Here is a 144179-nt window from a genome sequence, read left to right on the forward strand (position 1 = left end):
TATTTCCTAAGTCCTTCCTAAGCAGAACAGCCAGGCAAAATAACCTGTATGTTTTCCTACTTAAGATGGGAAATCATTAAGAAATTGGAGTCCTTTGATGCAATTAAATCTGTTTTCAGGATCTCTAATTACAATTCCTGCTTTCTCATTTACGGGAGAGTTCAAAACACAAGAGTATCTCCCTGCTCCAGCCTCTTTAAGCCAACACCCAGTACAAAGGCCAGTGGCTTTCCCCGGCATGGTTCAGAGCTGCTTTGGGCTTTGTTTTTATGCTGTTCCTGAACTCTTGCCTTTTTTTCTTTGAACAGTCTCATATATACTGCCAGGTTCCCTGAGCAGAATGCAGAATGTTCTCTGCCCACAGTGCTTAAACTGCTGAGCAACCTTGAACATACCTTTGGTTTGTGAAAAAAACCATTTACTTAGTAGCTTCTTGTAGACTGTTTATTGAAAATGGTGGTTAAGCCTTGCAATTTCAACCCAGCCTACAAATGCTGTAATGAAGGCCCACCTCTGTAGCATGCAGATCACTTCTACATGTTCTTAATAAGGCCTACATATTCAAAATATGAATATTTGTTGCTCTTCCAGTGAAACTATCTATATTACAATTTTATTCAAAATGGTGTTACCAAGTGTATGTAAGACTACTAAAGGTATATCTTGGTGAAATTCCACTGCCCTGCAGGGTTTGAAAACACTCAAGAAGGTCTGAACAATGTTGCCTCTGTTTTAGAAAGACTGATACACCAATAATAAGATTTTATTTTATTGTAAAATCGTAATTAAGGCTAACTTGAAACTGTATCATAGATTTTAGAACAAGCTGCGAAATATCGTAACATAGATGTTAGAACAAGTTTGTGACTCCAAGTTAAGCCACAGTCAATTCAGATGTCTGGGAGAAGGTATAATTTCATCACAGACTTGAGTAGTAAACCAGAGAAGCTATTTTTTTCAAGGAATTAAGTCTTTAGACTTCCAAATAACTGTTACACAATTTGATGCCAAGTACCAACAACACTTGGCAGGTACTTGGTAACCACCACTATTCTTCTGCGCTCTTCTAATAATTTTGTGTGAGCTTTATATATGGAAGGAACTGCAATCGAAATTAAACAGTCATCCAAGTCCTGTCTTTGACTGATAAATAGGTTGAAGTCAGTGCTTTTATTTGGACCAACAAACGAGACAACTGAATGTATGGAATACTGCTTGCAAAACTGCGGTTATTCCTGCCCGGGGCTATCGATGACGAGCACCATTTCCCAGTCCTGGGGAGGTGCGGTGACTCCCAGCCCGGGGAGCGAGCGAGGGAGCCCGGCGGGCTCAGCCCCGGCCATGCGCGGACATGTCAGGGTGCCCGGGAACGCGCACGGGGGCTGGCTGCCGCCTCGGCCGTGGATCCTCCTGTGCTCTGATACCTGCTCGGCAGAGGCTAAAAACAACTTGATTTTTGACGAGAAGAGGGGAGAAAAATAAATGTTTGGCACTGTTGTTACTTCCAACTGTCCGAGCCTAGGTCGTGGTACGTTCCCCTCCCGGGAACCGCGCAGCTCTGCAGCCGGGGCCGCCCGGGCTTTGAAAGTAGCGCGCAGCATGACAGCAGCTCGGCGTTCCTCCAGTGTCCCTCGCCCACCGTCTCCTCTCCCCCGGCGGAGGGACCGGTCAGCGCCCCGCGCCGCTCGCCTGGCCGACATGGTATCACCCGAAACCCGCATCCCGCCATGGCGTGGTATATCCCGGCGCGGGAGGCGCTTCCCCCGGGCCGGTCGCGCCCGCCGCCCCCAGCCCCTTCTCTCTTCCGTGGCGCTGACAGAGGAGCAGGGGCGCGCCCGCCGCTCCCTCTCTTTGTGTGCGAGGGAGCGCGCGCGGGCGGGCCCCAGACGCGGCGCGGAGGAGGGCGCGGAGCGGCGAGAGGCCGGGGAGCGGTTCTGAGCGCCGCGGGGGCGGGAGGAAGGTGGAGTGAGGAGAGCGGGGCGGCGGCGGCGGCGGCGGGGCGGGGGGGTAGGGAGGGAGGGAGGGAGGGAGGAAAGGCGGGCGGCTGTGGCGGCGGATAATGATGGCGTGGTGCGTGCGGCCGCTGGGCGGCCGGGGACGCTGAGGGGAAGGAGGCGGCAGGACCCCCGCCCCCAGGTAGGCTGGCTCGGAAAGTTTGGGGCGAGGGACCGGGGCGGCTCCGCTGCGCGCCCCGCAGGCCCCGCGGCGCAGAAGCGCCGCCGCGGAGAAGCCACAACTTGGGGCCGAAACTTGCGGCTTCCCCCGTTCCGGGCGGCGCGGGAAGCCAGGGCCCCGCTGTCCCGCCCCGCCGCGGTGCGTGCGCGGGGTCCGGCCCGGGCCCGGCCTCCCCCGGGCGGCAGGAAGGGCCGGCGCTGCCCCCCCGCCCGACCCGGCCTGGCCCAGCCTGGAACGGCCCTTGGCGGAGGGGCGGCAGCCGGCGGTGCCGGGGGGGCGCCCGCCGCCGCATCCCCCGCCGGAGCCGTCAGGTCGGTGCCCGGGGAGCAGCTGGGTCCGCGCGTCCCGGCCGACACAATGGGCTTTATCCTGCAGGGAGGTCTAGGGCTGCGATTCCCTCCCCGAGTTTCGGATTCGTGTCACACGCCGGCGAGGCCCCGAGTTAATGGAAACTCTCTGTCTCTCTGCAGATGGCTTTCCGGCTGCCGCGATCCGCGCTGGGGATAACACCCGATGTGGCCATTCACGCGCTTTGATTTCTTTCTCCGCGCGTACGCTCCCTGCGTTCCATTTCAGTGCGAACGGGGAGGCTGAGTGAGTGAAAGGCTGCTTTTGGGATCTTCTGTGGCATCTACACTGCCTGGTGTTGGAGGGTGGAAGCTTTGTGCTAGCGAGTTGTTCTTCCCATTCTTCTCAAGGAGCGGAGGGAGCTTTCTCTTCAACAATGATGAAAACCGAAGCCAAAGGGGAAAGGACTTTAAGAAGTGCTTCTCCACACCGAAATGCTTACAAATCTGATTTCCATGCTATCAAATGCTCTTTTGATGGTGTAAACAATCCTGATAACGCTTCCAACAAAACAGGCTTGCATCAGAAGCTGAGCACCTCTTCCAATGGAGGAGGAAGTGACCCGCACAGTCGAGGCAGAGCTGCCACTTATGGCAACAGAGTACACAAGATCAAAAGTATGTTTCTGCAAATGGGAAGTTCTTCCTCCACAACCTCTTGTGAAAGCAGTCCACCTGCTGAGACCAAATTAATCAGCCGAACCACAGCAGCAGAGTATGGATCTTCTCCAGGTAGTCCATCTTTTCTCATTGTCCAAAAAAATAATCTTCTTAATACAACTACCAGCCCCAGCGGTCCTGTGGATTCATTGTCTATGTCTTCTGCTGCTGACAAAGTCATCCGTAGCAGTGATGAGGCAGACTTGGACAAAGTTGCCCTGGCAGAAAAATTTTCAGAGACCAGGAAGCTCTTCGAGAGAAATATAAAACAGCGGAGCTCAGTGGACAGATATTCCCCCAGCAAATGTGAAAGAAGTGAAGATAAGAGGAGACATGGTTCAGCTTCTGATTGCAGCAATGTGGCGGACCACTTCAGTTTTAATACAGAAGCAAGCCCTCCAGTTGCACTGGAGAAAGCTGAAAATCAAAGTAACGAAGAATTGAAGCAGCAACATGCTAATAGTGGTTCCAAATCTTCCTTCCTGAATGCAGGGCCCATTTCTAGGAGGCTGGAAAGCTTTCTGGGTGACAGTGATACTGAAGAATCCAAAGAAACTTCCAAAAATGATAGTTCTCCAAATCAGGACCCTTTGAGAGGCCAGCAGACTTTGAATTCATCTGCTGTTGCTGAAGGATGTCTGGAGAAGGGTGCATTCCCCAGAGTGCCTGAGATCTGCAGAGATGAGCCCAGCAAGGCACTTGCAAAAGACAAAAGAGAGCAGCTGGTATTTGAGAGAAGCCCATGGAGTGTGGGCAGTATGCCTGCTCAGGAGGCTCAGCAGACGTCAGACAGTGTTTGCTCCTGGGTTTCTCCCACAGAGGGGACTTGCACAGAGCTTGTTGCACAAGATGAAACCTCAGGGCAAGTAAAAAAAGGTTTGGGGAAAGATCACGTTGATGAGGAGAATCACAAGCTTGTATGTAACGTACAGGAAGGGAAGAGAAGTGACTATGCTTTGGAAGTGGTAGAAGAGTTTACAGATGGCAGCAAGACCAATTGGGAAGAGGAGAGAGATGGGATTTCTGTAAGAGATGGTCCAGTTACACAAGTACAGGATGTTCTAGAGCAGGAAGAGGATCCTGGAGAAGAGGAGCAAGCGTTGGAAAAGCAAAGTGAGGACTTCAGTGATTTTGGAATAGAGAATGCAGCTTTTGACGATGACAGGGACACAGAGCCAGAAAACCAAGAGCCTGAAGGCAAAGAAATTTTGGAGGGAGAGGAGGACTATATGTATGACAGTGAATATGAGGAATTTCCTGGACTTTCTGAAGAGGAAGATCCAGCGCCAGACCGAAAAGTCAAGTTCTCAACAGCTCCTATCAAAGTAAGTATATTTGAGTGTTGTTTCGTTGTTGTTGTTGTTTTAATTGTTTTGCAGTCACAAGTACTCAGGAAATAAAATTTGGATTTGTTTTTTTAAGTTCTAAAAACCTTTTAAGAAGTGGAAGTTTACAGCTTTTATTCAAAGCTAAGTATGAGAGAAGTTACCACTTCAGAAAATTTATTAATTAGTCTCAAGTGATTTCTTAATTCTTCATAAGATAGGGTAGGGAAACGCTTTTACTTGCTGGACTTATTCAGAAGCACAAATCTTTTATGAGTAGATACAAACACCTGACCTTTAATACTTGTTTAATACTTGCATTAGTTTAAAGGTGAGGCGTTGCGTTAGGAAGGATTATTTTCAGCTTTCCTTTTGGCACAAAAGTTTTTAAAAAAAAACCAAAACAACAATCCCCTCCCAAAAAATATTCATATTCAACTTCAGACTTGCTTATGGAATTAACTATAAGAAAATATCAAATGACTGGTTCTTATATTTTAAGATTATAGAATTCTCTCCAATAGTAACCATATATATGTTGTTTGGTTCTAATACTGATTGGTGAATAAGCTGTAGGAGTGTTAACATGAGTATTCTGGAGTTACAAAGTTGCAGAAGTAAAAGTTAGAGGGCAGACTCTAACTGAAGATAATGAGGAGTAGTGTAAGTTATAGCTTTAATAAATTTAAAAGTTTGTGTCTGATCTTTCCCCACCAAAAATACCCACAAAATAAGTAGTTCCACAACTCAAACTAGGTTTACCCATACTCCCTTGCAGACTTGAATTATTCTAGTCTTTCTTAAACTTTGGGAGGAGAACTGGGGGACATGGATGAGGATGGAATGGGAGTCTGTACAGACTTTCCTCAGCATACTTCTCTTCTACTATCACATGAATGAAAGACACCATCTTTAATAAACAGCTTTTGCACTTTGTTCGTAGAGTCAGGACTCACTTTTACTGGTCAGAGGGTGTAAAAATTCTGTTGACTCTTGAACTTCCCACAGCAGAGAGCTGTAATTTCCCAGTCTGCTAACACAAACCAGGGCTGTACCCCAGAAGATGTTTTGATTGTTGCAGAAGAATTTGGCAAAATGTGAGTTTTGTTGTATGTCGTTTTTTTTATAGTCTCTTCATAGACAGGCTGACTTTATATGGCCTTCTTCTAGTTGATGTTGCTTTAGTGGTGACCCGGAGCAGTGAAGGGGAGAGTGCAGCTATTGAAAGCTGCATAATGAGTCTGGTGAGGGCTGGGAGAGAGCCGGAGGGGCATCAGTCCATTTCTACATGCATTTGTGCACTCACTAAGTGAGCAAAATGCCGTGGAGAGTCTCCTGTAAATGTGTTGAGTGACTTCCTGCTGTAGGCAGGGTTCTACTGATCATTGCTGATATCCTGCTGAAGCAGTGGCCATTACCAGGCTTCTGCCTTCCCTGCTGTGTCTGTGCCAGACCTGTTTGAAAGCACTGGTGGACATCAGTGCCAGCTGTGATGGAAGCGCTTGTGTAGACAAAACTCAGGTTTTGGTAACAAGCACTGCTCAATTATAGTTGCTTCTCTGAAAGCCACAGGAAACAACCTGAGATTATCCTTTACACAACCGAGAGACGAACGGTTAGAAGGAACTGTTAGCAGTTTCCTATGAAAAATAACATAGTTCTTGCCATAATGTCCCACTTGGATTGGCAGAATAAACTGTACTTAATAGCAATAAGGTTATTGGGATACTTTTTAAGGCCCTTAAGTTGAAGCTTGTGATACTTGCCTTCCTTTATCCACTTTCAGTGAAACTTGGCTGTATCTTTCCTACATTGAGTATAGGGATTTCTTTCTGCATGTCATTTTCAACAGGTTTTCCCTCTTTGTTCCTTTTGTCTAAGAAATGATTTCTGTTTCCATGCCTGCCTTTTTGCTTCATGTTTTCTATGATACTTATGGGAATAAGTCCTGGTTATATGGTTTTGGGGATTTGTACTCTGTAAAATAAAGATTTCCCACTTTTTATGCTTACCCAGAACTTTCTTTAGTTGTATATTTTTAAAATCTCAATAACCTTTAAGAAAATCCTTTAAGTTTTACCTCACAGAAGGAATTCTCTCTGTCTTTCTTCATAGATTTTGGTGCATCTTAAATTGAAAGAGAAAAAAATCTCAGCGGTAGCTGAAGGCTTGGTCCTGATTCCCACCACAGCTTAGAGCAGTGCCATAGTGAGAAATGTATCCTAAGCTTCTTTTTTCAGCTTTATTTAGACTAATAACTTTGACTAAAATGTGAGTGCCATTTTCAGACATTCACAGCCACTAGAGAAGGTCTGGGATTCTTCTCATAGATGCTCCTGAGAGAGGCCAGGCTGCCCTTGCATTCTTGCTGTTTTCATTCTGCACCTCTCTAGTGATCACAAAGGAACCCTGTCTCTTGCAGTTGCTGTTGAGCAGGTATGTGGTAGAGTTGAAGAATTCAACTCGGAATGTATTCAGTTCAGAATGTATTGGGCAAGAAAAAGCACATTCTGAGATCTTTGGCATTCTGCAGTGATGGAGCTTTGACTGTATTTAAAATATGCAAAAGGGCGGTTGGATATATCTGTAGGTAATGGATAGAATGTAAAGACACCTGAAAAGTGGCATTAGTACTGCTGCAACAAAGAGAGCTTGATTAATATTTCTGTTTCAAAGCTTCTAGTCAGTTGTAATGTTGGTAGGGTCTCTGAGTAAAAGGAGGAGGCGGTGGCGCTGCCAGGGGGTGCACAAGGCAGCTAACGCTGTTAGCACTGCACCTGACCTGTGGTGGAGCTCCGTAATTGTTGGCATCTGTAGCACGGCTTGAGAGCATAATTTGATCGGGTAATTTCAGGGAAGATGGAACATAATTACACAAATACTCTTATTTTTTGTTGCCCTGTGCCTGTGAAAGCAAGCACAGATGAGAATTACAAAAAGAAGTGTTTCAATTCTGCAGAAGCTGTTGGTAAATGACATATGGGGTTATTCACTTGACATGGGTGATCAGACTCTCTAAGCCCTGCTGCTGTTTGATCTTTCCAGACCCTGGGGAACATTTTATCTTGGTTCTTGTTTCTCCTGGAGTAGTTTAGAGAGTGATTCAGTACAGTTATTAGCAGAACTTCACAGCCTGGGTTTGTGTTATGTTACATGAGCAATTTTTAGTCTCTTGTTGCCGCATATGAAGCCAGTAAGGAATGTAAAGCACACTCAGTCCAAGGTATTTGCAAGGGAACTGAACTTGCCTTTGTCTTAAAGTTTTCTGAGTAAACTGAGTAAACAATCAGCATTACACACAATGCAAATAACATCAGGTAATTCTTCTGTCATCCCTTTATATTTCATTTTGCCTTTGTAATGTAGACATTAACTTGCTTTCTGTTATGAGATTACCTTGAAAGGCTTTAATTAACATAAATGTAATGACCGAATGCTGTTTGACATTTGTAATTTTAAAACGTTCTGTTGGGAAAACGAATGGCGTGTTTTCAAATTGATTCCTTGAGATGTTTTCATCTCTGACTGTGTCAAACTTTGACCTCAAAGCCTTTAATAGCACAGTGACTAACTTCTGCAATGATTTATGATCCTTAGAAATTCTATAGCTCAGGTAAGCTGGAAAGATAGTACAGCTGCTGCTGCTGTTTGCTTCTGTTTAATTAACAGTGTTATCTAGTTTATGCTGCATGGGAGTGTCTGTTCCCAGCTTTTTGTGAATAGTAATATATTTTGAGATGGTTTGGTCAAGAAAACAGTTTAAAAAAGTAAACAGAACAAATGCTAAACCTTCATAAAGAGATTACTTCTATATTTGTCACAGCTGAGCATAAATTTATTTCATAAGGAAACTGAAAGCAGTTTCATAGTTTGTGTGTTGTTCTAACAAGTCGAATTTCAGCTGCTTCTGAGAGAATATGGGAATCCTTCACAATATTGCCGATTGTCTTGCACATCACAGTAAAGCTGTTTATGTAGAGCTGGGCACAAATGGTGGTGTTGTTCCGCCTGTCCTGCTCTTCAGTGTTTTTAGTACAAAACTGATTACTGTGGAAGTTAATGAAGAACTAAATGAAGATAACCCTTGAATTAGATATCCTGTACGGCAGCATACCTGCAAATGCTTTTAGGAGATGCACCAATTTGCTAGATCAATGTGTAGACTCTCGAATACTGTTCTAACACAATGTTGTAACGTAGTGCTTCAGCTTCCTACAGCCTCTGCTTTTTGAACCGTTCACCTGTGTACTTATGATGTCGTACACAGAAAGGGGTTCAAAATCCACTATCTGGTTGAAGATACCCAAACCCTCAGTTTCTTCAATAATTAGAGCATTGAGGGCTGCTCAGTTGTTTGTCAGCCATTGCTCAAGCACTTCAGTAAAGTACGTCTGTGGCATTCAGAAACAAGTATGTGATGTGAGCGAGAGCTGATGAAGGAAAATAGAGATTTGATTTGAGAGTAGATTTAAACAGAACTGACTTATATGTAGGAATTTATCTTTTTTCTTGACAGAAATAATGTGTTTTTCCATTTTTACTTTTATTACTCCAGTTTCTAACTTCTAGCAGTTTCACCTGGATTTAATGGGAAGGAGAGAGGGGTTTTAAAAGGTGTTTTTAAAGTACTGATTGGCTTGTGGGAAATTAGCACTTGTATCAGACGTGCATATTCATGGCCTCACTGATGACAGGGCTGCAGTTTTAGTTGAAGTTACTTGTTCTTTCTGGCTTAATGTTAGCTGATCACTGGGTATGCCCAGCCTGTGCTTTTACTCTTTTACTAGTCGGAATAGCTGTGGGGAACAGGAGGGAGAAAAGGAGGTGAATATGAAGCACTTGAGGTTTTCATGGGAGATGGTTAGAAGAAACACTGAGGAGGTGATGGAGGTCAAAGATAAGCAAATTTATAGGAGACAAATTCAGTAGATCAACAGTTAAAGTGCTGCAAGATTCAGTTTCTTTTTGATGATTACTGTTGTTAGCATGTGAGAATACATAACCTAGCCAGGTAAAGAATGAACCAGCAGTAGATTTTTTGTAATTTACCTCTGGAGAGATGGAAAAATAAATTATCCCCTTTCCATATAAGCCTAACAAAAAGGAAGGTGAACACTAAGAAAGACATCAGTAAAAAGATGTTTGCCTGAATTATCTGAGTACATATTTTGTAATCTTGACATCATGAGGATTGTGCAGAGATTTTACAGGGTTCTTATATTTTTATTTAGTAGGAAAGTATTACACAATATGTCAAATTCTTTATTTTTCAGGCATTTTCTTTCATCACCCTCTGATGTGACTTGGCATAGTGAATTGACCCTTCTTTTTAGACGTGGGCAATTGATCATTGCTAATGACAATATTAATGCAGATTAGTTAATTGAGTTGATCCGGTACCTCCTGGTGACAGGGATATTTTGTTGTTTCTTCTTAAAGTCTTTAGAAAACAGGTGGACTATTTTTGTGTTCACTGTTACTCTTTAAAATCCCCATAGTGATTTGCCTGCTGTTTAGATTTGGTCAGGTCAAGATTTTTGTTCTGGTGAATACTAAAACAATACATGTGTATCTGTGTGGATCACCAGGCATAAACTCTTGGTACCAAGACACCTGTGAAGTTTACAGAGGTTTATAATTGAATCACTGTCATTATAGACATATATAGCTTTCAGAAGCTAGGATTTTGTTTTGTTTTCCCTTTTATGTGGTATTTTGAATAGTTTTTCCTCTTCTGGTCATATGCTACTTATTTGGGAGCTTTGCCACCTCAACTTGAGTTGCTGGAGGAGTACAGCGAGGTCACGGCAGAGTTCCTCTTCTGCAGATGGAGATCATGGATTGTCTCTGAGCTTCTTCTCTGAGTATCTGAAATAAAATCAGTGTTCTGAATCTGAATGGATGCTTTTCTTTGTCTTCAGTATTCCTTCCTTTGGGATTTAAAAATTAAATACCTGAAAGTGAATGTTTCTCCTTCTTGAGTACTTAGCATAACCTGACTGCAATAGATACTGTATTATCTGTCTTACTCTTTAGTAGGCCACAGTGTTTTAGCTCTTGCAGTGAAAAACAGAACTAAAGAATAAAATTTACTGTTTTTCTTGAGAATTAAGTAGAGAATGAGACTGGTAAAAAAATCTGGTTTATTTATGATGACATTGTCTGTATGAAATTATCTGTATTGTAGATCTGAAGCAAAATTGCACTTTGGTCTTTATGTAAACTGACTTGGTTGGGGTTTTTGATTAAGTCATACTGATCTTCAGCAAGATCAAGGACATCAGTGTGCACAGGTCCCATCCACCTGCTTAGTAACAGAAATTCCTGCCTTGAGTGTAATGGTTTATAATATTAACCTTTAAGAGTTGGCAGCCATTCTGAAAACTTTTTGAAGAAGAGTAAAGGTGTGAGTATTTAAAAAATCAAATTAAATAAGGTATTTCTTTTTGCTGCTTCTATGATTATATAGCATGAATTGAGTTAGATGGGATATAGGCAATTTTTACTTAAAATATACAAAGCAGTGCTAATGAAATACTAACCACATAGCTTTGGGGAGTACAGGGAAGAATAGGACAGCAGTAGCGAGATGTCTGCTTGAACAGAAGAGGGAGATAATAAGAGTAGACTGTAAGGTGTACAACACGCTTCAGTCCTGCCTCGGTGCTACTGCTTCAAATTATTATTCATGGACGCCTCACATTTTGCCAGGATCGCAAAAGACCTGAGTTTGGAAAGCTGGAACTGTTTGTTGTTGGGTAATTTCCGCTGAGCTGCAGCTTGTGTTCTGAGTGTTTGCGGAGTGTGGGTGCACAGGCCGGTCGGGGTGAGCGCGGTGTCTCGCAGCGGGCTGGGGCCTGCCTGGGTGCTGCGGGCACGCGTCACTCACACCGCGGGCCTCCCGCAGGTGTTCGTGCTGCTGGAACTGCCCGTGCAGGCGGCGTGAGCCTTTCCAGCAAATACTGCGCCATCACAGGAGAACTTAAAGTGGTGTTGATGTTGCTGCCATTCTAATTAGCTGGAAACCCTTCCAGGCAGTTCCTGATTTCCTAATCTTACTGTTTAATTACTTCGGTAATGTTCTGCTTTTCATTAGGCACAAACAAATCTATACACTAGAGATGAAGGTTGGAGTGGTGGCCTTTGGACTGTGTTTTGTTACTCTGCAGCACTTTCATGCAAGCAGATGATAAATTAGTATTTGCCCTCTAATTAATATTCTTCTAAAACTAACATCGTGCTTAAGTAGACATTCTTCTGTGCTGTGAAGAGTTTGAAGTATGTGAAGGTCATTGTTGTTTCTCTGTGATAATGCTGTTTTCTATGTTAGCACTAAGATGATATAAGAAATTTTAGTTCTGTAATAGTTACAGGAACTGAATGGTAGCATCTTTTAGACAGGCTGTGTTGGTGGTTTTTGCGTGCTGGTCTTGAGGATGTCTAGATTAGCATCTTCATAGAAGATGCAAAACCAAGTTTTGCATTCAAAAAGTGATTAATTTTTTCTGATGTGAATAGTGTAGCTAGTTTTCTCTCCAGATAAATATATATGCTGTTCAAGCAATAAGTATATTCAAAAATTTACCATTCTGTGTATTAACAATTTAATTCAAACAATTCTTAAAAATTCAGCCCTCTATCTGAACTTTTTTTTTTTTTTTTTTCAAATTAACTGTATCCATTCTGAAGGGGAAAGGTTTTAAATTAAAAAAACAACACCTTTTCAGATAGAGTTTTGCCATTTGTTAACTTGACAGGATCCAAAAATTATTAATGTTAGGGTAACCTGGATATATAACAAGCTATGGTAAAAAGCATGTGAAATTCACATGGTTTCCACAGTAAAATTCCTCTATTTCCCCTGTGTTGAGTCAATAACTAGTTTGCTAAAGTATGTCTTTTAAAATACCAGTTGCAGAACTAATAATTTTACAATCTCTAGCTAGCAGTGGTTTCTGAATAGTAAGATTAGAATTTCTTTTGTCTGTAATGCATTTGATTGAATGACTAAACCCTTCCAGACACAGTGCAGGGATGAACATGTTTAGCTTTCTCATCAGTCTTCTAAACTGTGAACTTATATTATTTATTATCCACGTTTTAACTGTATTTAAATGTTATTTTGCTACTTGGCAAGAACAACTTGCTGACCAGTTCTGTATTTTCTGTATTAACATCAACATTTTTTCTCTCTTGTAAAAGATGAACACAATGTTATGATTCCACATGTACACAATAAAAAATTCTGTCTTCTATCCTTGACTCTTTATAAAGTCATAGCTTTTGTAGTGTGCTTTTGCTTTTCTTTCTGTTATTGCAGTGTTTGGCTTCTGGTTATAAGTTTTGCTTTTCCTCTATTCTTTGTAAATGGATGTTTTTCCTCAAAATTGTTTTTCTGAAGTTTGGAGATGGGTGTGTTGTTCTTACTATTTTGAAATGGGGCTATCTTCTTTAAAATGTGAGGTTATTATTTTTAGAATATTACCCACATGTTCTCATACAGTTGTCAACTGTCACCTTAAGACAAAAGTATGAATTCTTTCTCTTAGTGAATTGCTCGGTATTGGTTTCAAACTGGCTTTTCTTAGTATGCATAAATAGTAGTAGTCTTCATTTGCATAGATATGTTTATGCTGTCATTTTATTAGTAGCAATTATAAACATCACTGGAATTTAAGGGACCACTGATTTTAAATTCTGTTACCTGCTCCTGGCAGATGAAGAATTCCTGTAAGTTTTGTATAAAAATGAGCAAATTCCATTAGAGTCTCAAGTACAATTCTCTTACTTTTAAGCTGGAAAAATTAATAAATCATTTTTAGAAGTTTCAGAGATATTTTAATTCTGGTGGCCCAAGACTTGCAGCATACATAATGCTCTTGTTTCAGTGCAACTTTGCTTCCCCAAATTTCTAGCATTTCATAAATGGTGTAAGGAGCTAGTCATGCCTGTGATAATGTCATCCTTTGGTAGATAGTTACTACTTGCATCATCATCTGCTCTGTTACACCACTGAGTTGTAAAGAAGTTGTAAAGTTGTAAGAGAAAATACGATTGTCACTGTCTCCAGAATGAGCTACGGCCATTCTCCATATTTTGCTCATTCACCCATCTGATAGTCATGATATGTTTTTAACATTTTAGTCATACTGTCAATACTAGACTATATGTATATGAATTGTTACATTTTTTCATGCCCTGGTATTTGATTTGTCCTCAAGAACTCAAGTATTCTCACTAACAAGTTATCGTTTATCTACTCATGAACTTCCTTTTTATTATTAGTTTAAAATTCATCTTATTATAATTTGACTGTTTTTGGAGATGCTGCTTTTCCTGTTGGGATGAAAAGTAAATGAACTAGGCTGGTCTTGTTCCAAAGGGTGAAAAATGCTTCATGAAATGCTTCTGCTGCATGTCCTATTTAGTGATTTGGGGGCTGAGGAGGGTGATTAATTTAAAGAACTTGGCCACCTTTTTTCTGATAGTGGTAGAATAAAACCATTTAGATGGTTTTCTTTGCTAGTTTTGCAGATGTTTTTCTCTAAAGCTCATGGAAGACATAAAGACCATTTAGATAGTTTTCTTTGTCTATTTTGCAGATTTTTTCTCTAAAGCTCATGGAAGACATACTGTAAGTGTGACCCTTGTCTTTCTGTGTCCAGTTGTTGCCTACTGGTATCTGTATGAGAGTCACAAGGAGTTTGTTTATTAACCTTTATACAAGACTTAGGAAGAACAGCTTCTAAGGAGAGTTCTTTTATTGTGGGAGACATAAGACTTCTGAGAATGGATTTCTTCCTTCCCTTCCAGCCAAGTGGATCTAATCTTGCTTGCTTACTGGACTGCCTGTATGGCCATGCCAGGTTTCTGGAGCAGATGTTTTGCAGGGTTTGGGGAGAGTTTGTGAAACTGGTCTCAAGTTGTAGTCTGAAGGTGATGCGGTAGGCTCCTCACAAGAAATACTGGATTATATTGGTTGCTTTTTGATAACCTGTTTCAATGACCATATTTCAGTGTGTGAAGCTACTGCTGTGCAGAGCTAAAGCTATATACTAGTGAATGCAAATTCACAGGGAAAACGTTAATTACAGTTAAGGCTGTGGCATTGACATGATTGCAGTTACCTTTCTAGGTAGTCTTAGTGGAAAATAGAACAGTTGCAAAAATTTAGTAAGCCAATGTAAATGAACTTTGTGTCAGTGCTGCATGTTCTTGATTAGGGAGATGGTTGCTGCAGCTACAATGCGTGTTTTTTGTGTTTTTTGTCTTACAGTGATGCTGAATAAAACACTCAGTGCCTGCAAAACATTTAGCAGATAAACCTTATTTTTTAAGGTTAATGGGGGTGCAATATTTTTCCTTTTTTCCCCTAATTTCTTAATTTAAATACAATTAATGAACATGCTGATATGTAAGATTAACCCTATTACATGTAATGTATTCTTGTTTTCTAGATTTCTGTCTTTGTGTTGTTTGTTTATCTTTTATTTTTAACAATTCAGAAACTCAGCTGGAGTGAATACTAAAAATAGTAATGTATGTAGCAAGGCACTTCCTTTTCCTGGGAAACTGCGTGATTCCCTTGCAAAATCAGAAAACTACATCTGTTTGAAACACTGCAATTGGCAGATGGTGTGGGGGGAGGGAAGAAGAGAGGAGGGATTTGGTGGAATGTAGTCCTAATAAAAAAAGTCACACGATATCAAAGAGCAGCTGACTGATTTCTTTTAACTATTTGGTGCATTTGCAAGATAAAATCTGTTGAAGTAACTGTTTTGAAACTTTTATGTTACTTCTATGCAAGCTGGAAACTCTCTGACAGAACCAGTATTTATTAAATTGATGGTTGTTTTGAAAATGAGATCTCTGAAAATACGACTTGAATTTCATTATGGATTGTCTTTCAACTATATGATGTTTGAAAGGAGGTGAGAAGACATTAAAAAAGTTTTCTGTTACATTTTTTAGGTTTTCAGTACTTACTCAAATGAAGACTATGATAGACGTAATGAAGATGTTGACCCTGTGGCAGCCTCAGCTGAGTATGAACTCGAGAAAAGGGTGGAAAAAATGGAAGTGTTTCCTGTGGAAATTGAAAAAGGTGCAAATCAAACCTTGAACATTTGCAAGAGATACTATGAGAACAAAAGATAAAACCATAACTGTATATTCACTGAATTTAGGTGTTGAATTTTTGAATGTGTGTCTAGGGTTAGATTTGTGGCTAGTTCTGGTAAATTTAGTGAGTGTTAACTGGCCAGGCCTCTACTAAGTGCAGAGTGTCATACTGGATTGAAGTTAGGAAGGCTACAGGGCAAAAAGGCTTTAAATAGTATCTACATACAAAATATGTTCTATTTTTTTCTCTTTTTAAAGTGAATTTCTATTATCTTTTGTGTGGAAGGACTTGGAATACTTTGAAACAGCTCAGTACTGCTAACTGTTACATCATATTTCATGCAGCTAATGTTATATTTTTGAATCCCTTAGGTGACAGGGGTCTGGGCATCAGTATCATTGGAATGGGAGTTGGTGCTGATCAGGGACTGGAAAAACTAGGGATTTTTGTGAAAACGATAACAGATGGTGGAGCTGCTCAGAGGGATGGACGGTGAGTTTTTCATTGGATCAATTATGCATCTTACAAATTTCCAACTGAGCCCAGTTGCTTTCATTAGATATCCTGAATACTGTGAGTGAAAGTACAAAAGCTGAATGCAGCTCAGTGAATATTACACTCCTGCTTTATGTTAAATTTAAAAAACCAAGTTCTTTATTATAGAACATTTTTGCTAAGTAACTCTAGATCTGCTTATAACACATATGAGAAACATTCAAAATGAGCCCATGTGTAGAAGTACCACAAAATCAAGTTGACACCCCAGAACACCAATCACTGTGTAAGTAGTATAAAAAAATCAAGTCAAATACTGTGTAAATTTTAATTGGCGATTTGTGTAGTAACAGAGGATGGGGAGACTATTTTTAAGCAATAAACTTCAATGGATTCGGAATTTGTCATTGTAAATTCTAGCGAGTTTTAAGTGATATTTGTCATGTCAAAAGTGTTTCAAACCAACATACTATTGTTTAACTGATAGCTAAGCATTTATTTGTTTTGCAGAATTCAAGTAAATGATCAGATTGTTGAGGTTGATGGCATAAGTCTAGTAGGAGTTACTCAGTTCTTTGCAGCCACTGTACTAAAGAACACCAAAGGCACGGTGAGGTACGTATGTTTTCTCTGAAATAATAGTTTCTTTTGGTCATTTTTCATTTATGGAGAATGAAACCATAGTATGTAATTTTTACAAAGATGTTGTGGGAGGCAACAGTGTAGCAAACTCATTTCTTAAGCATGTGGTAAGATTTTTTTGCTGCTAGATAATTTGTGTTTTTTTCCTGTAGGTTTCTGATTGGGAGAGAGAAGCCAGGGGCTGAGAGTGAAGTAGCCCGTCTCATTAGTGAGACCTTAGAGCAAGAGAGGTGTCTGTACGAGCAGCACTATGTCCATGATGATACAGAGCAGGTACAACACTGTTCATGCTCTGCTAAAGGGATAAATGGGGGGCTTTAATCAAACTGAAGCAAAAAAAGTGTAACACAGGCAACTTGTTAAAAACAGGAGAATAAGCCCTTCATGCACTGCTGTTATCAAGGCATATGATCATTGCTTTATCACTAATCCAAAATACACCTTTAACTGTCAGCTGTATGTGATAGTTTTGTGCATGACTTTCTTAGCTCTCCTTCGTGGAACTTTCATGAAGATGTTTGCTAGTCATCTTTAACACTTACTGTAGATACAAGAAATTAAAAAGGAATAGTAACTAGTCAAGAGAAGTTTTGCAGCTGGTTGGATTCCTTGATTGTATGCTTTGGTTATTGCTGCTACCATGCAAAAGAGTTTGTGTGTGTGTTGCAGAATGCCATGATTTTCTCATTTTGTCAGGATGACGACTATGATGATGAGGAAGAGGATACATATGAGTCACATTTACACGGAAAATCTGTAGAAGTTTTTGATCTTCCTGAAAATGAAGATATTGGTTTACTACTGGATATGGATTCAGCACAGTCTCTTCTTAAATTTAAAGAGGTGTTGTAGCAGTTTCTTCAATATTCTTTGTGATTTACTGGGGAACATCTGAACCTTGTAGGATTTGAGTATAATCTCCTTCATGTTCCCCCTCATTGCTTTGGGTTTGTTTTTTCCCAACATAACCAATGAACATCTCTGGTAAATATCTATTGAAATGTAGGTCTTCTGTAATTTTTTAGATCCAGTTTCCCTATGCATAATTTCATTAAACAATTGTTTGATTTAAATTAGATTTCCAAAGCCCTTGGAAACAGATGGTAGAACCCAGCCCCACCTCTGTCCTTGTTAGGTCTGAGCATTGCATTAGGTAGATAGTTCTTCTCTTAGTTCTCCTGTGGCCCATTGGCCTTTGGATGTGTTTGCTGTGCAGTGGAATCGCTTTAGCCATGCAGAGGGCACGGAGGGTGTGCAAATATGTCTGTTCTGAACAATCGCAAGTGTTGTTGTGAAATGTTTCTCAGGAAGACAAGAGGTATGTATCTAATTTCTTGGTTTAGTCCTTGCAGTCTTCTGAGAAATCTGTGTACATAAAAGCACTCGATTCTGTAAATAGGTGTATTTTTGGCTTGGAAGGTATTTTTATGGTGTGTTTTTTGGAAGGAATGGATTTGTAAACCCAGTAGGGCATTCCAGGCTCTGAATCACAACTTAACATAATTGGAAATAGTACGGTTCTCTTTCCCAGGGTTTTTATAAAGGAGCATATTTGCTTTATTCAGGGCTTTGGGATTTAGTCAGGGACTTAAATGGTACAGCCTTTGGCATTTAGGAGTCCAGGTTTCTCTGGTAGGTTTAAGTGCCTGTCATTCTCACTCTGGGAGGAGAAAAATATACTGCAGAGAAACTCTTTTGTCAGATGCTATTTGCTGCTACATCAGCTTACTTTTGTGAAGGATTGATATTTGCAGATCTCCCAAGTTTGTTCTCTTGATAACATTGCTGATGTCATTGAGGAAGTAGAAATTTCAGGCTGCTGATCTCTACAGAACATTTACATTTTTTCTAGGTTTGGAAGCATAGCAGCAAGGTGAAGCTTCTTAAGTGCTATATTTACTTGGGATACAATTATAATCTTATGTTTAGTCATTACTGTGCTGTTACTAACATAATCTAAATGAAGAACAGTCATGGATTCACCAGTTTCAATTTGGGTTTGGTGCAACATGCACAGAAAAGAAAATCTCTGCAGGGTGACAGGCAGAAAGCAAGATACAAGGAACAATTAATACTTGTTAAAAAACCCTTTACATTTGGCTTAAGTGTAGTCTTTTTGATTTCTAATACTCCTATGAAGATTTGTACTGTAAAAATACATGGCTTAATTTTAAAATAAAGCCAGCAGATTTATTTTCAAGTGCTGATTGTAAAACCTTAAATATTAAGTTTTTCTTCTATTCTGTGTACCAGTTGTGATCATAAGTGCGTTGCTGCCATTTCATTACCCTGGCACATTGAAACGTTACTGTAATCTTTTCAGCTATCCTAATGTATAGATAATGGTGGGAGATTTTTAGGGTGGTTACATACTGTGGAACTTGTTTGAGGTTTGAGTAATTTTTAATTTTTTTAAAATAAAAGCTCATGATTACTTCTCCTGTAATTGACAAATAATTACTTGATTTGAGTGACTTTGTGCCACTCAAACAGTGGTTTGGGGAAAAAGGGAGTCATGGAGAAATACTTAAAACTGGCATTTTCAAATGTAATTTTGTGTATGCTTATACAATTTTTTTCATCTCTTCCAGCTACAATTAAAACATGCAGTAACAATTGCTGAAGTGAATCAACTGAAGGAGAAAGTAAGTTTTCAAAGAATATTAATATTGGTAGGGTTTTTTGTTGGGTGGTTTGTTTTGGGGGGTTTTTTGTTTTGTTTTTATGGCTACCGATTTTACCAGGAGTAGGCTGAATGCAAAAGGCAGCAATGTGTTTATTCCTCAGATGCTCTCTACTTTATGTTGTGCTAGACAGACATAAGCTGAAGAGCTATGCTCAAAAACAAAATAAAAAAATCAAGCAAACAAATAAAGCCCCAAAGTCACGTATAACTAAAAAACCCATCCCCCAAGTCACTGCTTTAAAATTAACACTTCAGTGTTACTGCTTAGAGTAGCTGAATATGGGGAGCTGTATGAAACAGCTCATAAAAAAAGATGAGAACATTGTCAGTGACTAGAACTTGTCTTATTTGAGAATAGATTTGGCCAGACAATGGTTTGTGGCTGTCTTTCTGTTACCAGAAAGTTATCCTCTTTTCCTCCTCAGATTTCTGGCCTGGTCTGGGCAGAGAGGTTTTCTTCAGTAGTTTTGTTTTTAGCTGAAGATTGGTTCAATGCCTCTGCTTATTCTGAGAAAGGGTTTCCCGTTCTCTTTTGCTGTTTTTTTCCACTGATACAGATTTGTACATGGCCTTTTTCTGAAAATACTGTGTGTGAACGGGCAGCTTCTTTTATTCCATTGCCCTTCTGTGTTGCCTTGCTCAGAAATCCATATCCAAGGACGAGTTGCAGCAAATGGCTGGGAACAGGTTAGCAAGTGAAGAGGGCATAGTGCTTCAGTTTGCAGTAATTTTCAGTAGCAGTATTTATTGGGGTATTTCATGCACTCTGCAATTGGTGAGGCGAGGCAGACAGAGCTAGTTATGACAGTTCCCTTTTTGGTTTCTGACAGTGCTCTCCTCTTTCTAGTATTTTTGGTATGTGGACCAACTGGATTGCACAAAAGCTGTTAAAAATGTTGGTGTTAGTACAACTTACAATGCCATTTTTAAATTCAAGAAATTCTTGGTCCTTTTGACATCCTTGCTCCACTGGCAGGTGATCTTAACTGGCTTCAAAAGCAGTGATTTATTTTCTCAGTGTAAGGGGAGTCCCCAAAGAAGGAGGCAGGGACAAACTAATCTGTGTCTTGCCTATTCACTCCTCCAAGGCCTGGAGAGCTTCACATGTTAACATTCCCGTGTGTGGAATCTATCAAGCTGAAGGGGTGGCATCTCTTTACTGAGGGAATATTTAGGGGTTTTGTACATTAGCTCAGGAAAAGGAAACCCTGCCATCATTGATTTGGAAGACCAGTGTCATATGAAGTTACCAGGGAAGATCAGATGGTCATGTTATCTCTATTCAAAAAGTTACTGGTAACAAAAGAGTAGGACGGGGTCTTACACACATTAAGATTCTTTATCTGCATTGTCTTTGAAGTGTTCAAAATAGGCTTCTCCAGAGATATTAAGATCTGCTGAGATCTTAAACAATATAAGCTAATAATACAGGTCTCAGTCATTTAATCTGTCTAGAAAAATACAATACCAATGAAGAAGCAGTAAAAGACTCCTGGGTTTCAGTTCTAAACTTGCTTAGATTAGCAAGGATTGAAGAGTTGATGTGATTACTTTAAAAGTTGTGTCCTGTTTTAATATGACTGATAAATATGTAATTATTACCAGCTATTCTCTACTTAAACATGTATCAACAACTGTTTTTTATTTTATCTTTTAGTTTAGATTAATTTGTTAAGTATTAATCTTTTCAGTTAAAAGTTGTTGAAGCAGAAAAAAGTGAATGGAAATTTAATCGAGCCCAACTACAGCAAAACTTGGATGAAAGCAGAGAGAAAATTAAGAAGTTAGAGACTTACTGGTTAGAGGCACAAAATTTATGCAAAACAGTCAATGAGCGTCTTAAAGAGACTCAAGAACAATGTGATGCCCTGGAAAAGAAATACAACAAGGCCAAGAAATTGCTTAAAGACTACCAACAAAAGTAAGTACCCCAAAATACCAGGTCTCTACTTATTGCCTGTATGTTTTGTGCAACTTGGGGAAAGCTGTCAGCAATACCATGGGGAATAGGATTTGTTAACATACTTTCTTTTCATTTATGAAAGTGCAGGGAGGCTGTGGGCTATAAATGCTGAATTATTCCATATCTTGTATCGCCAACTTCTGGAAAGGTTCTCTGAAAATCTTGCTGCTGCTTTCGATTCATAGCTAAGGAAAAATTCTTTAATATTTCAATGACCACTTTTTAAAAAGAACTTAGTTTAATAGCTGTAATGCATCTATACGTTTTGGAAGGACTACTTGAAATTTGATAGGAGGTGTTTGGCCAAACCTCTTTATGAAAAACCTTCAGCTTTGACTGGCTTCAATGTTTCAGATAGAGTAGGCATTAAAGGATATTTAATAGTAGCCAGATACATATGATTTAGTCTGAGTTAGGAGTGATATCTTGTAGGAAGAGTAAATAGAATTTTGAGAAAAATAAAAGTTTGGGGATATGTATCTAGCTCACTAAAACAGCAGCATGAGAACACTGTCTTCAATCTGTTAAAGGGCTGGGGTAGTAGAAGTAATATTCTTTATTAGATACACTTGTGGGGGGACTCCAGCACTGTTGTTATGTAGTAGTGTCCAACTGTTCTGTGATCTTCCCTCTTGGCTAAACAAGAGGTAATTGCAAAATATTTGTAGATGTGTCCTGATAATACAGAACACAACTGTTGCTTTTGGTAGTTGCTGTAAGCATATAATACTCTTGTTCCCAGTGTCTCCACTGGCTACTTACTTTTAAAGGCAATTTATTATGATCTTTTGCTCTGTAGTCCACATCCAGAAGTGTTTCTTTTCACAGTACGTTTTTGTGCTGTTTGGTGAGCTTTTTAAAGGTCTCCTTTCCCCTCTCCTCCCAAGCTTTTCCGCATGGAAGTTCAAAAGTACGTGAAGATGACTGCTAACATGCTACTTTCCATTCCCTCACTCTTTAGCAAATTCCCATTACTCGTTTGATTGTCCCTGAAGCTTTTGCATCTGTTGTAGATGTTTTATGCTTATTTTCTAGTTTGGTATGTCATTCCATATGGCACAGGCAAAAGCAGCTTTTATTTTTATTTACTTCTTGTAGTCATTGTTTCTTTTTGTAAAACCCAGCCATTGCAATTGCTGTAGGATGAACCAAGTAGAAACTTGAACTGCAATTTGTTTTCCTACAGCTAATTTTACCATAGCTTTTGGAAGGAAAATACACTGTGTGTGCATGTATCTTTGTGGGAGAGAGTAAGATGTAATGATTGGAGTCGTGCATGTATGTCAGGCTTAAATGCATATGCAACTTGCCACTTCTAAAATGAGAGATGGTTGTAACTTTGCAGAAAAAGTGTTGCCAAACGTCCTTTTTCTGCCCAGAGTAAATTACAGTCATCTGTATTTTCTTTTGAAGACAGTAGAAGCATACAAATAAATACATCATTTTATGACATTATAAGATTAATGAACCAGTTATACCTTACAGACTGATTTTTGTTGCCATTCACTAATGCATTGCTTAGTAAATGCAATTTTGCGTATTTCTATTTAACATATTTTTCTGCATTTCTGTATATTACTATTTCATAGACATGTATTTATTTCTTTCACCAGGGAAATAGAATTTATGAAGAAAGAGGAAGATCATTCAAAGCTACTTGAAGAGCGAGACCAGAAATACACAGAACAACTGAAAATATATCAGGAAAAAGTAAAGTGGTATTATATTTTGAAATAAATGTCTGCATTCTTGGAGGCTTGGAGTATCTCACTTCTGAATTTTAATTCTTGCAGATTGCAGAGCTTGAAAATAAATTAAAAGCGTATGAGAAAATGCCTTATGTGTTTGATGGTGGCAGTTTATTGGAAGATGGCTGTCAAAGTCCAGGCCAGTCTAACGAACAGTCAAAGATAAAAGAAGACAATGAAAAAGAAACCAAATCAGTAGAAGAACGAATAAATTCTTTAGATATGCTGATTTCTGGTAAGTGGATTGTAGTATTTTTTTATTTGCAGTTAAGGAAAATTAGGAGTAGTTATATGTGTAGAGGTTTTTTTGTTGTTAAGAGGAGTGAAGTGTTTGCTGTTTCATACTGTCTGGGTAAATATTTTAGCTGAGTCAGTGTGGATACTTGAGTTTAGGTTCCCCCAGCATTTTCAGTATGGTTGTAATGTATTTCTTAAATGTTGTGAGAAAGAGGATATGGATGGAGAGACAACTATTTTAACTGTTCTTCAGATTTTCTATTAGTGAAACAAATAGTGGGACTAAAACACTGAGATATGTCAGTTAAAATCCCATTGATTTCAAGCTATAATTTACAGTAAACTTGCTATGATTTTTTTTTGTTTTGTAATTTTATTCACAGAATGTTACAAAATATCAGAGGGACATTCAAATGAGAATTAATTTTTTTAACTATTTGGTAAATTGTTACTTTGTAAAGAGTTTCTATCGTAAAGAATGAAGCTAGGAAAGCACATTCAGGGCACAAATATTCATCGATTTGAGAGTAGAATACGGTTTTTAATCCATAAGACAATTATATGCTGTTAGATTTTATTATTTTTTAATGGAAGAAGTCGGGTAAAAGTATATTTCAAATTAAATAGAAATTGTTATTGCAATGTGTAAAATAGTGTAGTATAATATAGAAAGTATTTTCATATAATGAACAGGTAGAATAATTCTGACTTAAATTCTGAATATTTTTCTGGACAGTGGGTTGGTGAACTTGCATGCAAGTTTTTGCTGGGGTTTTTGTTTACTTTTTTTATAAGTCTGTATTTCTTGCAGATTTTGATGCTTTTGTTGGGGATACTCCCAGATTAGACACCAGTGCTCACAAAGCAAAAGCTCAGCTTGCATTGAAAGTAAAACGCCAGCCACCTTCTCGGTCAAAGCTGAAAGAATCTCTTGGGGGTGGACAGCAGACTGCAGATCTGCAGGTACTGACACTGACAGTCATGTGCTCTGGATACTGAACATGTGTTGAGTTTTATCTGTATTTGCAGTTGTGTTCTCCATGCTTCATTCAGGCTGTGCCAAAGCTTCGTAGTTTTATCAAGTGAAAAAGCCTTTTAGGGTCCATAACACATCTGTGAACTCTGGGTGGTTTTGTGGCACAGTTAATTTGGAGTTAGCAAAGAACTGTGTGAGCTTGTTCTGTGCTACTTCTGCTTGCTGAAAGATTTTGATATAGTGATCTGTTGTGAAATATACTAATTAATCTTGTTATTCCTTCGTCTGGAACGAGTTAGTTACCAAATTTCTTCAAAAACTAAAGAGGTCTGAAATGCTTTATTATTCCGTAAGTCATCATTTGAGTTCACAAGAATTGTACCAGTAGAATGACCTCATGTTTCTGGAAAAGAGCTGAAGAATTGAGGTATAGACAATCAACATACGAGAGAGTCTGTCGTAGAAGAACACTGAACTAATTCAGTTAGGCTAAAAACTGGCTGCATTGAATTGGAATGGCTGAGGTATACCAGAACATTTCTGATTTGCCTAGAAAAAGATTATTTGGGATGTGCAAAAAGATGTGTATAGAGGTGGGTGACAGCCTATAAAATCAGATTCTTGTGATTCAGAGGGTATCCACAAGTATGTAAGTTCAGAAAATTTCCTGAACTGAGGAAATTTGCTTAGCACATCCTTCCACCCTGGTAAACAAACAGACAATAAATGAGTATATGTCATGTTTATCATAAAATAACTTTCAAATTTATTGAAGGATGAGGATTCAGAAGACAGTGTTCTCAACAGAGACTCTTCCACTATGTACCTAACTAAGACCTTAGAAGCAAGTGAAAAATCACCTCTCCCCTGCCTGGATGACACAAATCAAAAGAGTGAAAAGCCTGAGAAAAGAGAAAGCACAGAAAGTCCTTTAGAGTCAAGTCCTTCTGCTTCCACACACTCCTCTCCAGTACACAAACCAAACGAAAATAGCCCAACCACCACTCGCTCACCTCCTCCTGAAGGGATGGCTCCAAGTTCTCCTCAAGGCTATCTCAAGAATGTTAAGCAAAAAGAAGCAAAAGGGAAAGGGAAAGAAGCCAAGGGTAAGACTTAAGGGTTTATTATTATTTTAATTCTTTGGGATTGGAGTTTTACAAATTTTAGATGTAATCAGTAAATGTCCTAATACATTTTTGCAAAATATCAGCCTCATAAATGGCAATGTATTGGAGAGTGAGTCTGACGGATTTCCTGATTGCCAGAAAAATTCATTGCTGGCTTTGTGCTTCCAGACATTACCCAAGTGTTTAAACAAGATACAGATTCTGAGTATTGTGGGAATTACTGCATTATTCATCATGCCCTCTCAGGATATTTGTCACTAGAAGCAGGTTAAAGGTATAATAATCAGCCTGGTCACTACTAATCATTATTTGATAGGAGTTGGCCTTTTTCTTAAGAATAATTGAGAAAGGGATCTAATATAATCTTTTAAATGTTTGATATTTTCTGTAATCAGCTAGTACAAATGTATAAAGACAGATGACTTGCTGTCTTTGCCATACAGCTCAGACAAAACCATTCTTTTAATACCCTGAAACAGGATTTGTTTTATACTGTCCTTATTCTGTGTTTCTGTAAAGTCTTGAACAAAAATAGTCTAGAAAAACCCCCACTTATTAAGACACATACCTAATACATATGTGATTTTACTTGCTTTTCTACAGTTTTTTTGTGATGGCAGAAGCATTGTAAACCTTTTTTTTTTCTAAATTTGTTCTTGGAATTGCTAATTAATGCAGTACATGAGGATTAGTATTGAAAACTTGCTCTTTGTGAGCAAAATGACACTAAATACTGTTTCTGCTAGATTGTTTCTTTCTAACTGTATTTAAATGTCTGCTTATTATTTTATTGAATTAATCCTTTCTATTACCTTTTCATCCATTCGTGTATCAGCCTGTATTTTAACTTACTGTGCCATGTTGAAGAAATTACCTCTTTTCTTAAAATACTACCTCTGGAAATAGAGGTGGAAACAAATGTCAGTATTAAAAGTAATTCTTCTGGTTTTATATTCAAGTTGATAGGAAAAATAACCAGTTTAACTGTAGTTACAATTTATTGGATGTTACATATTTAGAAAGAGTGCTTAACTAAGTAGCTAAAGTTTTAGTGTTGATCAGATAACGGAAAAAAAAAAGGGGAAAACTCTTGACTATCCTGACTGTCAAATATGTGAGCTTTGAGATAATCCTTCCTGAAATATATAATGGTTATTTGCTGATGGAGTGATGGGTAGTTGACCTTAGTTTTGTGTACTAAACAGGATTTTTGGTTTTTATGGTCCTTGAAGGAGTCTGTGTATGTTATGTCAGGAGTTGTTTCGAAGGTAGAGCTTAAAATTTACTTAGTTTCCCAAAAAGTGAACTGCATCTCTTTCACAGGTAGCTAAGTTAAGAAACACCTGATTTGCAATACAAAATATATTGCAATTATTTTAAAAAAAATCTAGTAGCCTGAGAATTTAAAAGTAAGTACATTTAGGACTTGCAGTAATCTGTCACAGTCCACTGAGAAGAGGCCATGTGGTGCTTGTCACTTAATTTGGCATAATAATTGAAAAGCTGGTATTGAACATGTTTCCTTTGGCAAAAAATTGGGTCCTAAGAGGTTGTATTCTAGTTTTGAAAATAAGAGTCTTGGAGGAGTTTCAGAGTCCCAGTTGTTTCTTGAGAAGAGTCCCAGTTTGTGTGCCATTTCCAGCAAGCTCAGCTTGTCAGGAGCTGCTGCTCTGCAGGTACTGACCCTCATGTTGGTTAGACCGGAGCTGGCAGCTTGTGTACGTAGCCCATGTTTGCAGCACCTGGCCTGGACTAGCTGCTGAACCAAAAATAATACTAAAGGAGCATCTGTAAGACTTCAAGAGTCATAAGAAATACTAAATAATATACTTGCTCAACGTTGCCTTAAAAATTCATTTCTTGCATCTTACACTGGTTATGTGGTTGTGTGTTTTGAAGTTGACATTTTGCAAAAGAAAGAGGTACTTGTCAGAAATTAACTTTTGTTTGTAATTCATTACAGCAACATACTGTGGTAATTTTTACCTTTCTGTAAACAGTATAGAATTACTGTTTATCAAAAGGAATATTTTTGAATAGCTGTCAGCATCTGTTATGTTGCCATTTTTCAATGGTCTGGTACTGCCAGAATGATGGGAAGATGCCATAGAGAATAATCTGGGCTGGCTGTCGTATTTTCAGTTATTATCTGTGTGCAGAAATGGGAGTTTTAAAACTGTCACCCAGGTCTTAGTATCTGACTTACAAGCATCATCATTAGTAGCTGAAAATTGCAGATATTTTTACAACAACATTTTTATTTTTCACCTCTCTATTAAAAACAGAAGAAAGGAAAAATGAAGACAGGACAGCAGAAACAAATGAAGGAATACCACCAGGGAAGTCCAAAAGGAGATTTCCAGATTTTGGGTAAGATTTTACATGTGTTCCTTTGGAAATAAGTATTGTTCTGTGTTATGAGAATATTATGTTCTCTAAATAAAACAATATTGAGGAGTCCAGTAATGTTACTTCATAACACCTTTGAAGATGGGGTAAAGCTTGTTGAAGGCAGCTAACAATAAAGACTTAGACTGGTATTGCAATAAACACATCATAATGTATAACATAAAAATCAGCTGATTTTGCACACTGTGGTTAGTGACTCTGCTCAAGTTGCTGTGCATTGCTTAGGAGCATTAATGTAGCAATAAAACTGGGTTCCTCCTGGATGTATCCACTATATGCTAGGCTTCTTTAGGCATTTTCTATATTTATTTTGGTTATCTGTGGATTTTGAAAGGGTGTTGTCATGGTTCTTAAATAGAATATGGATGCTAGAACTTTTTTAATTGCATGCATAATCTTCAAAATTATACTTTGTGTAACAATTTAAATGTGGCTTTTTGTAACTGTTGAAGTCAATGTAAAAACTAACTTGCTGATTTAAAGATATGTTGCACCAGGTAAATGTAAGTGCTTTATGAAATTTGTGTTTTTTCACTTCAGTGGACTGCGGAAATCTGGGGGCAAGGGTAAGAAGCAAGAAAAAGAAAATCTCAGAGGTTCTCTGGATAGCAGGTAGTTATTTTGTTAGTTTATACATACATGCTGCATTTCTAAAATTTGTGACCTAAGGATTTCTTTAAAACTGTCATTAATATTTGATCTTAAAGTACATTTTTGTGTAACAGTGGCAAAATTCTGTGAAGCTTTGATGATACAGAGATGTGCTTCTAATCTCACACAAGAGAGTAGAGGAGACATTAAAACTGTATTTTGCTTAGGGAGATAGATGAATGTTGAGTAAATTAGGTTAGCAATTACTTGAAATTGTTAAATTGTGTGAAATACTGCAAAAGGTCTTAAATTTGTGTTAACTCATTTTGCATGGTATTTAAAGGCAAGTATCAGTTTTCATTTCAAGTATCTGAAACTAGTAAAAATAAGTGGTGTGTGGTTTGAGTTGTTCTTGTTTTTAAGGGGATGGTTGTATATTTGAGGGGTGGGATGGAGTTTTTTGCTGTTGTTATTTAAACAGAATTTAATCTGCTTATCTCAGAGGTTCCCGAGAACTTTTGGATGACTCTGGCAACAATCTATCTGCATCAGATTCAGATTCCCCTGTTCCTACTTGCATGCCTTTCTCTTGGTTTGGAGACAGCCACAAAGAGCCTCAAATTTCAAGTACCAGTCTGCAGGTTACTCAGAGTGGGCAGGATGGTTATGAGCACGGTCAAGAGAAGAACAGAAGCAAGGTAAAGATGACTAATTTGTGCTTTGAGTATTTAAGTGTTGCATCTTGATAAAGTGAAAATACCAGTGGTTAGTATGTGGAAGCCTAATGACTTAGTCCTTTGACCACATCACCTCTTACAAACATTGCTGGAGAAATTTGAGATACTAGAGCCCTTACAAGCAGGAATTGTGTGAGTGTTCCTGTCCTCTCCTCTTTGTTTGAAGCATCAGTAGAGGCTACTCAGGCTGAAGTAGCATCTAAGGAAGAATTACAGGCCTTGCTTTTTCACTGGCTGGTAATGCTAAAAGTAGAGCTAGTTTCAGCATAGTTTTAAAGGTCAAATGTGTTTTCCAGAGTAGTTTGTGAAGGAATCATGCATAAATAGAGGTCAGCTGTCCAAACAGTTGGCCAGCCAGTTCTTATCGTACTGGAATGTAGGGTTGGAGTACCAGAGGTGGGGGAAGATAGCATCCCAGTTTTCATTGACAAATATAGGATTAAAAGCCAAGAAGCATATCTGTGGAACACTTCTTTCCGGGCTTCTGAGTAACTAATGATCTAATAATTTAGAACCTTTTAACCAGATCTTGAGAGTGAGGCTACACATTCAGTCTATAGCCATAGTTACCATCTTAGAGTTTAAACTATTTTAAAAAACAGCTTTAGAAACTAAAAGGTGTAATATGTGTGCTGCCTGAATATTTGGTAAAACATTTTTCAACTTAAGACTGTCCCCAGCAATTCTGCTGATTTTATTCTTGTTTCCTTTGGATTTTGTCAAATTGAAAATTACAGTTATTGAGTAAGGTGGTTTTATTGTTGAGTCACACTTTTTCTTCACTTTGGGTGGCTAAAATACCCTTTCATGTTTTGCTTTTCTTTTATGTTGTTAGAAAGGAGTTGTATATCTGAAAGAGAAACTTGCCAGGTTGTGGTTCATGAAGTCACTGATATTTTGCAGAGATTGCAGATAACAAGTTTGCTTTCCATGTTTCCAGATGGTGATTGCACTAAAATGCTGTTTTAATACCTTTTCTTAACATACTGTGTCCCTAGTGTAAATCTGCAGTCTTTGGGATAGTAGCAAATTGTCTGCATAAGCAGTTTTTAAAAATTAAAGGAAGTGGTTCTAGAACCATACAATCTTTTCACACAGGAACTTAATAAGAGTAGGAATTTTTTAATCTCTGAAGTAGAGCAGTACTTCACAAAATACTGCCCAGTGTGCATCAGTCTTGTGTATTTATAGCTCCTGCACTGGTCGCTTCTGTTGAAGCATGCAGTGGCCAAAAGATGTTTCTGTAAATAACCCAAGGATTTGGAAGGTATATGCAGGCACTTGGATACAATTCTGGATTAAATAGGAATGCTTGGTTGGTCTCTTAATAGGTTGGTCTGTTGATAGGCTGTAGTTGGTCTCCTAATAGGCTCTAGCAAAGCTATCAAGAGGTGTTCCCTGTATAGATAAGCAGTCAGTGGGTTTGTCTTTCGAAGTCTTTGATTCAAAAGAACCCACTGGTCCCCTCTTCATTGCTCCTTTCTATCTGATTTGAATAATTTTTGTAAGCATAGTAGAAGTCCCACTGCTGCATTTCTACTATAAGCACTATGTGCTTAAGCAGCTCTTAAAGTTTTCATATACCTGCCATATGCACCTAATTTTGGCAATCAAAAAGTTACAGATCTTACCAGATTAAATACTGTCTTCCTTTTCACATTGTTCTGAAGTAATAGTCTTTTCTTCTGGACTATATTTACCCAGGATGATTACCACTTCACGCTTCCAGCTGGTTTCTTGCCTGCTGGTTTGGGTTTTTTGTTTCCTTTTCATGCTCCAATATGTGATTGTTGCAGCTCTTTTCCTTAGTGCCAGTTGCAAACCAGCAGCTGGAAGATTATGCAAGTCTCCAGCTATATTCCTGCTTTGTAAAATGGTAGAAAGCTGATCCCATTCCAGAACAGATTCTCATACATTCATTAATCATAAAATCATAGTTTTCCTCTCTGAAGGCAGGCTGTTTACTTTTTGCATAGCTTGGGACCTTTTGTAAACATGGTAATGTGGCAGTGGTTGCTGCTTCAGATGTGTGATTAATTGTTGTAGATCTAAACTTAGGGCTGATAATTACATTTGCACAGTAACAAGGCTTCAGCTTAAAACTGACAAAGAAATGTGCTTGACCACTTAGAAGTGAGGCTTGTTACTGAAACAATATAGAAGCAAGGGACAAAGTCATCTTCCCAGAATTCAAGAAAAGAATACTCCTTTTTATTGATACTAACTCAAAATTTATAATATATATAAAATTTTATATATTATATAATATATAACAATAGCATTTATTCCTTTTATGTTTGTAGTATCCAGTATGATCATGTGACAGCATTTCTTAAACAGGAGGTGAAAGTAGAAAGCCTAAAATAAGAACTTCATCATGTAAAAAAATCTCTGTGGAACCAAGTCCTTTGCGTTGTGTATAATTTTTGTAGTTGGGTTTTAGCACTGATGATGTAAGGAATATAATTACATTCCTTATTATCTGGTTTCTGGTTTTGCAAAATTTGTCTCTGAAAGTTACTGCGCTTAAAAAGTTTTCATTTTCTTAAAATAGTTCTGAAGTTAGTTTTGAACTTACAGTTTGACAAAGTAGTGAGTCAACTTCTGGATCCTTACGAAAACAAGAAACACAGGAACTAAAATCCTGTGTGCTTGCAGACAGTTCTTAAATTAGTCCCTTGACATAAATCTGTCCCATTCTCTGATACAATACACACACATCCGTAGTGTGTATGTATGTTATACTCATTGTTTTTCCAAAATACTGCTTGCCTTCTGTGTGCAGTCTTTCCTTTTCAATGCAAGGAAGAGCAGTGTGGTATAAACTGTATCCTAGTACCTTAAATGATAGGAAGCATACTTATAAAACCTCTTCTGTCCAAATTCTGTGCTATTCAAGAGTCAAAATTCTTTGCAACTGGCTCTAAATGCTTAAAAGGAAATACTCCTATAATTTAAAATTCCTTAAAAGGAAATACTCCCTCTGGGAGCAGAGGGAGGAGAAAACATTACAACTGGTACTCAGATGGTTTACTTTTGGCTGTTTTTATTATTGTATCTTTCTAGTTTCATTTGTCTGAATTGTTCTTGATTTTCTCTGTAAAGGTAGAGTGAACTGGGGGTGGCTAAAAGAGAAGCTCTTAAATAGATTTTCAGTTTGTGTTGAAGTTAATTTGAAAATAGGTTGATGGGCAAAGTAATTCTGTTGTTTCTGTTAATAATTTTTACATCTAAAAGGCTGAAGAAGACCCTAAAATTTAATGTAATCTACATGGCAAATAGAAATCATTTCTCCGTCAAGAAAAGTACTACACAGAAGTAGCAGGAGGATTCAAGATGTGGTTTGGGGGTTTTATATTTGTTGCATTGTGGTGGTGATAGCTTTTTTCTTGAGCTTTGGTGCGGTGTTTTTAAGGGTGAAAGTATTTATCAATAGTTCAGAGTAAAAGGGAGTGCACTTAGAAAACAGAATAATCCAGAAAACTGAGAGTTCAGGTGAAGTTGAAATCAGAACACAAATACAGAAGTGCTAAATGAAGATAACTGCAAAAATGTAGTTCTCTTATACGAGCATAACTAACTGAAGAAAAATATCTTAAAGATCATCTTAATTTAGGATCTCAGGTTATCTATGCACATAGAGATGTGGTAAGGCTCCTTACGAAGTGTAATTAGTTGATTAGAGACTTAGAGAACATTAGAGAAAATAAATACTGGTCAATAATTGCTTGCTTTTTGTAGGCAGCAAAGAGTAGTGCTGAGACAAATTTTAGAAAGGCAAAAGTAGGAAGTATGTTTTTGGCAGAATTATTTTTCACTTCCTAAAGAAAAATATTTTCGAGGTCACAAACCGAGTTGGAAATCAAGGCAATCAACAGAACACTACCTTCTGAAACACATTTATAGTGTTTGTGGAGGTTTCATTTTAATGAAAGTTCATCATGAATAAGTCCAGCAAATGCATTTTAAATTGCTTCTCCCACAGCGTGGTGTGCCTGCTGAAAAAGTAACTGATGCACTTGCTTGTGTGTTTTAACACAATTTCAGGTTATGACTGATTCTCTGCACAAGTAGCTCTTACTGGGGATATTGCTTTAAATTTGTTACTGTGTTTCTGAATTCAGAAGTTTAACAAAAACAAGTCAGATGCTCGATGTAGTTAGCACATTTCATATGTGTTCTAAATGTAACTGAGTCACACTATTTTCTTTAAACGAAAATCAGAATTACTAGAATGTCACCTAATGACCTGCTTTTCCAAGAAGTGAGTTAATAAAACATTATTTCCACTTGTTTGCAGAGTAGAATTGTCATAGATGATACATACCATAGCAAGCCAAGTTGTGAACTTTCAGGGTTAGTGACAGAACCAAATCTGTCAGGTCGTTCACACACTTTAACCTTCTCTTCAAATGAGGTGAGTTTCAAAGTGTGTATATGTGTGTTGTTGTGTTGTTGTTCACACTACAGCATGTTTAATAGAAACAAATGTGTGTAATGTGAAACTAGAGGGCTGTTCCATATTTGAATGTTGAAGAGCACTGTAAAGAAGCTGTTAATGAACTAAGGACATGCACTAGTGGATGACACATCAGCCTATTGTTCTGATCCTAGTTATATCACAAAAATGGGAATGAGCTCACTGATCAAATCAAAGTTTTTAATTCTAAATATATGCTGTTCTGTTCCACTAATTTAAAGCAACTTCCTGGGTGAATGAAACCGCAACAGTTTTGACCTTGCCTTCACATCTGTGCAGGTTTGTTTTACAATAAAATTTCATCTCAATAAAAACAAACAAAAGAAAAAAGGAAAAAAAGTCTGAACATGGTGATTCTGATCTATAGGTAGAAATTAGATACCTGAAGGTGTGTTTATTCCCCTGGAGAGCTAATTCCTTTGGCTCCAACTGAAACCTAAAGTCTACACTTTGTTAGCATTCTGAGATACTGTCTTATTTGGTGTTTGACTGATGGACATCTTAATAAATTAAATCCTTTCATTTAGGAAAACTCATTAAAAACTGAGCACGGTTATCTTATGTAAAATGAGTTAGAGGGCTTGCCAGACTGATGGTTCATGAATGTGACAGGATTTTTATTAGCTGTCTTAAGTCAGTGCTTGGTGAAAATCTTAAAATACCCCAGTAATATGTAGAAAGTCAGCGCAGTCTTACAAACAATGTTATAAATTCACTAACATAAAAATCTGAGGTGTCAAAAATCATATAACTAGTTTACAGGTTGTAGTAGTGGGTTAAGTTTGTGCAGATTTTTTTTGGAGATAATAGTCTTAGATCTAATGAAAGCCAGAGGAACTCCAATTAATCTATCTTTGCAAGTACTCCCTGCAGTTTTTCGAATGGAACAGTCCATGAATGGAATATGTTTCTAAAACTTTCAAGCAGTATAAATTGTAAGGCTTTATTAAAGATGTCTTCTTGAATATTGTTCTTTGTTCAGTATTATAAACTTCCAGTAAACTTTGGGTTCTAATACTCAAATGAAAGCAGTCTATTACTAATTGTCCATGTGTAAAGTAATTATATAAGCCTCTTTTTGTTATAGATGAGTTCCAGTGTTCTGTCTAGTTCATATGTTGCTTATTGTCATGGTTTTGCATGACCAGTGAAAGCTGTTTGTACCTTTTCAATAATTACATTGAGTATCAAGGGTCTACTCTGAGGAAAACAAGGAACAAACTGAACTGTTTTCTCTTTTGGAAGGCAGTATATGTGAAGAAAAATACACAGTTCTGTTCTTGGGGTTTTTTTAAAGTTTGTAGTCTAGATCTGGGACAAATTAAGTAATCAGTCTTACAGCAGTTTGGGGTATGTTGAATCACAGAATAAATTAGGCTGGAGAAGACCTCTGAGATCATCAGGTCCAACCTATGACTGAACACCACCTTGTCAACTAGACCATGGCACTGAGTGCCACATCCAGTCTTTCCTTAAACACCTCCAGGGACAGTGACTCCAGCACCTCCCTGGGCAGCCCATTCCAGTGCTTAATCAGCCTTTCTGTAAAGAAATTCTTCCAACATAAACCTTCACAGGGACAGCTTAAAATGATGACCTCTTGTTCTGTTGCTGCTTATCTAGGAGAAGAGGCTGACCCCCACCTGGCTACACTCTCCTTTCAGGGAGTTGTCGAGAGTGATGAGGTCCCCTTGAGCCTCCTCTTCTCCAGGCTAACACCCCCAGCTCCCTCAGCTGCTCCTCACTGGACTTGTGCTCCACACCCTTCCCAGCTTCACTGCCCTTCTCTGGACACACTGCAGCACCTCAATGTCCTTTCTGACCTGAGGGGCCCAGACCTGGACACAGCACTCGAGCTGTGACCTCTCCAGTGCCCAATAAAGGTGGAACAATCACTGCCCTGGCCCTGCTGCTCACACTGTTTCTGATACAGGCCAGGATGCCACTGGCCCTCTTGGCCACCTGGGCACAGCCTGGCTCGTGTTCAGCTGCTGCTGACCAGCACCCCCAGGTCCTTTCCCACTGGGCCACTTCCCACTTTTCTCTGTCCCCAGCCTGTAGCACTGCATGGGGCTGTTGAGGACCCAGCAGTTGGTCATGTTGAACCTCATGCTCTTGGTCTGTCTAGGTCCTTCTGCAGGGCTTTCCTACTCTCCAGCAGATTGACACTCTGATTAAACTTGGTGTTGTCCACAAATTTACTGAGGGTACATTCAGTCCCCTCATTCAGATCACCAGTAAAGATACTGAAAAGGATCCCTAACTTAAACTCTTAATTTCTGCATGATGGTTGTTGTCAGGATGGGTTCATAAGCATGAGTCGTGGTGCCAGTGCAACTCCGGCTTTCAGAGGAGTGGGCTATTGCACACTGCCTTACAAGTCCTCAAATTGTTGGGAAACTGGAGATGGAAGCACCTCTTAGAAACGTAGATAGGGGCAGCACTGAGGGATCTGCCTCTCTGCGGGACACGTGCTCACAGGCAGTTTGGGGATGTGACTGCCTGGTGGGAGTTCAGTTGTTAGCAGCCAGCTAGTTACAGCAGGGGCACTTCACTCACAGATGGTTAGCAAGCTAGCTGAGTAATCCTTCTAACGTTCTTAATATGTTAAATGGTGTGGATGGCAGTGGTGTTTTCTTGGGCTTTATATTTTTATCTCCAGAGCCTTTGCTTTCTGAATCACATGCATTTTTATGAAGAAGCACGTGGCTTTCTCAAGCTTCCATACCTTAGAAGTAGTTTTAGTTCTGCTTTTTGAATTTGCAGCTGATCTCTTGTGTGTGTAGTGGCTGTTTTGGAGACTCTAACTTCACTGTACAAACATAGCCTGGCATGTTCCTTCTGCCTCTGAATGGACATTTGAGAAAAATATTATGTAGAGGTATTATTTAAGGACAGACAACCCTTACTCCAGAGTTGGTGTTCTTCATCTTATCCTTCTATAATTTTCACTTTCCTGTATTCTGAAAAATAGTCATAGATGCTTTCCCTTGTGTAGTAGTGAAAAATTCAAATTTTACAGTATTGATTATCTGTGAGGAGATGATGTCTGTGTGTTTTAACACAGATTCAGGTGTTGCTACAACTTCTAGTTTTAGGGTTCTGTCTTTACCAATATGAAGCAGAAGGAGTTTGTTAGCAACTGATGATGCTGAAACCCTAAGCCCCAATTCATAGCTAAGCCTGGAGGACTCCTCCATAGTGCAGTCTGTTAGCTGCTCTAATCTGTGCTGTTTGGACAAATCAATTCAGAGAACCCCCAAGATTCTGTCAGGGGACAGCATTTCACTGATGAAATGCAAGAAACTGGGTCTGCTTCTTTTTTTGGCAAGAATACATCTTCAGGTACTTACACTGAAATTACAGAAGGGAAGTTTTTGCATGGCTTGCACAGATTCAGTAAATCTAGAGTGAGTTCCAAGTGGAATAAAACACTTTACATTTTTTTCATGTAAAGGAGATACATATATATACCCACCCCCCACCTCAAATAATAAAAGTACATAGATATATTAAAAAATGCATATGTGACAGTGTATATTTTAGTATTTCTTGTGGCTGATAGACCACACCTGAGATACAGGTCCCCTTTTTTATGTACTATTCATGAACATTTGCTATTATGAGACAAATTTGCCAGTATGTATTTTGTATTGCAATATCAGGTTGGGGAACACTGTTATGTAAAATTAGTTAAAATAAATGTGCATTTTGAAATTCCCTTGGTAATTTATCCAACAAATCTTCTCTGTGTGAGGCATCTCAAGCTCTATAGCTTGGATAGAAGACTCAGTGCCCCAGCTGTCTTGATACAGATGCTCTATAGAGCACTTCAGGCCTCACCTCTTCTAGAGCCCTTTGCTGTTATTTTATGCAAATTGCTGTTCTTCTTTTGCACATCAGTAAGGCAGATGTGTTTGCACTCGTTCTATCTACATAATCTTTTTGATTTGGATAAGGAGTTCATTTTTGACATAAATATTCTGATGGTTCCCGCTTGCTTTACTTTGATTTATCTCAGAAGTAAAATCACATGTGCTCCATCAGTGGTCCTGCTACAGTGCAGATGCTAGTGCCCATTGAGTCTTTGTGATCAGACTAGAGCTATTTGGAAGTGAAAATCTTTTGAAATGCTTGTAGTGTGGATTTTAGGACCTAAGCACAAACCATTCAGCTCTACAGACTTGTTTCTGTTTATCTGTGTTGCCTCTTAATGTAGCCACTGTCCCTTGTTTCACAGAACAGGAAAAGCAAAACCATTTCAAATTATGTGTAGTCCTTCACTACATTGGAAATTGGAAAATTTTGTGTTTCCCCTCATATGTGTCTTCCATACTGCGTGCTCAGATCCATTGTGTTTTATGATCAGATCATGTGACAGGCCTGCATCTCATTATCTTTGACTTGTAATCACCACAATCATTTTGTTACATCAATCGACTCTCCTAAATATTCCATCAAATAAGCTGGATTTTGTGAGATCCCTTTGGCTGGCAGCTGTAGTTGTTCACCTGCGACTTAACAGGGTTATCTCTCAAATCCATAACTAGAAAACTCCTTTTTCCCTTGTTTTCTGTTTCCAAATGCAAATAAGGCTTGCTGGAAAAGGGGAGCATGCTTTCTGCTCTTTGCAAACATCTTGGATGACTAGTGGAAGCTGCCCAGTGAACAGTCTGTGGGTCTAATGCAGCCTGTACTTAGTGATGAGCTAGTAGTGAGAGATGATTCTGGATAGGTAAAAAACCTTCAGTTAACTGATGTCACCACATCAGTACCGCACTGGAATTTCTTCTCTACAGACAATGAGCTCTGTTGTGTAGCTTTTCTTCTGTGATGAAGTAACAGTGCTTCAGGACAAACAGCACTACCTTTTCCCCTCAGAAGCAAACTGAAATTGAAGTAGGGTGCCTCAAAAGCTCTGTGAGCTGGCAATGTGTATTTGCAATGGAATCCTACAAGCTGATTTATTTCTGAAATGGTCATCTTCTATTTGGGCAGACCTTTTAAAATATTGATGTGATAGCATTAGTTCAAAGAATGAACAGTCTTTACAAATGTACAAAACGTAGTAAAACTGCACCTAGAACACTCACCAGTTTTACTGGCTACTAGAATTGCTTTTATTCTGGATTTCCATCACTTAACAATAATAAGAGAGTTGAAGTGCTTGATAATTCTTCATGTTGTGTAAGGTAGTGTCCAGCATTAAGATAGAGCTACCTTAACCAACTAACTGAGGAAGTGTGTTCATTGTTTGCAAAGGTCCAATTTACCATTTATGTTCTCAGTTTCTGACTTTGTGTTGAATGTTGAAGTGTCTTGTTTATAGTAAACTAGGCAAACTGATCTCGAGAACTTGACTTTGGAGTAGAGCATGTTTAAAAATGCACTTGGTTAACCAAACTCACCTGACAACTGGAGTTCAACATACACTCAAGTAAAATATTGCTTATGGTGACTTTTCTCAATTGGTTAGGCATTGGATGATGAATTTACAACAACGGGAAAGCAAAATCAATGGCACAGTAGACCTATTTCTGAATGGACCACCCAGCAAGTGTGCCACTGGTTAATGGGAATGAACATGGAGCAGTATATTACAGAGTTCACAGCCATGAACGTAGATGGACAGCAGTTGATGCAGCTCGACAGTGAGAAGTTGAAGGTATGTGAACATCCCAGGATAGATTTGTGACTGTATAGGTTTCACTGCTTATTTAGATGGTTTTTTAATCTACAAAGTCCAGTTTCCTGGTTTTGTGGGTTTTTAAAGGATGGTTGTTTGCTCTTGTTAGTTTATTTTGAGTTGCTTTTGAAATCCTTGGAGACTGTTTAGTTACATGGTAATTAATAATTGATTGTAGAATTAAAGACAGGCTGTTTATAGCCAGAAAAATAACAAATATTGCTTCCTTGTTTGTATCTTGAAGAAAAGAAAGGAAGCATAATTGTCCAAGGAGTCTTGATACATCTGTTATTAATCTCAACATAAGATCATACCAAAAAATGCTCTGGCCAATTCAAATAGAATTGCAGTATTCAGTTTTAGAAATCTGTTTCTTTGACATTTCTTCTTCAAATGGGAAGGCTAAAATCCTATCTGGTGACATTTTAAATGTTTCAAGTTTTTACTCCTGCTGAAAACACAGTCTGAATCTTTTGAGTCTTTTCCTGCCATTTTACACCTGGAAGCTGCAGTGTATATGTATCCCATATAGTGCTGGTAAATTCCTGCAGTTTTTCTTTCTTGTTAGATTGTGAGACTGCATTATGGACAGGCAAGATGTGCAGCTAGAAGAGGCTCATTGGTCTATTCTGGCATAAGGCAAATTATTATTCATGATCAACAGCAGAATTGAGGGGCTTGGGGGGAAAAGGTGCTCTAACTTCAGTCTCCAAACTATGCCTGCATTTTAAGTAGACATGCAGCACAAATGTCCTGTACTTTATAAAATCTCGTGGGCACAGAGAAGATAGCGGTGACTGGCCTGTCAGATGAGTGTTCCCAGTGGTGAACGCTGATGGCCGCAGCTCCACGGGCACCTGGCAGGCTCCGGTCGGGCTGAGAGCCCGGAGCGCTCAGGCGGCATCGCGGGCCGCCACCCGCCGTTCGCAGGTGGAACTGCACCGGCCGCGTCCTGAGCGCCTGCTTAGGAATTAAATACACTTGAAAATTACTAAGGAGAAGTTACTGAGGAAAAATTCCTCGTGTATAAAAGGAGCCAGAAAAACATCTGGAGGCTACTACCTATGATGTTATTTTCTGGAAATTCTCAGGGCTTTACATGTTTGTAAAATGCAACACGAAACTGTTATTTCACAACTGAACAGTTGGCCTTGGTTTCCTTACCTGCCTTAGTACAGTGGTTTTGAGGCCCTAAGTCTTTATTTTTCAAATAAACAGACTATCTTGTTGAAAAGTGAATAACACTTTCTTACCTTGTTAATGTACAAGTACTGCTAACAGTGCTGTTGAAAAAAAAATACTGATGAGGTTTTGTTTTGTTTTCTCCTCCAAAGGCTTTGGGAGTTTCCAGTCAAAATGACCGATCAACAATAAAGAAAAAAATTAAAGATATTAGAAAAACACAGGAAAAACTGGAAAAGCAGAAGGAAAAGGTTCAAAGGAAGGAGAAAGAAGTTCGCAAGACTGGCAGAGTGGTGGCCACTCTTGAATCAAGCTGCTAAAATGACCATTTTATTTTAGGGCAGACTTGCCTAATCCTGAGGAAGTTCAGCAGATTTGTATATAATTGTACACTTGAGGGAGGAGGGAAAGTGCAACAGTTTAACGTGGTAGGTGGGTTTTTTCTTTTTAATTGTGGTCCCTCCCCATTACAGCCCAATAAAATGAAATAATGTTTTCAATATTTTTATTTCTAGTTGATTCTGCCTGTACTAATAGACAATAATTTAACTTTCTGCCTTAAGTAACATTTCTGCTCCTAAAGTGTCATATGCCCTTTTCATTGAAATTGATGTTTGTGAGAAGTAGAATATGGTATTAAAAATCATTCCAGTATTAATCAACTACCATTTGATAGAGTTGAAGCTGATAGAGGGACAACAGGAAAATCCTGCCAACAAATTCAGTCTGACAGTCTGTTTATCTGTTGCCACTAAAGATGTACAGTAAAAATTAAGTTTAAGGAAACGGTAATGTCTAATTTAAAAAGAAAGCATGTATTTCAAATTTAGTATTATTTTAATTCTTGTACTTCTGGAACTTCATTCAAAGGTCACTTGAGTAATACATTTTTTTAATTCTATGTGCTGCAATTTACTGAGAAAATAACAAGAAATACTAAGTAGTTTTCACAAACTACATATCCTACATAATACTAAGTTTTCTGTACACTACCCATGTGGTGTTGGAACAAGGTTTAAGCCTATAAATAAGATCCTTTTTAACCTATTTTTCCTAAATAATACATAGTTTTATAGATTTATGCTATGAATAAGATCAATTTGCAATACATGTATTTCTCTTTTCTACATGCTACAAGATTTTTTGCGGACCAAATTTATATATTTGCTAATTTTAAACAATACTGTTTTTCAGACTTAAAATACTGAGGAAAGAATTGTAGGAAAAATTATCACTGACGCACTGGTTTCTGCCTTGTATTTAAATGTCCAGTTGTAGACTACAGATTATTTCTCTTTAAAGGAGGATTTGATTCTTGAAATAGCTTAGAACATAACTTGGTGTTTTGTATATTTACATACTATTTTCTAGAGATACTACACGAGCACTTCCTAATTTAGATTATTCCAGAAGCATAGACTAGATTAAATATCAGTTCCATCCCAGAATGGACTAGAACAAAACTTACATAGTTCGTTTATGTGGACCAAGTTCTCCTTTAAATCTATGGACTGTTTTTCATTTTAATTAAATGAATGAACTTCACTGTTGGTGTTTCACATTTATTACTTTTTTGTATAAATGTCTTAAGAATTTCAGCAAAGGACTGTGTGGAAATGCTTCTGCACACTCGGCATTTCCAAAATAAAGTTTGAAAATTTTGGTAATAATTCCTTTTTAAAAGAGATTGTATTTCAGTTTTTTATGCGTTCTTTGGTCAAGATTTAACTTATTTACTTTGTTCACAGTAGCTCTGAGTTGTATGCCAAACTTACAGACCTTGAACCAAAGAGGAATGCTGCCCTACTGATGAAAGAGAAAGGAATTAGAAGTATGGAATCATCAGATGCTCAGAATCTCCCACGTAAAACCACTCTTTAATTAATTCAGTCAAGAAAGTTGAGTGTTTTAGCAGCTAGAACACCGAATATTGCTAGAATCCATATTACCTTTTCTCTTCAAGCCTGCTGTAGCACCCTGGGAAGAGTTTTCTCATGAAGACTAGTGGGAATAATGGTTTCAGAGATTTGCCTGTGAGCAGAGCTGTCACAGGTGAGGAGGGGCCATAGCAGGGATGATGAATTCCCTGGCACCTGAGCATGAGAACTCTGATTATCACAGCCCACCACATTGAACATGTGGCCAGTGTTGAATGAGAAGGCGCTGGCTGCACAGAACGAGCTCAGTACCGAGCTACACAATCACCCAACAAAGTTTCCTTTTTACAGTAGTTTTAATGAATAAATCCAGCAATTCTTCAAAAATTAACACAAACCAAGATTAATTGTACAGTGCAAGAAAGCTAATTTGCATACAAAACTATTAATCTCAGCATTTTGACAGTGTACTACTTTATTGTAGTGATTCACTTCAACTTAACCAGTGTGCTCGCAATGACTTCAGTGTAGTATTGAAAATATTAAATAGAAAAGTTGTCTTCTCCACTTCTATTTAAACCAAAAGTCACCAAATTTTTAACTAGGATTACATACTGTAAATCAAAACACTACGCGTTTGTGTTTTCACCACAATAATTTGGGGTGACAGGTAAAGAGATAACTACAAATCTAATTATACAGCAAGTTGCTCTAGTAATCAGAATTCAATTTGGTAGTTAGCTGAGAATGTGAAAGAGATTTTATTATAGTAATATTTAAAATACTTAATGGACTTTGTAGATTTTCTTCAGAAATACCACTTGGAGTTGTCTGATGTTACTAAAATCAACTGAGTTAGTTAAAAGATTTAAAGGTTAGAATGCTCAACTTCAGACCTGAGTTTTTAAAAGCCCTTGCTGTAATTTTCAGCTTTGGCTTAGAAAAAACAATAGCTGCAAGTGTCCCTTCCAAAATTTGTACAGGCCCTGTTTTACACTGCATGGCATTTCTGACATCCTCTTGCAGGGCCAAAGAAGGGAACAGCTCTCAGTTCTCTTCACTTGTAGCCATGCAGATTGAAAGGTGTGCCAGTTACCACCTCACATCCTTGTAAGGAAGAAAAAGAGGGGCCCCAAGGTGTCCACAAGCTTGAGTGGAATAGGTAACCCTACTGCTCTGGTGGCATTAAGATACAATGATCCTCTCCCAGACTGTCAGTTTAACTGTGTATACAGCCCAGTCTGTAATGCACTCTGTTAAAGTTATCTACGTTAGCTTAACCAGGGCATAAAACCATTTCACTGTTCTGCAGAACTTGGCTAGGGAGGTAGCAGGTGATAAACCCTGAACCTGGCTCAGCTACAACTAGAGAAACATGACTTCAATTTCCAACATCCCACCTGTCCCCTTCACTTGTGGTATCTCACCTTCTGTTTTGTGCAGAGATAGGAAACTAGCAAAAGCTGGGCTTACTGTTTCTGAGAGGGATTATGCATGTCTGCTACAGAACAAAACCCACAGAATTACATGTGGTTTAGTTAACTGAGAAAAGGATTAGGACTCAATGGCTTTTAACTGCATCATTCCAAAAATGTTCAGGAATGACAGGGATTGAGGTGCAACACAGAGGTGTGCGAGTTGAACAAAGCTCATACAGTAGGCATTAAGTTGAATTCTTTATTAAAAGGACTCTGTATCTGAAATGTGAGATTCACTGTCCTCTCCATGTTCCCCTGTATGTTCTGATTTGTCTTGGATTAACATATTGTGGTTATCATGTTTATGTTGAAGTGTGACTTCCCGTTACTACAAAAACGAGGCCAGAAGTATATCACAAATGCAAAGGTATTTTCAAAAACTGTTAATTCCACTTATTCTTACTTACACTCCTGAGAAGGTAGCTTATACTGTCGAAGTAATAGAGATGCCCTATTACAGACAAATTTTAAAAATCTGTTTATTAAAATAGTTTCCATTTACAGCTGTACCTGGCATACCCAAGTCTTACGAAGGCTAGAATGTTGATACTGCATTTCGGTATGACCTACAGAAATACAGGCAAATGCAAGACAACATTTCTCTACTGTACACAAGCCATGCTAGTTTTTAATTCACAATGATCAGGGCAAGGTAAGTTTTTCACATCCATTATATATTCACATTACAACCAAAAAGATACAACCAATGCCACATACCTGAGATACAATATAGCAGTAGTAGCAGTTAAAAACGCTTTTTAAAAAATTTTATCCCTACAGAGATGTGTGATTTCTACAGCTGAAAAAAAACTCTTGATGTAGGCAGTGGATGTAGGCAACATATCTAACTTTGCAAAATTAAGCTTCAGCATGCTAAAGATAAAAGAAAGTGCCATACAGTTGAAGAGGTATAGCAATGAGCTTGATATTTCTCACACAAGTTTTTAATTAATCTGTAGAATTAATTGTATAATGGAAGAATGTTCCAGTGAGCTTTTTCAATAGTTCTTCTAATAAAATTTTGTAATCATACAAATTAATACCAGATGTGACAGCTGTTGCATTGATCCCTATATAAACCAAAATATTGCTCCTTTACTTAGCTCTGAAAGCAGTCATAAACAGAAAGTGAAACAAATGAAGTATGACCTTTCTTTGTAAGTGCAGGTTGGGGGTTTTGGCAGCTGTTGTTTTTTTAATTTCAGAAAAGCCTAAATACACTGAATTTTCTGTTACACCACTTAAAATGATTTTTATGTATCAAAGTTGCTCAACATCTTGGTATAAATTAGGTCTTCTAAATTCCCTTTAGACAAACCTACTTCTTAGGAGGTGCTGAGGAAAAAGCTACCTGCTGCGGAAAGTGGTCATGTCCTTTGGCTCGCTGCTTGGCACACACCAGTCATCGGCTTCATGGTTTGCCTTATAATGCTTCCAGGCTGCTTTGTTGTATACAGGGAGTCTTTCAATTGATTCTGTTGATAAGGCCTGTAAAGAGAAAAGGCTGTAGCTGAGGATTCTTAATTGAAGTTATCATAATGGAACAAGGAGTTCCATTAGCAGTTCAGATTAAAATGGCAGAGTGTTCCATCATACCTTGATGTAAATAACTGCATCTGTACCATAGCCTTCTAAGGAATAGAGTTTCAGGTCTCCTTGGAAGTACTGTGCATACAGACGTGATATGGGTAAGCCATAACCAAATCCAGCCTGATCAGGAGAAAAATGATACTTCCATTACTTACATTAACCAGAGGCATTTTCTGTTTTAATAGGTAAAATAAACTAAGCATGTTTCACCGTCAGAGGAGTTCAGGTGTTAACTATTATGCTCTCCTCCCCCAGCTGTTATGTATCCCCAAACCAGAAGGATGTGTGAATGATAGTGATTATGAGAAAACTGCTTGATATTCCTGTGTTAGGCAGGGCTGGTAGATAACACTTCTTGTATTATGGTAATTTTCTGAAGAGATGCCATTAGAGAAGACTGTGCTGTGTCTGCATCAGGCCTCATGGAGCTACTGATCTAAAGGACTCAGTGTTCTTAAGTCAGATACATTTCATCATCACTATATATGAAAAAGGTTCAAGACACAATGTCTGTGAATTTGCAGCTTATACAGAAATTCTACCAAGGCCTGGCTGCAGTGGCAGGGCAGTGCCCTAAAGTGTTAGGCATGATTTTTTGTTTAAATAGTAACTTTCAGAGGTAATCTCTCAATGAGTGTACTCTGAACACTCCTCTGTAAAGATTTGTGTTCAGTGAGTTGCAGAGTGATCTACATGCAGAACTACATATATTTTTAAATGATGCAATGTGGGAGAATAAATACAGGAAAGCTGTTCAGAGATTCTAATTTCTGAGAGTTTAGGCTTTATTTCTTTGGCATTTATTACATTCATGTGAGACCATAGTGGATTCTTCATATGTCCTGTAACATGTATGTACCCTCATCCTTGCTGGGGTTGGTACAACTGACTACACAGAACTACAGCCTTGATCTAAAGTCATTGCTATAATTATTCTTCCTTTCACTGAGTGGCTACAAAAATAATTCTGAATCCTGAATCCACTGCAGTATGTGCAGCATAGCCAAGTATTGTGCTTGAGGTGGGATGATCTTTAGATTTAGTAGAGAAAGAGAATCATTAACAAATTTAAATAATTTTCAGTATTTTATGCCATTTTCCAGGTATTTTTTGAAAAATACTTTAATTAAGCTTGAATTAAGTAAAATGAAAATATTACTCAATGTAATGTCTCTAAAATTAGACCTGTCCACGATGCCAGGGTGTCAAATACTTGCATACCAAAGGTGTAGCTCGTGATGTCTCAACTCGAGGCCGTGGTGCTGTTGAATACATATAGTTGAAGAGTCTGTCAATTTTCCTCATAGGAACACCACCACCACGGTCACTCATCTGGAACAAGAAGGAGCATTTAGCTTTATATCCCTGAATACATTTTGATAAAAGACAGCTTCTCTCAAACAATAAGCCAGAGAAAGTTCCTGTAAAGTATTATTTGAAGCTGTCCCTACTTTACAGATTTTCTTTAATTCTTATCTTCAACAATGACCAAAGAGAGATGAATCCTTCCCTTTCATCTTATTCAAACCATTAAATAAAATACTGCCATAAGAAGCATTCATAATCTCTTGGAGGAAAGGAAATTCTGCTTGAATTGTGCATTGCTTTTATCTTGTTCATAACACACTTTTGTCTGAAGTCACTATCTACACCTTTTAGCAAATGCTCTGTGTATTTTATCTTTATTCCTCAAGAATACTGCCATTTAAATAGGATTTGCTAAGACATATTACTTGAAGGATTAAGTCAAAGGAGTTGTTTTACTACAGTTTGGTTAGACCTGTGAAAACTCCAGTGCTTGCAGTTGGTCGTTGAAATCTAACATGGATGTTGTACAGAAAAAGAAGAAACTGCAAACTGTACCTCAGGAGGTTTGTTTTGTGTGGAATATACAATATATATTTCCCTTTCTTCAGTTATTTCACACCTGTATAGCTCTGCCATTGTCACTTGGAAAACGTTGATGTTACAATTGTATAAAGATGCTCCTTCATTTTTATCATGGTTGCTTCTAAGCTAGGCAAGACACAAGAAGCACAGGATGCTACTGCAGAGCTCTCGGTGTGACTGCAGCCTCTTCATGAGGCAGTGTGTGAAATTCCGTAAGAGCTTTTTTACTTACATATAATCTATTGATAGAACCAGATCACCAGCTCAAGTTACTAACATGCTGCTCGTGACAGGAAAAAAAACCACCGATCAAAATACAGAATAGTAAAAAAATTAGTACCTTCACAGTTAAATCCTCATTTCCCAACGTGATGTGTACATGAATTGCAGGATAAATGCATCGATCGACATGATGTTCCATGGTGGCTCTCATTGCATTCTGTAATTTTCAAGTACAACTTAAATCCTATTAACTTTGTATATTATCTTAAAATATCAATTCAGTAGTTACTTTTATCATGTATTTAAAAAACAGAAAAATGTATATTGGTTTAAAATGGGTTTTTTGATATTCCTGGTTTATTCAGTATCGGTATATATTTAGTTTATTAGAATACAGAGACTTCAAATATTTATTTTTTTAAAGGAAACATGAACAGTTTAATATATAGTGTTTGTTTTCCAGAATTCTTTATAATGCACATAGTATGTGCAATATGACACAAAGTCCAAGAAAAGTCCAGGACAAAACTGCTTGAGGAAAGCTCTGCAGGACCTGTTACACATTTTACCAGATTTGAAGATACACAATTTATGGGATATCTTATTCTCACTTGCTTTATTAACTAATGTCTTCATACATTTTAATATTTAGGCTGTCTATTCAGAAGGTATTCATTGACTGGGTAAAAGAGATACATCTTCCAAAGCTGTTCATTTTCTATTTAATTACTGTTTCTCTAATAGTACAGGGTAGCTGCAGTCAAAGGGCAAGAGTTTGCACTTGCAAACACACACTGGGATCTAGAATCGGTTCAAAAAGTCAAATCAATACAATCTCAGTAAACAAAGATGTATGAAAGAATTGTGTAATTAATGGTAAGTGCACAGACCTTGAAAAGTTCAAAAACCATGTGGTAGAGATGTGATGGCACATACACCACTTGCATGGGCTGTCCTGGTGACTTAGCTGGAGAGAAGAGAGTCTAAATAACTAAACAGCAAATGAGATATTTTTATCAACTCCCACAGTAAATTCAAGATGTAAATTTGTATTGTTAAATTTAAAAAAGGAAAATTTAAATATTTTGAAAAATCATATGTTAACCAGAAGTCACAATCAAGATTTTCAAATGTTGCTTGCTGCTTTAGGAATTAATCTCAAAACTGACTATGGGATCACTGACAAGGGCATATCATCATTGCTTTCAAATAACTCCTCACAAGTATCATGAAGATTGAATGGAATGTCTCGTATAAATCTTTAATGTGGTGCAAGAAATGCAGAGAGGGTGAGATGCAGTAATGTCAGGTGCAGACACATGAAATCTTAGCAAGGGAAGGAGCCTACTAAATTTGTTACATCAACTGCTGTAGAATCAAAAACTTCTAAGCATGTCAGTTTTCTCATTAAAGGCAGGAATGGGGAAAGCATTCTGCCAAACTTAAAAAAACCCAATTTATGACAGTAGATACAGGGAACACGTGAACTATGCGAAAAGCAGAACATTTCACCACCAGCTCCTTTAGAAGAAGCCATCATAATGTTCAAGAGCATGCCTTGTCCACATTCACTTACCATTCAACTCTTCAAGGATAAGTTCTGGAGAGCTCATGTAATATAAATCACAAAGCCTCTTGGCATTTTCATAGCCATCTATAATAAAAAACACAGGAAGTTACATTTCTCCCTCGCATTTCACTAGAGTCTTCTGAAAAACAGAATTTGAAAGTACTGTGCACTGCCAGGGAGGTTTGTATTTTTTTCAGAAAAACTGTTTACAGGAAAAAGAAGCAAAAGTGTATTTCACATCAAATAAAACTTCTGCTCCAGGTAGGAAAGAAAACAATACATGTATACCAGGATGTGTATTTGCTCTTAGTATAGACATTCATGTAAGTTTTCAGGATTTTTGTTCTTATCATCTGAATTTACCTCTAATAACTTCAACAACATTGCAGTTAGGATCGATGCTTCCAATGTGTTTTGGATGAGCTGGATTAATTTTCCCACCAAAAAGCAAAGCTGCCAAAAAAGAAAACATCATTTAATATCCAGCATAACTTTATAATTTTAGTTTGTGTCTTCAGTTTTGCTAAATAAAAAATTTATGGGCAATCTGTAATTTCAGTCCTCACCATACTGAAAAGTCTACTATTAATAAATATTTTAGGAATTGTATTAAGAATGAGTTATAAATGGTAGGGCAAATAGTATACTCCTGAGTGGCACCTTAGTATATATTAAGCACTTCAACATTAAAGGAAAATACAGTTGTCATGGTACAGGTATCATTCCCCGTCCTTTCAACAGTGGCACTTACAGTGTTGATTAAGGAGCATCCTGATTGAAATGCGACTCATGTAGAAGCGGTCTAGAAAATACTGCACGTTCTGCGAGGTCACTGGGTCAATGCCAAAGCTCTCCTTGTACTCTATTACTCCTTGAGCCATCGTTGGAATCACATCGTTGTGGCGATTCCGGATTTTTATCACAGTGTCTGTAAAACTAACATGAATACATTGTTAGTATTTCACTTTCAAGGGAATTCGGTACTCTGGCAAACAGAGTGTCTGTCTACAAAAATGAAGACTTGTGTACAAAAATATCACACGTCTGCCTACTGCAGTAGGAAGGCAGGTCAGTTTTCACTGTATTTCAGGTGACTGGTGTTGAAACAATCAGTAATCTACTATTTTGACCACTTATAAAATGATTATTATCCTGATCCTGCCAAGAATCAAGATAATAAATAAAGATATCAAGATACAATTATCTTTGTGTCTGCCAAGAGAAAGAGAAAACTCTGTCAGCATTTTCATGCAGAACAACCTATGCCTGTCAAATGGCACTTATGGTCAGCCAGCATTCCACAAGGCATTCCACAGAATGACATTACACTAAAGTGCTTAATTTCCTGTTTTAATGTACCCTCTTTTTAGGGACAGGGGGTGACATCGCTGCAATTCTTCTGTAAAGATTTGAGATAGGACATTTTTTTAAGCTATTGTTTTCTTGCCAGTTCTTCCATGCAGTATTAACATGTGACAGCAAAGCCTTACCTGTGAATAGCCCCTGAATCTTCTGAGCTTTTGTCCTTAAAGTCAAGAATCTCCTGAAGACTTTGGACGTACCTTTCAATGAAACAAACAGGATAAATATCAATTCTAATATGCCTCCCCAGATCTCTCTGGTTAGCAATTTGTGGTCTTCCAATGCTGCATGTTTCCAAATCATTCTACCTGTCTTCCTGTGAATTTTATTAGATTTCTTTGAATCTATTTACGATGTTTTCTTCCAGAATTTCCAGAGCAATAAATTCCACAATTTGATTAGAATGCATAACATATCATCTTTGTGTTTGAAACCCAGTAGGTGATCACTTATTTGCAGCCTCAGCACGTTCCTGTTAGTAAAAAAATCTTTCCATTTATTCATGATTTAAGAATTTCTGCCATCCCTTTCCTTAGATACGTATTTTCCAAGCTGAAGAATTCTATTTGGTTTCTTCTCACGTAAAAATTGTTCCAACTCTCTGATTATCCCTCTTGGTTTTTTCTGTTCAGGATGGAGCTGCATGCAATTCAGGGGAATAATGGGCTAACACAGTGGTACAATTATATTCCTCCCTATTTGTTATTTAGTTCCTAACACTATTTTCCTTCTTGCCATTCAACTGACATATCCAGAAAAATATTCCCAGTAGCATCAAAATTTCTTTTTCCATTGTAAGGAAGCAAGCACACAGAGAGAGGAGGTTCTTCCCTGTGTTCTACTTTCCATTTGCCCAAATGGAATTAATTTCCCATTTGATCAGTGCCATCTAGTATCATGAGAATGTAAGCACTTCTGTTTCATTAAGAGCCTTCATCTTCATTGATAGCTCTTTTCATATTCAGTCATCTAGTCAGTCCCACTTACTGGCAGATACCTTAACTTTAAAAGCCTTTACAGAAATCCTTGTGCATTTAGCAGTTGCCAAGCAATCTCTTTGTTTTGCTTTCATCTTGAAAAAGTTTATGCCTAAGTTGCTTACTTGGAAGCAAACTTTACTTTTCAAATAATATTTTTTACTTTAATACCTTCATGTTCTCTCTGTTGTTCTATGTTTTGCCTTTGGGAACTTCCTATTATTTTTTTTCATATTTTCTATAACTTCTCTCAATATGCAATAACATGTCTTTTAAATGATTTCTGCTATGTTTTGCAAACATTTTATGCCTTAGTCTGCTACTGCTGTTTTCTTTAACTAGCTTCTTCACTTTTAGGTAAGTTCCTTATTAAACACTGTTCTGGTGGATTTTTGATTAAAAAAATTATTCTTCATACATGAGTATGTACAATACCTAATGACTTCTTAATTCCCTTGTGGGTTCTCTACATGTTTTTTCCCCACATCTGTCATTTAGTTTCTGATCACACTGGTGTATTTAACATCTCAGTATAAATAAGTGGTGTTCATGTAGCACACCTATGAATGTTCTTTCAGTAGAAGAGAGCAAGTTCCTCCAGCCTGTGTATGTGCAGAAGGTGACCCCTCAAGGAATGGAATGCCACTGTTCTTACCAGCTCTGCACCAGCTGAACTGAAGGTGTTCTTAGGAGGTTGTCTGGAAGCAAGCTTATTTCCTTCATTATGTTTGCCAATCTCACAGGCAACTCTTGTCGCAGAAACATAAATGATGTCTTTTCACAAGCATTTTCAGATCCTAAAACCAATATGACATCAGAATGAAGTCAATACCTATGGTAGAGAACTACACAAACTTACTTTCTTGCACAAGAGGTCTATACCTTGATTTCAAAGCTTTCTCAGCCAGGCTGGTTAGATGGTGTTTCTTTCATGGCAGCAGCCCACTTGTATTTTGAAATTTATCACATACTGAAACCTTCCTGTTGTAGTAATGAGAATCTTCAATATATAAACAGAAACTAATGCAACAGTTACAGACCTGCGCTGTTCAACTTTAAATATGGCTTCTATCCGTGTATATTGTTCATTTTATTTGCAGCAAACATTGACTCTAACCAGCACTGATCAAATAATATGTCATTCTGAGCATGTCAGAGAAGCAAATGAAAGCAGCACAGGAAACTATTCATGAGAAGGATATCACAGTCCCATATACCCTGCTTTTCATCACTGATCTCAGTGAATTATCATAGCTCATCCTCAAACACTTTCAGAAAATAAATTCAGAAATATTGATCTCATTTTCAATTAAATCTGTTGCAGTTTAAATTCAGTCTTACAGCAACAGAAGTCAGGTGAATGAATTCACGCAATAGTGAGAAAGAAACAAAAGTAGGACAGCTACTCTGCTTAGCCATTAGGATAGTAAAACATTTAATTTTTTTACATTTTAAAAAGCTAGAAGTGAAAATACTGCCTCTTTTGATAACCAGCCTGTCCTCCTTTTGTAACAACAAGTGTCATCTGTGGGGGTGGCAATTAAATGCAGTTATTAAAATCAAGAGCGGCTTTTACTCCCGCAAAGCTTGTCTTCCTAGGCGAGAAAGGAGCGTGCAGTGGGGAGGAGACTGAGGAAATGCTGCACTTCATGCTCAGCCAGACTTCTTTCTAGACTCAAAGACTGTCAAGTAAACAGCATCTGAACTTCCTAACCTGCCCATCTGCTGCAGTGAAGTGCTTACTTCAGGTCTGCTGTTTCAAAACAGGTATCCTAAAAATTAACTCCTGTGTTACTGCTCGGTTCACTCCTTCCATTTGGCATGGGGAAGCTGGGGAAGAAAAGGAAGGGATAAGGAAAGAAAAAAGGAGCTGGGAGTGCCTTAAACATGAAAAATCTTCACCAAATTGAAATAGAGTAGTTTAAAGCATGCAGACTCAGACAAATAACAAACTACACTGATGAAAGAATGTCAGTTAATAAAAAAGTGAATAATTTACAAGCAATTCTTCCACAATGGCACTTAACAGCATTATGCTCTATCTACATGACATCTGCCTAGAAACCTTTCATTCTTCTCCCTAGTCATACTGCATTTCAGGCATGACTGTTACTGGCCTTCCCCTTTTCTTGGGTAAAATTCCAAGAACAAATCAAGTTGGAGTTATTAGAGCATAAATATAATCTTTAAATGCCTCATGTACTCCAAAAATTACATTTCACAAAATAGTTTTTGTATCTGAAGGCCTTATCTTTGCAATCTTGGGTCAAATATGGAAGGCAGTATAGGGCAGGCAAATGACTCTTTCCCTGTGCAGCTGGAGTCCATATCTAGGCAAAGGATGGGTAAAACTCCTACAGAAAGTGCTGTGGTCTTATAACCCAAGAACAGACCTAAATTTGCTTATAGAATATTTCATTTTTTAAGTTAGCTTTACCAGATTTTAGTATTTCCTCTTTGACTGCTCTCACTCTTGTAAAAGGAGCAAAAAAAAAAAAATCCTTAATGAAAGCACCATCAGGTTATAATGGCTACAAAATGTGTTTACAGACAAATACTGTCTCTGTCTTGCACTCTTTTTTATTGCTGTTATTAGTTTTTACTCTCTGTAATTAAATCATTAAGCAAAAGAGAGGGAAAAAATGTTGTAGAAGTTTTCAAGATTATTTTTACCTTATGTTCAGGTACTAAGAGCAAAAAAGTAGCCTAACTTTTGACACAAGGAAATAGTGTGCATTGAAAATAAACACTGATTTTATGGTAAGCATTTTGTCAGTAGTGGTAAAATAATACAGGTTAAAGCAAACTCTGAATTGCAAGATTCTCTGCTTACACCTACAGTAGCAACAGAACATGTGGTGGAGTTCCTTTAGGCATCTGGAGTTTCAAACGTCTGATACATTTTATAGCCACAAGTGAAACACTGAAAAGATGGATGAAGCCACAGCAGATAATTGTGAGAAAGTCTTCTTTCTAAGTCTTCCTGTTTATACAAAGTTTAGGGTTCTAGGATTAGGTTTTACTTGCAAAACTATAAAAAATCATGCAACTATTAACTATTATATTAACTATATATTAACTATATATTAACTATATATTAACTATATATTAACTATATATTAACTATATATTAACTATATATTAACTATATATTAACTATACAACATGTAAACATGTATGCACACCAAAGTGCCTTGGATACAGAAATAGAACGTATTATAGAATGGCTCCAACCTCAGGCTTTGAAAGGTCTCTCAGCGTGACTTACACAGCCTTTCCCTATGTGGTCTTTGCTTTGAAGCAGAATAGAACAATTCCTGTGATCCTTTTTGTTTCCAAGCTGACAGTCAAACCTGGAAGCATTAGGAGTGGTTTTGGTACTGAATGTACGACAGAGTATCCTGTTACTGATTTACTCCTTTTCAAGACTAAATTCCAAATCCTCCAGGATGGCTCTTGGTGTCTGCATCCTGTTCTTTCTCTCACACGCCTCCTAAACCAGCAACATTTGGGCAGGATGTTTCTGTAGGGTACAGGCAAGTGACTGAGAAGTGATGACTGTTCCAGCCCGTCGGTGCCAGCTGAAGCTGAACGCTCCTCGTGTTTGGAAGCTGCCTTGAAAAGGCTGCATGCTGCTTAGCAAAAGGCTTAACCAGTCTCACCTGTCTGAGTCAGGCTCTACCGCTACCACTTGTCACAGCTCCCACCCTCTCCCCAGCACTGCGGGTTCTGCAGGAAGACACCGAACTACGCTGGTGGTGCCAAAAACGGGAGTTTTCAGCTCCATTCCAACCTTGGCATAGTTGCGGTCTCTGGGAATGAGCCAACTGGGCTCCCTTGCCCCAGAAGGAAGCAGAGCCCGTTTCTGGCAGAAAGCGCAGCATTTAACAGACGAGCGACAGCCGGGCAGCGCTGACGGGGTGAGGGGTCGCGGCCGTCCCGCTCCTCACTGGCACCTGTGGGAGGAGGGGCAGCGGTCAAGGGCGGCTCGGGGGACACTCACCGAAGTCCAGAAACTGCTTCATGGAGAGTGGCGAGGGCGAGAAGCGTGAGTAGAAGTCCACCTGCTGGGGGATGTTGCTCGGGGAGGCGCTGCCCGCGGCAGCGCCGCGCAGAAGGGCGCGCAGCAGCCTCATGGTGCAGCTCCGGCCCCTTCGCTCAGCCCGGCCCGGCCGCCATTTCCCGCCGCGCCGCTCCCCCGGCCCCTGCCCAGGCCGCGGCCGCCTCCGCCGCGAGGAGGTGCCCGACGGGGATGGGCGTCTCTGCCGGCCCGGCCCCGCCGCGGGGCGGGGGAGAGGGCGGCTCTGAGGGAGCGCGGCGGGGGTGCCGGGGCTGCGCGGCGGCGGCGCCTCAGGCGGGCGCTGAGGTGTCCCCGGAGCCTTGAGGGCTCGGCGGGGGAAGGCGACGCTCGCTTCGTGGAGGAGCCCGGCTGCGGGCAGGTACGCGGCGTTAGGGGTTAGCCCCGGCGGAGGGCTGCGGGTGCGCCCCGCCCACGAGCGAGGAGCCTTGAGGGGCCGGAGGAGCTGTGGGTGCGGGGGCCGGGACCGTAGGGCCGCAGCGAGGCCGAGGGATGCCCGTGCCCCAGCGGCTCTCGCCGGGCATGGGGGTGCCCGGGGGCGCGGCCGTGCGGGCTCAGCGCCCCCGGGGCTCCCCCTCGCTCTGGGATGGGGCCGTGGCGGGCGGCGGGGCTCGGCTCCCGGCGCGGGTGACCCGGGCTGGAACGGGAACTGCAGAAACCCACAGGAGCGCCGGCGTTGGCCCTGGGGCCGGCGGGAGCGCAGAGCCTCCCCCGAGGGCGTGGGCCGGGCTTAAAGAGCAGCGTGCGTTCTCGCTATCGCACCTGTGCCTGCCCAGCTGTGGGGGGTGGGAGGGTGGGGTTTCAGTTAGCAAACAAAAGATTTCTGATAAACTTACTGCAGTATAGATGTTAAAGACATTTTTGACACTAGGCTCTCATCTCCATCATATCTATTGGTACAGATAAATTTTGATACCTGGTAGCTTGAGCTAGGGGCCTCTAAAGAGGGGCCCCTAGACAAAGACATTCCCGGGCAATTATTATTACAGTCTAAACTCTGCACACAAGAGTGTGGATCAGTAGCCATATTAGAGTCTGGGCCCTTCTTGACTTTCATTGCTTTGCTGTTTTGTTACCAAGTGTTTGCCACGTGGTCATCTTCACATCCTCTTAGGTCTGCTTCTGTGGTAGTTTCAGTCAGTTCTGTAGTCCATGTTACAACGTGGTTGCTCCAGCTATTAATTTTGGAGTAATATTTAAATTACAGGTTTATCTATTCTAACTATCAAAAATGTTTAGGCTGTTAGTTCCAGGTTTCACTGTGTTCCATCTTTGACTTACGCAATATGGCTCAGCTTGCTATAACAATTCTAGCTAGTTATGTCAAGCAACTTGGGTAGTTTCAAATAATATGAAATTTTCAATAATTCCTACCTTTGTTTTGGTAAGAATACCTGCTTTAATAATTTAGTATTTGATATGGGTTTAACCTCATTCCCTTAGCCGAGTTTGAAGGCAAGGTTCACTCTGTTAGTTACTGCACGGGCCACAATTCACACACGGAGATGTGTACATCCACACCTGTGTACAAACTTACTATGGAACGTTCCCCTTGAGTTCAGTGGAATACATCAAATCCATTTACATTTCTCAACAGGCAGGAATTGCTCCTAGAGGGCTGTAGGGGGGTGGTCTTTCCAGTATGGCAGACTTGAGGATTCATGAGCTCCAGGTGGACATAAATATACTGCAGGAAAAATACACTACACAGCATCTGAAGCATTAACACTTCTGGGGAACAGGACCAGCAAAGTATTTTGTGGACAACTCTCAGCAGCTGTTGGAGGTGGGATGCTGGTCTGGGTGGACCTGTGGTCAGGTCCAGGATGGCTGTTTTTGTGTTGTTCCTCCTTGCTAAGCTACAATCAGTCAAGAGTGCCTTGTAAGCCGGCTGGCGGCGATGCGCTTCTCAGCCCGGTACTGTTGTACCCCTCCACGTGAAGAAACCAAGCAGTACCCTGAAAACATTTCTTTTAACCAACTTACCAGTTGCATTATTTCATATGTTGCTAGCAAAAATATTTGAGTTTTCTGTCCCTTCCTTCCTTATGGCCCCAAGACACTGGGATTGAGGGATAAAATATATAGTTAGCATTGCGTATCAGTGATGAGGGGGATTTATCTTGGTCTGCAGCAGCAAGGATATCTCCTCTTGCAAAAGTCTGTTCTCAGAGTTTTCTGGGATATTTCAGGCAGGTGGACCTGAAGAGGTGCTGCTTGGAAACAACCATTTTGCAGAGTTGGAAAAGAAAGAAAGGGGTCTTTCTGCCAATATGAAAAATGCAAACTGCAGGTCCCCAACCCCTTCATAGTGACAATGGCACACCTTGGCTGGGGTTTAAGGCCCGTTACAGCAGCATCTTTTGGGATAAGGAGTCTTGCTGTGTTTTTTTCACAAGGCTAGGACTCAGCAAGGTTTGCAAGCCTGTAAAAGATGTACAGTATGAATTATGACTCTGGGGCCTGGCAAGACAGACACTGAATGTAGTCTGAGGACAGGGATAAAAAACTGAAGCAACTGGTTACACAGTCGCTGTGAGGAAATACACTGCTCCTCTCTTCCTGTGCCACACAGCCGAGGCAGCTGAAGCACGTCCAAGCACGTCCACAGGCCTCTGCTGGCTCAGAGCACTGCTGCAGTTGTGTGGTTGTTTCCTCACAGCTTCGTCTCCTGGCCTCTGCAAACCAACTGCTGACACACTTGCCTGCTCTGTGCTGGGAGAGGTTACTACAGTAAGTTAGCTGAGACTCCATTTTCTTCATGTGGGAAAAGCCAATTCTTTATTCACATCACTTACTTTATACAGTTTCACAGAGCTCGTGTGCAACACCTATTTGCTGGTACTTTTCTTACCACTTCATTTTCAGAAGGTGATTTGTGTGTGCCTGCTAAGTTTCAGGCTGTTCACATTTTTACTTTATGGGTTCTCATGGAACAGATCTTATTGTTTCCACAGATGGATTGATTTTTCAACCCAAGAACAGGTTGTTGTGTTAGGGAACCTTTCATACCGAGAGTGTTTTTGCAAGGGAACTTGCAAATTGCTTGACTACACTTGACAGAGATGACAGGCTAGCTATTAATTTAATAGAGCAGGCCTGAGTTTATGAGGCCTTTCTTTTATCATTCTTCTACCTGTCACAACATCTACTCCTTTTTTATTAATTTTTAAAAGCTCATATGTGCTGATGTTAAAGCAATTTGCATCTTATTAAGGCTATTACCGGTTATCCATTAAATATGGGACAAGATATATAAAAAATTGATTACAATCCACAAAACTGATTAAATCCAATCATGTCACTGACACAGGGTCTCACAGCATGAGAAAAATAAAAATAATGTCCAATGTCTCTAGGGGAAATTGAGATAAATGACTGTTGTTTTAAAGTCCACTCAGGAGACAGCCATTAGCTGGAAATGTTGATCTTTGACATCACTGAATGTGTTTTGGGGAGCCTGGAACAGGGAATAGCTGAAGAAGGTTAGTAGGAACACCATACCATGATGATGACATGAGGCTTTTGTTGACAAATATCCTCTGCAAGTCTCCAGACACAGCCATGCTCTGGCAGTCCTACTTTTGCTCTTGTTCTGGTTGTGAAGGCTGGGTGGTGATCAAGTCATTTCTCTTCTCACTGGGCCTCATTTTCTCAGAGGCAATTGATGTCTGATCAAATGAACAGATGACTACTTTTAACCTGTTGATGATAAAAACACGTGCATATCTTCTCTTTAAGTTAATGAATCCATTAGGCTTTGTTGTTGTACACTCAATTGGGATTTAGATTTAATGATCTTTTTTCCACGTCTTTAAAGTAAATATTGCATTATTCAAATTGATTTGTTGTCTTAATCTTTAATGTACATATTGCATTATTTGAACGTTCTTAAGGCGTTACATTCCCCTTCTTTTTGTTTTTTTAAAAATGAGATGCATGTCTTTTGTTATGAATATGAAGGGAACATCAGAACAGAACAATATATGTAGTGAAACCAGAAACTTAGAGCAATCAGGAATAATTCAAATACAACAATCAGGAATATTTCAGATAACAGATGTAAGTAATAACACATGTGAAATCAGGTAATTAGCAATCTCTGAAATGCTGTCCCATCATCCCAGAGTCCGCAAACAGCTGATAAATCTCAAATCAGTGAAGAACTGGATAATCATGTCCAGAAAATGGTTCCTAAGCTCACTTCAAAACCAGCTGCTACATCAATCGGTTCAAATTGCTAAGTCAGAGCGACTTGAGTACTGGTTTGATGCAGAAAACACCTGGCTCTGTTGGCAAATTTCTCATCCAGGTGGAGCTAAGGCCTGGCCTCCACCTAAGCTCTAACTGGGAAAGAATTCCCTGGACATAGTTTAAAGCAAGGCTCTTAAGAACCTTGGGGTGAAAGACTAATTGAACATCTAATAGCTGCTCTCCTCCAAAATTCCCTCAGGACAGGGATGCTTTAAACACAGCAAACTGTTGGAGTGCTTCTACAACAAGAACTGGGACTGCAGCTGATTACGAGGAGTACAGGTCACAGTACCAGCGGCTCAGAGGAGGCTTTCAACAAAGCGCAGATCTGGTTTCTTGGAATTCTGAAAAATACTTAAAAATCATGGGACAGCACTGGGTGACACCACCGAGCCACTGCAGAGACCAGCTTGAGAGGCAGCCTGGTCTGAGAGATACAGGAGCAGCTAGAGAACAAAAAACATCCTGGAAGGACACGTGTCTTGTGGATAATTACACAAAGAGATGGGAAAGTACATGAAAAGCCGGTTATACGACAATAATATCAACTTATGAATAATGCCTAGTATCGTATCAGTAAATTCACACTGTGTAATTAATATTGTTTCAGTAGACCTGACATTTGATACAGAGACAGGTCAAGCCACAGACTCTTGTCTAACAATGTGAAAAGTTCTTGTTATATTATCTTGTTATATTATTCTTGTTATAATTCAGCCATCCCGATATTAACTACTCACTGATTTTGACCGCAGCAGGCTCACCGTAGGGTTCTTTTTGCAGACTGACTGCTGGTTGTTTCCTGCTAGAATATGACTGCAAGTATTCCCTTGCTGCCTCTGACCATAGGGACCCTAGACTTTCACCTAGTTCAGCTCTGACTGCAGCTGCAGACCTGACTGACCTCACTGCAGATCCCTCACAGCAGTAAGTGTCTCTCCCATTGGGTCAGTCTTCCAATCTTCCCAAACCATTCCTTCAACACTTTCAGTTCCTTTCTCCTCAGGATCTTCCCCTGACTAGCTAACCCATTCTTTTATTTTGCTCATAACACAGCTGGGACTTGTCAGGGGTGAGGTCATCTGTAACTTTTTCTCCTAAAAATATCAGTCCTAACTAGCTGAAAAAGTTGAGATATCCCAAACATTGATGTAAGTATAAAAGTAAAATGAAACAAAAGAAAACACTGAACAACTTACTAGTAAAAACTATAACCACTCAGACTGAACAACACTCAAACCTGATGTAAACTAATTTTGACAGCGATAAAGCATAACAAAATTAACTTAATAGAACTCTGTCCTAAAAGGACTTTATATTAATAAAATGTGGCTCAGTTATTACCTCAGTAAAACAGAAGGTACACTTAAGAAAACTCAAAGTTCATCATTAATACTGAATACAACTGTGATCTATATAAAACTGGAATAAAACAGTCTAAATTTAATAGATCTGAATCTATTAAATCTGGATAAATTCGTGGCTCTGTAACTTAGCAGACATGAGATTTACAAAATTAACAGAATTTAGCCTTGCTCAACTTAACAGAAGGTATCAGAGCATTATATTATTGGACCTTAACTAAACATAACTGCAAATTAGTACCTTTAAAAGTTAGAAATATGACAAGATGTAGCATATTCTACTGCTATTAACACAAAAAGAAAATTAAAAAGTGTACAATCGCTAAGAGGAATAACAGCATGATGGTGTACTAGAGGGATAAAAGTCTCAACAAGAATATTAAACTTAGAAGTAATTTAGTTACAAGAAAAACCCATGGCAACTTCAAAATTTCACAGAAACAGAATTTTAGTAAGACTTTTTAGAGTGCAGGGTTACTGAAAAAATACAATAACTTGTAATCTGGCAGACTGCTGAACAGCTGAGAAGCTTCTCGTGATTTTATTTTGTGTAATTTCATCTGGCAAATTTGTTACCATTCTTGTTAAAGAAATCAGAGTATATTGAAATCTTTGTTAGGTAATAAGGTACTGCATTTACTGATTTCTATCTCTTCAGCAACCGTAAAACTGTAAGAAATTAGAATTCAGTCAGAAAACAAATTTACCTTTAAAAACCCCTATATATACACACGTTCAAGGCACGCAAACAAAACGCGCAAAGGTTCATTACACAGAGGTAGTCAGGAACCACTCCGCGAAGGAGCGGCGGCGGGGCTGTGCTGCCCGCGGGGAAAAAGGAGAGGGAGGGGCAAGAGAAAGAGAACTGCGGCCGCTTCCCTCTCGCAGCCCCGCGGGGGAAGGGAAGGACAAACGCTGCTCCCAGCCCCGGGTTGGATCCTGAGCTCGGCACTGCCCGGCGGCGCTGGGAGCCCCCGGACCCGGCACAGCCCCGCGGCTGCGGCATCCCCGCCTCCGCCAACACCCGCGGGAGAAAAGCGGGGGGAAAGGCAGCACAAAAACACCTCCAAAGGCCGCGTGAGCAAAAGGGGGAACCACCGAAAACAAATACAGAAAAGGTTCCAAAGGCACCAAGCGCTTGTGGCTCCCACCTCCCGCCCCGGCAGAGCCGCGGGGCTGCTGGAAAGCCCGGGAGGGAGCGAGGGAATGGCACTGGAGCTGCCAGCTCCGGGAAGGAGCTGTGGGCAGGACCCGTGCTCGGCTCCTGCCGCCTGCAGAGCCGCGAACCGAGCGGGGCTCGGGGGTACCGAGGGTCGAACCCTCCCTTCCCGGCAGCGGAGCGGCCCCGCCCGGGGCTCCGCGTCCCGCCGGAACCATTCCAGGGCAGCGCGCAGCTTCCGCTTCCCGCGCCGTGTGCGGCCGGCGGGGTCACACGGCTGCGGTGGGAGCGGTGCCAAAGCGGCTGTAACTTCTTAAACAGGCTTTTCGACGTGAAAAACTGAACTAAAAGGTTAGGAATTAACATCGTTCGTGGGTGAAGGGAACAGAAGCGGACCCACAGACACAGGAGGCACTGACCGAGAGGTCTCTGGAGCCCGCGGGGGGCGGCTGCCGCGGCAGCTGCGGTCCCCGCAGCAGATTGTCATATTTTAAACGAATTTCTAATAAAATACCATGCAGGTAACGATTTTGTGGCTACCACACCTTCCCCTATGGCCGCTGCCCACAAAAACTGCCCGAACTCGCCCCACGTTTCGACAGAAAAGGCATTTTGTACATCTGCTCTCAGGTTCTTTCCTACGCCATAGCAATAAAGTTCGTGATTTCCCTTTATCCTCTTTTATCCCGTTTGCGCAGTGTAAGTGCCCACACACGCATTATCGCGTCTCCCCCACCTCCGGTGCTGCCCCTGCACTCCCCGCTCTCTCCCCTCGTCTCAGTGGCCACAAATATTATTATGTGTATGGTATATATGAGCATACATACAAAGCCAAAGATAATAGATTTGTACAAAACTTACCCCGATCAGCTACTTCACTGTTCTGCCAGTTGATGTTTTGTCTTCTTGTAGACAAATGTTTATGGCCATCTTGTAAAGGAGAGTAATTGTTTAATAAAAGCAGGTTGAATTCTTTGAGCTGCTCTGAAGGGTCTAGTGGCATTTTCTGGTTCTAGTTTTGGAAGCTTCCTGGCCTTGACAACAGAGTGGCCTAGCATATATCCAGCAAGGTTTACCTCTGGGCTTTGTTGCATCAAAAGGCCGTTCAGCAACAATGAGCAAAGCATCCAGCGAGGGCTGACATCTTTAGGGTGGAGCCACATTTTGTCTGTTGGGTTTGGTGGGATTTTTTTCCTGCATGATTTTGGGTTTTCCACAGGGCTTTTGTGGTGGACTCAAAACTAGCCTGCAATTGTGTTATTGACTGTCAGTATCATATTTCCACTGCTAAATACAAATAGGTGTGCAAAGTCCTTGACCAGTTTTGGGGGATGTATCCATCTCCACTACTCCATCTCCCCAGGAGAGCGGGAGTGCAAGCACAGAGCAGGGAGAGGGGAGCAGTGTCCCAGTGCTGCTCGGACCAGTACTGTACCAGTGCTGGCAAGGGCAGCAAGCAGCAGAGCCTGCAGGAGTGAGATTGAGCCTTATCTCCTGCTGCTCCTTATCTGCCCCTTGCGTGGGGCAGGGCAGCGAGAGCTACAGCAGTGCTGAGAGAACTCAGTGAAGCCTGCCACTTTCACGCTGTTCTTCTAGGGAACTTAGCTGTGGCCAGCTCAGCTAAGTATGATAAAATCACTATTACCAAGACCGTCTTTAATTAAAAAAATTTATTTCATACTTCTATACAAATATCCACAGGTAATTTCTAATCATGGAATGATGTAGCGTTCTTAGCTGGTACAACAAAAGTTTGAGATAAAAATATACCAGTGACATGACTTATTTTTCAAGAACTTTAAAACTGTTAAGACATTAATGTTCTTAGATGAAGGCCACAATCTGATTTTATATTCAGGGATATTTCTCAAGCTTCTTAGCCCCTGATTAGCCTGGCTTCTGATGCTGCTGAGCCTTTAAGCAAATAAGCTAGGATCCTAGAAGCTCAGAAATCGGTAACATCTGAATTAATATTCATAAAGCCAGGGTCATAACACACTGAAATGATCTAGTTTAATAGACTCATCTTTTTTAACACTAAAGATAACTTTTTAGGTGACCACACCTTCCAAGAAGGTACATTCAAAGTTAGCAGTAAAAATAAGATACTTGACAACTGCCCTCCTAGCAGGTTTTTACCCTATGAGGGGAAAAAGTACCAAGAGGTTTTTGCATAGTTCATATTACAAGCAATTAACATGCATATTTTTTGAATAGAATTTTGTTTCACATGGAATACACAACTGTGAGCTAAATCTTTGTTCTTAAATAGTACCAAGGTTCTGGAATATGGGTAAAAAAAGTAAATTCTTTAAATCATTCTCTCAGTTATGTTACAATAACCAGATTATTAATAACATAGTTCTACTTTTATCAACATTCAAGAGGATTCAGTAGTCTCAGCATGGATCAGCTCAGATCCTGACAGGTAAGGTAAGTAAGGCATCTATAGCCTCTCTCAAGTGCTGTACAACAGTTACAATAGTCAAATGCATTTTGCCAACTAAGAAGTCCTTATAAAGCTGGAAAGAGGTTTCCAAAGCACTTTTCACTTTCTTGCAGTGAGTATAAAATGGTATCTGAAACACTGCTTCAGCCTGGTGTCCAAACTGATAAACAGCCCACAGTAATATACAAATCATGCTACAGTACCTGATGTTACAAGCATCAGGAAAAGAAAGCACCCATACACATAATTTGCAAAAATATTTACATTTTAGAAAGCATTGGCACCTTCAGTGATTTATTAAAATGCAGTGAAAGCCTCAGGTCTCATAATTTGAAGTTCAAAAACGGAAACACAAAAACCGAACAGTGGATTTTAAAATTCATTAGTCTTTGGCCTACCAGTTAGTCAAAGACAATGATTTATAATAAAAATAAATACAAAAATGACTAAAAAATATATATACAGAAAGTACATCTAATATTCAAGCCTCTCTTAAAAAAAACCTGTGTATATTTGTTGTGATCAAGAATCACACAATCTGATCTTAAAAAAAAAAAACCCAAAATCAAGCAACATGACCCACTGCACGTGTAATTTAAGATGATGCTTTTTGCTAAGCCCTAACTACTGCAGCAGGCAAAGGTTATGACTAAAGCAGACTTGCAGGTCTTCAGTTATACTTGAACAAAGTGTGATAAGGCCACTGTGCATTTATAAAGCACTGTGCAATGAGGGAACAATGGAAAACTCATCTTGACCTAAATCATGCATTCCTTAAATAACTAGGAGCAAAGTCAGGATCACAGGAGGATCAAAGGGTCTGCTGTAGTGGTTTTGCTTATTTTGCAGAAAATAATTTTTTCTTCTAAAGTGTGGGTTAGATTTAAGGGGGATGAAGAGGCAGTGTGGAAATTAAATAAGGCAGATAAAGTCTGTGGAAGCCATTTTAACTGTGCAAACAAAAGCCTCAGTGTAAGTAGTATCTACAATCAAATGGTGAATGTCCATAGTGTTCACAGGTCTAACTCCATGAATGAAAACCTTAACCTCTGTCTGAACTTTGTGGATAAACAACATTTTTGCCTAAGAATAACTTTCATTTTCATTCCATTTGGTGAGCCACTGTTTTGTCTCGAGGTCCTGGCTTTTCCCGTCCTTGATCTGTCGCTCCTCCTTGCGAATTCTCACAGCGTGATAGCGGGGGACACTGTCTTCGTACCTGGAACGCCGGAAGAACCCGCACTGCGCACACAAGGGAAAGAATGCTTTAGGTCTCAGTTCTGCCAAAGGACTACAACCGTAGGCAGTAAATTCTTCCTTCACACAAATATGCAGGTAAGAACTGAAAACAGAAGTATGTAGGCCAAAAATGTAGCATATTTAGCTGTAAAAACATGAGCCAAGAGGTCTGCATTAGCTGTTCAGCAGCAAAGACAAAGGGCATGCTCTGACTATTCATGGTAGCCAAATACCTGCAAAAGACTCCCTCCAGCACAAAGCTGTTCATTCATCTAACGAGGACATTTACTGCTACACACAGGAAAGCTGATTCTCCTGCATCAAAGGTAGGCATGTACTTCAGTGTCTTCATGTATGGTGACATGATTTACCCTTAAGAACCTACAGAAAAGATTTCCAGAACATTCAAGAGAAGTTACCCTGAGGGTCTTGGTTGTCAAAGCACCATTTCCACTTGAGTCACCTGAACTGATACACATATGCTGTATCAGAAACAGGAGTCTTGCTTAGATTGCCACGGGATGTCACCCTGGATGAAATCTGTAACAGCTTGTTTGTGCTCTGCAATTTTTTATTCAAAGCCGCTGTAAAAACTGATTTTGAATATCGAGGAATGTAATTAATCAAAATTCAATTAATAAAATTAATAAAAATTAATTTCCAAATCAAAACAGAGCCATGGCCACAATGTTACAAAGACAATGATAGGTACACACTCAGCTTTACATCCTCGTGGATCACTTACAGCTCAGGATTCAGCTTAAGAGACATTGTGCCATCCAGCTGTCATTAGATACTGCTTGGGGTAAGAACATGCTAAAGTGGGCAAGGGTTTGTGATTTTAGGGTGCTGGATTTTTTTTCAGTTTGGTCAGTGGTTTGGGGTTTTTTAATATTAGGACTTACTTAGATGAAACTGAATTTAAAAAAATCCACTGAGCAAAGACCAAATCTTTAGCCATCTCATAGTTTCATTAAACACTGCTTTGAAATAATTCATAAAGAACTCCTCCCCACCCCCTCATCCCAAGCACACTTATGGATACAATGTACATGCAATGTAATATCTTCAGTGGAATAAAGGTTGCTGCAAGCATAAATCATCATGCATCTTGTAACTTCAGCAAAGTGTTTTCCTAGAGAAGTGCACCTTGGAACTCAAGTAGAACAGATGTTTCCACAGCAGTAAATTCTCATTATGGAAACCCTTCTCCAGTGTAAGCAACACGTGCCTTTCAGCATGCACTAAAGGTTAGTAAAGCAGATTTATGTATGGTCCATACAGTCTTATCTTTACATCTTAACTTTACAGCATTGATTTCCATCTTGCAAGCTTAAAGATGTACTTGTAATGTTAAAGCATAAACTTAAAAAAATACTAAAGCCCATTGCAGCAGATCACCATGTTTTTTAAAAAAATAAATAAGAAGCACTTTAGACCAGGGTAAACCTCTGTGTTCACATGCACCAAAAGCTGGAAGTCTATTGATAGAAGGAGCAAGCAAGATAGCTTGAAATCCACAAGTTAATAGAACTTATGCAGACAAAGCTTCACAGTTAGCCACTGCAACCATAGCATGTGCCACAGCTAGAAATTAAAAAATATCATCAGTTACCAATTACAGAAGTAGATCAGTACTATGCATCAGAAGTAAGCCTCTCTTTATCAGATGGCTGAGCATGGATCTCAGCCTTGTGATATGTGGCATCGTAATGATCTTTCTTATTTCTCTTGAAGAAACCACACTACAAGGAAGCAAGGTATTTAGTCAATTTTGTGGACTGGAAGAAGTCAAACCTGTTAAAACTGACTTAACCCTGTCAACTGTCTTCCCATTATCCTTTCACAGGCCAAAAGAAAAAAAAAACAAGTCATCACAAGAACTCAGTTTCTAAATCTGAGAACTTCTTGGGGTAACAATCTATACAGTAACAGAATAAAATAACCTGAGTTATCAACAGAGTAAACTGAAAATATTACTTTAGAGGCATTTTGATAAATTTGTAGAGAATCTGTTATGGTTTTTTTTAAGAAAAGCTACAATACACTATGTCTATAGCAAGTGAAGGTGGCTGTGAAGAGCAGAAAGAAGCCTAAACAGAAACCTGTTTGTGGACTAGTGCACAGGACAGACAAAGCCACAGGGTGTAGAACAAAACCAGTTACTGCTTTGACCCCTTCAATGCAAGCCTTTGTCTTAAACCAATGATGCATGTGTCTTTCCAGTATGGTGTTTATCCTTCATAGAACAGCACAGTCTGTCTCATCAAAACCAGCATTTTACACTGTGTGTGCATGTGAAAAATGCTGGTATTTCATGGACACTAAAACATCAGCAGAACCTAAGAGCCCATGCAGTATTCATTCACTAGAAATATTTGCAGGAGTTGCTGGGCATTTTTTAGAAAATAAGGAAATCAGAACTATCCTATGGGAAATAACCTGCAGCAAATAGCTCCTCAAAGTTAACTGCTGCAGTTTCACTGGAAAAAAAAGTGACAGGTAGGATATTCTTCACCTCCTCTTCCTTAAAAACCTTCTGCTATCCCCTAACAGCGAATGCTAACTGCCTACACCTGTAAAAACTAAAAATAAAAGGATTACTCCATTATACCTGGGACCACAAATAATTGGCATTTTTGTAAAGGTCATTAGAACAAAGGTACTTGATTTTTTCTTTTGCAAATACTTAACCATTTGTTATACCTCTTTATTTATCCCTTTAAGGTTTCTAAGATAATAAGGCAGCAATAAGAAATTCAGCAGCAATAAAAACAGCAATAATTGGCTATGTATTAATAGTGTGCTTTTTGTTATTTTCATCTCTTACCAGTTTAATGGCATTTCTGATGTTACGAGAACAGAGCCCTGCTGTTCATTTGTAAATAGCTCACATGAAGTTTGACACCTAACTGCAGAGGCTCCCAACAGCTGTACCTGTCTGTATCAAACTCTGGCCTCTGAACATTTGTCTCAAGTTTCATCTGGAGCTGAAAATACTCCTTTTGAGGATGTGAAAGCAGAAAAATTATGTAACAAGTCTGCCTGTACAACCATTTTCATTCCAAGTGTTGTAATACTGAGGAAGTGATAATGTACGATTTGTGCAGTTTTGCCCTGTTTTGGGTCCCAAATACACAATCATTTACTTACTAATTTGCTATCTTGTCAATTATAGACCAGAAAATAAGAAATAACCAGATGAATAAAAGCTCACCTTCCATAGCAAGAATACCAACAGTGCAAGCATGAGTATCCCAGCAAGGATAGCCACGGCGATGATCCACCACGGCACTCCTGTGTAAAGGGCCACTGGTTTTGCAGGAAATACCGTCACACGCACCTACAGGACAGAAAACGTGCAGGTGAAAGGAGTGTGTTAGAAGGTACATGTTTAATTAGAAAGCTGCAGTTTATCTAGTCTTATCTCTCCTCGAACAATGTGTCTTCTACAAAATGCTTTTGAAGGAAAAGTTCCCACTGGTATCATTTAATATGGTAATCAATTTTTTCAACCCCATTAAAAGGTAGAAAATGATCAATAATCCAAAACTCAGTTAAACTTTTAGCTAGTTTTGTTTTAAGTTTGTGCCATTCCTGGTCTCTGGAGATAAGCTAGAACAATCAAAACCATAAGACGTGGTTAGCATTGAACACTGAACCTACCTGAGCAACTTCATTTGTGAGTTTAACGTTCTTGGCTGCCACGGGAACACTGATAGAAGCCCTAACAAGAATGTCAAGGTAATTCATTTTTGAGTATTCCTGTTCCAAAATAAAACATGAGTATTAGACACAGAACAGGAAAGAACTCTGACCTTCCAAAAAGAGCAGGTAAGAGGACTTACCTCCAAGAAAGTACTGTTCCAGAGTCTGGAACGCAGCACAACAGATGCCTTGCTGTCCAAGCCCTTCAGGGGACACCTTATGTCCACGCAGCGTGCGTTCGCGTTGCAGCTCTGCAATGACACACGGCCTCGTGTAGGTAAGAGCACGTCTTCACAGATTGTTTAAACCTCACCCCAAGATTGAAAATCGGATTATACGCATCATACCTGCATGCAAGAACCGCTGTCTGTTTGTACTGACAATGGGAAAATGCAATGAAGATGTTACTACATGCTGATTTTAATTTAAGTAACTATGCAGATATTCTTTCCTAGTTCTTTCTCACAGTAGATAATCCAAATGTTCAAATTTTAAAAGCTTCGATATTTGGATGTAAGATAAAAAAAAGGCAAAGAGAGCTTTTCTTTCACTCTGCCAAACTTGGAAAAGCCCTCTTTCGAGTGCACAGGGAGGTATCTGACAAGAATGCAGCTGGTGCAAAATCCTTACCAAGGTCTTGTATTTTCTTTCTGAGAACAACGAAAATGCCTGGCTGTCTGTAATCTGCTTCTCTGCAACTTCACGCTTCCTTCTTGAATTATGGGATTCCTAAAAGGAAAAGGGAAAAAAAAAAACCTAAAAAGCAGTTTATCATAAACAATCTTTTAATTAATACAAGCAGAGAAACTAGAGCTTAGTATTTTCTTCTCCCAAAATCACCACATGACTGACAGCATTATATATCCCTACTTACCTACATTTACTGCTAAGAATAAAATTTGAGATTACCTAAAGAAAGGCCAACAGACTCTTTTCTTTAATAGGGCAATGGGAGGTTTAGATTTATAAAGCTTTATTTCCATTTTTATTTCTAGATAAGGGGTATTAATGGTACTCTGAAAAAAGAGTAAGAATGTGCTACAGTCAGTAGATGCAGGTTTTAACTGTGTGCTGATTAGACTCACTGCAAGTTATATTAACTAATATAATGAGCTGACAAAAACAGGTTTATGTGCATGCAGTTTTAATGGTGGAAAATAACTCCTCCCGTTCAATCTTAAGATTATATGGAGAAAAAAATGTGGCTCAAGCTTTAGGAAAAAGTTTTTGCTAGATAGGCACAATCCAGGGCTATGAAAATTGGTTTTTATTATATTTTTTGTTGCAAATAAATAAATTTAATTTCAAGCCCCTTGTCTTCAAAAAAAGTACATTGAATGCCCCCAGGCTGGTAAGATACTTAGTTATTAATTGTTTTTGAGTAAGAACTCAGGTGTTTCTATTACTGATCAGTTTTCAGTAATACTGATGACATTTGTTAGAACAGTCAGCAGTTTCATCCTGTGTGAGAGCCTGTGACAGCAGTGCCCATTGCAAGAACAGTCATCACGACATAGCCTCTGTCCTTTAGCACATCAGCCTCATTAGCTGTTATGAAGGCTCCTGATAGGCTTATTCACTGACACATTGGTCATGTATTGTGCTGCTCAAGATAAAACTTAACTCCTGCTCGAGGCAACTCTCCTGCCTTACTCTCACTTGCAGTTCATGAACAGCAGACAGGGTAGCATACCGCAACACGCAAACTGTTGATTTCACTCTCAGGTTGACAGGAGACTTTTTCCAAGCCTTTGGAGTCTATTTTCATCAAATAAAGCAGCCATTTGCCATTACTAATTTCTTTCGGCCACTGGATGTCCAGGGAAGCAGTGCCAAATGTTTTCAGTGGTCTGCCCAAGTTAGTTACCTGTTAGAAACAAACATTCTTTAAATCGTGAAATACTTTTCTGAAGGATTTTCTTCCTGAATACATTATTGACTTGGACAACCTTTAAGCATGCAGCTAACAGGAAATTCAGGTCAGATGAAAGGCAGTCTAAGTAGTATGAAGTGTGAACTAAAAATAGCATTCTTGGAGAGCAAGTAAACACACAGAAGGATTAGAATAACCTAACATGAGCTTTTAGTTGTTGATTTTCAGAAATTAATCTTCACATGAAACAACAACTCCAATTTATAGTTAACAAATCAGTCAGTTGTGTAACTGCAAGTTTTTGAGGAACTCTGACACAGAGAACAAGCTCTTGCTCTTGTAAGTTTGAAAGTTTTTTCCCAACGTCTTTTTTTACTTTCTTGGTGTTACTGATCATGCTAGCAAGTTCTAAATCAGGTATTTTAACTGCTGCTGCTATAATACATGAACCAGGCACAGAAAGAAGTAAAGGACTGACCGAGATGGACTCAATTTCTCTTAGTCTCCTCCTTGCTGTGTTATGCAGAAGACCGAGACAGTGAAATGGACTCACACATTCAGAGGGGCTCTTGCAGCACCTCCGTGTGCTGGCTCTGTGCTCAGCCCGTTCTTGCTGCCTGTGTGCACCAGGCAGTGCCTGGGCAGGTTCTGCTTTAACTCTGTTCCCTCTCTGCAGGGGCTTTTGTGCCGTACTCCTGAGTGTGCATGAACTGCTCCAAAACAAAAACGTGCAGGCAGCCTCAAGCCACCTCCTCAGATACGATCATAAAACATCAAGGCCTAAAGAAGCTCCAGTCCACAGTCAAACTGCACGTTCTGATCAGCAAGTCAGGTTTTGGGCACAAAGAAAGCCAATTTCATTGTAGCAACTTTTCTAAGTGTTCATATACATAAAGCAAGAAGCTGGGCATTCGATTAAAAGCAGCTGTTGGCATTAATCGAAATTACTCACTCTGAATTCATACTCTATGAGGTTCCCAATATCATCTTCAGATTTCATAGCACTCTCACCAACGATGCTACCTCCAAAATATACCTGAGAAGGCTTAGCAACTCTGTTCAGGTAGGGGTGGGAAAGAAGAATAATCAGATTTTAATGACTCTGAAGCAAAACTGTCCCCAGCCCCCCAGTTTGTCATGTTATCAACACTTACCCAGTGACTGATAAAAGCAATTCAAGAACCACTTTAGCACTGGCTGTGATTGGAGTCAAATTAACTTGAGTGCTTGTTCTGCAATGAAAAGGAAACAATGGTGTTTATTTGACAAATTTAGTAATACCATTACTTCTGTGAATCAAACAAATGAATTCAAAATGTTTACAACTGTATATCAAAGCAAAGTTCAGGTGCATGCACACAAAGAAAACTTACGTTTCCAGCTTCAGGTTAATGTCTAAGTCTGTGGTATCAACATTAACTTTAGTGGTACTTAAGATCAGATAAAAGGTTACCTAAACAAGAAAGAAGATAATGTAATATACGAGCTCTTAATAAGATATATCAATACATGAAATTTTATAGAAAATTTCAGTATTAAGTTCTAGAGCTAGAAAGACACATCCAAATCAAATTTCCAGTTGCAACACACAGGAACTTTGGTTGACTGCAGTCAGAACAAGATTTTACAACTTGAGTAAAGTACATACAACTTACGTTAGAATTTCTTTTGAAAGGATTTCCAAGTTCACACTCTGCTTGAGAACCATTTTGGTTAGCACCACACGTTAGTTGTTTTTCCTGATTAGACAGAATACATTTACAAGTAAAAATATGCTGAAAATATTTTAAATTTTTCAGTATTTTTTCTCTTAAAAATACTTACAGGATAACCCCTCATCTCTCTGAATGCAGAGTATGTCAGACTGTCTGGAAAAGTTGCAATTAATTTAGCTTCATATGCATCTTCACCATCTTTCTGTGGATTTTTTACATCAGATGGATTATTTGTCACTGTTATTTCCAGGGCAATATCTTTCTGGTCTTTCAGAACAAGCACTGGCACACCACTTTCACTGCAGAAACAGAGTGTACAGGGTTCTGTGCATTCGTGTATGCAAGTTTTCTTATGATGGTTTATCCAAATACAATTTCCTCTTATTAGGGGAGAATTATTGTAGAACTGTGAACATGAATAGTCATAGATTTTTTCCCCCCCACACCAATATTTCATCTGACAGTGGCCAGCAGTTAAGAGGACAGAAGAGGCCTCAAGTAATCAGGAGTTTATAGTATTTCTGAACCAGCACTTGCATCTGACTCATGTAGTGATGAATTTTCTCCAAATCAATCTACTGACCTGCTTTTTACTTGTAAAGTTTACATGGGTTTGGTTTCTGAGTGTGGCACTCACTGCTAAAAATGTCTGATGGCTGGCAGTAAATAAACCCACTCCTTCTGTTTGTTTTAGCCCCACTCTGATTTCACTGGCCCTCCAGGAAGGAGGGATGCAGCAGAGCAGGGTGCTGGGGCATGTGTTAAAATGAAATCATCCATTTCTCTGTAACTACTTCTCTTGGGCTATCTTACTGTACTCTACTGAGTTATCATACAGTCAAGTTTCATCTGCAAAATAATTAACAGTGTACACAATAAACTGCTGCAAGGCTGGTTTAGAATATCATTTCTCCAAGTATTAAATTGTTTTGGTTTTTTGGGGTTTTTTTAGCCCACCCCTGCACTGTTGTAGCCACTAAGTATCCATTCAACTCTGAACCACTTTTCCCTCTGCCCCCATTTCTCACCATGACAAATCAACACTACTACCAAGGACTGTGTTTTCCAGACAGAAAAAAAGCTGCTCTCTTTCCCAAAATCCTCTCCTAAAAGTTCTTTTAAGCACTTGTTAAAAAATTGAACTTTAGAAGTGCACTAATCAAGACTTACAGTGGTAAATAAGTAAACCTGTCTTCATTTCCCTCTCTGGTACAAAACCGGTACTGAAGCTTAAGATTGCTGTGACATTCATTGTCTTCTCCACATCCTTCTTTTAAGAACTCCACCTAAATAAAACCAAAGCAATTTTACTGCCTGACACACAATAGTAGCTTAAAATGAGATTTCTGAAGCACATTGAATAGAGCATCTACATGAACTCAGCAGGCACTTTCCTGGACAGAGTTCAGATTTTAACCTGACCTAATTCTTGCCCGTTGAGTTTTTATTTGTGAGACACAGCCCTTGATGCTGGTAATTCAGAACTTCAAACATGACTAAAATGCAGAGTTGGATAATTCCAAGTGAGAGGTACACTTCTAATGAGGAAATAGATCTTTAAGTCTGATTCTTCAATAAGCATTGAGGAAATGGCAATTTTTTACAAAGATATTCTCTCCCTTCTATGTTACTAATGCAGTCATTGCTGAAATGCCATTACAGCATCCTAATGGTGGAATAATTAAGAGTGTACATTATCTTGTTATGTTGGACAAGTGCTCCCAGCAGGAGGCAATGAATTTCTGTTTTTAATCAAAAGTATATTTCCTCCTAAACTTATTGGGGTGAGGGACGAAACTGAGGAGCTATACCACCTTCACTTTTGTTGCAGAAGAACACACTACTTAGTTCATAACATGTTGTAACAAGTTCAGAACAAAATATAAAATAATAATCCAATAGTTACATGCCCAGTGCCATCCCAGTCATTTCTTTTGGACATAATTTAGTTTTTTATGGTCTTTAAAATTAAGTTATTTGTAGAAGTGCAGATTTATATGAATATGTGATATCAAAGGCTTACTTTTGTGGTCTCTGTTTCAGATTCATTTGAATTTAGAATGGGTGTAAGATCTGGAAGTGCACTCTCTTTTCTCTTGGATGGTGACTCCAGGCCAGCAATTTTAACACTGACTGATATAGGAATGGGACGTAGCTTATCTTTAATTTTTTCCTGTTAAAATATTTTAAATTGCATAGTTAGTGTACAGTGCAGAGAAGAAAAAAACAACACAAAGATGAGCTTTTGATACTGTATATAAATTCAGCATTTTCTAAACATGCAGGAACACAAAGAGCCCAGCTCTACTGTCTTTTTTCTTCCCTCTGGCTTCCCAATCTGATAATTTCTGTCACCATTAAGAATTCCTAGGAAGCACAGACGGTAATTCAGGAAGGTGAAATTCACACACCTACGGTAAAATAACACACTGGAACAGGTTTGAGTAACATGGTCTAGTAAAAGGTGTCCCAGCCCATGGCGTGGGATGTGGAATTAGATGATCCTTAGGTCCCTTTCAAGCCAAACCATACTATGATTCTATTCTGTTCATAAATTAAAGTTCTTTAATCTGCTGTGGTCAAAAGCAGCCTTGGAGGCTGGCTCATTCCTGCTGAGCCATGGAGAGGGGATCTGTGCAGCCTCTGGAGCAAAACCACCTCTAAGCACCACTACAGCTAAGTCAAGAGAGCCCGTACCAAGCTTCCTTGCCCTGCCCCTTCACCCACTCCAAAACCCATGGGTTAAAGTTCTTTTCCTCAACAGGCACACTATAAAATCCTGTAACCATTATTTCTGCTGGAAGCAGCTCTCCGTTTTTGGCACTTAGTGCCTCTCTATTGTTCTAAATTAGTTCAGTTCTACTGACCTCCACAGAGTACTGAAGTGGCTGCAGTTTTTATTCGTATTTTGCAGGAAAGGCAACAGGAGGAAGTAGCACATGTGCAGGGAATTGTAAATTATAGGGGGTTTCTATTCTTTAAGTTTTATATTGCATATGACTTTGAAATTACACAAAGATCCTTTCATGAGGCTCCAAAAAAAAAAGGCATTGTTTTGTTTTAAGTGGATCTAACTGAAACAGAAATAAAACATTCTCCCTCACCTGCAGTATAAGCTTTGTAGTCACACACTCCCATGAGTTCTGTCCCCTGAGGGTTGTACTTGCAGTGAAGTGATCAGAGGAGTGGTCATTGAAGCGCACCCTGGAGGGCAGCCCCAGCTTCCGCCTCTCGTTCTCCACTTCAAACGTGTAATTGATCTCTATGGGAAAAAATAAAGTAGGTCACTATATAAAAAAGAATAATTGCCATATTAAAAAGAACTTTAATTTTAACCTGTATCATCTTAACCATTATTCTAGAAGACTGTTCGAGCCAGTGCTGGGCTTCATAGGCTTTTTTCAGTCATTTAAAAAACTTTCCCCATGTCAGTTTTGTCCTGCCACAGCTGAGAGCCAGTACCCCGTGTGTGAATCTGAAGGAAATTTCTAACGCAGTTCCTGCTGTCCCTGCGTAACCCGTTCCCTTACGGTGCGCAGGGCCGGGCTGGCTGCGGGAGCTGTAATTGCTGCGCGCAGCCAGCAGAGGGCTGAGCTCCAACTGTAAATGCCCGCACTGCGCTGCAGGGGATCCCTGCCGGGGCCCGAGCGGCACTGGGGAGCCAGCGGGACTCGGAGGTCAGGGGACACTGATAATGTCAAGGCTGAAAGCACAAGTGCGACTAGAGCTGTCCAGCTGTGTGTGAGGCATGTATTCCTAGATCTGAACTTGGTGCCTCTTTTAGTGATTGCTTCCTGAGCTAACGCAGTACTGCACAGATGGAAACAGCACTGAGTGTGCCAAGGCACCGAGAGCTGCAAGCACTTCAACTGCTGAAGGACCAGCACCTCCTTCAGGCACAGCCTTTGGATTTTAAAGTAAAGAAACGCAAGACAACACAGGAGGAAAAGGGTCATTTGGCTTAAAGTTCTTCGCATTTCCTCTCAAAATCCTACACAGTTCTCAAAGAGGTAGTAACAGCAGCACTGTAACAAGTGCTTTATATTTTTGTGGCACAGTCTTACAGTCTTCTCCTATTAATGCAGATTTTTAAATTTCAGTTAATGATTTCCACAAAGCTGTTTTCATCAATACAGGATAGGTTCATAGGGTAAGCCTCCAATAAGAAAATGCTCACTAAGGATGTATAAAATGGGCCTTAAAAATGATTCTCTAAAGCAGCACTAACCTGGAGAGGCAAAATGGTCTGGGTCTGTATAGCAGCCATTTGCTCACTGGCAGTTGTAATACTTAGAAAGCTGTGGTCTGTCATCCACAGAACAGCTTCACACAGCAGCATGACTAAATACAGACTGCAACAGCTGAGCTTAGCACTGAGTCACATTTTAAATCTGTCAGTCATTGTATGAGATGAGTCACTATAATTTGAGTAATATTTTTCCATGATAAACTTTAAAGAAAAAAAAACGTGTGACAAACAGATGAAAAGTATTTATCTTTAGAACTTACTTATTCTTGGATTTAAATCTCTGGGGTTTGCAGTATATTTAAAACACGCTTTCACATCCATCCTGTAAAAAGTGCCAAGAAATTAGTTCAAACTTTTAATAAGGCATGTCCAACAGAATGAAAAGTTTTAACTGATCAGTCTTATGACTGTGGTATTTGCTGCTTACTAGACTGAATTACAAAGCAAGAAAAATGGTTAATAAGCAATTAAGCATTTGCTCTTATGTGTCTACTCAAGACAAAGCTGTTCAAGTCAAGATATTTGTGTTAAAAGTCTGAAGAGGCAAGGTGACAGTTTCAAAATCGAATGTTATGAAAAGGACATATTCCATCCAAGCTTTGTCTTTAGCAGAGTAGCCTGAAGAAGTTCAGGATGTCAAAATGAACATATGCAAAAGCATTTGCTTAACCTGCATGACTCTCGTATCCCTTCACTTAAACATGATCACTGAATGGATTTTGACAGCAGAAAGCTCAGTACACCAAGGCTTCTGATAGAGTAATTTCTTTTTCATTTACCTTATTTCACCATGGTCCTCAGGGTTCTTCTTCTTTAGATCAATTCTGTCAGGCTGTACTGTAATGTTTCTTCTAATGCTTATCACAGGCCGAGATCTTCATTTGGGGGAAAAAACGGGGAATAAAAAGATGATGTAACAACTACAACTGTTGTCTGTAACAACAGAAACAAGTCGTTTCTGTTAAGATTAATGAAATAATTAATGTGAATATCAGATTCCCTCCACACCTGCATTGGTTTGCAACAAAGACACTCTAAGAAACACAGGGTTTGGCTTTGATATTGGTTAGAAAAATTACTGAAAGCTAAGCAAAGCAAAGGTCACCATGAACAACTACAGATCCTGAGGGAGAAGCACTAATGTGATGTTGTTGTTGTCATTCTATACACTTACAAAAAATAGAAAATCAGTAGTGGTTTCTACCACCAGTAGTAATTCACCCCTGTGAACAACTATAGGTACTACAGTTCATTCAGATTCATGTTCACAAGAGCTTTAATATGGAGCCTGGTGGCTGTTGGGAAATGTTTTCATTTCCTGCTTCCTCTGCATGTAGGCTGTGACCATACTTCTGCCTGACATCTTATCTTTTCCTTTTCTGGAAGGGAGAAGACATTTCACATTTCAAATGAATGAGCTGATCCAGTTCTCATTAAAGCATCCAAAGGTTGTTTAAAATAGCTGGGAGGCCACGTGCTCCATTTAACTGGGCCACTCCTTTCACTGTTTGTCACCATAAGGGGTTTCTGTTCTCACCGTGGTAAAAGTTTTTGTCCTGCCTTTATCAGCAAAAGATTAAAGCTCCTTTTGAGAAAGCAGAATGCTAAATAATCTGACCAACTTCTCTATCACCTACTCTGTTCTCTCCCACAAGCCATGTGAGTTGCGTTTCTTGGGCGCTCTTCTAGTGTCTTTAAGAATATTACAGTTATCTGCACAGATGCTATACACCTTAGAGATGGGAGCATAAATTGTAGGAAGGGCTGTTCTGCCTGAAAAGTAAAAGGTGTTTGTTGCAGAATTCAGATAACCAGTTTTGGAGTTTCTGCTTCTCCTCCTTTGAGACCTGACAACAACCACCAAAAACCTGAGCTTGATGCAGCATTCACAGATCTGGTGCTGAGACAGACACTGCTCTTCCTGCCCATTACTAGTGATTCAGTGTAACAGTACATTAGAATGGAAAAAAAGCAGAGGTCTGCAAAAGACCATGACTTTATCCCTAATTAAGGCATGTGCTACAGAAATCCCAAAGGATCCCAGCTGTAGGGCCTCCCCACAGTTTGATGGACCCCAGTGCAAGCTCAGCAAGGCTGGCTGTGCCTCACTGGTTTGGATCCTCAGCTACAAAAGTGGGGCTTGGTTTTGTTTTCTTCTATCTTTAATAAAGCACAATTAGATTACATAAGGGCAGCAAATGTATTAGTTAACTTCTCCTTAAGGAATTACCTATCATCCTTAAATTCCATTCAAGGACACAGACATCCAAGTTACAATAGGGCAAAACTAAGGTATATTGCCCACATCAGCACTCTATAGGAACTGCCCCTATTCACTCTCTTTATCCTGTGTTGATTGTAAGGCAGGTTCTCAAGGGGAGGAGGGGGATAAAGTGAAAAACCAATTTATGGAATCCCTGCCACTCCCCTTCCCTCAAATTTCCAATTTCTGGAAGCAAAAGTATACTCAAAGCCAAACAGCTTTTTGCTACTTCTAAGCAAATTATTTTTAAGACAGTAAAACCAAAGCCCTGGTGTAATTAATTAAGGTTCCATATATAATACCTGTACACGTTTACAGAATCTGACAGGGAACCAACAGCAACATCAGGGTAGGAATTTTTATCCAGATCCATATTTCCAGCAATAGAGTAACCAAAGAAATTGGTGTTTGTTTTTTCACCATCAAGAATCTAAAAAGCAAACAGATTGAGGGAATTCAGACATTTAAAAGTGACAGGACATTAAAAAGATGAAATAAGTAACAAGAGAACATGACTGTCTTAGGGCCAGAGAAAAAAGAGGGAAGAGATACAATGAAATAGGACCTGTGAAATAGGACCTCTGTGTTCAGTTCAGCTAAAGGATACTGAAGTGCCAAGATGAGTTGCTCTTCTTCCAAGCAGTTACCTGGCAATAGCAGTGCGTACCAGAAATTACTGATCTGCACAGAGCTTAGCTCATCTTTATTTACAGTATTTATGGACTATAAACATGTCGTTTCTTTGAACAGAAAAAGCATTCTAAAAAGTATTCTAAAGTACTCAAGCAGTATTCTAGGGAGTATAATGAAGTTCCATTCCCATGCTGCAAACTGGACACAGTGACCCTCAACAAAACCAAACACAAATCCCAAACATTATTTAAGAAGGAAGTGAAAAAGTAGTAGTGAAAGAGAAAACAAAGAAACTAATTTTTCAAATCACCAGATTTATTTTTTAAAAACACAGAACTTATTTATCTCCACATCTTTTTCCTTCTGCACATATTACTGGTGCCAATGGATGGCCCCAGAAATAAAAATATGTATTAATATCAAGAATTCCTAACCTTTACTCTCAGCAGTGCAATCTTTGAAGGGTCCTGTGACTTTCCTGCATACCTATCACCCCAATAATAGTAATGGAAAGGAAGATGGGTAGCCCTGACGCTCCTTTAATTTAGTTCAAGAATAATTATATAGTAAAGGTTATTGGATTACCTGTGCTGGCTTTGTGTTTATTCCATTCTCGGATCCGTGGTAAATGTACACTTTGCCAAAACCATCATATGGAGCCCCTACTGCAATATCTGGGGAAAAAAAGTTGCAACATTTAAAATCATTCTTCTCTTTCTGCAGCATGCAGTCAAAGGGTAGGATGTCACAAGTCCAGGGTTGGCCAAACGATCTCTCACATTTTTATTGTCACTGTTTCCACTTACCTGGATATCCGTCCTGATTAATGTCCCCGACGTTTTCAACCGCAAGCCCAAACATGGAGTCGGTGGTTCCGTTCAGGCGGAGAGGCTTCACCCCTGCCCACCTGCCCCGGCGGTTCATGTAGATGTACACAGCACCCCCGATATCCCCGCTCCTGTCAAAGTACTGCGGGGCCCCCACAACGATGTCCTGCCAGCTTAGGATTACAAGAAAAAAAGGCAGTGCTTTTGTAGGACTCTGAAAAATAACTGCTTAGACTGTGAGCTCAAGATCAGCTGCCCAAAGAGCTGCTGAACAAAGACTAAAATGTGCATTAAGCTAGTTGGGCATCAGCAGCCCCACTGACACTGCAAGCTGCTTTATTCCCCCAATGGCATACAAGGACCTCCTGTGGCTTTCTGGGGTATGAGACTGGTTTCCTGTTTCTCTGTTTACAGTAACTTTAAATAAAACTTATTAGAAAGATCATGACACTGTGTCCTGATTGATTCTCAAGACACTCACCATTTCCTCCAGGAAATCATGGAAGGTGGGACTTTTCATTCCTTATATTTCTAACGTGAAAAACCAAAGTGGAAATAAACAAGTTTGCTATCCCTTATTATACAGGCAGCAGGAGTTAACCACAGCCATACCCATCACTGTTGAGGTCCACAACAGCAACGTCATAGCCAAAAGAGGAGGCCAGCCCTTCTCCTTCAAACATGTGCTCCAGGGAAAGTGCTCTTTGATTTTTTTCTTTTTTCAGTAAAACAACTGCTCCGCTGTGGTTCGCTCTTGGGGCACCAGACACAAAAGTCATCTCATCTTGGGAAACAATTCCTTTACCAGAGTCCAAAGAGAAACCTTTAACAGAGAAAGAAATAAAATATAAATTAACTAAGTAACAGCTTGCATCCTAATATGAAAAAATAAACATTTCCCCTGCTATATTTAAGTGGTATATGGAATACAAGTTTTGTCTAAAACAGAGTGCTGTGGCTGGGAATTCTCCAGTTCTGTTTGGTGGTGGACGCGTATTTTCAAGTCAACTCCTCTGTATATTACATTTAGTGTTTCCCCACAAAGCACAGTACTTCATTGCTCTCCTGCTTTTCACAGACACCAAATACAGGATGCAAACAGCTTAGACACAACTACAGCTTTACCACTTGAATATAGCTTGAGTACATCACCTCTGGCAAAATATCCGAAAATCTCCTAAGTAAAGTCAGTCTTGTTCTATTTCAAACATGCAATTGTACTGCACAAGCATTCACAAATGAATGATGTATGCAGTATTTGAGAATCAGCTTACACAGTAATGGTGAAATGGGCAATTTTAAATTAATGCAGCCCTAAACACTACATGTTCAAATTAGTCTTAGAATACATTTTAAAATATCAAAAACCAATTTAAAAGACTATACTACATATACCAGTACAGCCAGTAAAGGCCAAAGTAGAAAACTGCCCACTTTGCAAGGAAGGAAGATACCAGCCAGCTGATGGGAGTCTGAAACACTTCACCACTACTGTGGAAATTCTCAATTACAGCAACTCACAATGAGACAGTTCCAGAAAAAACTCAGGGAGTCCCAGCTGGGGGAGGGATGAGAGGGTTTGGAGAAATGCATGACAAATCAGCATTTCTCTGAAGCTTTGTTACTTTGCTGTCTCCCCTTTATCTGAATCCATTTTTTTCATGCTTTACTTACAATGTATTTGATATGAGAGGGAATAGAGGGGAGAGGATCATGACAAAGGTCTGGAGATTATGTCTGACCAGATGCTGCCACCTCAAGTGGTCACAAACCTAAGTAGCTATTCATCATTACATCCACTGACTTGTCCACCTGTATGCTGGGAGGCAATGTTTTGTACACAAACTGATCTGGATGAGAATCAGATACAGCTGTCAAAAATAGAAGACCTATAAATATGAGCGAAAGATTGAAGAGAAAATAAATAGCAGTTAAACAAAGCACCTGTAACCACATTTGTTTACGGTCTAAACAGACAGAACAGCAGTGCCTGGGACGAGCTGGCTTGCCTGGAAGTGGTTCTGATTACTGCAAGGCAACATTTACATTTAGGAGATAAATGTTATGCAACTGGAAAAAGTTGATATGACTGTTCACAGCAAAAGGCACCAGCCTCCAGAGCACTCCTCACCTTAGCAATTCTTATTCCACCAGAAGATGCTATCAGCTTGTATAGTAGAAGCTGTTAGGATGATTTTTCTAGTTACGTTTACACCCAGTACTTACTGCTGATATTTAACAGAAGTTTATACCCTCCTTCCCTAACATATATGTAGCTCTAAGTTTGCTCTCTTCTTGACTTGCTTTTTTACTTTTTACATTCCCATCTGTTCAGCTTTCCATCACTCACGCCAAAAACAGAGGATCAACACACCACAGAAATCTGCAGTGGAACAGATGGATTCTTTACACTTAATGCCTTTCCCAAAATGCAGCACAGCCTTTCCAGTGTTCCTCACTGGTGTACAGAAAGGTCACTGGCCTAAGGACAGAGTCCTGCTTTCCTGACTGCACAAAGAGAAAGAGATTCACCTCCTGCAACACACACACAAGTAAAATATAAACAGTACTTATATTATGGTATTTTAAAGGTCTGTTGAAAGCCACTGGAGTTTTAGGAACTTGACGAATAATAGAATTGTACTTACCTGCCAGGAGAGAAAATCTGCAGCCTTAATAGTTACACTCAGAAACTCAAAATTTGATAAACATTCTGATCCTACATGGCAGAGACTGTGTGACTAAGGGCTACAGACCCGTTCATTGTACTGACCCATCACAGTGATTATTATCACTCCCTGGGATTCCTTAGGCCCTCAGCACAGCTCTTGAATCTCACATTACAACAGCAGCTCTTCTAGATACCTCAGCAGTATCATCTTACACTTAAAACTGGCCCATAAATGTAGAGGGAGGCTGTGAATTACCCAGAACAGTTCACGTGTTAACAGGGTGCACAATGGAACATCTGCTCCCATTCCAGATCATCACACCAGGCTGGGATCACAAATGTTTCAGAGATTTACCACATGTACTTAATCCTACCTAAGTAACTGTTAGCTGGAACAGGAACTAGATTCTTATCCTGGCGGCTCTCATCACCAACTTCGTAAGGCCCATCATCAAAGATACCCAGATCATAAAATGTCTGATTCTTTTGCTCTGCACGAACCACCCCTGAAAAAATGAAATGATAAAATAAAAGCAAACGAATGATAAGTGAGAAAAAGAACAAATAAATGTTCCCAACTTATATTAATTATGATGAATGACATTGTGACTGCTGTTAAAATGCGACAAACACAGAATAGTGCACTGGGTTAGTGTTCTGTCTCTGTTCTGTGTGCCAGAAGCTCATGCTGCTCTACAGAGAAGCCCTACAATGATGTGGAAAACATGGGATACTAAGGAAATTCTCAAAGAAAACATTGAACCCGTTTGGTCATAAACCACCCTTATCCTGTATTTCTTAGCCTTATAAAGCTTCTCTTAAAAAGGAGGTAAGTACATAGAAATTAAAAAATTACGTTTCATCATAACACACCAGTAATATATTTAGAGACAGTATTTAAGAAGAGAAAAGCTATTGTTCGATAAAAGGTGCGCTTCCCTTTCCTCAATTGGCATAATTAAGGTTTTGGCAAGCACAAGCATGTTTTTCCATTATACAGAAGAGTACTCTTAGGGCTGTCCTAGCACTTCTCTGCAATTAAAGTAAAATGGTGTCTGCACTCAGTCTGCTGTTTCAGGTCGGTCAGATTGTGTTGACAGATACCTGGAAGATTGGGTTTTCACTAAAGTACACCTTGTGCCAGAGCTTACTGCACTGATTTTACACGGTTCATACACCAGGCACAGGTGTACGAGGGGGGAAAACGCAGCGCTTGGAGGATCAGATGTTCTCAAGAGGAAAGTATTTACAGCTGTTGGTGTAATGAAGTGTGATGGGAAAAATCACTTCAAGAGACTGAACCGGTCATTTATACGCTTCTGAATATAAACTTACAAAGAATATCTAGGGTTTTTTCCCCTTCTGTTTTGGAGCATCTCCTAGATGACACAGAGTATTTGGCTCTTAGATTATCCATGAAATTTTACATGGACATGCATGGATTTAGATATGAATATATGTAGTATTGCTGCTATCTTCCTGCAATCTTTCAATATTTATTTTGGAAAGTACTGGCTTCCACAAACTTCACAAAGAATAAAGAGGAGAATATTGCAGAATAACCAAAGAGTTCAGCAGCTACCTAAAATTTGCTCAAATGCAGAAAAAGGGCTGGTCAAGTAATTCATACAAATTTAGTGGTTTGTTCCTGTATGGAAGTGTCCGAGTAAGCCCTCAATCCCACTGTAAGATTAAGACTAATAAGGGGAAAATTTGCTGTACATATGTGCAAAGTTCCATTATCTACTCATAAATACACACAAAGATATTTAAAGAAACTTCAGTAAGTGTTGATACAGAGCATAGCATTTTGTAAAAACAGGGTAAAATCATTACATGCCTATTACCTTCTCTCCCTTTAAAATAAAATAAACTTTGGACGCAACCTTTGAGAGCAGTCTCAGAGGAAGTGGAAATGGCAGGCAGGAAGGAAGCCAAAGTCATACCTTTCCAGTTGTAAGTGCCTGGGGCACCAAACACAATATAATGATAGTCTCTAGTAAAAGTAGCAGCAACACCTTGCTGACAGGAACCAAACTTCTCATGGCCTCTTAAACGACCATCACAAAAACTCCACACTCCATTATCCATATCATCCTTAATAGTGAGGTCCTGGCTGAGCACATAGCACCTCCCAATGATGTCTCGTGTTTCCTGCACTGTGTTTACATACTGCCTCTTCTCATAGCGATGTGCACACGTCTGCAAGACAGAAGAAACACTGTGTGATGTTTTGTGTCCTCTCCTCGGGTCACCACAGGAGGCAGGGCTCATCCAGCAGTCCCTCCTGTACCAGTGCTGTAAGTCACCCTGCAGACACACCAAAGGGCACAGTCCAATGTTTCCTACAGGCAACATATGGGAAAGGCTGGCCACCTACAGATAGGTCAAAGCAGCCTGCTTCACGGGCAAGGAAGGCCACAGGGTTAAATCCCTACAGCCCTTCCTGATACCAAAGGAAAGGGCTGACAGAGTTAAAGGACTGACACCCCTGTGCAGGGCACAAGAAGCTGCTACAACTACCATCTGCACAATACTATTCAGAACTTGCCCCTCACAGAAAAGTGCCACTAAGCAGAGGCTGAAAGCTTTTCCAGTGAAGAGGAGGGAAGTTGCTCCCACTTCCTCTGTTGGATGTTCCACTTACAGGGTGACTGCCACTGGGGCAGAGCTGAAGCACTAAACGCATCCTGTTCCTCATCCTTTTAGACTATCCCCTGGGAAAAGAATGCTAATCAAATATTTAACACAAAGGCTGAACAGCCATTGGCCAAGCAGTGTAACCACCAAACCATTGTGAAAAAATGTGAACAATCAAACGTCTTTGCCAGCAGTGTTTCTGGAAGAATAAGATGTAGCAGGTTGTGTGAAGAGCACAAGCAAGTCAGGTTTCTCAGCTGAAGACCTTTTCTATGGTTCCCATCAAGGCCTACATGTTAGGCAAACATGCAGCTGCTCCACACTAGAGCACTGCAGAACTGTCCTGCTGCAGTGACCTCCACACTGGTCACACCTCTCTAGTAAGTGCATTCCCCATTTACAAAGAAAAGACAAAATAGCATTAGATGATGACTGATTATTCAGTGAACAGGCCTGCTTCCATGTGGTCCTTCCCACTTTGGGTTCTGAGGCAGACCAAAGCTGGTTATTACTGCTCTAAATCCTTAAATAACCAGGTTCACGCCCTGAAGTCACCTGCCCCCAGGTTTGGAAGCAGTGACATTAACCTCCAATTAGAAGAGGGTGCTTCACTGCACACCTATTTTATGATGTATCTGGTATCCTGCAGCACCACAAGAGGTTATTTAACTGAAAATGTTACTTTTAAAACTCTTTCTTCCTACCTCCCAAGAACTTCTCTCTGTTTAATATAACATAAAGAGTATCTATGTATTGTATTAAATAAAGAATAGTAAGTAGTCTTACTGCAGTGCAATGACCATATTAATTCACAGGAGCTACTCAGTGGAAGTCCCCTGATAAAAGCTAAAGTGAAGCTGATTATCTTGGAAAATAGGCTGGTGATAATCTCTTACTTTTACAGCCTTATACACTATTATTCTCTATTTAGGGAAGTAGAAATACAGTAGCCAGTAGTATTTAAAAGAAAAAATTGTGTGTATAACCGAAAAAAAGTGTACCCCTTGAAAATAAACCATCCATCCTAGATTGTTACAAAGGTTATAAAGAGAGGCTAACTCATAGGAAAATAATTTGAAGCTCTTACAACCTCAAATGCCTTATTTTGCTAAGGAGACACTGAAGTTGTTACCTACAAGAAATCAAAGGAGTAAACTTAGGCAAGTTGCCTTTCAGCAAGCTGCACAGAAGCACAGACCATTCAGAACACGTGCTGTAGACCCCAGATGTAAGTTAGCCCTTCAGCACTTACCACCACATTTCCTCCTGGCCCCTGACTCTGGACAGTTACACCCATCCACTGGTCTTCTTTACTCTCCATCTTCGGGTCAGCTGCAGAGTATCATAAAACAGCTTCAAATATTAACAGTTCACTACATTTTCTTTTTTCTGAGTTTGTTTTTTGTTTGTTTTTTCTTGAAGCCCATGTCAGGAGAGACTCTTCCTACAGAACACCAGATAGTCTGCAGGTGGCAGTGTCTGTACATTCTATCACTAACAGCATCCATTTTATTAAACTTCTAGTTTATTACTTCATGTTACATCAATTTACAAACGAGTAAGAATCTACCAAGATTTAAGTGCCTCATACTACCTTAGCAATTAAGCTACAACTTACTCTGATGCAAAAAGCAGTTATGTATAAATTCCTAGGAGTAACTGTCTGATACACTGCCTCAGAAAAGTGCATCACATAAGAAGAACTAGACAACTGTTTCAATTCAAAACAAAAGCACTGAAGAACTTACTCTCCTCGTCAAATTTGACACGCATGCAATTTCTATGTGGAGATGCAATGTCACAGCTGTACAGCCCTCCTGTTCTGTTGGCTTGCTGGGCTGGAAAGGCCTTTTCCCGAGGAGCTCCAACCAGCAATCTGCAGGGAAAGCAAAATGATTTAAAGGAAGATGTAGAAGGAATATTAGAAAAGAGAAAGGCAACAGAATCAGAAAGTGTTTTCATCATGCTGCAAGAGGTTTGACATGCCAGCTCTTTTACAAACAGAAAAGGCAGGGAGGGGGAGGAGAGAAGCTGTATAGCAGTAATGCAGATTACAATTAAGGGACCTGCAAGCCAGTACCTGTACTGTTATTACTGTTATTGTTGTTGCAATGTGCATGGAGTGGTTGATTAAAAAGTAGGTGTCTGGCAGTTTTGGGAAAATCATCTTTTTATCAAGGCATCAAGCGGGGTATCTTTTGCCTTGCTAGAAATCGTTGGCAAGGGTGGGAAAAGTCACTAAAATGAGCAGAAACCCATACAACAGTAAATACAATTGTTCCCAGGCTGTCCTCCAGTTTTACACCAGTCCTAAGCCACTGTTTGCCTGAATTTAAAGGCACCTTAGTATCTCTAACCAAAGCAAGATCCCTCCTGTACTAAGGAGTGCTCATTAAACTGTTCCAAGCTCTGTCCAAACATGAACTCCCCCTCTCCACTCCTTTGGCAGACACTTCATTTTGAAGCTGAAAATGGTCTTCTCCAACAAACCTGTCATCAAGAACAGGCCATGCCCACAAAGAATTCATTTCTCTTGGGTGGATGGATGCGGAACCAGACTGTACTTCCCGATGCTCAGACATAAAACACTTGAAAGAAGATATCCCTGACATTACAGTATCAAGGACAGCAAAGCTGGGACTACAGCTGGATCCACAAACCTCAAAAAGAACCTCAAACCCTCTTTAATATCCAGCTCTAGTTTTGCTTTGTTGTGGCAGTGGGTCAAAGCACACTGCTGTCCCTCAGAATGCTATTTTTACTAAAAACAAGATTCACTTTTCTTCATGCCTAACAGTGAAGACTGGATCAGCTACGATAATATGTATATTTTCTTATTAAGAAAAATGTTTATTCACTGTCCCTAAAGTAAAAAGATTCAAAATGAGATTGATATGTTATCAGAAAACATGCTTTTTTTGAACCACAAAGTTTTATCTGTATTGTGAAACAACCAAATTTTCACTACTCCTATAGGACTAAATTCTCCCACAATCCATAATTTATACCCCTCATGGAGGTAAGCCCCCTGCATGCTGAAACCTTCAGGTTTGGACCATACACAGGACACACCATGTGGGTGGGGTTTGGTTTAAAAGGCTTTCTGCTTTTCCCTCTATGTACATCTGCAGTCTTTCTCAAACATTTTTTCAGAAACATAGCAGTTATCACAAGAGTTTGTAAACAACTATGATTTTAGAAAGACCATCAACAACTGAATTTTCTGATTTTGGCAACAGTTCATTTAATTGTAATTTCTTAAAAGTAATTCTACAAAGCATCTATTTCTGAGCTATTCCTAATCACAGAATAGATACATGTTCTCCTCGGTTCTGTTATTCCCCAGGGAAAGACACGACTCTTTTTAACACTAACAACATCACTTTAAGAAAGCAGAGGTACTGATTTCCTAACTACAGAAAATTTTATTACTTTTACTTTTTCATTCAAAGCCTGGGGGAGTAAAAATGATGTATTGAACTTAACTTACAGAAATCAAAACTCTTTTGTTTCAACATAGCAAACAAAACTAAAAGCTTCTCGAATTTAAATACCTAATTTGGTTTGATTCATCCAGCTGCATACTACTGACAGTAGTGGTACTGGGTCAAGAAAATAAACCCTGTTTTTTTCTAGAGGATAGTGAGACTGTTACAGCACACCATGATCCCGATGGCAAGAGAGGATCTTGCCATACTGAAGCACTGAGGGAATAAACAGCGTAGCCAACAGAACATGGAGTGGAAAGATGTGCCATGTGCTGTAAAATGCTGCAAACATTCAATGGCATCTCAGACACCACTGAGGTCAGCAGATGAAAAATGAAATTGCTCAGCCTTCTTAAAAAATGTAAGGCTTCTATCCAACACAATCTCAATGGAAACAGGTAGCCTTAGATTCTTCCCAATGTCCATACCCCCATCCAAATACTGCCTACATTATTTTCCACTGTAAACAAAGAATTTCAAAGCAGACTTATTTAAAACCTTCCAGATTTCAAAGAACTGTTATCAAGAATCCTGTCACTAATCTTCAAGGTTCATCAAATACAAAAACTTGAATTCTCTTAGGTATTTCACTGCAACTCCTTAGAACACAGGCCAACAGAAGTGCACACTGTGAGTAAGTGCTACAAAGGATTAGATCAGTTCAAGTATAATACTATGGTAAATCTTGAAATGTATTTTCAAGTAGCAACCAAAGATCCATTAAAAAGTGGCACAACTCCTTTGTACGTGTTTACTGCTTTTCTGCCCTAAAGATCAGAACAGAGAAGACTAAACCTATGCCCCTGGGTTCTGCAAGACAGGTTACTGAAGGTGATGATTATAAATGTTACAAGGATTATCAACGCTATCAGGAATCTAGGTATGAAAGCCACAGGCATCTAATCTTTGGCTGAATAAATCAAGCAAAACAAAAACCTGCAAACACACTGCCACTTCTGATCAACAGAGCTGCTATCCTTTAAAAGGTACATTTGAAAAATCAAAATTCCATTATAAAAGTGAAATAGCTTAATTTAAAAATAAAAAGTGTGCACAGAACTATGGAAGTATGACATGAACCATGCATCAGTGTGAATTTCAGCATGACTGCAGCAGTACAAATGAATCAGCTCATACATTGAGCTGTGCTACGTGCTCAACAGAGTCCTTCCAGAGAGAGGACACATTCCAGTCATTACTCTGTGGCTACTTACTCAGCTGTGATTTAATAAAAGAATTTTAATCAAGTTTGAGCTCATTATGCCAAAACCAGGTTAGCTTTTTCCACAGCTATGCATGTTCCATTTTAGCTTTCTCATTGGCAAGCGAAACGTCTTTCTGCAGGTCAGAGGTAAGGGTAGATGAGGGGATGCTCTTCCAGCTATCACTATCTCCTTATACTGGTAGATGAAACACAGCCACTTAAAGCCTAGGAACTTCTCCTCTGCAAATAAAAGTGACAAAAACAAATTCTTCATTTCTCTTCACCCATGCTCACAGTATGATTCATTTTCTTCACTGGGACTTCTCCCTGAAGCGCTGTGGACATGGTCTACTGTAACTACTTTCAATTAAGTTTGAATGCCCAAAATCATGTTCCAGAATTCATATTCAGACAACAAAATAAAGCCCAATGTCAAGAATGCAGAGTAGTAGATGAAAATCCAACACTGCAGCATGCAGACAATTTTACTGATTTTTCTATCCCGTGGCAGGTTTGCCTTGTTACTCGACAGAAAACAGAAGTTCAGCCATACAGTGCACTGAACATAACCATCTCTGAGCATCAGTTCCTGTCAGAGACTTAGCTTTTTATTATTTGAGTTATGATGAATTAGTAGCTAATATTGATTGTGAGTCCAACATCAGACAAAAGCAGTATTGCTATTCCTCATGTAATGACAGAAACAGATGCTTCTAACTACTTGAATCCTGATTTTCCCCATACATCTTGCTTTAATACATACTATAACCTAACTGGGTTTTCCCTGGGCCAATCAGACTGCACAGGTGTTAATCTACAGAAATGCAATTCTATAAACAGAATTTAATTTAAAAGAAGCATCTATCAAGTGACAGTGTTGGGAAAAAAAATCTGAATTCTCTCATACCCTGGCATAAAACTGCAATGTTTTTTAGCTCTAGTTATAATTAAAACATGTGCCTTCCAATTTCAAACAGGAGCTCTGATTTTTAACCAAATGAATCAGTCCAGTTGCTCTATCGATTAGAATTATTTTCATTATTCATTTCTCTTTATTATTATTAATATTATCTCTTAATTAATTATTATGCATCTTCTTGAAGATGCCTAATAATAACTGAAGTCCCACTGCCAATTATGAGCATCTGCTGACTTATAGGAACAGAGTTAGTCCCTTGCAGCCCCAGATTCCTGGCCAAATGTAAACTAATCCCCTAATCCCAGAGCTCCAGGCTTGGCACATGATGCCGTTTTAACTAACTGACCGTACCGAGGCACGGCTCTGGCTCGGTGGGTGGTGCCTGCCCCGCACAGACACCAGCGAGCCCGGCTGTAGCTGCGTGTGCGAGGTGCAGCTGGAACACAGCAGGGAGAGCTGCCCATGCTCTCCAGACAGGGAGCAGCAGAGCACCACATCCCTCTGGAACCCTGTGGTACAGCTACACCCACCCTACCTCACTGCAGCGTTACACTACACCCAAACACAACAGCCGAGGCAAGAAAAGCCCCATTTCACCACTTATGCCAAGCACTACACACGTCTCAGAAAAGCTATCAAGACTTCTTACTGTCTTTATCTGCAGCAGAGCTTAGGATAAGTGTGTGTAGAAAACATGCTTCATAAACCCATATATTTCCAAGAAGCAGAAAAAGGTGAGAACTCACTGCCCACATTCAGGTAGGCACCAGGCCTCAGTTTGTCAACTGCTGTTGACCAGTGTTGCAAAAATGTAACTACAGGCCTGATTCCAGATGCCCAGTCCATGAACCGTAGGTCTGGCTCCATTCAGAAGAGCCAGTCAGAACAGCACGATTTACTGAATGCAACATACAAGGTTCCTCTGGACTGAGGGTGAGAATGCATTAACTGCAGAGTAGCTACATACAGCACTAACAGAGCCACTGCAATCACAAGCTTTGTATCCCAGATCAGCACTCAGCACAGCTGAGGACACAAAGCTCACCAAACAGTGTCCCTTCTGGGGAGGGCAAGGAGGACAAACCCATCCATCTGTCCCTGCAATTTCACTCAAATTCTCATCTCCCATTGGATACAGAAGCGGGGCACTTTTGTGCCGTGGGTGAGACTGCAGTCAAATCTTCCTTTCTTTGTGGGCACATTTGCAGAATGTATCTCGCTAGGAAGTGTACTTGGTAAGCACAAAACATTTCTGGGTATCAGGCAGAAGAACAAGAGCACATGGCCTATGCCTCACTTGACATTCCCACCCCTAATGCCACAGCAACACAAACCACAAGACCTCCATCCGATTTCCACACTCGCACCTAGAGGCACCATGGCATAATGAGATTCACATTTTGGTCACTACTTTATGCTTCCAACAACCAGTATTCAGCAAGAAGAGTTAGGTGAAGAAGAAGAAAGGGTGTAACTTCATTTAATCAGATATGGCTCAAAAGAGTTGTTAAAATCCAAAGTAAAATACACAAGTTTTCCATTTCAACATATACAATAGAATATTAAGCAGTAGGGTGCAGATTTTAAACCCCTCCCTGCTTTAATTGGTAATTCTTGAAATGTTTAGTAGGTAGCTGTGGCTCCTTCTCAGCTAATGAAAACAACAGTGAGAACTGGGAGTGGTTTCTGCTCATAGCTGTCTGAACTCCCTCCAATACTGCTCATAAAACTATCTTGGTTGCTTCCAAAAGGAAAGCCAAAGTTAAGATGAGGAAACCATATCAAAAGAAATCCAGAAATCCTCCAAACTCCTGGAAGTATTCCCTTACTCTGCAGTGAAATTCTTTTCTTCACTTACAGCCTGGAACTGTCCAAGGGTAACATATGATTTTCGCAACATACTTCAGAGAAGAAAAATTATCAGCAATTCATTACAGTTCTATTTTGGAATAAACACTCAAAAGAAATCAAGTAATAGGAGGGAGAAGATCTTCCATGGGTTTTAGAGTAAATCCCATTCATCAAAGTAAGAAGCTCCCATTGAGTAAATGACATTTTGATTTGAACAAATACAAAAAATACCACAGTCTGAACCAAACTCAGATACTCTGCTATCTCCCAAAGTTTTCTTCATTCCTTAAATTCTTTCCTTTTCCATGGTATCATTCTACCCAAACAAGACAACACATCTTTGGCAGCCTTTCTTTAAAAGTAGAAGAAACACATCTGTAGTGCCTGCTTGGAGCCTTAACAGACTGGAGTAGAAATCATGAAGGTGTTTCCTGGGTAAGAAACCATTAACCATTTCCAGATATAGGCAAAATAAAATAGTCACCTGTGTAAGTAATTTCCAATTTTGCAGGCTCCATTAAGCACAAGTGTCAAATTTAGTATTGCTGTTCTCAGGTAACAATGCTGTCACTGCAGACTTTGCACTTCATTACTTTTCCTGGAAGACTCCACAAGGGGGCAAATTTGGAAACTGAGGAAGCTAAATGCCATGAAATGTCTCACCCTCGACTGGACAGTTAAATTCCTACATCCTTGCTCTCTCCCAGTTCCAGTGCCCTCTTGGGAACCAGTTTCACTAGATTAGGCAAAATGAAGAAAATAGAGTAACTAGCTCTAACTCAGTTTAAATGTTACTACAAAATCACCAGTCAGAAATCATCTATCAGATGTTTGAAACCTCCAGGCAGAGACCCATGATCACAACGTGGGCACCTACAGTCCTCCACCTGAGCTATATTTTCAGTTCTCTGCACTGATTTGGTCTCAGCTGTTTTTAAAATTAACAAACACAGAGGATTGATGCATTTAACCACCACAATATTTCAACATAACTGAAGTTGGTCAGTGGGACAGACACTGTGTGTGAACACTGATGGCACCACCCCTGCTTTGTGCTTGGATTTGGCATTCCACAACAGAAACAAGTCACAGGACAAGAGCACCACAGATTAATTAGCACAGAGAGACTGTCCCTTCACACACTCAAGCTGCTAATGGGAACTGGAGCTGAACCATGGGCTCTTCCAAAAAAAACCCTCCCCAGCAAAATACCACCAGGAACTGTGTCAGCAGGGAGCTCGTTCATGATGCTTTTTACAGAGACACCCATCATGGTCAGTATGTTACTAACAGCTATTTTAAGGGACTGAATATTCTTCTGATCTGCTACTCCATAGCTACCTTTTGGAACTAACAGTGCAAAGCTGTGGCCAAGTACATCATTAATCTTGTTGCCTGGAGGCTTGGCACTTGAAGGATTGCACTTTTCATTTTATTTCTTCAGTCTTTTTTTTAGGAAACATTATGAGAGAGGCTGGAAAAAGAAGCCAAAAGCAGCACAAGGACTAGGGCAAGCTACTACAAAGCAAAACTGGAACTACAAAAATACCTGTTGTTCTGGAAAGACCACTTATTATTGACTTTCTAAAAGTCACATGGAAAAATAAATACTTTCCCATCATAGTCCAGAGCCCAGCCTGTCTGGATTTGAAACGGGTTTTGCAAATCTCATTTCCATAGGTACAAAGCATTTTTCTTAGAACAAATGGTACAGTCCGCTCCAAATTTGTGTTTCAAAATCCAGTTTTCCATTTCATATACCACTCTCTGGTTTTGATCAGCAGATACTTCATCGTTTTCATACGTTCAAATAGCAAGTGCAACTTATATACCACTTACAAGTTTAATTCCTCCCTTACAATCGATACATTTTTCAGATTTAAAAGGAAGAACACCTATGCCAGGAAGAGATCTGACTATGAACTGGTACTGTAAAATATGTAATAGACAGTGTTAAAATTAATTTATTATAAACTTTTGGAAGAAATTATGTTAAAGGGATTTTCACTCAGATTTCTGAACATGGCAGTGCCTGGTCCTGCATGAAATCCTCTTACAACAATGTGCAGTTTAACTCAAGTGACAAGTGCACCATCTCAAGAAACTAACTTGGGAGCCGAAGTCCTGGCACTTCTAGCTCAGCCCCTGCCCACAGTCACCTTGTCTGCACTGGAAGGACTGAACTACAGGAGTCCCACCACAGCCAGCCAGGCACAACCCAGCTACTCTCCACTGCAGATGCACCAAGCTGCAGGTCCCGATGGCAGCAGGACAAGCAAGCAAGGACAGCTGCAGCAAAGCAGCCAGGGTGACACAGCAGTTCCCAGCTACCCACAATACAGAGAGAGCCAAGTGTCCATCCCTGCTCTCCCAGCAGTGCAGCCCTGCTCTGCTGCCAAGAGCCCACACAGCAGGGCCCTCCCTGGCCATCGCCTCCTCCAGTGCCCCCAAGCCCTGCAGAAGCAGCTGCTATACAGAGTCTGTGCTGTGATCAGTGTCTTGTGGACATGGCTCACTCTACAGGCTTAAGTAAACAAGTGCATAACAGAAATTAGGAATTACTCTCTCCTGCTCTTGGGCTGCTGGCCATTCATGCCAGAGAAAAGCCCAGAATTCATTTAGACTTCCTCACATTCACAGGACTTGTCTTCGTATCCCCACTACATATGGCATCTCTACGTAAAGTATCACATCATACACATGTTTTAGAAAACAAACACGAAAGCAATGAAAATATGGAAACAGTTGCTCACTTTCTTCTTTTTTTTAGGAAAAAAATCTGAAAGCAGTGCACCCAGTCAGTATTTGAAGGCACTACTTGTTCGAGAGGTAACAACCTTAACAGGCATATATTGTTCATTCAATGTGCCAAAGGCCATTTTAAAAAGAAATTACAGTAGTTCTAATTCATCAGAAAACAAATATTTGGGTTGAAATGTCATTCCTCTATTTCCTTCACAGAATGAAGTACATCAGTTTCATTTAACACCATAATTAAACTATTAAAAGGCATGAAAGAAGTACAGCAAGAAGGATGGACATTTTACTGTAGAATCAATGGACAATATAACATACTACAGCAACTAATACAGCCCTGCAGAATTTGAAGAGCAACTGCTCCCCATGCTAACCTAAGCCATAATTCCTTCACTCATACATCCAATTTATGAGATTCCCCCTTGCTCCTCCTTTTCCAGACTTACCACCATCTCCCTCTGAATTGTAGGGGGAATACCAAGACAGGTAGAAACGTCCTGCCCTACATACACAGGCACATAAATTCCGGCTGATTCCCGGTCTAAACAGAAGTTAGATAAAACATACCAAGCAGCCAGCCCCACCAGACCAACACTGGCATCCCTGAGCTGAGCCCTGCCCAGCTGCCGATCTAAGCCTGTGGACTACAGGAGTACCCTGTGGCAGTGAGCTAAAAAACTCAGGACGCACACGCAGAAAAGGCATGGACCTTCCTGATACCTAATCCCTAGTAAGAGCTTCAGAGAACAAGCACATGAACAGCCATCAAACACACACTTCAACAGCCTGAAGGCACTTGCATGCTAAAACATAGCTCGAATTATTCCTTCAGTCTTAAAGCCATCATAGCCCTGGGCTAAATGCCTATAATGGGATCCACAGTTGAGTAAGACTTTTCTTCAAGCCATGAACTTAATGACAAAAGCAGATGTGTCACTGGGTACATGACGCATTATGCCTCCACGCCTTCAAATTAACTGAAAACACAGGCCCTTAAACCACTTGGAAGAACAGCACGGCCAGTAAGGTATTTTCCTGGGAGAAACAGGTCATACAAATGCCTGTGCAGCTGGGATGCTCAAAGAGCCCTTTTTATGTTCCATACAGATAATTAAATACTGATCAAATAGGTCAACAGAATTAAATAATACATTCACAAGAAACTGCTCTTTATACACATCTGTGGAAGAAGAAGCCATTATATTTTACTATGATTAGGAATGTACTGTAGTAGTGCATTTTTACACACAAATGTTTCTACACAAGGGAAAGAGTTTCAGCTTACCTTGAAACAGATAAGGAAGTTAAACTAGAATTTTCTATAGCCTGCTCATTGTAATTGGTTCAGTGCCAGTACAAAGGCACTGATTGGGCTTCGGAAGTGTACCTCAAAGCCTGGTGCCAATCTCATTGGGCAAAGTGCCAAACAGCCCACCTAGGTCATTCAGTATTTAAGAGGGAGCACAAAAGAACTTAGAAGCTTTTTTGGAATGCCTTAGCCAGTGTAAGAGTGTCTTCTACACTGTTTTTGTCTTGTATTTCTTTGTTTTATAATGTTTATTATTTCTGTTGTTATTAAAACCTTTATTTTACAAAGCATGTCCAGAGAAGCCGTCTTGCTATTTATTAAGCCATTTCTCCGCAAGGCTGGACCCTCGGAAGGTATTGAGATATTTCAGTATGTACAAACTGAGAATTTCAACCAGCTTTAAAATCTTAAGAACAAGATTTTTTGCAAAATAACTTATGTTTGAGACTATGCCAAGAAACCCACGGCACTCTTACTCTGTATGCTGCTACTCCTCCACATGCACACATACCTAACTTTACATGCATCCCCTCACACATGCAGTTTTTCTTTTGCCACTCCCCACATTCTCACTTGAGCAGAATCTAAAATTAATTAGGTTTTTTTCAGGTTACTTTTAACACTCTATGTTCCTGTAAGCGGCAACTTGTGCAAACAGTATTGCAGCTATTTCTAGGACTGGATCTGATCTGACAGCAAAAGTATTCTTCCACTATATGCAGGAACACAGCTTGGCTGGGAAGACAAGAAACATCTTCAGCAATATTGTGGGGCCACACTACAAAATTATCAAACATTTCTCTAGCAAAAAAATAAATTGCATGAATAAAAAGATTGTAGGGACTTGCAAAATTACACCATATTTGTAGTAGCAGCTACAAGAGTTGGCTGTGTAAGAAAAAAACATAGCAAATTTATTTTAGCATTTTTGGCCAAGAAAATGTGGTTTTCACTTGAGGATTTTTTCATACTACACAAATTGGCTTTCCACACACTCTGCTAGACATCACTAACATTTAAGAGCCAGCAGACTGAACCACTCTGCAGCTTCAGCTGCACCAATGACAAAGTGCAAGGCTAACCAATTTTTACAATTCCCTTAGCAGAGGATTGTGAAAAGAGCAGTAAGAAAAGGACACAAAAAATTCAACCTCACATGATGATGTGTCCTTGCTATCTGCAACAGCTGGCTGCCACTTTTGACCACTTCCAGGATAAACATGCATTTCCCTCAGACCTTTGACCCATGCATGTGCTGCTGAGCAAACAACCCTGGGCAATACAGGAGTGAGTTGTTCCTAGCGTATTTGCAATTCTTTGTTTTCTAAATATGTATTTTATAGACCTACTTTTGAGGAAGGTGAGAGATGAAACATGCAGAGACTAAATACATACAGCTCCATTTCCAAAAAAAAAGTCACCTTCACTGAAAAGGAAGCAACATTCAGTGTAAGCAAATTCTGCCGTTCCTATGGACACTAGCTACCAGCAAACTCAACAATCATCCCTATCTGCTGTTCTCTATGTCTTAGATGATCACCAAACTTCCTGAAACTAGAAAACAAACACAAGGAATACAGCTGAAGAGTACCCTAGAAACTTGCTAGCTGGCAGTGAAATCCAGTGCAGGATCTGTCCATGTTACTCTGGAGGGACTCGAGTACATTTTATGTTGTAGATGGCATCTTCACAGGGCCCATCCCATAAAGCCCTCCTTCTTTTCTCCTTGATTCAGCAGACCTTCTCCCTTCCCAGCACATCTAATCATCCTCACACACATTAGCTCAACTCCTTAAAGGAAATCAACATTAGGAAATTATGTATTTTTAGATGCAGTTCTGTAAGAGGAAACAAGAAAAATAGCCACTGCTCCAGCAGATCCAAAAATTATCAATGCATAATGGAATAAATGCTCCAAAAATCACAATGCAAGAAGCAGCACCTTTCGCCCTTCACTGTTATTTTGATACAAAAATCTGTCTCAGATACTTCACAGCAGAATACATACAGCCTGTTCTTGAAGCTAACCAACATAACTACACTTTTCCAAAGTAACCGCTATGGAATTCTCAAAATAATCTTAGAAAATGTGGTACTTACCATACCTTAAACCCAAGGGAAGTGCATTTTAACAAGAATACTGATACGTTTTATGCTACAGCTGCAAAAGGAGCTTTATTAACCTATGGTATAGTTCATTTATTTGTAATATACAGAATTATTCCTTTAAAAATGGCAGTAATACCTTTTTTCCACATTCACGTTTGTTTTTCTAAGCTACATTCTTCTCCTATTACTTTCAAAGCAGTAACTTGCTTATGTATACTGCAATCAAAAATATTCAGTGCTAATAAAGGAATCATTCAATATTTTCCAGACTATTCTGCATAGTTCTTTCATCAGATATTCCTGTGCGGTTACCTGCCCTTGCTAAATACCACAATAAGGTGTTCATTTTCCAGCTAATGTTTCACAGTACAGACAACCATCTGCTCATTCAATAATATGGATTTTTACTTACTTTCTCTTAAACTGACATTTGCCCAATAGCCTAATCTCAGTCTTGTCCTTTCCACAGAACATGTCCTCAAAACGTGGCATTTTTACAGTTATGGCTAGAATGATTCATCTAGAACCAGGCTGGTTATGAAACATTTAAACAACAGCTGATTTTAAATGCAGTTCTTTCAAAATGAATGCGCTATCTCAAATGAGAATTTACCAAAATGCATTCCTTACAAAACTTACAATTGCTCTGGCACATGCAGGTGGAATTTAACAGAGGAAAAAAGAATGGCCCATGCTGACTGGTGAACAATTTAGTGCTGTAACATGCCAGGCAACCCAATATGCTAATTTCATTTATTTGGTGGACAAATCAGACAGCAACAAATTAGATCAGTAATCATTCTTCTCTGCTTGTTAGGCCTTATGAAAAAAAACATTTATGAGATGCCAACCTACCCATCTGGCTTCTGCCACCGATAACCAAGAACATAACTCAAAACCAGTACTGGGAAAAAAGCCAGCCTTCTGCAGTTTGCTCCTTCCTCCTGTAACAACTACACACCCCTTAAGCAACATAAATTCATCTCACTTCTTTAACTCATGATATTAGCACAATGGATCTTCCTTGAAAATCTGTCCCTTACCACTACAAGAAAACTCTTCAACTACTCCTCCCTCCTCCTTCCCAACTTCATTTGACCCTGACCTTTGCCACAGGACATCTATCTAGAACACTCAAGATAGACAAACTCCTCTACTATCACTAAGAGAGCAAATAAGCATACTAAGCAGGTTATCCAAGAATAGTTTGCACAGACAAAATCAGAGAGACACTCGAGAAGAAAATACTAGATGCAGTGACACAGCAAAATCATACCCTAAACAAAAAGGAAATTATTACAAATCCTTTATTTTTTAATTGACAGAAGCACTAACTAAAGACCATCACTATTACAGCTTTTAAACCTGAAGGTGTAAACATGCATTGTAATTAATTCAGTTCACCCAAAGTCTGAATTACACTACACCACCTCTGCAATCAGAAATTGTCATCTTCCACTGCAGACCAGCATAACCCAGCTCTTTGTTGCTGCAGCGAAGCATCTCTGAGTCCAAGCCCTCAGAGAACAAAAAGGTACTGGCTCAATGCCACTGAGGATGCACTGCAGCAGTACAGCAATGTCAGCAGTCCTGCTGACCTAAGGCAATTTTGTTATGTATTGATATAATAGCTCACAGTAGAGACAGGCAGTATCAGCAAAACCTGTGACAAGTAAAAATTCCAATAAGACACTGCAATTTTTAGGGTTTTATGGCTGGTAATGGTCAGTACAGTCTTGACATAAAGTGCCTATCCACAGCTTTCAATATAGCTTTTCAGCTAATGGGAGAATCCTGAATGTTGGCAACTACAATATCTTCCCTTTTTTTGCCTTACACAATAACAAGAAGCCGACCTGAATGCAGCTCCATACTTCTACTGAAAATAATACCAGAATTATTTCCAAGTAGATCTTTGTGGGTCCCTCGCAAGTCAGGATATTTTATGATTGTATCATTCTAAACCACAAATAAAAGCTGGCTAACGGGTGTTAGGTTTACACTTGGACTGACCTTAAGGGTCTTTTCAAACCCAAGTGATTCTAGGATTCTATGAGTCTGTGAAAGCAATACACAAATTTAGATATTCTTGATGCTTGTGTTTTAATTCGAGATGCTTAAATCACTGTGAATTACAACCAAACTGGAATGGAGTTGCTGGACATCTTACATGGTGTACACATACATACAGACCACTATATATTCTACAAAATTACATGTATGTGACTACATGCACTACATATATAGTGAGTAGCTAATAATTATATTTTTATTATTATAGCAATAGACTCATAATATATAGTAGCTAATATACACAAAATCAGTGTAGTCCCCATCTAGAGATGCTGGCTAGACTTACATTTTTATCTCAGGACCACTCACATTTTAGCCATGTTTCTCTATAGCTATGCTGTCCCCCAGTCCCAGATCCCTCTAAGTTACAAACCTTCTTCCAGTCTGAAGATGAAATGCACTGCTGTGCCACCACTACCCTGCAGAACTACAACTCCCTTTCTAATTGATAGATTAAAAACAAAACAAACACAGGGCAATAAGCACAGCTCCTTTAGAGCTCCATCAGCCTTTTCTGCTGCCTGATTCACTGTGCTTGAAAATGAACCAGAACCATACACACAAATCCAGGGAGGTCGCCTTTGGTACCTCCAACATTAATGTTCCTCAATGCACAAAGTTTGCATTCAGCTGCCCTTCACACCCACGTACCATTAGCAGTCCTCTTTCAGTCACCATAAACTACAGCTTTTCTCTTCTCCATCTGACAAACTTTCTAACTCCTCTAACCTGGAGATACTCAAAACCAAAATCTATTACTAGTCCATAGTTTTATACTCAGTACCATTTACAACTAATGTCAAAGCAATCAAACAGTCATCTGTTCATAATGTTGAAAGTTAAGTAATTCCTCATTAGCAAACATGGCATTTGTAGCTAACACTAATAAATTAATTTGCCATTCAAAGCTAATATGCAATCCACAGTAGTCTGTAACTACGAAAAAAAGATGATCAAAAGCAAATACCATGTTTAATCAAAGCTGTACCTTGATTTGTCACACTTCCTAGACATTCTCCACCCTCATCTTTACAGAGGACTATTGTGATGATTAATACTGAATAATCCTGTGTGAGGAAGAGGCAACCACTTCACTTAACAAATGCTTAAGTGAGGTAAGAAAAAAAATTGCACATAATTTCGTTTGTTTTACCAAGCCTTGCTCCAAGCCATTAGCCCTTGAATAGAATCAGTATATTTCACCTTCTCTCATTTTCTTGTTTTTCCGAAGATGGACTGATCTTGCACATGTCTATGATAATCTGTTTCTAATTTTGTAAAACTGAAGGGATAGAAGGGTGCTCACGATGATAGTTTTCTTTGAAATGAGGGTCCCTGCCAGATGAGATTGCAAGTATCACTTTTAATTACACTTCAGTATGAACTGAAGTTTCTGTATTTTTGGCAACTACTTAACAGTGTTCACGCTTTAAACATAACTGAGTTTTGAATCAAGCATCCATTCAAGAAGGAATAAAATAAATACTATCTAAGAGACAGGTGTACATAAATCCATTTTTTCAGCACAGGCAAGACAGACCAAAATGCATCTGGGAATGCAGAGGTATTGCACCCGAGTCCTGCTGTTACAGGTAACAGGCAGCATGCAGGCATTAGACATCCTTGTTTCTCAGCAGTAGACCTCAGTATGACCTCTGTTCCCACAACCTTCTACCCTCCCCAAGTACCTGGACAGCAGACACCACTTGTTCCATCTATGAAGTCAATCGATTTAGAAATCGCATAAGGTTTCCATGCAAAAGATCACACAAATCCTTTGGCATTAGCTGAACCTAGCTCATTTTTATCTGATATAAAAAATGCAGCCTAACGTGGAAGGCTTCTCTTTAAGACTCCCCACCAAAACTCCTGTTTCAGAAGAGAGAACTCACAAAGTGAGCTAAACACAGCTCAGTCCCTAAGAAAGATAGCTCAGCGTATTTAACATCTTGTTCTCTTAAAGCCACACACTGCTAACTCTTACAGACAGAAAAATAATGTTCAAAGTGACTACAACATGCCTGTTTGACATAAAAGGTTTCATTCCAAGCATACTACCCAGCAGCTACCCAGAGTAGCATTCCAATAGTTTATGCTAAAACTCATGGATTTGAAAAATGGCCAAGACACCTCATACTCAGAAGCGCATGTCACCATAAAACGCAGTTTGTCTAGTCTGGTTTTGTCTCTAATAGAGACCCTTGCTTCCCATGAAAGCCTGGATTCAGAAAGCCATGTCAAGGCAGATAGCATCTGGCTCTGCTCTTTCCCCACACTGGACTGCCTGAGGAAGGACTTACCAGACATACAATACAGAACTTTCATGCCAATAATCTCTGAGGCATTTCAACCAAATAGTACATACCAGCTTGAATACTGTGACTGTCCTCGTGTTTCTGCTGTTTCTTTCTTCTCAGTAATTGGCTGTCTGCATATTCCTACACACTCATTCTGCCAGTACTGACAATACAACAGCAGACTAACAAGCTTCAGGCACTGCTTTCTTGGTAGTACTAAAATGAGACCTATGAAAGCGTATCCTGCCAAGAATTACGATAAAGGCCTCTGGAAAGGAACCCACAGATTTGTGTTTCATTCCTCTGGATGCTATGGGTCATTTTATCTGCTAGACGGAAGATGAAACATGGGTGGATGTGATTTATACTTCTCCACACACTGTAATTTTTATGAAATAAGAATGCAAGTGTGAGCAAATGAGCCCACAGGATTTTTCAATTTATTACCTAACTTTATGAAGAATACTATTTCTTTCCAGCTTCCTTCTCCCGTTAACTCTATATGGATAATGGGCATATCTTGCCTTGAATTAAAACTAAGTATTTGAGGAGGGAGCATTTATTTAATAATACTTTATACTCACACTCCATGCAGCACTACTGAATAGGGTGGAGTCCAACACTGCTCTGCTATGGACACAAAGCAGCAAGGATGCTGAAGATGCACACAGGAGCCTTATTTTGCCTTTGCAATTTCCCAGAAGTTTCACGCATATGCCACTAGCATCAACTTATCTTTCCTGACTTCTTTGTATCGCCTCTCATCTGCACTCCCGGGCAGGGTCCGTCTCGAAGAGCAGACCCTGGGTTACCCGGGGCCGGCTGGGCACAGGGAGAACACACCCGCGAGGCTGGGCAGGCTCCGGCGGAGCAGACCGCCGCTGCCCCGCTGCAGCCTGCCGGCGCGGCCCGCGCAGGAGAGCGCTGCGGCGGGAAGGGCTCCCAGCGGCGGCTGCCGCTCGCTTCCCCTTCTAGCCCCGGCTCCCGACAGGTTCCCGGGCGCGGGGGCGGCCCCTCGCTCCGTGGCACGTCCTCGCCGCTCGGCGCTGCCCCGGCTCCGCAGCGCCCCGCGGCAGGTGCTGCCCATCCCTCCCAGGGCCCCCCCGCCGCCGGCCCCGCTCCCGCCGCCGGCCGGACCCCCGCGGGGGCTGCGGACCCCGGCCCGCCGCCAGGGGAAGTTTCCCGGCGGTGGAGGGCAGAAGGGTGCCCGCAGGCGGCCCGGGACGGGGCCGGGCGGGGCGCGGTGCACTTACAGCCGTTTCTCCTGCGGCTGCAGCTGCCGGTGCATGGCCAGGGAAAAGCCGAAGAGGCTGCCCGTCTCCCCGCTCCAGCTGATCACGTTGTCCGTGTCCAGGTTGAAAGCGCCGGCCAGCCCCGGCAGGACGGGCAGGTAGAGGAGGAGCAGGGCCGCCATCTGCTCTTGCCCGGGCCGGGAACCTGCTGCCAGCGCCGCCGCCGCTCCCCGCGCTCAGCGCGCCCGCTGTGCCCCGCCGGCTCCGCGCCGGACCCGCCCCGCCCCGCCCTCCGTGGGTGCCCGGCCCCCGGCACAGCACAAAATGTCCCCGGGGCCGGGCCCCTTCCCCTGGGAGGGGCGGCCCAGGGCGTCGCCCCGCCCGTGAGTCGCCCACCGCCTTCCGGGACGCGCAGGGGGCTCAGCGCCTGCCGCGCCCCCGGCCTCGGATGTGTTTGCCTTTCCGACACAAAATAAAGCCGTACCGGGGGCGGGGCGGGCCGCAGGTGAGGGCCGGGCCATAGCCCACGCGCAGCGTCGGGGAAGAGGACAGAGGGCTCCCTTTTCGGGCTCCCTTTTCGGGCTCCCTTTTCGGGCTCCCTTTTCGGGCTCCCTTTTCGGGCTCCCTTTTCGGGCTCCCTTTTCGGGCTCCCTTTTCGGGCTCCCTTTTCGGAGCTGGCGGGGGCGGGATGTGTCTGAGACACCAAACCGTGTCCCCCTGGGGGCTGATACCGGTCTGCCTGAGCGGCATCAGGTCGGTCCGGGTACCGACCACGGGCATAACACATTGCTCAAGTGTGCTAAGCTTGATACAAAACTATGGACAGCATGACCCCAGTATTCAGTCTGTATTCCCCAAACAACACATGCAAGATAAGACGAAAAAAATGGAGGAAAAAAAAAAGTATCTGTTTTCCAGACTCTTCACAGAGCACATGAGAACAGAGACTGAAGACTACCTGAATCTCCTCCTTCAGTATTTCCTATCTCTGAACACATCTGAAAATTTCTTACTCTTGCATTTTAATTGTTCATAAACAATATGGGGGTTTGGATCCCAGAGAAAGCATTTTGTCTTATGCTTTCACCCATAACTCCAAAAGGTTATTTGCAAGTATACCTTATCCACTCCAGAGAGAACAAGAAGTTTTGGTTTTTGAACAGAATCTTGGTTTAGTGTTCTGATTTAGGGAAGCAGATGCAACTTTTAAAACCTCACAAATTCCAAGCAGCATGACAATACTCAGTTGTTCTTTTCTACCCATACCCAGGGTATGAAGAGAGAAGCTAAGATTCCAGAGAAACTGAGAAAAGAGCAATTGAGACAGAGCACTCAAATATGTTGATACTCCAAATAACTTCTTCTGGAACAATACTCTGCTCCCATGGAGTTAATCCAAGCTACTTTTTCCAGGGCAATTATTCTAGGATAGCCTCGTGTATAGACAAGTCTTTGGCTCAAGTCCAAAACACCCTTGGATCAAAAGAGAGGAAGAAAACGCACCAGAAATGTGTACCTAATGTGGAAACAAAACATTTTGTTAAATTAGGCTCCCAGATATTTATTGCTAATAGAGTCCTTCCCTGCTTGCTCTTCCATGCCCAACTCATTCAAAGTCTTAATCCAGTGTTCAGTCACTGCCACAGCAGAAAACTGTACAGACATAAATACTGCCCTAGTTTCACTAAAGGACCTGTAAGAGGGAAGGGTCCCAGACTAATTACAAGCTTGTTTACTACAATCCACATATTTCACAGTAATTAGTAAAAATTTCAAAACAAGTCCTTTAAAACAGTGTTGACATCTGTACCAAAGTCTTAGCAGTTTGCCTTTTGGGACAATCAAAACTTGCATGCTTTTTATGTTCTTACAGTAACTGTAGTTCCTTTTTAAGTGATGCTTGTACTCGATAACTTGCAAGAAGTCACAGAAGTACTTCCATGCAGGGCTTCCTGAATGATGCTGGCACATTAGGTTTATCTGACTTCTCCCCCTCCCTCTAACCAGCACTGCCTGAGCATGTTTTACCTGTTTGTTGATATCCACAGAGATTGCTGAGGGGAGACAGAATTTTCTCATCTCCAGATGTAGTAACAAGTATTCCAAGACACAGTAACATTAATACTTGTCTCAAGGGACCAGCGCTAGAACAACAAAAATAGTGTATACAGGGTGGAGCAAAACTGCACTCCAACAGCTTGGAATTACCTTGGATGGTCTCTCATCACTTCGTACTATTTTCATTTGCTCTAGATGAGGAGAGAGGAAAAAAAAGAAGGTTTTACAAATATGTCCGTTTCCTTCCTTTGCTCTTCCTCCAAAACAAACATGCTGTGAGTTATCTGTAGCTAACACATACTTCAGGAATTCCTCTTTTGTACAATCCTGGTATAAAGGGGGACCATATAAAGATTAGGTATAATGACTATTAAACATGAGCACTCTGTTATGCATAATAACACAGAGATTCAAAGAAATGCAATGGCCAAAGTGGTTTCTCTTTTTGGTAACAAACACGCTGCTATTGCTGAGTTTTCAAGCTGTCTGCTTATTAATGGTCTGTTGAGACTCAGCTGAAGGGCTACAAGATGTTTGCATGTTGTGTCTACACATTAAACAAGACTCAATGTGTAGACACATATTAACTGCCAGCAATACTTTCTTCCTCTATACAACCGTGTAGCTGATTACAAAGTAAAAAAAAAAAAAAAAAAAATCCATTTCTGGAAAATAGAAGGTAGAATGCAGAAGCTAAAGCTTGGCAAAACATTTTAAGGTTTCCCTAGAAGGAAGGCAGGACACAATGTTGTACATTTCTGAAATTCTATCCTTTATATCAACAATATATTACAAAGAAATACACAATTTGTGGATGTTCAGCTGTGCAGCTTTAAGGCAGCACATCAAATGGTCCTGAAAAGACAAAATATGTAAACACTCCCATCCCATTTCCTTTAAAATTTGCTTGATTTCTTAATTTCTTACTTTATGTAATTCCAGATGAAAAAAATATGATACCACCAAAAGGTTTGGTTCACTGTACAATTTCCAAAGATACAGCATTGTTTCAATTCAAAAATACAAACTAGGTTTAAGTGTCAGTAGCCTGAATGATTGGATGGTTTCTCCTGGACACAATATGCATACTGTTTCTAGAACGGCCTGTTTTAGAAAAAGTATTTACATTTATTGAACAGATCTTAACAGCTACAAGAAACACCTGAATTTTTATGCAGCCGGTTTATCAGACTATCTTGACCAGTATATCCTCATAGCTGTTCTTGGTTCCCTAACAATCATTAGGAATAGCAAACAGCAGCACAGGAGATGAAGGTGCTTAGAGTGGCCAGTGAAATAAACTGCTCAACACCATGTAAGCAAAATGTCTTGCTTTAAACCCTGAGCATTAAAATAGTTATATTTACACACTTGCTATTCTGACTTACACAGACATAACTAACACTCATTGTATTTATGTCATTTATAATGGGAAGAAATTAAGAATGTCTCAGTCTCTCTCTCTTTTTACTATCTTTTCAGAAAGATTACCAAAATGCAGCTTTTGGTAGTTGCTAGTTTCTCTATTTAAATTACAGTTCCAAATGAAGGTGTTACTACTTTCCTATAACTTTGTTTTTCTCTTTGATGTCTAAAACAACAAGATGACATTCTGCCGTTCTTTACTTGCTTATAACGTCAAAATATTTTACCTTGGTAGACATAATATTATACAAATAAAATATGAGTCAAAAGAAGTATTTCAGTCCAGACCTGGAATTTTGGTAAACACTAAGACCAGTGTATACAGCAGTTCTTTCAGTCTTTTACATCTAGAGAATGTTTTTCCACCCAAGTTGTCAGGTACATTCCTTAAGTAGTTTCAGAATGACGAGAACTGTTTGGAGAGTAAACATCTATGTAAACATACATGGAGGCACTTTACGAGTGTAGCTGGGCAGAGATCAGAGAAACACTGGTGACAAATGGGAATCAAGCACCCATAGTTTGGACTTCTATGGAAGGAATTGAAAAATTCCTTTAAATTCAAAAGTACTTATAACTAAGGCATAAAATTGCAGTGCAGTGCCTTTGAATGTAGGCCTGTGTTTTAGTAACACCACTATGTAAGATTTGCCCCACCATAAGGTAAGCTGAAACATCATTATACACATCATAGGCACCTTTGCAGCCCCATTCTGCGGTTCTCTCTAAAAGACATTTATATCCCCAAAGCTCTTACCACAGCTTAAACTTGTGTCACTGACTGCATCCCAGACCCATCTCTACCATTTGTGCTTCCTTGATCTGCAATATGTCCTGCACATGAAACCTTGCCTCTCTTGTAGAACTTTTCACCAGTGTAGAGGGACATAACCTGATACCAAACGCAAACTTTTGGGCAGTCCTAGCCAACTGTCCCTCAATGTACATCTTCCAACTAATTTGCACCAAAGCAGCCAACAATGGCTTATAAGCAAGCAGAGGCGATCTAAAGGATAAACAAGGTATTTCTTGGGTAGGTGTTAGCAGGGATGGAAGAGAGAGGGTTTACAAGCAAGTTATTCACAGGATCTCCCTGGAGATTCTGAGAAGGAATTTTAAAAGCAAGACAGTCCTTCACAGGACATATTTTAACCCCATCAAGAGCCAGAAAGGATTATTGTTCAGGACACTTTCATTCTCCTAGCTCACAGAGACCTGACTAAAGAGTCTTTGGCCATCACCCAGAAAACAATTCCACACACTCTTGATAGCACTCACCTCCAGGATCTGCACTGGGTGCTGGTGCTGGACAGGACTTGGCCCTGGGACAGAACCTGCAAAGCACAAGATCAGGAACTCCACTCAGTCAAGGAGTCTGGTCTCTAGGTCACTGTCTAGCTCATTGTAACAGCACAGCTGAGACCCCAAGGCCTCTGGCAGCAAACGAGTGGAAACAGCTGCTTGGTCGTTTCCACACTAGTTACACCTGTCCTCCCCTCAGGTCCTGGATCAGACCCAGCTGTGAGGCTGGCCAGATGGCTTCCATGGAGGAGGTAAAGCTCCATCAGATTGCACAGACTTCCAGTATTCACAAGAACCATGCAAAGAAATCCAAGTTGTTGGGTTTTTCTAATACATTTAAATTTTTCTATAGCCACTGTCTTTAAAAATTCTACTATTTTGGTACTAGAGCAACCTCATTTGCATGTGCCAACCAAACTCTGTCTGCCACTGATTCAACAGGGCCTGTGGTCAAGACCTGTTTAAACATGGTTTTCAGACAGCTGCAGACAACGTCAGCAGGGGCTGTTTCTCTGGTGAAGGTCTAAAGCTAGCAGTCTCAGAAAGACGCTTCCTCTACTTCCTTTACTTTTTCTTCGCTAACAGAAAACGTCTTCTTTTTTTTTTTTCTTTTTTTTAAATAAATCTAACAAACTTATTCACTTTTCTCTTTAGATTAACATCCTGATTTCTGAAAAAAGAATTGGATAGGGCAGACATGAGCATCACAGGATTTTTTTCTAGTTCTTTTGAATCACCACCAGTTAAAACTATTTCTTTTCTGGCGAATATATCATTTTAATTAATCATAGTCTTTTAAATCAATCCATAATGAGCAAATTCAATCTTTTGTTATATTAAGTCTCACTTGCTAACACCCTCACTAACAATGATGAAAATGTTAATTTTACAAAGGCCGTTTAAAAAAAAATTCTTCATGAAGTCTGCAAAAACCCAGTCCACTCAGGATCTGAAGTAGTGACTGAAGGAAAGCAGGTTGTTGTCTCTCCCTGCTTTGCCTGGATAGCAATAGCAGTTATGTGGAGGCTGAGGACACACTGCAGTTCTCATAAGCTCCCTGCTGAGCAATGCAACCTTTGATTTCTGGAGCTTCGTAAGTTTTCTATGGAAACAAAAGATTCTTCTACCCTCATGTTTTATATGAAAAAATCATCAGATATTTTAACTTTCTGATTTAGTCAAACAAATTAGGAAATTAAGATCAACAAATAAGGACAATGTGTTCTCCAAGGAAGAATTTTTTTAAGTACTACTTCTTCATCCAACCTTGAACCATTTATAGTCATCAAAGGAAAAAGACTGAGGATTGTCTGCATATGCAGTATTTTCCAATTAACTGCTTCTGTTTAATTATTAAACAACTACATTAGTCACAACAGGAATTTTTTTTCAGAAGATTGCTCACACATGAGTTAATCAGAAACAATACCATGTTTAAGCAAGCACTATAGAAATATTCAGACAAAAAAAAAATAGTTCCTCTGCAATTCCAGTTTTATTCAATGAAAAGATTCATTGCATGATGCTGCCATGGCCAAGCAGGCTTAGTGAGTGAACTGCAAATCTAATCAGTTTGGCAAAGGGTTTTATAGAAGCTGCTGTGTTGGCTTCACTGACCTCAAGTGATTTTTTTCCTTTGTTCATTTGTTGCAAACAACTAAAATCTAGGTCAAGGAATGAAAGGTCATTCATTAATTATGAAAGTGCAAAACTTTATACAGTATTGGAAAGGTTTCAAAAGCAGTTTTGAATTCTGTATTCATTGTGTATTCTGTTTTCTCACTATATTTCCTCATCTTTCTATACATCTAAATTTCGAGCACCTTCATAGGAAAAGGTAAAATAACTTTTGCCTTGTAGGCAATCAAAATTTAATGCTTTGAGTTTTAAACAATCATTTCAATAACATAATGAATTGGTAAAAGATTTATGGCACAAACACACTTCTACATTTCTGTACACTAACTGCTCTAATGGGTTTTTTTCAGACCACCACTTGATTGGTCATACTCCCCAACTTAATTCTGTCAGGGGAAGTTTTTTTTTCTGGGAGTTCTAAACGGTTTTGAACTTTTTAAATAAGTCCAGTCTTAATTTATGTGCTAAGAGGAATTATTCTAAAATACTCATTATAACGACTATATGTATTTTCTTCAACTGCAATCATCAGTCCCTGTGTGGGTGTGCTGGGAGTGCTCTGCCTTGTTTGTTTTCATGTCTTTCACACCAGAAATCTCAAAGACAACACTCCAAACCTATCAAGCTCATTCCACACATCTGGGAACACAAACAAGCAAGGAAGGTAAAATGATACAGTCCAGGAGAGGTGCTCTCAGTTTTTGCTAGGGCCGTACCTTTCCTATCATTTCCTGCATGGCACACATGTATTGCTCTCTTTACTTGGGTGTGTGTTTTTAGCACACACCAGACAAATATTGTTTTCTAGCATACAAGCAAGTAACCTGCTGTGTATTTCTGATCACACAGAGTGAAACATATGCATAAGTTCCTGTTACTCAGCTTCTTCTAAAGTCAATCAGCATCTCCAAGGATCAAGGTCCACTTCTAAGGAATTGAGCAACCTAATTGGCAGGTAGATCAAGACATGATAACTTGCTTCTTGACTGCAAATAAAGGTACACTAACCCATTTTGCTGTGGAACTGTTCTTAACATTAATAAAATAAAATGCAGATAGTCTACAGTAATAATTTGTTTTCCAAACAGAACATAAAGTACTACCTCAAAGTGTTTTTGTTCTTCATTTCCCCTGTGATGTATAGCAGTACTACAACCTCCATTTCCAAATGGAAAAGATTGACAATCTATTTAGGGCAACAGAATGCCCCAGTTTCACAGAGGGGAGCTGCAGTAGAACCCACAGCCAGAGCTGGTTTCTGAATTCTCCTTCCTCCTGTTCCTTATTTTAAAAAAAGCCCATCTAAACTTGAAAATTTGCCAGGTCACTTCTGCACAGCTAACAGCTGCTGAGCTGGGATACAGGTATATATGCACATTTGGCTGGTAGTTCCTTTCCAATGAGTACCACACTGTGTTAATAAAACACACGCTACATTCTAGGTAAGCACTAATGTCCCTCATCACACTTTCTGACTCTCATCTCTGGGAATTTTTGCAGCTGTACTTATCAGAATTTGTGTTCACTGTCAAATCATTCCTTCTGTTCCACTTCATGACTTCATTTTTCACTCCATATTTAAAGACTCCACAAAATCTCTCTGTGCTATTCCAACCTTCAACATACCAGTTTTCAAGCCCTTTACTGTCACCCCTGGAACTGTGACCCCTAGAGCTGACTGACCATAATGGTGGGAAGGAACTGATTTGTCTGTATTTGTGGACAAACAACTATCAGATCTACCAGGTGTGCAGCAGTTAGAAAAGATGAGTGTTCTGCAGACAATAAACAGCAATCAACAGATGTTACAAGCATTTGCTGACCAGCTGCACATGGCAGGACAATCACCATGTGGTGGGATCAGGTCATGGTACAAGTCTGTGCCTGGCAGCAGTGACTGCAAGCCTTTGGATCCTGTCTTCTGCGTGCCAAATTTATGTCAGCCTCAGGATAACAAAATGACAGCTGCTTTGAGAGGGAAGGATCAGGGTATCAATCTTATGAGGAAAGTTTGCATCACTCAACAATCTGTTTGGTGTCAAAAAAGGAAGCTGTAATGGGAGGTAGTCAATTTTCAGACATGTATAACCATTAACCATAGCTTGCATGCGGAAGCACAAGTATGGATAGGCCACAGGAATTAATATCTAGGTCAATTAAATAGGCTTCCCTAGACTCGTAGGTAACAGACTGTCCCTATTGAGAAACCAGGTCTTTGTAGTAAAGTAAGAACATAACAATACTCTATTGTAGACAGTAAAATTTGAATTTCATTTGAAAGAATAGTCCTATCATATTATTTGGTTAATATCAAAATGCCACATTGCTTTGCAACAGCTCTACTTTTTCATAAATTTGTTGATATATGCTTAGTATTACTGAGTGTATAGTCTTACTCCAATTTTGTGTTCATCATAGTAGAAGAGATATTTGTGATTTACTTCAATTTGAACAGTGGCTTTTAACCACTGTTTATGGTAGGGAATGCTGCATAGTTTCAGTGCAGTTCTTATCTAAATAATCGTAGAGTGATCTGCTACTTTCCACTACAGTGCCCTGCTTCCTATCTACCAGTAGCCCATTGCTATTTGAGGTACAAGGGAAAAAAAGAAGCAGCATACCACTGTCCACTGAGAGTTATTTTAACACATACTTCATTTGTGAAGTATCTGAATTCTTCCGTCTTTTGTGGATAACATCACGCAATGTATTGAAATAACTTGGGTAGCTAAAAACAGCCTGACCATGGCTATATATATGTGTATATATGTTTACAGATCAGCAGTGAGCCTGTGTTCCAGTGCTTCAAGCATGTAAGTATGTTAAATACCTGCCCCCTACAACAGACCTACTCCTTGTGAATGCCTCAGAAGTTTTTCCTCGTTTTGCTGGCTTTCCTTTTTCCTAAGGGCCATGGGAACACACTGCCAGCTGAGTGTTGCTGGTGTGCCAAAGACAGCCTGGGGCTGCACTCTGCAGAGAAACAGCAGCACTGGCAAGGCTGCCACAAGTCTTGTCACATTTCCTGACATTTTTCTTTATTCAACGCTTCCTCATCCTTTCTGGAAGATCTGAATAACCTTTACTCCTGCAATATGCAGGAAACCTTGGCCTTGCATAGGCCCACACTGCAATTCTCATAACAGGGCACTTGCAAGAGAAGCATTTTCAAACACTGCAAAAGCTACAAGTCCAAACATTGCGACTCAGACCTCCAGAGCTCCAAAATATAGCTAGACTTGGCTATGTCAGTGACATTATGGAATAATTGCTGGTAAGCTGTTTGCAATATCATCATAATAATATAGTGATATAATAACATGGAGCTGAAACACCTGAAGACTAGAAGCACTATTATGTCAGACCAGCATAAACTAAGAATTGTATCAGCAGAACATAAGACTCAGTGTGAACACATTCAACAGAAATAATCATCTCTAGTCAGACTCCATTGTAGAACAAACACAACGCTCTTTTGAAAAGGCTTTTTTTTTCCTTCCTAATAATTTGTAAGAGTAATAGAAAAACTTTCTTGTAATGACACTGCTGGGAGGGGACATGGGAGTAAAGAACAAAAAAATCTAAAAGAAAATCTTAGTGTAACAAATACCCTCCTGGACAAAATATTTTCAGATAACCACTTCTCTAGATTTTTACTTTAAAGTAAAAAGTACTTGGAGTCAGGGAAAAAAATAAAAATGCCTAAGTGTCAAGCTCCTGTATTATTCTGGCATCACAAAACTCAAGACTTCCAGTTCTCACTACAAGGAATGTTTTACTCTGGTTCATGTAAGGTTAATACCTAGCCAGAGTTTTCTCTTTTATTAGTAGTAGTAGTAAGTCAACAGCAACTTTTAGTATCTTGCGAGACAAGTTTCAACAAAGCTGCAGTATGATATTTTCTGTGATTAGTAAATCAAGACTAGAACATATGCCCACACACATCCTCCACAGTCTATTCACAGGAGGGGGAAGACATTGGCTCTCTCTGTTGCAACATTCCTTATTTTTATCCCAAAGATCAAGATCTTTTGAGTAAGACAGGGCATGACCTGTGAAGACACTAATAAAGGGTTCTGGATTAACCCCAAAAAAGTGAGAGACTGCCTTCCCTTTGGCACAAATCATCCTCAGCAGGGATTTTCCTGCTGTGGAGGCATTGAAGCAGTAGCTAGGGAGGTCTCATTGATAACATCATTGCACTGGCAACACAGTTCTAGAGGTACGACCACAGGAGGCACTGCAATGTTTTAGGGACTCGCAGGTGGACTCTTGGCTTTCCCCAAATCTTGAAATTGGTGAAGTTCAAAATTTGAGCTGTGATTTATTGAAATGGCATGGCAAATATTCATTTTTCTTAATAGACCAATATTGAGAAAAATTCTAAATAGGACTCTATTATAGAGTTTCAGCCACTGCAACTTTGCTCCTTCCCCAACAGTTACAATTATAAAATTACAGTTTTAATTTTATTAAATAATAGACATATGAACTCATAAAAAGGTTCAGACAGATCAATATTCTTCCTAAGAGTTGTCAATAGTATGCACATTAGAGTGCAATAAGTGGATCTTCTCTCTTTTTTTGTAATAGAGTGGACCAGTTTACTGCTGGTGCTCTGCAGATTACAGACCTTGTTTGGACATGGGTTCATCTGACCACTGCATTTTTTAACAGTTTCTAATTTATATAACCCAATTTGTATTTATAATTATATTATTGACATCTATAGCACAGTGGAAACAAGATATGCAAATAAATTGTACACAGTATGAAAATAGACTTTCGGCTTCAAACTCCCCTCCTCCATTATTGTTATATTATCACATGTGAATGAACATTTCATAGTCACCTTATTCATGATTTTATAAACTTCTGTCATATCCCACTTCAGTCATCTCTTTTTACACAGAAGTCTCACTGTCCAATTCCTATGTCAAATAGATATCCTTAAATGTTTTTAAACACTTCTGGCACTCTTTGTACCTTTATATTATGCCTTTTGAAACAATTGTCAGAATTGTCACAAAACATTCAAGATAAAGCAAAGACATGGATTTAGAGCAGTAGCATAATTATACACCCTGCTTCATAAGGTTTTCCATTTGTAATTCCTAATTTACTAATTCCCTTTCTGATTCCTACTAACCATTGAGATGATGGCAAACTTGCCATAGGGAGACCAAGATCCTTAATGGAACTAGTACAAAGTCCATTTTTTAATTGAAGCAAGTTTCTTTGTACAGTATGAACTTTAGTCTTGTTATTTTATTTCCCAGTCACTTACAATAAAACTTTTCTTTAGAACCAGCTTTAATTTTGAGCCACAAAAAATGTATAAAGGCAGTAAAGGCTAGCTCCCTGATGCTCACATCCCTTCTTAGGTTTTAAACATGGCAAATGGCATAAATTCCCCTGGGATTTCTCTCTGTGAGAAATATGAAGTTCTCCTATTTTCTTCAGCCATATCTTAATCTACAAAAGGATCTTCTCTTCATTGCATACCAGTTTAAGTTCTTGAGGGCTCAAAGCAACTTGAAAAGTCCAAGGTGATTGTGACAATTGACTCATCTTTTTATCTACAGGCTCACTGCCTGCTTGAAAGAATTCCAAGAGGCATGATGTCCCTTGGCAAACTCTGTATTTTCCATGTTTCCACTAATACTGCTCTCATTACAAATCCTATTATGTTCCTGGATTAAAAATCAGCTTAGTTTCCGTAGTTCCTCCCAAACACCCTATTTCAAACTTTCTCAAATGTACTCCTCTTTACTCCTCTGGTACATAACAAAAACCAGTTAAAACTCCATTTGGGGGAGTTCAGAAATTTCATAAATGCTCTCATTCAAATCTCAAGAACAGTAGTAAATCCGTATAAAACTCACGATTAAGAAAATATTGAATCAACTGATGGTGTACTGAGAAAATAGGATGAACACACACAGATTCTTTATTTCCATGCTCATAATTACACAATTATATCTGTTAGAACATGTGTAATTGCCAAAGCAGAGCCTAAAAAAGGGGAAGCTCCTATCTGTTCCTTATCCTCAGTCTTATCAAGCTGTGAATCTCAGGAACTGAAGGGGCACCATGAACCCAGAACCATCAGCCCTTCTGAAGGTTACGAGTGTTTCCTCCTCCCTTTGCCCCTCAAGTTTTCAGCAGGCTGTAAGTCTCCCTAGTATAAATGCCACCAAATGCATCTACTGTTTTCAAGCAGGCTGGTGGTAGCAACTGACTCATTGTTACAATTCAACTGGCAGCATGAGAAGCCTTTTAGAGAGCAAGAAGCCATTAAAGTCTCCCGTTTTCTTGGGCTCGTGCTCATCTTCCAACAATAGCATCACTAAACAGGAGTAATTTTTCAAGCAACACTAATTTTCTGAATTCTCCGTGGTTTCCTATACTGTATTCTACTGTCATCTTGTTTCTTATTTCATGACGACAATCTGGACTTCCCCTGTGAGCTTCCTTGGTTTTTTTCTTATTCACAAAGTGACTTAGAATAAAAACACATCTCAAATATTTTACAAGACCTGTCTCTTTCATGTTAAAGAAGCTGCATGACTACAGTAAGCCAACACCTAAATATTTGTGTGCCTTGTCTCCACATGCCTTCATTAGAGAGACATAACCTTAGGTGTTATTCATATGAATGCACATTCATGGCTATAAAATTCTTGGCAGTTCCATATTACCCTGCTTACAAACTGTGTAGAAGATTGTAGTCTCCTGGCTGAGCAATAACCTTCCAATGGATCAACCTCTGCCACCACAGGAGAAAGGGGCTCTCAGCACACGATGTTAATCTCTACATAAGCAGGTACTGCTCTGTGCTTTTCCCAAGACTAGGCAGGTATTTTCCTTGCACCAAAAGGGATGGCACTTAACCCCTGAAGTTCCAATGTGTTGTTATCTGGTAGTCAGCATACTTCTCATTCTAATCCATACTATGCAACACAGCATTTAATTTAATCCTAACATTCAGAAACCACATGCAACAAAGGAATTTGTATTTTAAGCAGCACAGCTCTACTTATTTGCAACTTGCCGCTCTTCCATACACTGCATATGTAACCCCTTTAAACTTCATAGCATTCAAAAATACATTACACAGAATGAAAATTCATTATTCAAAGGTATAAAAATATATAAAGACTTTATTTTAAAATTGATAGCTCAGAAAGTAGTCTTTAACTGTAGAAAACCTGAAGGGTTTTCCACAAATTACTACTGGAAATAAGAGTGGATCTAAACAGGCAGGATGCTTGCATGTTCCTAAAGAATAACAAGAAAGATTAGTTAGGACAGAGGCAACAGAAAGTACTACTTTTAAAAGTTTTGTGGTTTTTTTACTAGTTGCTTCAAATATTTTATTTTCCTGAAAACTTCTGAAAAATATGATCTCCTTTCTTGAAAGGGAACATACAGCCACCCTGGTTTTCTAAAACCTGTTCCAAGATTTCATTTCTCAAAATCAAAAAGGACACATTTGGCAAGAATGAAATTCTGACAGTGACAGGACTATAGTTATAGGGTTTTGAATCATTAGCTAAGTTTCCCTCTTACTCCTATTCCCTCCCTTCTTTCCTTTTCCTTTTTCTTGATAAAGAAGTAACTGGTGTGATTCTTGTTATAAAACTTACTATCTTGAGTATTTTACTTTTTTCTAGTAATTCTGTTATTTAGCTTGAAAAATGAGGGGATAGTTGGAAAGAGAAATAAACAATTTAGTGATATTTAAGCCCTACTCTTGGAGATGCACATATGCTGGCATTATTACAGGAGTACTTCGAATAATTGTAAAAGAAACACATTGAAATATAATTAGACATATGAATAAAGACATCAAAAATGAGGGCCCAGACATCTTCTAAATTTAGGAATTTATACATTTTCTTATTTAGAACAAACATGTTCAAAATGAAACCTTCAGAGCTCTCAGACAAGGCCTGTAGATGCCTGACAATGCCTGACTTCTGGACGACATGGTCTAAAATACCCCTTTCAGATAAATAGTTTGACATGCTGAATGATACAGACACAATCTCAACTCCTGCACAGTGTCCATCGTATCTTTGAGTGGTACTTATACTAACACAGAAAATACTCAGTTGTGTCTCCCTTTCCTCTCTCTGCTCTTTCCCAGAACACCAGAGTATGGTGGGGAAATATGCAAAGCAGTGCTCACTGTCACTACATGTGGATACCTCAGCTAGCACAACACTGCCACTCTGCTGTCACCTTTTCTGGCTCTTGTGTAACTGTGGGATGCAGCCTGTGTGGATGAGCAGGTAACCAGAAATTAGGATTTTAAAGCATTTTCATTTGGGACTTTGGTTTATGCTACTATCTTTCTTTTGCTCAGGCACATACAGTTATTTATCTTTATTTCCTCACTATCCATTGTTACTCTTCAGATATGGGTGAGGTTCAGAATGACCTCCTCTGACAGAGCAGCGTGCCGGCCCTTTGATATTTGAACTACTCAGGCTCCTTTTCAGAGCAGAAGGGTGCAGAAGCCAAATATGCTTATCACCTAAGGATGAAAGGGGCCCTGGTTTTCCACTGCTCAGTTGCAACTGCAAATACTTACGCCTCAGAAACTGCAGAATAAAATTATATCATAACAACTATTATTCCAAACAGGCATTACAATGAAACCCCCTCAGATATTAACCTGTTAGTATGACCCATTATTTTAGAATTACATCAGATGCTTACACTTATCAACTATAGAACAATTCTTTGATCAGAACCCAATTCATCATTTTGCCTCTCTGATTTAACCTTACTGAATTCTGTTATCTGACTGAGTTTGGACTTACAGGAATACAATATTTTTGCATTTTTGGCATCTGATCTCTAAAATAGCGTCTGAATGATTGTTCTTTGATTTCCACAACTTCATTTGAAAGTCACATTAATGCATATGAAGACCTTTTAAAAATAACTATCTTGCCATTATACAAAAAACAAACAAACAAACAAACCCTCATAACAACCACCAAAACACCTTCTGTTGTGAAAAGTAAGTGATCTTGGCATATTGTTTCCTTACTTTTCTGTCCTGATAACAAAGAAATACTGTGAGCATCCCAAATGTCACTGTAAAATAAGAACTGAAGTTTTCAGAAATTATATCTCATCCTCTCTTTTAGTTTAAAAGGCATCATTTCATTTACCTGCAGCTAGAATAAGAGATGTAATAAAAAAACCTTTTCATAATTCTGAGAGGCACAAATTAAAAGTAAAAACTAAAGTTTTCACATGTCATAAACTGAACTGTAAGGTATAAAGCAGCACATTATTTTGACTGCTGTGAATTAAGGCTACATAGGGCTTCAATTTTTATATAAGAAAAGAAAAAAAGAAATACACTGAAGCTGATTTCCATTCTGTTTATAGAATGGAAATTCCAATCTGTTTTCTTAGAATCCTAATATTTAAACTAAAAGTCACAAATGCAGGTTAAAGAAAATACAGCAACAGCCCACCAGGCCATGAACAACCAGTACAGTCCACCTTATTCTCTGCATAACTATGCTTGAAAAAGGAACACTCTCTCCTGGCTTGGCTAACAAAACTCATGAAATAAACTAAGCAGAATGACGGAAAAAACTTAAGACACCAGTTGGCACTCAGTGGAGAAAGGAGAGGGGAGATGACATGCAGCCATTTCTCCTCTTTGTGCTTCTTAGTCAGCATCCGTATACAGGCATCGCCCCCTAATCACAGGCAGTGGTGAGGTTCCCACACTGTCATTTTCTCCCAGCAAACTGAGAAAAAAAGGTCTTTTCACCTCTCCTATTTAGAGTGTTGACCAGACCCTTTATCATATGAGAAACCTCTTCCCTGCAGCTGCTCTGCATCCTCCCACACAAACACCCCTACCTAAAGGGGATCACCAGCTCTTGCTTTTCCTCTCTTTTGCTACTGTAATTGCTGGGAATTTTCACTTCTTTCACCAGTGTAATTGAAGATTTCTTCCTTGTCTGTGCCTCTCCAGGATGGCAGAAGGGCTAGGGACACTCCTGAAGACACCTCTCGCCCCTGTGGGAACTGAATCCAGGAGAAAAGTAGGGACTGACTCTGCAGGTACAGAAGTCCCCTGAATAACTGTGCATCACGAAATTTCTCTCAGCATTTACCCCACCATCAGCACATACCAACAGCATGTTGCTGACTTTCTCTACCCTGTGCCTTTGGGTCAGGGTGTCCAACACTTGTCTTTCCTCCCACACAAAAGCAACACACATGTAAAACACCTGATGCTTTGTTCCAGCACAAGACTTTGGGGCTGTTGGCACCATGGCTGTTCACCACATACACCAAGTACTAGAAGGCAGGAGGAGAGCAGTGGGACAGAAACCAGTTCAAATGCTGACTTCACGGTCTGAAAAAAGGTGTGGACAGGGTATAAAGGAATAGGAGAGCAGTACAGACAAGACTGAGCAGTCTTGATGCCTAGAAAGTGAAAGCCAAGAGCTGCTGTTTCTCAAACCGCATCCTCATTGCTAAGTGCCCTGTTTGTGGCTAAGAGGTGACAGCAGTCCCTTGAGAGCAGATGAACTGCTCCCAGCTACACCAGCTAGGGAAGGGGAATTCACAGGAATTGGGTGCTCCAGCCTGGACCCCACAGTTGCCGCACTGACAGCTGGTAAAAGCATGCAGGCAATCCCTACCAACCCTGGGCTGCACGGTTGAACTGTGCTGCACTATTGGAAAGCTATTTATAAATACAAGAGTGAAACCAAATGCCTCCACTTTGACTTCTTTAAAAGGCCAAATTCAGCCTTCAAATTGATCTATTTCTAGCCATCTGTTCAATCACTGATTCCAGCACAGGAGTTCCCCCATCCAGGCATCCAATTCCCGCTGACTTAGCGAGGTCCGTGTTACAGCCACAGCCAGATGAGAAATTAGGCAGTATGAGGATTGACAAAGCTAAATTTCTTGCTGTTCAAGCCACCCTGTTACATATAAAGGAAATTGCACTTGCACTGCAGTGCCTCACCCTCTAACCCGTTAGGTTTTTGCATCTCTGTCCTCCAGTCCTACTCATTAAGTACAACTTCATACTTGATATTCTGACCTCCCTTTCTGCATTGAAGAAGTCCCTGAGCAGTTGACTTCCTAAAAGCCTCCTTCCTAAGTTTGCACAGTCTATCTCTGAGACCAGGAAGGGTTTGCATGAATATAGCAGTCTGGCTGTGAGAACATGCACATAACCACCATCATCACACACTAAACACGCATCTAAGCCAAGGGTCCTTGTAAACCAACAGACAAACAACCAAACCCCTCAATCTAATAATGATTTAGAGGAAAATTGTTTCTAAACCAGAACAACATTCTAAAAACAGTCCCTGTTTTCTGAAGCATAAGTGGAGTTTCAAGTCCCCTCATGAATCTGCAATAAATATTCTTCATAATTTTGCCACTTTATTAGCTATTTTGAGGACTGAATTACATGGAATATTCCACATACAATGTTCTTGGTAGCATATATTAATTTTATAAAGCTCCAGCACTGTCCATTTTCACATGGAGGTTATCTGTTGCAAATGAAACACAGTAATATTACTGGGATGTAGAAGAAACATCATTCTGTCTGATGCAAGAGAAACTTGTAAAAAGCTTTAGAGGGTGAATAATCAGTCTCTGTTACAGCTTTCCTCTTTAAAGTTTTGGAGTAGCTTGTTTCCTTTCAAGTGCCGAAAAACTCTAGAGGGGAAGCAGTTGTTTCCTGCATACCAAAATGCTTTGTCATTTGCCCAAAAAAGCTGCCTGAAATAGTGGCTAACATTTTTTTTCGCCACCTTTCCAAATAAATGTGTAAATACGTAAAAAAAGTTGGTCTGTCTTCTCCATCCTCTCATTCTCCTTTGACACAGATCAATCCCCTTTCAGCAGCCAATGCTCCCCTGGACAGGAGAACAGGACATGTTCTGGATTTCCAATTTCCATTCCAGCTGAAAAGTCTCTCCTTCCTCTCACTACTGCATTTAGTGGAGTATGTTTATGGGTGCTTCTGGGAGAGATGAGTAGCCTTTTTAAGGAGTGGCATGGGCCACAAGGACAAAAATGCCACTGGCAGCAAACCGGTGGTGTAGGAATTGTGTCACAGGATCTCCGACATGGTATTGAGGAGTGACACAACGAGGAGAGTCAAGAAATGGCTCAGCAAGTGGGTCAGTTGATCTCAGAAATCCCTGATTTCCCAGAGTAGTGCATTAGCAGGTATGACTGGGTTTTGTATAGATCCAGAACACAATAGAAAACACCAGTAAAAGTTTTTCTTAACTCCCAAGAGCACCTTCTAGACAACCTGTTCTCACAGAGGTGGGAGCAGCTGCCTCTCCCCATGGCAGCCCCACACTTTACCACATCCTGTTTGTCTTCGCTACTGGTTTTCACTGGTGATACTAGGTGTATTCACCCACTTACACACCTTTGCTAGCCATGGGACAAAGCAGATACAGCTCTTGGAGTTTCATAGAAAACCCTGAAAAAATGCAGCAGAAATGGAATGACCAAGTACCTCCTGATGTCAGGATACAATATGAAGCCCCCTGATGCTGTTCTTCCACAGACCTGAGATAACACATGAAGTATTCTGGTTTTTATTCCTCTGCTCTTTCTCTATAGTCTCATTCTATGCAATGCCTAAGCAGCTGCACCCAGCCCTCTGCCTAAAAAAATTAAAATTAGAGCCACAGTATCCAACCAGCAGGCAGCTGCTGGGTCACACAAGCATGCAAGTTCTCTGCAGATTTTGGATTTTAGCTTGCAGCTTTATGAGCACAGAAAGGAATTATAATAATTCTATAAAGTGAGATTTTCTAACAGCTACTGGGAACTGCTGGCTGGCATCTTGGGACAAGGACAAAGGCAGCAGCATTTCTTGCAGTGGCCACTTACAGCACCATTATGGAATCTTGGGTGACTTCAGCACATTAATGCTGATAATGAGCTTGCGGCAGTGCAGATGATCACACATGGATGAGCATTCAATTACTCACCCTGTGGTTAACACGCAGTGAAAGCAGAGACTACAGCCCTGCAGGCCTCCACAACTTTCATTTCATAAGGCACCATTAAATCTCCATCAAATAATGACAGCTTTGTCCCAAGGGCTGGGGCTGAGCCCATCCTGTTTTGCAGAGCCCTTGAAAACCAACTCAGGCCCTCACCCACTGATACAGGGGCACTTCCTAGTACCACCTGAAGCGCTGATTTCAAGATGAAAATATTCCTACTTCATTCCCTGCCTCAAATATCCTCCCAGCCTTACAGACCAGATGCAGTTTTGTAGCTCAGCAGTCTCAAAAATAAAGAAATCTCCCTTGAAGTCCTGAAATATATACTTTGATTTCTTTCTTTAAGGCCTAGTTTGAGGAATTGATCTTTTTTATCACACAGATGTGAAACATTAAGTGTAGTTGATGTGGAAAAATTCTGTAATGGAACAAAATTATTTCTAGTACTCTTGCCACAACCTGTGAAGCTGTATTCGAAAATCAATTCAATGAGACTCATGATGGTAAACATACCATCAGCAACAGCTCTGCTTCCTTGTGAAGATGTGTCCTCAGAAAAAATGGTATTTTTAAGGATCTTTATGTGCCTAAATAAGCTGATACATTCTTTGGAGATTTTCTTTGGGACTGAAACAGGGAAACAGTTTAATTATCACTGAAAACAAGGTAACTTTAAAATCAAACTTAGATGCGCAAATAATCAGGCACTTTTTTTATCTGCCTGCATATTTAAGCACCTGTATATACTGAAGATATACGATCCTTGCAGGGTTACTGTACTATACATGTTAGCTCTATTTGTAAATAAATAAATTCTTACTCTAACAAAATCATTTATCTGAAGATTGTGCCCTCACCAAAATGATGATTAATACTAGGAGTTAAAATGCTAGTAACTAGTAAATCAGATTATTATTTTTAAAAAACAGCATTAAATAGAATCTTTTCACTGCTTTAAGGGTAGATTATTTATTAGGATGCAGTTTTCTAAGATTATATTTAAAAAACCCCAAAACCACAACAAATCAAACAAACTAACAAGAAATGTAGTCTGCAGATATTTCTCCTGGGTTTATTCTTTTAGAGCTGGTGCAAGCCATCTTTAAAATCCTCTAAGCTTTGCCATAAAATGTATTTGGGGAGCTACCAGAACTGACAGTCCCAATTCACTTCACTTCTTGGCAAAGCTTCTGCTCTTAAACTGTACAGTAAATACAGAGTAGAAACCCTTTCCATTTGGTAAGTGTAGGTAGGCTGCCCTTGTCCTGCTGTAGAAGTGAACCGAGTCACAACTCTGAACAGTGATATTTGGAATAAAATTCTGTCATTCAAGGCTGTTGTTATTTTGTGACCTACAAAGGCGCAGGTACTTAGACCAGGCTCTGTGTAATGATTTCAATGCAGTATTTGAAAGGGGTGAAATGGTAAATGACAGAACAAAATCAACATTTCCAGCTTCTTGTCCCAGTCAGCTCTGTAACCAAACAATTTAAGATTAAAGCTTTCAAGGTGTTAAGTTTTTCATAAAAAGCTTATGCCAAACCTGCCCAACTCAGCCATCAGAGCTACAGGGGAACAAGTGTGGATGGAGACTTAAAAACTCTCTAGGGCACCATCTGCATTGAAGATTTTCTAGCACTATACACCCAATACAGTGAAACAAAAATCTGCTTTGTTCTCCTTTCACTAAAGGCTGTATCCAGATGATATAAATTGGTTTTTCTGAAGATGAGTTGTAAGTGCTCACATGCACGATCATGTTGTGACAAGAAGAAAGCTTGGACATATTGTAGAAAGGATTTAGACCATCCAACTTGAGTGCTGCCAAGCAGAACCTGATGAGCACTGCAACATCAGTTATCGTTGGAGAGTAAGACAGTGCTAAGTCCAGTTTTAGAAATCAGTAATGTAGGCCATAAACAGAGAACACAACAACATGTCTAGAGGGCAACTACATTGAACTCCAGTTCTCTAACTGAACCTGAGTACTGTTTTTGAAGACAGAAAGGTGCCTGTTCCCCAGCTTGAAGCAGGATCCCATTCTTTTATTGATGGATAGTAGCCAGTGTTGTGGCTACTATCATTAATTAACAAACATAAAAATTCTTAAAAAATAAAAAGAAAAAAGTCTTCATCTATGCAGTTAAAATCTAAATTCCTCAAGTTTTGCTGATTTTCTGATTAACATCATCCTCACATTTGCAATGTCATATAGAATACAAAAAAAATGTAAATAGGACAGAGGAGTCATGCATAACAATCTAAACTAGAATCAGCAGATTCCACCACACACATCCCCCCACTGCCTGCCCCAATCCAGTGTGAAAAGAAAAAAAATAATTAGGCATTTGCATATATATTTATTTTGTATTTGCTGATTAATTTTTCACAGCTTTGCAGATACTTTAAAGTAATAATATTGTCACAACAGCTGTACAACCAATTTGTGCCTAAACAGATAAAAACCCCTACGTGCCTGCAAAAGACCCAGCAGCAACTATTCAGGGAATGGATTCCTTGGAACTGAGCATTCATAATACAGTGCCTACTGTGCATTCACTCCCTTCAATGACTATGGTAATTAGGTTGTCTCATGTTATTGTGACCTACAATCTATCTATGGGGACACTCCAGGGGAGCTCTGGGTCTTAAATCTACTAATTTCACATTTAGAAAGACTCAGGCATTACAACAATGCTGAATTGATATGCAGAACATTCAGATAATTTTAAACACTTGAATCATTGTCCTCACATGTAAAAAGATCAGGCCTTCCTTCAAGCACACATTGTGCAAATTCACTGGGTGTGTCACAGCACACTGAAACTATGTTTGCTGAAATACAACTGGGCCATGGAAGTGGTAGTTGATTAAGTGGAAAATAAGGAGCCTCGGGCACAATGACCTTTATAAACGACACACAAAATTTAAGCTGAGATTTACAGCAAACTTTTCTGGTCAGTTTTTTCTATGCTGATAATAAACCACCGTATATGGTTAGTTCCTTGCATAAATTACAACCATCTCAGGAAATGAAGCTCAGTCTGGCTTTAGCATTACATATCGCTCGATCCAATCCTAACAACAGCTCAGACAAAGCTACAGTCAAGTAGTTCCTCACTGTCTTAGTATTGGCAGTCCTAGATGATTAATAGTATGGTCTCACTCTACTCATTCATTACAGGCAAATGGGTAATCATACAGAAATTTTGTAAACAAGTTTCCACTTTAGACCAGAGCACCAACCCAGATCAGGCAAACAACCTAGAATCTAAATCTGTATGAGAGTTTTGGGAATCTTCTTACCATCTCCTGGACTCAAATCTAACCCAGTTGCCAGACAGGTCATGACAAGCAAATATTCTCTACAAATTTCTGGACATTGACAGATGAGCTCTGAGTGTCTTGCAGCAGCTGCTCTTTTAGAACATTGCTAACCCCACCTTCCCAGCCCTTCACCAGCAGCTTAAGTAAGTGCAGGAATCTGGGGATGAGAGGAGGAAGGCAGAAATACACATTTCCCTTCAGCCCTGACGAAGAATACAAAGACAGGGGAAGGCAGACACCTCAGAGTGAAAAATGTCAAACTGCCTCGTAAGATTTGACAGGTCTTCCACAACTCTTATTAGTGCAATAAATTCATTTTTGGGAGGGTCAAAAAAAATTTAAATCACTGCCATGGCAAATGCTTAAAATTAGACCCTATGAGTTATATTGAGTATAAAGTATGTACAGGTTCTCCACTGAGAAAACGGAATGTATTTATCTTTTTTAATTGAATCTTGCCATATAAAATGATCCTGGTAAGTAGATTAGAAATCTTACGTACTGGGCCCCCATGTGGTTTGCCTTTAATATTTGTGCATTCAATTACTGATTTTAAAAAGCAGGAATTATCCATTGCAATCCTAATGCTATATTTATTCAGGATTTAGGCCTATTTTAAGATTAGGCATGACTTAATTGTACCAAACTAACAGCAATGTTGGAGTCAGACTGCTGTAACTCATTATCACATATCTGCCTGATACCTGCATTCTACAAATCTGTGAAGAAGAATAAGAGAATATTTCCTCTTGCTACTGCTGGAATAAAATTAGAGGATGTCTGGGAAGTCTGAAAAGCAGTTTTATCCAGATGCTCAAGTAAAATACTTATTTTTGGATGAAAAAAGTTGAAACATGAAAGCTGTGCTAATAAAAATATGTACAACAGATGTAATTTACGTCTCCCTACATAACTCACAGGAAAAAAATGTGTTAGCAAGAAGGCATTGCAAGCATCCACATTGTGGACATGCATCAATTGCTGCATGCAACACACATTAGGAAGAGGTGAATAGTCAGTCGTTCCCATTTTTTCCTAACAAGAGATTCACTGGCATCTCTACTAGACCTGCAGAAAGACAGTGCTCAAGGCATCTCAGCAGACACGGACCAGACAATGCCCAGACCAAGGGCAGGGAATGGCCCTCTCCTCTCACCACACAACGCCATCCTTCACTTCATCAGCAGTTCCTTCACAGCAGCAGTTGTGTCTGAGTTCCTCCTCTCAGCTTTTGCAAAACAAGGAGGCAACTTTGAAAGACTAAAGAATGGGGACAAACGACCTTCAGAGTTCCATAAGACTGTCACTATTTCTGCATTTATACCTTAAATATCACAGCAAATTGCAACTGTAGGCTTTCTAAGTCACTTGTTATCAATTTCTTTGTTTAACCATTATCTATGTAAGCATCTGTATGGACATCTATTTACCTTATTTCTACCTGTCTCTTCCTCACTCACATTGCAATTCCTAGGAAGATTCCCACCACAGTTTTGAGAGAAGCCTTCTAAAGCATCATGTTACAGATCTTGCAAAAATCCCAGCTTTGACCTTGTTTTAGGTGAAAAGTACTGCAGAAGTTCAGTACAGCCACATGTGGTTCCAACTCTGGAGATATACAGATTATATTATTTATCTAATGAAGAGGAAATGTTACCCTAATTTATAAGACTAGATAAAAGAACAAGGGCAGTAGCTGCCAGGATAGGAAGAATGCAATTCCTAGGAAAACATTTGCTTTCATCAGTCAGTAAAACAGCACTGTAAATCTGCACTATATTTGTCACAGGGGCGAAAAAAGTAAGAAGATAGTTACCAAGAGTCAGGTTGTTTTTCCTATATTGCAAAAGGATCATTGCTTGTAAAATCAATGTTTTGTGTAGATAAGAGCAGGAAATTAACAATAGCCACCACAGTTTTCAATGCAAGACAATGCAAGCTTTCACAATGTAGAATAAAAGCCCTCATCATTAAAAAGAAAAGGTATCCATAAATATATAGGTATAGGCATTCTGGACTTCTCTATCAGAGGTCACTAATGAAGCAAGACAGTCAGGTTCAGACCTTATTTCTGACAACTATACTACTATTATGCATCAATTTACATCGATTTAAAAAAACACCACACTCCAACATTCCAATTTAGACTGAAATTTTCTTTATAATTTTTTTTCCTGAGTAAGTTCATCCTGTACTTGCACTTAAGTTCTATAACAGAATAGAAACAAGCAGGCATTCTTTAATTTACAGCATACAGACAGCACTATGCAGAGTACCTTCAAAATTAGAAGGTATATAATACATCCTTTTGTCTCCTAATATACAATGCCAAGGAATTTCTCTGTTTAATTACATAAACATTGCATTTTCAGCAAATGTTTGTAAAATAGAAGATGTAAATGTTTCTATTACTATTTGGTTAGAAAAAATAAAATTACTTGGAGGTGGTAACTTCTACCTTACATAGAAAAGTTGATGCCAAAGAGTCCAGAAATTCCATTGTCAGGTGGCTGTTAGAAAAAAAGAAGTATTCTAAAAATGTAGAGGACTCAAATGGTTCCTGATTTTGAAACAGACAATCTGTCTGAAATTCTAGTCAGAGGCTGAAGTGGGAACTCTCCCTTTGGGATTTATCTTATATGGAAAATAAATGTTTACTATGGGATAGTTCTGTAAGGTATACATGAGTTATTTTTAACCACAGTATTTCCCAGATAAACACAATTGCTGTATTTATAATGAAAATTAATTCAGTTATGTAGATAGTTCAGTTCATAAAACACCTGACAGAATGGAAACAGTATTTGACAAGTCCTAACTGGTATTTTTTCTTTAATCTTTCTGGTGCTTTTTAGTTGTGAAAGAAAAAGCAATGAAAAGTATACACAGAGAGAAAAACCTGATTGGAAACAAAATCCATTCCCCAAAATGCTGGGTGCAGTTGCAGGGAACAATAAGCAAAATTAGGTAGAAAATGCCTGCTTATTCCAATGTAGACTGGGCCCACTGGTGCTTATGTTCATACAATTTACCAACTAATCTCACTCTAGTTTAACGCAACAGAGGGTCAAATCACACAGGTGTTCATTTCCAGGTGTTTCTCATATATTCCCATTACTTGATGATCCATTCACCTCATTTGGTGAGGCTCTAGGAGTTGGAGCCAATCATTCCTGATCTCCTAAGCTTTTTTAAGAACCTACCCCATATTTCCCTCTTTGTGTATGTAAATATGTAAATATGTATTTATTTCTTATTCCTCCCTTGTATGTAAACAATATCACAGGTCTCCCAGAGGACAACATCTTGCACAAAAGCAATCACCACCTGAGTCTCTCTGGACTCAAATGGAGCACCAATGAAGAAATAAGGACGAAAAACATAAATCTGAATGTGCTCCTATAATATAGTTTAAAATGAACTGGATTTTAAGGATAATTTTGAAGGAAAAGTGGACAGCTAACATGTCAAGACAAAGAATGGAGTTGCTGCTAATGACCCTATCTTCTACTACTTCGTAAGGTAATTATATTAATGAAAACCAGAGCAGAGGAAATTAGAAGGCATGTTGATGTTTCTATTCCTTCCAAATCAAAACAGTAGTCAGCACGATGTAGGAAAGCCCCTTCAGGTTACATACTCTGAGAAAGCTATTGTATATAGCTTTGGCAAAGCCAAATAAACACACTAAGTATTCTTGGGTTTTAATAGCCAAAGGCTATCCCCACTATGGCTGTGCCCTCATGCTTTACATGTGCTCAGTAAAGCAGAAATCCACTTTTCATGTCAGACTCCAAATGAATATTACAGCTTCAAGTGGAATTGAAGAACAGAAATTATCTCCTGGAGCCAAACACGTCTGATAATCTTGGAATGGGTAATAAAACTCTTCTGCAGTCTTTTGCATGAGCTTCCAAGAAGGCTTTTGTACAGAGGTATTTTTTGAATTTGTATCACAAAGCTACTGCTTAGTAGTCATGATTTCCAGTAAAAAGCTATTTGCAAGTTCCTATTCCCAAAACATGACTACTGGAGCTTTGTAAGAATTATGTCAACTCTGCCGAAATAGCCGTGGGCTCACAAGCACGCCAGGCAGCTCCAAGCAGCTGACACAGCTACTGCTGCACCCCCACCCTCCCGCAGGGGCATAGCGGGGCTCCTGAGAAGCTGGATAGTGTAACGTGTACAGACAGTGTGTGCCTGCCCGTCCCTACTTGTATCCCATTCTTGAGGTGTGAGCATGACACCACCCTTCTAACAGGAAAAAAAATCCATTCTATTCTTTTGCTAAACTCTGATATAAAGAATGGAAAATAATCTAGACAAGCCATTAGTTTTAAATTAGAAAATATTTAAATTAGAAAAGCTTAACGTATTTGGGATGGAGGAAAAAGCAAGTTGCCTTTTCAGCATCATCTTAGTAGCATGATCCCAGCCTATTAATCCCTTTTTTTTTACTGTGCTTCAGAAAATCTTACATCCTGATGGCATAAGTATCCTGGAGACTCACTCTACAGTGAGTGACATGTGGTGACATGACGAGAGATCCTTACACATTCAAGGCTATGCCTGCCTGTCACAGCTAATACAATATCACAGCAAATAATTTAATTACACAAAGATCAGAAATTTAAGAGAGTGACAGCTCCCGGTCTCATGCATAGTGCTTATCTCAGGCATAAAATCAGCATCAAGATCTGTATGTGCAACAAGGAGATTTGTTGCTGCTGACCTGTATATCTGAACACAGCACTAGCACAGCAGCACTCTGTGCTGACCTCACAAACTGTCAGGTATAGAAAACTCAACAGAAACATCTCAATTTATTGACACAAGCAGAAAAGGAGAGAACAGCATTTCAGCTGCAGTAAGTTGCCTTCAGTAGTAGCAGGCCAGCTGGAACATCATCCACACTTCCCTCGGGTTTGCCATACCAGGAGACTCCCCTGCCCCTCATCAGATCTCCTGGACTATCCAACTCCTCCATGCACTCAAGTGAACTCAGTGCAGCCTCGAGAGCAAGCTGTGCAGAATTTTTAAGCCACAAAACCCACGTCCAAGTTTGCCAGAATCAGTGACCTACATTTAAGAGTAATTAAAGTATCACAATTAAAAAAAAAAAAAAAAAGGCAGGGGGACAGGTTTGATTATTGTAGGAGGTTGATTCTTACAGGTGTTTTCCTTTAAGGTGCTAGTAAAATAGCACTTTATCAAAAAGCTACTCCCCAAAATCATCTGCTGAAACACTTCTGTCCTAGCATACTGAAATGCTGCTTCCCTTCCCCCAATCCCACAATCCTTTCTCAGCTCATGAGGGCTCTATTTGCAATGCCACACAAAAGGATTAGTTGTTTCAACTTTTCTGTTTTCCTCTTTCCAAACAGCTTCAATCATGTCTCTTTTGAGGCCTCAACAGCATTATACTCAACACACTAGCCACCTTTTGGGGGGGGCTGGGGAGCTAGGAGAGGAAAGGAAATAAAGCAATTTGGTTTGACATCAGTACAAAATCAAATCAGAATAGTAAAAATATGCATTAGTTTTAAATGCTACTTTTGTAGTCCTGCATCTCTGAACCAAACAAGCATTTTATGCACTTAAACCTCTAGATACAGCACCATAGGAAAAGTAAGTGGAAAGTAGAAACTGCAGTAAGTAAGCTAGAAAACAACAGGTTTTAACATCATTACTCTTCTCCTAGGTTTACCGCTGCTGTATTCTGTGATCTCAGAGAAGCCATTCAGCTTGTACTTCAGCCTTCTTACCTGTAAAACAGGTAAAATGCACAGTAAAGCATCTTAGAATACTTTGAAAGTTTTGAAATTGAAAGCAACTTTGACAAGATTGGCTTTAATACCAAGTATTATTTTCATAGAATACAGATTGCACTGCTAAGGGAAAAAATATCCTGACTACACAGTCACCTTTAGAACAGTGGCTTCTATATATGCGCTAGAGGAGTTTCAAAGGAAATGTCATATTTTTAAAATACATGTGTCACTACCATATTTAATAGAAAGTCATCCCAAGTCTTTTCGTGCCATGAGTCTTTGGAGCCTTGGCATAAAAGCATTTAGTTTTGTACTAGGCTATAATCACTCTGCAGGAGCTGTCAGGATTTATCACATCAAAAATCCACGCACTACAAAAAAAAAGGAGTGGTTGCCCAAAGAGGGTCTGGTACTTTAGAGACATTACAACCTATTTTGTTAATAACACCTGTTTGTGCACTTGGTCTTTGTGGCTCAGTGTGATCATATTGAAGTATTGCCCATTCTCTCCAAGAGGCTTTTGTTGTGGCACTTCAAAGGCAGATCCTCAAACAACATTGAGTGTTCAGGAGCAGCCAAATTAGAGAGGCTCAGGTGCTAGGAGCCCCATCAAACCCCAAAGCCACTGTGAGGATTTACTCACAGTGCATCAATGTCTAGTTGAATACTTTGTGCACAACCTGATTCAGTAACAAGTTGAGAGCATCAAATCATGTAGTGTCCCAGGCTCAGCAGAACTGTTCACTGACACCAGGGTTTTCCAATGTGAGACTGTCAGAGATACCAGCAAAAGACATCTGAGAAGTGTTCACTGACCCACGCAGTTCACACGGATGAGGCTACATGCAATGGTGTTTGCATGTGAGGAACCAGCATAGCTTCGTAACTCCTCTTTGTGAACATTTATCAGGACAAGACCTTCCTCAATGACATTCCAGTTCTGGTTTGAAATCTACACAGCTCCATTTTAAAAAAAGAATAAAGATACATCCTTTAAGGTGCTCTATACAATTTCTTTTAGATGCCAAGAAATATAAGGTCATGACGCTAAATTATTTTCTTGAGGAATAATTAAACCATCCTGTAGTGAAAACGTGTGTGATTGTTTCTTTAAAATAGAAAGCTTGTTTTGCAAAAGGCTTTAGGCTCAGCAGGCTTTCAGTAGGAATTTATACATATAGAAGGAAAACTCAACCCACTCAACAGTCATAGAGAAGAGCAAGGTTTCTGCCCTCTGAAACTACAAGAATTACTGAGTACAACATCATTATGTGAGTTGTATGTAGAACTGCAATCCTAGTAAGCCCATGAATAGCAAAGACTGTCAACACACTACTGAAAATATTTCCAAACAAATTACAGTATCAGTAAATCACATTCAACTTGCATTGCCACATATACACTTGCCTTGTAGTTAGAGACCCAGAAACAAGGAGCTTCACAAGAAAAGGTATTCAACTAAGAAGGTTAAGTGAAGAACATAAATAAAAGCAATGTCCTGAAACAGCTGAAGTATAAAAAGCAAAAGACCAATCAAGGCTGGTTTAAGTACAGTTCAAATCTGTTGAAGTCTGTCTAAAACAGCAAAAGATGGATGGATTTCTGGGGGAGCAAAGGAACAGAAATCACACATTTCCACTGAACTGTTTCAAACTAAGGCCATTGTAAATTTTTCTAAGCTGTCTTAGACTACAGGACTCTATCACATTGAACCCACGGAAAATCCATGCTGTCGTGTTACAACATTGGTTTTCTACCCTGTTGTGTATGTTGGCATTTAGCATTAGCAAGAATTCACAGTGACATCAAACCAAGACCAGAGCTTTGTTACAAAGAAGATACATTGCTGTGAGAAATAAAAGATGTTCTGTTGAGCGCAGATCTTCCATGACAATCATGGCAGATCATAATATTAGAATTTGGCAAGAGAGAGAGAAAGGTATAGTCAAGCATTGATCTTTCCTTAGGGTAGTCTCAAACAAGAGGTGACATATTAAGTACCCTGTAAGTCAAGTGAGACTTTTACCATTGATTTCAAGGAAATAGGACCTTGGTTTCTTAGAACTAATAGTATCTTCTCTGTCCAGTAAAAAAAAGAAAAAAGAAAGGAAAAAAAATCTATATAACCAATTCCTATTATATAAAAAGCCGGTTTATGCCACTCTAGCAGTGTACACTTTATACCCTTTTACAATGTTATGATGCTGAAACAGTGCCAAGCCAGAAGAGCCAGACTCAAGAGAATGTATTTTTCCAGAGGTATTAATTTTGATGAAAATAACATCTACTACTCTCCTTCATTAAAAGATTTCAGCTATGCAGCTTCCAGAGTCAGCTTTCATTTCTTTTTATGTTAACATGCTTTTCCTTTCGAGCTAGCTATATATTTTCCTTTCTTTAAGTTTTCCATGCCTTAGGCCAAGGTTAACTGACAACCCTGGACCATCACTCCATTGAAATGAAGGAGCTCCTTGCAGAACACCAATGAAATCCATAGACGGTAAACATACACCAATCAGATGATATCAAATCTGGGCATACTACACATATCAATACCTTGGCAGCAGTGCTGCCATATAGTTATGGTTTTGTTTAAAACATTTTTGTCAAGTTTGTTTCAAAGCCTTTTTGGTATAACATCTGCTTCTCTAGAGCACTAAGGGCAGCTAAAGAAACACCTGGCAAGGTGGCTTGAAGAAGAGTGAAGTAGGACACCACAGTCTACTGTCTTACTAGTTAGAAACTATGGGAGGGTTTGTATCCACATCTGAGCTTTGTGGCAAGTTGCAATTTTCTGCATTCTCAGATAACAGCAAGAACAGCAGAAAACAGTCCTCCAAAGTCAACTGATTAAAGAAAACCTTTTTCAAGGTTGTGCTTTCCCCATGCCCCACCAGCCCTTGGGGAAAAAAAAAAGAAAATTAAAAAAAAAAGGGATGTGGCTGTGTAAGAAACCGTTTTGAAAGAATCTTAATTCAAATTTCAGTTCAAAGATCTGGATCACTGCTTATCACTCTCTCAACTGTTCTTTGGTTTCAAATCCTGAAATATTTTAAAATAAGTCCACTTAGTCACTTATCTCTACTGAAAAGATGTAACTTGTTCCGCAGTTCATGAAACAGACTGAGCTGTAAGCAAAGTGCTGCACATCCTGCTATTTATCTCAAGGTTATGCTGAGCGTCATCATCAAACAAGTTATTTGGCCCACGTTTAGTTGAATATTGTTTCCCAATGTGGTACTGAGAATTTACTAACAGCATTAGAGAAGCAGAGCAAAGAAGCCTTAACAGAAGCACTGTATTGTCCTAGTGCACCAGTTGATGAAATCTAAATTTTCCCTTACAACAACAATTAATAACACTACATTTTCAATAAAATTGACAAAGCACCTCCACTCCCTAGAGGACCAGATCCACGATGATCATTTCTGGGTTTTGTTTGCCTCTCCTCACCCATGCCTTTATTCCTGCATTTGAATGTGAGAGTAGATGGGAATGGTGAGGAAAAAATATTACTAACTTGCCACTTGGCTTGGTTTCCAGATTCAGCAATGAAAAACCACCAGCTTTCTGATGTTCATGTAAACGTTAACATAGACCTGTGATATGAATGAGATTTCAAGCAACAAAACACTTGCAAAATGCAACTTCACGGAAAGAAATTGAAAATTTGCGTCCAAAGCAAGTCCTGGCCCTGCTAAACCAAAAAGCAGCTGGTGGAGTGATTTATGGGTATACGTGTTGCAGCTTGGTAATGAGCTGTGCTGGAGGATGACTCAGCTGAGCAGTGAGTTATCTGAGCTGGAAAAGAGAAAGCTGAACTACAGATAAAGTTCTTTATCAGAAAAGGCTGGCTGGTTGGTGTTTTTTGTCCTTGATTGCCCTTGATTGTTTGTCCCTGGCAATCTGCTGATCATGACTTCTAAAGTACTCTCAAGATAAAATACTTCAGCAAACAATAATAGATTTTTGAAGGCAGTTTTCACCTACTAAAAAAACAAAAAAAAGAAAAGAAAAAAACCACCAAAACCAACAACCAAACCAAAAACCCAAGAACAAATCCAGGGACTTTACCAGGTTCTAAGAAATAAAGGTGAATTATACAAAAGAAAGCAAAATCTTTAGGAAGGTCATTAGAATTGTTCTTAATGCCTTTTATTTCCCAGGGGTTTAAGCTCATTTTAAAGTGTGCTTTTGAAACCAGTAACATATAATACTTGGTGATATTAATAGAACTTTCTCCAGCTGGTATCAGACAGCACTAGGAATGCAGCTTTTCTGTTGGGTGACTTTGTTCTCCCCAGCTATTCTCAGGGTGCCTGCTAATATTCTTAATGGTGGTGTGCACTGCATGTGCACAGTCCCTCCTCTCTGGTCTCAGCTGGCAGCCCACCATCTTCTCAAACTACCTTCCCCACTTCCGTTGTACCAAGCAGATGATCCTGAGCACTTCCAGTGACAAGTCAGAAAACTGAACTCAGAATACAATACCTTAAGCAGCAGTTTCAAGTCGTTATTTCCTTACCTGCCTTTTCTAACTCTTTCCTTACCTGCCTTGTCTAACTCAGACCATGCAGGAGTAGTGGGTGTGTACAGAGATAGAAGACAAAAGGCATGATACAAGCTTGAGCCCAGCTGAAGCTGCTTATTCAAATGTACTCCAAGACTTGCCAGTCACTTGAAATAGATCATCTGTTAGTAAATCTACTGACATCCAAGATCAGTCAAGTTTTCGGGTGTGAATTTCAGGTAAGTGATAGTTAAGCAGTGTCCTGATGGAATATCTCAGCTATTCAAGAAGCATGCTGGGTACGTGGCTATCACATGAAGTTTAGCCTAGTAGTCTCATAGGTTAATTTCAAGGAAGTTCAGATCAGAAAACAGGTAAGGTCCACAGGCTTGCTTCATGACTCAGATTGCAACCACAGAAAAAAAACCAAGAAGCAAGTCATAACTGCAGACTGACCTTAGCCCTGAGAGAGCTCAAGAGTGCTGAGGATACTGAAATAGAGAATTGCATGAGAGTACTCCTATCTGTCATGGTTTCTTGTAATAACTGCAGACGAAAGACTTCATAAATGTTTCAGGCTCCATGCTATGTGTCCCCAGAGGGCTGCAGGGTAAAGCACAACTTCTGAGAGGTGAAGGGCACAAGGAGACGAGAACCTAGGCAGAAGGTGTTCAGCAGTCAGGAAACATGCGGTCAGACCATGAAGATGCACCCCTTCAGGCATGATGAAATAGCACAGGATTCAAAAAGCTCTTTTGAAAGGTCGCTCATCAAACATAGGAAAACAAGCAAGAGCAGTCTTGGGAAGTCTAAGACTATAAGACAGACCCAGCAATGCACTGGTCTGGCACATGTCTCTCAAGAGGTGCTTTATGAGGGCTGTGATCAAAAAAAAAAGCCTCTTAAATGTTTTTATGCTAACCTTGTGATTTGAAATCCTGAGTCAACCATTCCAAATGCCAGGAATTCAAAGTGTTTTATGTATTGGCAACTAAAGAGACACACAAATCTTACAGGACTTCTATATTTTCCAGATATGAATGGTATTATCTTCTAAAATAATTACAAAGGACCTGAAATACAGTCTAATTTCCACAAGCATACAAAAAAAACCCCTAACTAAATACAGTTTTCTTAATTTATTTACCAACGTCTAATTTAATTTATGCAACACTGATTCATCACTGAGTTCTCAATTTTTTTATGAAGATCAAAGGAAAAAAGAGACTGCAGTCTTATTACCAAAAGAACTATGCTTCTGCCTGAAAAGATCTATCATTTAGCACCATCCTATAGCGTAACTGATTTTTTGTCTTTTTATTTTCATTGCTCCTTGCATGTAGGGTACAGAATTTACAAGATCATTCCTTGTTTGCAGTTTGCTAGAGCAGAACATACAACACATTTTAAAAGTTGAAGCATGTCCTTTTTCCTTCCTTGGACATATATATACAAAACTCTGAACAGGAGAAACATGCACCCTATTGTTACCTATAAAAAGAACTGTAAAAAATTATTAATTGTTAACAAGGATAAAATTGCAAAGGCAACAGCTGGTCAAAAAGAGACCATTCAGGAGATTTACTGCTTCGGAAATCCATGATGGGAGTAAGTTAAGATAGATAATGGCTAGTCATGGGATGTATGAAAAAGTGACTGATTATACATTGCTCCAAACCACTGGTTTTCATTACTGACATAAGTCAAGGTTAGGCAGTAGCTTAGCAAGTCTTAAAAGACAATAAAAAGACCAGTAAAAAAAACCTGGCCATTAGATTTAGCAGAGAATGTTGTGTCCAGAAATACCAGATACCTTTATAAAAATAAAGTATGTTTTACTAAGCAATGTCTGAAAAGTTTTTGCAGCCAAACGGAGCTTGATCTTTAACAGCCAAGCAACAGAGGTCCTTATTATTTAATTAAACACTCATTTTAGCTGACATTTATTTAAAAACCTAAAATGAAGTGATTCTACTGCAAGGCATGTAGGAGAAACAGAAAGGTTTTTTCATATAAGACTAGGAGTCATGAATGAAGCAATGATTTTAGCATAAATAGAATCTGCTGCTAAACAAGAAGTTACTGTGAAACATTATATGCAGACTAGGTGATTTAACCTAGTATGTTTTCAGATCCAAATATTTTTTCAGATCCAAATGCCTTTTTATTTGAAAATCACTTCTGCACCACGCTTGTGGAAGAACATTTTGCTCTTGTTTCCATTTGTGGTGGTCACTACTACTCACGTCCATGAGGACAGTGTCCCTCCATCAAGCATTAGCACATTCACCAATAATTCTTAGATAATGGCTGAAAAAAAATCTGATTTGATTTGGCAGGTAAGCCATGGACTTTTCAATTACTCCTTTAATTTATACACTGTCACACTCTCTATTAAAAATACTGCATCTTTCCAAGAAGTCACATGTTCTTCATACACAGAAATAATTTTGCAGATAATGTGACTAAGTAGATGACTTTGAAGGCAATAAGCCTATCTTCTCAAGCACAAACACCATTATTTTTAATGCCCAGACAAAACCTCAAACGAAGTGCCTGATTTTCCTGAAATTCCCCATGCTGTAACTGAATCCATCTTTCTTCTTTATCTCTGAGCAGCAGTCATCTGGCTGGTGCATGAGGAAGAAACCAACCAAGGCAAACTTGTCGGGGGCAGTGGGTGCCTGAAGTCTGCAAAGCCCCACTGGACCCCTGACTGGGGAAAAGGTGTCCCTTGGTGAAAGACCGTGTGCCTGCAAGGGCACATGCCAGTGGCCATGCACAGCTGCTTAAGGGAGTGTTCCTCCAACCTCCCACCACACAAACAGGGAAGAGACCCTCAGTTATTTGCCAGGCAAAAAAGTCCCCCCATCCATCAGGTCCGCATCACCATTTTCCCACAGAGCCCCTGTTGCAGAGGGGAGACACACCAGCTTTTTGGGTGCTCCATGGGGCAGCTGGGTCTGCACAACTGCAGACATGCAAAATTGGCACAACTTCATTTGGAAACAAACCAGGGAGAAACTCTGTGGATCATCCAAAACAATACCAGATAGAGGTTAGTATGCATTTTGGAGTCTCTAAAGAGCATAATTTCATTAAGCGTGCAAGACCTAATAAGCACAAAAAGGAAATAACCAGGCACTGTCATAACAGGAAACACACCAAAGTCCTGCCTAAATTGGAGCTGGCTGGGAAGTGAGCTATTGTCAGGAACCCATTTCAGACACAGATATTGCTGATTACCTTGAGCAAGCATGGCATAATGGCCAAAAAATCCCAAACTGAGGAGAGTGGTTTGTTTGTTTTGTGGGAAGCAGATCAGAAACGACCTAAATCTTAAATAAGCATATCCTAAAATATGCCACTATTCCATTAAAGTGGACACAAATAGTAATGTTTCAAGTTAAAGGATGGTTAAAAATAAATATAAACATACAAATGCACATCTCTTAGTGCACCTGACTAGGGATGCACATACCTTGCTGAGAGCATTGTAGCATAATTCACACAGGGTGCATAATTTTCACTTCTTTTATCAAAGAAGTTTTCTGTCAAACTACTACATTGCAAATTTACTACTAAACTTGCTTTGATATTTGTGGGAACTTTTTTCCCCCTTTTTTTAATGTCTGGAGGATGGAACAAGGGATCATTTTACTGCCAGTTGGTATACTCACTGACAGTTTAGGAATGGTACTGGACTCAGGTTGGTCCTATCCACAGGCATGTTCTTCATAATTTTCCAAGTGACAGTGGCATTATTGATTTGCACCAAACATGCTCTGCTTCAGAAAAGCACTTTTCAAAAGGTTTCTAATCCTGCTAATGTAGTTTCAGTTCCCTGATCCCAGCTATCCTGGAAATTCATGTGTATCACAGCACACAGCTCCATCCGGCTTTGAGTTTAATTGGGCTATCTGCCTGCACCAGTTTGGAACTGACTTATTTCCCTTCAATGGCGTGACATGGCTGAGAGGCTAAAAAAAACTCCTAACTGCAACAAATCTGAGGCTTCCCCTACAGGAAAAGTAATTAAAGGCATAGGTAGCCCAGCACTAACTAGATACTTGCTAAACCTCCTCTCTCATTTACCTTACAATAGCCTGTCTTATGGCCCTTTTTCCATGTTGTGACCATATATCTTCATGCTACAGAAATACATTCCTATTTTGTCTACAATCTAAGTTAAAAAATTAAACACTAAAGCACAAACATATCTGAGCAAATAAAAGCACAAAACTACTGATATTTCCCAGCATGAGTCAGTATGGATGTGGGAATTTCTAAGCAGAGATAAAGCAGCAAAAATAAGAACATGCCACCAGAGAGCTGGTGTTGCTCCCTGGTAGTCAGCAGTAGGGATGTCTTTTACCATTTAGAAATCATGCCGATGCCATTATTTGGATCTGAAAACATACTGTGCAGACTACTGGGCATGCAGGGAAATCTAGAGGTAGATAGTTATTTCTTTCATGTTCCCTGTGTGAAATAGCAAGGCTCAGTGTATCAAAGCTCCATACAGAGGGCTCATTATGTAAGTGACAACTATAATATTAAACTGAATAGAATGATAATATAATTCAAGAAATCTAATTGCTACTGTGCAGGAAATTCATTTTCTAACAATACAAAGCAAAAGCTGTCTCAACCACTAAAAAAAAATCCACCCCTTATAATTTTCTTTCATTTTCAATTTTATAAAAATGGCCTTAACTCCTCCTAGAGACATCAGCACTTAACTAGTCAATCAATCACCAGAATCAATCACCACACCTGCTGTCTCCATTGTTATTCCTTAAAGAAAAGCTTAAGCAGAGGAAAACATGTACTGACTAGAATCCACCAGAGGCAATTTTACAAAAAGAAAACAAAACCAAAAGAGTATTCTAATCACTAAAATGCAATACCTTTTGAAAACTGTAAATGAAAATTACTCCAACAGAAGAGAAAGAAAAGCTGCAAAATTTACAAATATAATTTATTCATTTAGTGACAAATAAAAATAATTTGAATGTAATAGTTATCTGAAAATAAAAACTCAGCTCTCAATAACTCTTTATGTTCATTATTATCAAAATACCTTGCCAAGGTGACACCTATCATTATTCTTACCTTACAGATGGAAAAACTGCAAAGATCTCAGCAGTATCAGAAATCTGCAAATTAGTAGAAAAGCTGGGAAAG

General features: G+C 39.6%; 3 protein-coding genes across 8 annotated transcripts; 1 reads left to right on the top strand and 2 right to left on the bottom strand.

The window, feature by feature from the left end:
- The first annotated feature begins 1820 nt into the window (after positions 1 to 1820).
- Positions 1821 to 42271, top strand: LOC134552145 (neurabin-1-like). 4 transcript variants are annotated; one of them, XM_063400511.1, is made up of 19 exons: positions 1821 to 1960; positions 2646 to 4507; positions 15479 to 15611; positions 16001 to 16121; positions 16635 to 16739; positions 16919 to 17039; positions 17463 to 17609; positions 19358 to 19411; positions 21144 to 21373; positions 23029 to 23125; positions 23209 to 23398; positions 24212 to 24363; positions 25152 to 25482; positions 27789 to 27873; positions 28453 to 28524; positions 29006 to 29201; positions 33541 to 33657; positions 39197 to 39385; positions 40741 to 42271. In XM_063400511.1, the coding sequence occupies exons 2-19, from the start codon at positions 2900 to 2902 to the stop codon at positions 40906 to 40908; spliced, it is 4116 nt and encodes a 1371-aa protein (XP_063256581.1). In that variant the 5' UTR covers positions 1821 to 1960; positions 2646 to 2899; the 3' UTR covers positions 40909 to 42271. The 4 variants fall into 4 exon arrangements, with proteins under 4 accessions (XP_063256581.1, XP_063256580.1, XP_063256583.1 ...); XM_063400510.1 differs by lacking the exon at positions 1821 to 1960 and adding an exon at positions 1991 to 2136; XM_063400512.1 differs by lacking the exon at positions 1821 to 1960 and adding an exon at positions 2355 to 2486.
- Positions 42272 to 42802: 531 nt separating this feature from the next.
- PDK1 (pyruvate dehydrogenase kinase 1) lies at positions 42803 to 55782 on the bottom strand. 2 transcript variants are annotated; one of them, XM_063400517.1, is made up of 11 exons: positions 55558 to 55782; positions 52210 to 52351; positions 50706 to 50777; positions 49967 to 50151; positions 49579 to 49668; positions 49222 to 49299; positions 48536 to 48612; positions 47764 to 47862; positions 46755 to 46865; positions 45540 to 45653; positions 42803 to 45431 (listed from the first exon to the last, which is right to left on the bottom strand). In XM_063400517.1, the coding sequence occupies exons 1-11, from the start codon at positions 55688 to 55690 to the stop codon at positions 45291 to 45293; spliced, it is 1242 nt and encodes a 413-aa protein (XP_063256587.1). In that variant the 5' UTR covers positions 55691 to 55782; the 3' UTR covers positions 42803 to 45290. The 2 variants fall into 2 exon arrangements, with proteins under 2 accessions (XP_063256587.1, XP_063256588.1); XM_063400518.1 differs by lacking the exon at positions 55558 to 55782 and adding an exon at positions 55348 to 55494.
- An 8282-nt stretch (positions 55783 to 64064) lies between these two features.
- ITGA6 (integrin subunit alpha 6) lies at positions 64065 to 106209 on the bottom strand. Of its 2 annotated transcripts, XM_063400515.1 has the most exons (26): positions 105937 to 106208; positions 88425 to 88552; positions 87929 to 88008; positions 85983 to 86238; positions 84411 to 84542; positions 81978 to 82188; positions 81345 to 81538; positions 81124 to 81212; positions 80208 to 80335; positions 78422 to 78517; positions 77903 to 77964; positions 76498 to 76655; positions 75417 to 75566; positions 74564 to 74679; positions 73503 to 73692; positions 73334 to 73417; positions 73052 to 73131; positions 72833 to 72910; positions 72631 to 72733; positions 71499 to 71672; positions 70436 to 70534; positions 69946 to 70056; positions 69764 to 69862; positions 69315 to 69440; positions 67713 to 67842; positions 65963 to 66100 (listed from the first exon to the last, which is right to left on the bottom strand). In XM_063400515.1, exons 1-25 carry the CDS (start codon positions 106095 to 106097, stop codon positions 67735 to 67737), a joined length of 3213 nt encoding a protein of 1070 aa, XP_063256585.1. In that variant the 5' UTR covers positions 106098 to 106208; the 3' UTR covers positions 65963 to 66100; positions 67713 to 67734. The 2 variants fall into 2 exon arrangements, with proteins under 2 accessions (XP_063256584.1, XP_063256585.1); XM_063400514.1 differs by lacking the exon at positions 67713 to 67842 and having other exon boundaries at positions 64065 to 66100; positions 105937 to 106209.
- Between the last annotated feature and the right edge of the window lie 37970 nt (positions 106210 to 144179).

The sequence above is a fragment of the Prinia subflava genome, chromosome 6, assembly GCF_021018805.1.
Source record: "Prinia subflava isolate CZ2003 ecotype Zambia chromosome 6, Cam_Psub_1.2, whole genome shotgun sequence".
NCBI classification, from domain to species: domain Eukaryota; kingdom Metazoa; phylum Chordata; class Aves; order Passeriformes; family Cisticolidae; genus Prinia; species Prinia subflava.

Bases quoted from the DNA above. Each gene is read 5' to 3' on its own strand.
- ITGA6 (XM_063400514.1), bottom strand. From the start codon at position 106,097: ATGGCGGCCCTGCTCCTCCTCTACCTGCCCGTCCTGCCGGGGCTGGCC. The intron at 84,543-85,982 runs GTATGACTTTGG...TCATTTTTTCAG, and splicing joins AGGCACTTACAACTGGAAAG to GGGTGGTTCGTGCAGAGCAA. The intron at 74,680-75,416 runs GTAAGCCTTTGA...GGTTTTATTTAG, and splicing joins CTGAAACAGAGACCACAAAA to GTGGAGTTCTTAAAAGAAGG.
- PDK1 (XM_063400517.1), bottom strand. From the start codon at position 55,690: ATGAGGCTGCTGCGCGCCCTTCTGCGCGGCGCTGCCGCGGGCAGCGCC. The intron at 49,300-49,578 runs GTAAATTCAGAT...TTTTTATTATAG, and splicing joins TGTTGTTGAAGTTATTAGAG to ATGGCTATGAAAATGCCAAG. The intron at 47,863-48,535 runs GTCTGTGCACTT...TGAAAATTACAG, and splicing joins TGGTTTTTGAACTTTTCAAG to AATGCAATGAGAGCCACCAT.
- LOC134552145 (XM_063400511.1), top strand. From the start codon at position 2,900: ATGATGAAAACCGAAGCCAAAGGGGAAAGGACTTTAAGAAGTGCTTCT. The intron at 23,126-23,208 runs GTAAAGTGGTAT...TAATTCTTGCAG, and splicing joins TGAAAATATATCAGGAAAAA to ATTGCAGAGCTTGAAAATAA. The intron at 33,658-39,196 runs GTGAGTTTCAAA...TCAATTGGTTAG, and splicing joins TAACCTTCTCTTCAAATGAG to GCATTGGATGATGAATTTAC.